The sequence below is a fragment of the Syngnathus acus genome, chromosome 13, assembly GCF_901709675.1.
Source record: "Syngnathus acus chromosome 13, fSynAcu1.2, whole genome shotgun sequence".
NCBI classification, from domain to species: Eukaryota; Metazoa; Chordata; class Actinopteri; order Syngnathiformes; family Syngnathidae; genus Syngnathus; species Syngnathus acus.
Window position 1 is genome coordinate 13,065,541 of NC_051098.1, and position 112,014 is coordinate 13,177,554.

At 44.1% G+C, this 112,014-nt stretch overlaps 1 protein-coding gene and 1 long non-coding RNA gene across 2 annotated transcripts; both read left to right on the top strand.

The window, feature by feature from the left end:
• Positions 1–357: 357 nt before the first annotated feature.
• Positions 358–110,943, top strand: nectin1b (nectin cell adhesion molecule 1b). Its single transcript, XM_037268323.1, is given in 14 exon segments — positions 358–954; positions 3,456–3,491; positions 41,779–41,904; positions 41,907–41,939; positions 41,942–41,977; positions 41,980–42,148; positions 43,851–44,149; positions 44,866–44,983; positions 47,904–48,055; positions 90,103–90,250; positions 92,366–92,434; positions 98,609–98,702; positions 100,093–100,194; positions 109,192–110,943. Coding segments are annotated over 14 exon segments (1,674 nt in total). The 5' UTR covers positions 358–899; the 3' UTR covers positions 109,429–110,943.
• Positions 64,335–65,412, top strand: LOC119132828. Its single transcript, XR_005099946.1, has 2 exons — positions 64,335–65,008; positions 65,069–65,412. It is a non-coding gene; the product is annotated as an uncharacterized LOC119132828 (long non-coding RNA).
• Positions 110,944–112,014: the final 1,071 nt, after the last annotated feature.

Sequence of the window (112,014 nt, forward strand, 5' to 3'; positions counted from 1 at the left end):
ATGCACATGCTGTTTTCTAACATGAAAGCAATTGGCAAAGTTTACAAGGAAGGAGAAAAACCTTTTTGGGTAATGGAACAGTTGAATTTCAATAGGGGAATATTGGTAATAAGAAATAAATAGAACTAATGTACTTGTGATTTGAATATTTTTTTCCCCCATTCACACGCAAATATTTTGTAATACAGTACTGTACATCAAATGTAAAACAGTACATAACTATAATTCGAAGCGCTGGTGCGCGCTCGCGTGGACGCGCATTTTGGCGGGCCGCGTCGCATCCCATCCTTCCAGCGTCCCGACTCCTCCCCCTCCTGTGACGTCAGTTTCCCAGTGGAAGGTAGCGCGGGAGGAGGGGACGCTCACTCGCTAGCTCGCTCGCTCGCTCACTTACTTACTCGCTCGCTCACTCAGCCGGCCGGTAGTCGACTGTTCGGGAAGCAGCCGTGAGCACACGGCCGTCACTTGCGTGGAGCTCCACGGTGTCAATCGGAAATCGAGAACCCGACTTTTTTTCCGGGAGAAATCTGCGGATCTTTCCCCGCCATTCTCCCAGCGCCACTGCGGAGAACTTGACCCAGCAAAGGGGAATCGGGACGCCGAAGTGTTGGGAAACTTCCCCTCCGGCCATCGATCCAGAGACTTGGATGGAGCCAGAGCGGCGCGCTTGAGGCTCAACTCGAAACCGCGGTGGAAGTCAAGCGTGGAACCCTCCTGACTTGTAGATGATCCTCTAGTTTTCTTTTTCTGGCTTTGGAGGTAGCAGTCCAGTTCAGTCCAGGGGACCCCCCCACTTTCTCTTTTTTTTTTTGCCCCCACAAGTGGGATTTGCGCAAGTTGCATGCTCGCTCTTTGTGCACGGTTCTAACGCAGAAGACCCCCGGGAGAGCTGAGGTGCCATGGCGCAGCTGTGTGCGGGGATTTGCGTGCTCCTCTTGGTGCTGCACGTCCAAGGTAATGCCCATTAAAAACAAAAGAAAACGGACTTTTAGCCGCATCTATTTGTTTATTTTCATTTTGTTGTCACGGACTTTTTTAGTCATTGCATGGATAAATGCCCAGGCCAATCCGCATAATATTACATTTGGAGTGTGTTTGCTGCAGAGCAGTTATTTCGCGTTAACAAAAAAAAGTGTAATTACGTGGATGATCGGCAGATGGCGTTGTGAGCGAGGCACTGCAAAGTTAGTCTAATTTAGATTTGAGTGGGGGTAGTTGGAATAAAAGCATCCTCTGCTCTCCAGTTGTAATGGGATGAATCTTCTTAATGTAATGACTCCCCCTCCCTTCATCCTCTCTTGTCCAAATCCTTTATTCCGCTTTGTGGATTCGACCCTGTTGCAGTGGGAATGTTGCGTCTCGGAATATATTCCAGCCACTGACTACTGGCTGTATGTGCTTTTGCACATTAAAGCCTGTCAAAGGCAATTTAAACTCAATAAATGTCTGTGGTCAGTGGTGCTCCTCATGGAAAATGTGCCATATTCCCCATTTTTCTCCCCCTAAAAAAAGGCCCTCAGGCTCCTCCTCCTGTTCCAAGGTGAAAAAACAAGGAAGATGTCGACCCTGCTCGCTGGTGTGTTTTAACAGCGATTGGATACTTTGATCACAAAGAGCTCCGTGTGATTTACAGTGAGATGATCCCTTTGGTTGTGGAGAAGATCAGGATTAGTCCCGTTCCCTTGTGTGTGTGTGTGTGTGTGTGTGTGTGTGTGTGTGTGTGTTGGGGGGGGGGGCATGTGGAGTAGTTCAATCAAGGCTGTGTGTGGAAAATGTGTCCAGAATTGTACTTGAGGAGTTTCGGGGAACGTGAAAGGAAAAAATCGGGTGCCAAATGAGTTTCTCCTAAGGGTGCGTTTACACGCACGCAAAAACCATTCTGATGTTTTGCCACAGTTGGGGAAATCGGCATCGCATCCAAATGAGGTCGTAGATGCTTCAAAAATCGGATTTGAACGGCGGAGCTACCGTCGTTAATCAATTGAGGCAAAAAAAACGATGCATCCCGTTAATTTTTTTTTAACAAGACCTGAGCAGTGGGAAGTGGAGATGTGTGAACACGCAGATACCGATTCAGCCTGTTAATTGTTCAGACCAAATGAAACGATCAAGGGCCCACATTGGTTCATTCCACAGTTTTATTTTGAACTGGGAGTTAATGGAAAAAAGCTGCTGCCTGAATCATTGTCTGTCAGACACGTAGCAACAAGAATTTGCTCTCAGTGGCCCCCGGGGGGTTAAAGGGCGTCGCTGTAAATGCCCAGCCTCTTTTTTAAGTCCTTATTGATATACAGCCTGTTCCCTAGTCGATCCTCACTGGAGTGGGCGTGTCCCGAGCTTGCAGCGGGACGCCCTGCGTCGTCAGAGGGAACGCTGCCCGATAAACCCACACGCCAGATTCCAAAACAGCGAAGGCTCGCCAAAACGATGATCGGCGCGCGCGGGTAATACGAGCGCCTGCTGTCTTTGGCAGGCCGCGAGTCCAGACTTTCGATTTAATTGGAATCCTCCGCCAGGTGGTGGCCGGCGGAGGTACGGCTCTGATGTCTCTTTTATTTAGCGGGAAGCAGTGCGTTATTAACCAAGACGTAGGGCGAGTAGAAATCACATCCCGGACGTCCTTGGCGTGAGTCGGCGCGTTGGCCGCCAGAGCGTGTTTCCGCGCGGCTGGCCCTTTAAGTCGAGCCACGCGTCGTGGTGATCGACGGCTCCATTGTTTAGGTGGCCGGCCGTGGATTTCGGACCAAAGCCGAGTGCGGTCGGGCGGGTCGGAGGCCACCGGGGGCACTTGAAGGTCTTACTCTGAATGTTTGATGATGACTCTGGCAGGAAAGTGCCGGGGGGGGGGGATACACATGTGTCTTTAATTAGCATGCTGACGTTGCACATTTTTGACCTCAGCCATTTGTTGGTTTGCTGGTGATCCAAATTACTTTGACACAACGTTGAGAAAGCGGGAACTTGTTTGCTAGGCGACATCATTCCCCAGAGTGTTATTCCGAAGCATAATTGGGCCTTGGTGGAGGTATGCACTGTTGTTTGTTGAGCAGTCAAACTGTTTTTTGGATCCAGGAATGAAGGACTAATTGTGCCATCTTGCAAAAAAAAAAAATTTGTCTGGGTTTTTTTTTTTTTTTTTTTTTTTTTTTGCAATTGCAAAAACGCAATCAGGTGAATTAATCACGATCTTTAATGGCATGGACGGTGCGCTGTTTTTTTTTTTTAGAGGTGTCAAGATGAACAAATAAAAAAAAATTTGCTTTTTTTTTTGGTGGGGCCTGTTGAATTCCGCCAAACTTTCTTAATTTTCTCAAAGAGTAATACATTCAGTTTTGGGGACTTGGAGGTGTTTAGCAATCACCCGCCCAAAATTCTGATTCTGGAATTTCACACTTGAAAGTTAATATTTGAATGAGAAGCCATGAGACATTGCTGAATTTTTCTCAATTTCCCAGGGAATGATGCATCCCAAATGTCGAGCCTCGGTGGAGGTAAGCCCCGGTTTGTTTTTTGCTGGAAATTAACCAACAATAACAAAGCTCTTCCACATTGTTGTGATGGGACTCCTTCGATTTGGTGGACTTTCCCGCCATTTCCTTTAGTTTCCCAGTGAATGGTGCATGAGGACTGTGGAGCCCTGGTGGTGGTGGTATGACTCTGCTCTTTAGATTTAGCTGATCCAGGGCTCGTTTTCCCTACTTTGCTTAACAATCCAAAATAACTCTTTCTTTTCTTTCTTTGCTAGAGGAGGCATGTACTTGTTCATTTGCTGATGCAGCGATTTAAGATAAACTGAGAACTGCTTAACCGAAATGGGACTTGGGGAGAGTCCAGGTCAATTTTGGAATTTCCTCAGCCACACAGAAGTGACTCCTTGAAAATGAATGAAAATTGAAAATTCATGCAAATGTATGATGTCGTGTGTTGTCATTTTGGCGCAGGACCAAATTAAGACTTGCCTTGGCGGAGGTCCGCGCTCACGCTAGCATCATTCGGGTTTCCCTTGTTATTTGCTCGTTTGTGGCAATTTGTCCCCCACGCCGATGGCAAAATCGCACGGGGATTGTAAGGCTTGATAGTTTGAGAGTGACTACTAATTGCTGTGATTCCGCCCTCCTCTGGGGGGCATCTCCTTTCGTGATGGATGGGCAGCAGCGTCCCCGGGAGAATTGCTTGAAGGCGAACTGACGGGAGATTAAGCCGCGGCGCTCTCTCTCTCTCTCTCTCTCTCTCTCTCTCTCTCTCGCAGGCGCTGCCGGCGGGAGCTAATGGAAGCGCTCGCTTCCTCGCTCGCTCCGACTTGTCTTTGAGCGTTCGGGGCTCGTTTTCGGCGGCGGCGGCGCTGCTGTCAAATCTCTCCCAGAACGCTGCGTGAAATGGAAAGTTTAGATTCCGTTTTGTCTGCCACGACTTGCCCCGCAGTAATATCCGGGCTTTCAAAACCACTTTTATTCAGTCAAAAAAATATTTGAATTGCTTTCTTTGTGTTTCCATGCCGCAGTTTGTGGAATAAATTTGGTAACGGTTGCGTAATGTGGCTGCCTCACACTCAAGCCACACTTCTAAACCTAACCCCTAAATAAACAGTGCAGGTCAACTTCTAGCATTAGCGGACATTATAACGCTAGTATTTGTTGCATAAGTCCTCCTTGACAGTAGGTGGCACTATATTGCGCCTGTTGGCGAATAATTAGTCGGAAAAAAGTGGTATCAAACATTCATGTTTACCCAAAAACCTTCTGAAATATTTGTCTTTTGTTAGCAAAACAAAGTTTATATTCTGCTCGGGCTAGCTAGTTGCCTAGCGGTAATTTGCACTCTCAAAACTTCTTTTTCACTAAAAGTATTTGAATTGTTTTTTCTTTCCACGCTGGAGTTCAAACAGGCCCGCTTGGCGTTTTGCTTATAAGGTCGCATTTGGACGGGCGGGCCTGAATAAAACATGACATGAAAGCGCTAAAACTGAGTGCTAGCGAGAGCTCCGGCCCTCCACGCGCTAATACAATCGCGAGAGAGAAAGAATGAATGATGAATTAAGTTCAACCCCTGCCTGGCCCAAGCCCGGAATCTGCTTATGGGTGAGACTCCAGTCATGATGAGGAATAAATGAATGGTTGAAATTCCCAGCTGAGCAGTTTAGCCGTGAATTTGTTCTCTGTGCTTAAGTTATGCCTGCGCGCTCAGGCCAATATCACCTGGAGTATTTTGACTACTTGTAGGCGAAACCCACGCATCGGTTTAATGAAGACGATTTTATGCTCATTGCTAGACACTCACTTAGCAGCACCTCCTGGAAAGTTGGAATAAATTAGCCCTCAACACTTGTTAAACTGGTTAATATTAAATCGGGCTGACATTTAGCCCTATCTAAAAACTCATGAGGACAGATGTCAGAAAATGAAAGGAAAAGCAGCCATTTTGGTTTGAAGCAGATATTTTGGATTTTTTTTTTAATTTTCCCTCTCTGGAAAGTTAATGAACAAAAAAAATTACAAGATGGACGTTCCAAGGACCCGTAGTTGAAATTGAACAAAGTCCATTTTGTATTTTGGCCCTATTCAGCTTCAGGACCAATCCGAAGCTGCTTTGGGAGACACTAAATGGCCAAGCTTTCTTGGCCGACCGATCATTGCATCACATTTGAATCATTTATTTTCCAATTTGCCATGAAAAGGGAAATGAAGTCATGTTTAAGATGATTGACAAAGACAATATGTCACGAACGTAAGATGGCAGGTTGTTCGTATTTGGTCTTGTCTTGCTTCCTGGTAGTCGCTATGTCGTATCAAGATGAGGCGGGGGGGGGGGTACTCCAGCTCTGTGCAATTTTCTGCTTTAAAGCCTTGACATTCCACTCTGTTTCAACCGGAATGGCGGAATCAGCAAAGCTGGGCAAATCAATGAAGGGGATCAAATCTCGCCCCGAGCTTTTCTGATTCGGCATTAATCTGTCCTCAACATTTCTTCTTCTATTTAGCAGACAGATTCTTGTCGAGGGATTAAATGGTTAAAATCCCGCTCGACTTGACTCTCCGTCCCGCGCCCTTTCTCTTCTGTGTTTGTCGGTTCCGGCGTTGTTTGATAGGCTTGTAATGCTTCCTAAATTGATCTTAATCTTCTCCAAAGTAATGTTGGAGGAGATCTGACAGCTGACATTTTTTTTTTTTTTTTTACACATTAAGCGGTTTGCAAATAGCTGATAGGACTGCTACGTGTCTCTTTGGTTGTTACCATAGTGACAACCTTTCTCAGCATACACTACATCGACGACAAAGCAAATGATATTTATTTCTTTACGTGATGTTTCGTGGAAGCAAATGCAGACTTTTGTATGTACTCATCCAAACACTTCAAATTCACCAGTGGGGCGTTAAATCGTTGTTTCGTAAGACATTGAAGGGCGATAATTCCAAACACTTTGAAGGCTGTAGGCTTTTAAAATAAAGCAGATTAGCTCTCCTCCATTGGTTCTTGTAACCATTCCTCCAATAAGATGTGGGCTGCAACAGTGTTAGGAGGACACAAGCACGAAACAAAATACGGTTATCCGATAGCGGGTGGCCGTCAAGCTGTTGAGAATGATAAGGTAGAAACTATTTTATTAAAAAAAAAAAAAAAACATTTGTTGACCCGCCCCAAAAAATATTAGTTTGCCCATCTTTATTTTTTTTTTTTTAGATAAGGTTATAAAATATAATGACTTTTTGTGTAAATAAAATAGCTAACATTTGTGAGGTCTGGCTAGCTGACAATTGAAAGTTGCTTTTGCTTATTTTGGATCTTAAAGAAAGGTTAAGAAAACGTTCTTTTTGTCGCGCTATAAAAATAAGTTGTCAGTTTGGAAAAACAAAGACTGACCCCAAGGAAGTCTCCGGGTCACCATTTTGAATTGAACTCACCAATTGATTAATTTCCCCATCTGGTTGTTTTCCTGATTATGAAATATTTGAAACAATGACCCTGTCTTTCTTTATCCTCGAATGAAGACGTTGTTACGTCAACACCGACTTATTTTTCCAGCATGGCGTGAGATTTATTTCAGATTTCGGGAATGGTGGCCACATCCAAATCGTGACTCAAACCATCCGTTCCCTCCTTCCTCCATATTCTGTCAAAGCTGCCCCCCCATCCCCTTTGATGAAAGTCTTTAACTCTTAAAACGTAGCGCTAACCTCACGCTCCACAAAAGTAAGCTGTGATGAAATTTCCATCCTCCCCACGCACGCACGCGTGTGGCTCTTTCGTCAGATTCCGCTGCCAGACTTTTACATCTTTTTCCGAGCCCACCCTTCGCCGACCCCCCCCCACACACACACACACACCGAAACGTCTCCTATCTTGGCTCTCCCTTCCGAGTCTCCGCACTCGCAATACAAAGGAGGGGCTTTGTTGCATGAAATGCTTCCTTTTTTTTTAATGAGTAATGTTGGCTCATTTAATATGCCGCGATGATATCTCTCCGGGAGATGACGAGGCTTCAAAGTATCAGCGTGCTTGTAAACGGGTGTCGGCTACGGTTTTGGCAGCAGTGAGGAAGGTTTTGCATCAAATAACACTGGTTTGTTGTTTCCCGCTGGGGGATATTCGGGATTCGTAGCAGAGGTGAGAGACTTGACTTGAGTCTCTAATTGCCTATTTTAGGACCTGGGACTTGCTCCGCTAAAATAGAAATCAAATGGAAAACAACAGGATAGAAACAGCTGGCTTGACTTCGCTTGGTATTGAAATCTACTTTTTGTTGTGAATGTTCGTGCAAAGCTAGCAACACAGCGACGTTGCCAAATTTAACATGCAGGGTTCAGTTCTTAATTTTAGCATAAAACTCTGTTTTTATGTGTCGCTACTCCAAATGAGTAAAGTAGCCGTTGGTTGAAGGTTTATAATCACCAAAACAGGTAGGCTAATTTCTGTTAGCGTTCAGTACAGCGGTTCACATCATATGTTAGCATTAAGCTACCTCACATTGATTTATATACTGTATGTATGTATATTATTGTGAGTGGAGTAAAAATAAACAGCATATTGGCCTGCAATGTGGCATTGATCCTTCCGTGTTGCCGTCCGGATCCAAACGGCACTAATGCAGCTAGTAATCGATAGCCCGGTTTTCAAGCCCCGCTGCATTTCAGTGCGATGTTTGCGTAACGTCAGGTGTCAAGCGGCCTTCACCTTTTATTAGCCACCACGACGCCCTGTAATACCTCTTTGGAGAAAATGCGCTACACAAATAGTTGGCTATCTTTTGAATCCAAAGACCCGGGAGAGGGGCGAAGCTAGCACCGGGCTCCCTCGACGCAATTAGACGAGCGAAGCAAACACGCTAATTCAAAACACACAACACCGAGCGAGCTGACGTGAAAGAGACGAGACGATTGCGCCCCCGGAGTTGAAGGCTTCTCACCAGGCCACTGCCGCATCCCAAATGTATTATTTATGTGACGGACGAGGGAGGACTCCTACTCGCCTTATTTATTTACTTTTTGCTGTTTTACTGACACAAAGATGAATAAATCCGGTGTTATTATGATTTTTTTTTTTAGAACTTGGTGAGGAAAACATGTTGAGTCGTAGTAAGGAGCTCACGTCTTGTAGTAAAGCCACAGGTTGACTTTCTTCTCTGGGTTAAGCTCATTAAATCGTCTCAAGATTATGTTTGTTTGTGCCTTTGGCTCCGGTTTAATTTCAAGTGTAGCGCGAGAGACGCATGCGCCTTACAGACTTCTTTTCGTATTTACACATTCATTTTATGCCGTATGTAAAGCTTTTAATAATTGAACAATTGTTCAATCCTACTAAGAAATACATTTGGGAGTAAATGAAGACAATAACGTTCTAGCCTTTGAAATTTTAATGGCCAACGGTAAAATTGTGAAATGAAATGTGCCCTTTCGGAAAGCAAAGATTGTATCGCTGCCAAAATATTGAACTTTTAGCATCTTTAGTCATGCCTCGAAATAAATTCCTGCTCTTCTCGCCACCCACCTCCGCATCCCGCCCTCCCTCCCTGCCTCCCCCTTCGCCTCTTGCAGCTGAATAACTTTTCAAGGGTTTTTCCACATGGGAGCGCACGCAGACATCTTGCCTCAGCGAGCGGAATCTTGAAAAATCCTGCTAGTCCGCATCACGCTGGGGGAGCCATTTTGTATCCCGCCGTGATTGTCAGTCAAGCGGAGAAGATGACAAATGTCACGTCGAGGGCGGCGACCCCTGAAGGTCAAACGTGTGTTTCAGAGTTAACATGACGCTAAATTATGCGGCAACAACTGGCTGGGGAGTGGAGCGTCTTGCTTTCACTTCCAATTGTTTTCAGAGCAGACTTGTCCGTATCACAAGCCACTTTAGAGCGTTTCGACTGATCTCGTAAGACTCACGGAATTTTGGGTTGGCGACCGTTCGCCTTTTGGAGTTTGTGGCAGACAGAAGAAAATAGTTTTAGCAAAAGTAGCAAGTTGTCCAGGTGCTGAAGGGGCAAAGATCTTGTTGGTGGATGGATGCGTTAAAATGTGCTGGATCCTAATAACATAATAATAAAAATAGAAATAATTAATAAAAATAATAAAAATAGAAATAATAAAAATAATAATAAAGATATATAATGTAATTTGTAGTAACAAACAGGTAACTAATCAACAGGAAAGAATATTTGCCAGCCTCAAAAAAGGCTGGTCCAGCTAAGCTAACTCATACCTGGGGTTGTGTGATGAAGCTGGAAAAAACCAAAAACACAAAGAGCTCTTTGTTTACAAGCAATTAAAAAGTCGATTTGCCATCAGGGCTTTATAAAAAAATAAATAAAAATAAAACAAAGCTTGCATGTAAAAAGGAAAGTTGGGAGACGAAGATCCTCATGTTGGCCCCGCAGGGGGATTGGACCCGCTGTTCCCCAACGTGGCCGACGTCCAAGCATGATTCCAGTTCGCCTCGCTCTCCCGTTCTTGGCGTCGTCTCCCTTTGAACATGTCAAGGACGCTTGTATCAATGAGAGCTCATTAATTTTTTCCAGCTGTATTTTTTTTTTCTCCCCCTGTCGGGAAAGCCACTCAACACTATCTTTTCTCTTTTTTGCGTAATTGTGACTTAATGACATGGAAAAGTGAGAATTAAATTAACAGCGCCGTCGTTTGCTGGAATTAATTTTTTTTTTTTTAAATGAGTCTAATGAGCTATTCAAAGGCACAGTGAGCCTTTTTTTCACCCCCTGAAGTGGATCTGCGTTGGCCGCTACCCGGTCAGTCGCAATGACAAACGAGCCCACCGTCACCCTAGATTGGTCGCCAGTCAGTGGTAGGGCATTCGGCGACCATTCAAACTCTCATTCCCACCCACAGCTCATGTGAATGAAAATCAGCTGAGCGAACCACGACGCTGGCAGTGACCCACATTTTTGCTTCAGGCGAGTAAAGAAATCCAGTTGTGTTGTGTTCCATCTCTTTATCTGGAGGAGGGATTTAAGGGTTAATTCTATCGATTGGATGGCGGGATTTGCCACCGTAATCCTGCCTGAAGTTCTGCTCTCCTCACTCTGTTTTGTTGGGGGGTGGGATGTGTGTGTATATTTATTTGTATGATCGTATGTTGACAGAAAAGTTTGTTGGATTCCAAATTTTCACCACTCCTTGTTTTTCGAATGTCAAATTTTGAAGTGCACTCCCTGGGCGTGTGTTTGTTTTAACTGTGTGTGTTTGTGTGTGGCGGGGGCGTGTTAGGCCTCGAAGGCATGACCGTGGAGCACGTCCCAAACGCGAGCCGCTCCGGCCCCGCCTCCCGATCCTGACCCACTTTTCTCCTCGCCGCTCATCGCTGGCTGTTTAATTGCCGCGCGGCACACTGAGGCCATCTGCTCCGACTGAGGCCCGGTCGCTATGGAGATGCCGGGAGGCTTTTCGGATTTGCCGTAGAGTGACCGAGAGCGAAATGGAGGTCAGGCAATGGGCGGGGCCGGGGCGGGTGAGCCGGACATTCACAAGGTGGTGCTAGGACAGCACCTGGGAAGTGAATTATGCACAGTGGCTAGCACGAGAAGCTAACGTAGCACTCGACATTATCTCCAACGACACAATGGAAGAGCCAACGCTGTAATGCTTAAACTGTTACGAAAACCATCCCAAAAATACATTACACAAATTCTAAATGAAATCTATTTAAATATTGGGATCATTTTTGTAAAAGATGCAAAGCAAAATATACAAATATTATGAAGGAAAAAAGCAAATGAACTAAAAAACTAAACTAATTAAAAACTAAAAATAAACGTCATGACTCCCCCACATGCTGTAATTTCCTCAAACAAGGAAAGCGCGTCCTTTTTATTCCATCTTAAGCTTTAAGTTTGCCTTTTTTTCCCAGTTAATGTTTCTAACAGACACTTTGGCACGGACCGGAATGGCGCGGTGAGGTTTTGCAGGAATCTCTTAATGTTTACTCGTCTCGCTAAAAGGTCAGTATTGGTAGCTGTCATTTTCTGAGGCGCCATTCATAGGTCAATAGCTCATTAGAAATCCGCCGGCGTTTGTTTCGCTCGTGTCACAAAGATGCCACTGTTTGCAACTCAGGATGGGCTCCTGAATGCCTCGGAAAAGACATACAAACTGAATAGAGAAGAAAAATATTAAAAATGTAAAAATAATAGAAAAAACTAAGAATCACGGTCAGACACATGTCTGTCTCTGTCCATGAAGGTCACAAATCACGTCTGTCCATCCCCTGGTGGCAGCTTATCACCACGTGCTAGATTACATGCTAGCTCTATGGAGGATGGTAATTAATTTGTGCCATACTTTAAAAGTTTGAGGTTACCGGCTGCGCTAAGCCCCATCGCTCGTTTTTTTTTTTTTTTTTTGGAAGGTAGGTCTGTTTGTCCAGAGCATCGAATGATGTGACATGAAAAAGCAAAGAATGATTTGGAGCATCACGAAGAACTGTGGCCGATTGCGCTTGCCAAAGTGCTGATTGCGGTTTGAACGGCGGCCATGTTCATTAGCGCTCTTCGCGCTTGTGATATGTTTAGACAAAGGACGCCTGCCTCATCTCTCCTTGACTGGGCGACTGCCTTTTATTGGCCGCTCTTGCGCAAACAAGGCCCTTCGGATCAGGTTGTGGCCTTGCTTCTGTTTTGCATCATTACATTTTTTGGCTTTACAGCGGCCCATTCTGTATTTGATTATTGCCTGACTGGGAGGCTTCAATCCACCTTTATTGAATTTATAGAAAAATCTGAAGGGCAATATTTGGGGAAAAAAAAGTATTAAAAAAAAAAACACACTAACTATAAAGACAAAAAATATCTCACATAGGACATGAGGCTGAGACAAGAATTACAAATATGAAAACCACAAATATTAAAACTATAAAAATATTAGACAAAAATACCTAAAAAAGATAACTATGTATCAAAATATTATGTAAAATTTCACACAAACACAAAAGAACACTCAAAAAATAAAAACATATATGCTATATATACTAAATATAAAAATACTCGTTAGATTAAAAATTGCAAATTACAAAAATATTTTAAAGCTAAAATATTAGAAAAAAAGATGTAACATTGCCCTATGGGTGACCAAAATATTCCAAAAGAATATACAATTAATCAGAAAAAAAATCCCCCAAAACACATTGTATATTATTTGTACAAAAAGCAAATGTAGTACGAGTCGGAAAATCTAAAACAGTGTAATTTAGGCATGCCATATTCCCTGTGCCTTCCTTCCTCTTGTTGGTATTTTACTTCACTTTACGTCTTTCGCAAGACCTTACATACCTTAGAAACAATAAATCCAATTTGAAAACAGCAATAGCAACCACGTGAAATGTAAAGCCCAGGGCTGGCTCGGGGCAAACAAGTGGAAAAGCATCGTCTGATTCCGAAGCTTCCACTCGACTCTGTGATGAATGCTAACAGCCACCCTGTCATACATATCTGCGGCTAATAGCGGCTTCGGTATTCATCAGCCGGCTCATCTCCCCTAAGACTCCGTGTGGAGAATATACGCATTCCCGCCGTGTTCTCTGTGAACCCCCAGCAGCGCAAAATCAGCCCATCTGCAATCACAACAAGCAGACGATATCAAAAGAGAAACACTACAATCGCTGCGGGAGCGAGTCGGGAGGGCGGAGGCTGCTTAAAACCAGGCCGCCATTGCTGTTATTTTCCAACTAGATGACACTTGTGCCAATAAAGTCGGCGGGTGGACTGGCCAATGGATTTTTTTTTTTGCAAGAAAATACTTTGTCATCTGCGTGATGTCGGAATAAAAAGACCCACGACTATTTCTGGGCTGGACTGCGAATAGCAACAACCTTTTTCTGCGATACATCCGAGTATTTAAGTCCCGCAGGAGTTGGGTGCTGTTATTGTGCATTAAAAGCATTTCAGGATCTCAGCGCCATGAATTGCCTCTTTGTACTCTAATGCGCCGACTCATTTGTTTGTCTTTTACAGATGCGAGAGTTGTGAATGACGAGCGGATTACGGGCTTTACCGTAACTTTGCTGTAATTCCGCCTCTTTGTGCAGTTACTTTGCTCGGTCTGAATCTGGTTCTCACAGCTCCGCGGTCCTTAATAAAAAGGGATCTTAATTGAATTTTAGTTTCTGATTAGGAAAGAAAAGGATGCCTATCTTAATGTCAAGCTAACATGCTAACAGGCGGAGATGACTTCACGTAGGAGTACATCCAGAAGGGATTATTCAAATACGCTCGTTTAATATTCCGAGTCGGTAATGTCAGATTATTCCCCCGCCGTAACTTCGACCTTAGATTTACGATTCATATTTATGGGGGGTTGTCAGGAGCCGGCGGCCTACGATGAATCAACAAGGCTTCAGCCACGGAGAGTTGCGTGATGTCGTAAATCAGTATCCAAAGCAGGCGAGGGAAAGAAATCCCACCTAGGTGTGCAAGAAGGAGCCAATTATGGAGTGAGTAACCTTCCCACTTGCACCGCATGCTGTGATCTGGGGGATTACCAGTGTGCCCTCCGGGGGTGCGCTGGATTAAAATTGTAATGTTGGATAGAATTTAAATATTGGCAAGGTGTCATATTAACGTGGCACTATAGCCGAGTAGTTTGAGTACATTTTATGCTCTCAAAATATTATGAATATTTAAAATATGTTTAAAAACATACGATGGGTTGTTTTGGGTGTGCCAACTCTGTCATGTTTGAAGTAGCGCATGGTATAAAAGATATATGGGAAATCACATTCCATGATATATATTGATGTAAAATTTTTACATTGTTTAGTGTGTTGAGTAGTTGAATAGTGGTCCGCCAATTCTGTTGCTGGCTTGATGGAGTTGTGTAGCTATTCTGTGTCAGTATCAACACAAAATTGCAAGTTGGAGTTTGTTGCAATTCATTTTGGGTCAGTTGGACTGTGTTGCCTTGGGAAAGTGGTGCGCCAACTCCCTCACGGTGTTCAAGAATGCGTGTGGTATAAAACATTTGCGAAATATTGTTCCCCGATGTAAAATCAATACAGAAAGTCTAGTTTGTTTCCATATACTTTTGACTGACCGGATTATTTTGCCATTGGAGCTGAATTTACGAACCTTGTCGGAATGTTGAAAAGGGTGCGTCGGTTAAAATGTTCAGTAAAGGCTTCTTGCTCCCCGTGGTGCTTTTTACATGGGAAGGAGGCACGCATGGCAACAGCGTGTGCGCATGGATGTCTTTCAGGTCGACTTCTCGAAGTTGCGTTGGGATGCGGAGTTATTTTTAGCTACGGGAATGGGCTGCTTCCCATGCAATGTGTCAGGGGCAGCATCACGTTAAAGATTCAGTCAGATGGTCCTCAACACCGGGGGGCGCAGGGATGAGTTTGTACCCAGCGCTGGAAGGCGTGCGGGGAGGGGCGGGGGTGCGCTGGGTCACGTGCTGACCTCATTGCGCGCACGAGTAGGCTTTAGGCTCGGCGGCATCACGGCCGCCGTAAACGGGAGACTGAGTGACTTATCTGGGAGGCGGCTTACTGTGAAAAAACCAACTGACTTCCCCGACACAAATAAAGCAGAGACAGAAACGTTTTTCTTGATCCGTTCGTAAAATTGGGAGAGATTTAGTATTTTTATCCTTGGAAAAGGGAGCTGACATGCTTTGTTACGCTCGGCGTCTCCTCCCTGCACACCCGCTCCCCTTCCTACATCAGCTTCCAAATTGTGTAGCTAGAAAAGTCAGATTGGTGTTTTATTCATGTTTATTTTTTTAGCGGTTAATGTTCTTCTACCCCTCATTTGATTGGCATGTCAGCATACATGCAGATGACGTTCTGCCAATTAAAAAAATAATGGTTACGATGGTCAGCCAGATCAGACACCTGAAGAAAGTAATTTCCAGAAAACGTGTAAAAAAAAAAAATCTAAATCTTCCCACAATCGTGCCATTAGATATTACACACTGTGCAAAGTCAACAAATAAATAAATAAATAAATACATTTCCAAAAGTACAATTCTATAAACCACAGTAAGTAGAGGAACCTTAAGATGGAGACTTCCCACGTTGGGGGGGCTATTAAATGTCCAGTCTAGTCATTTTTTACGCTTGTGTTGATATGAACATTAGCCTCATAAAAGTCTCCCCACCACCTCCACCCACTCCCTTGGCCGTTCCAACATCGCAGCTGTCCAACTTCCTTCAGTGCTGCATTAACTCCTGCTGGCTGGAAGCAGATGCCGGCGGGAAAACAAAGAAGGGGGGTTACTGTCGTTACGTAGGTGGTGATGAGAAGGGCGAGGGAGGGTTAATAACGCTACTCAAGAGGGTCAGCGATGCCGTCTCCAGGTGTGCTTGAGCACACTTGGACTTCTTTTGTCGCCCGTCCCGCCTTTCACATGGGGTGACACAAAGAACGTTTTAATACACACCGCAAAAAGAAAGGAGCTCCTGTCCCCACATGAGACACTCTTTGAGGGACAGATAAAAAAAATAAAATAAAATCAAGTCTTCAGGTGCTGTACGAGTCACATCACTTCAAACCAAAAAGGCTGCAGACTCGGCGGCTCTTTTCTGGCAAGTGCACTTTGTAAGACTTGTATTTTTTGTGTGGGTCTGCTCACCAAATGGAACCATTTTTATGCATGGCTGTTTTTATAAAAACAAAATTGTCTCTTTCATACCTCAGCACTTCAAAACGATGGTACCTTTTGTTGGAGAGTTCAGTTATTTTTGTAGCCTTAAAAGCAAAAACATTGCGCAGAAACAAAAGGGCATTACTCTGAGAAGCTGCGTCACGGAACATAACGTCAAAGTTTCGGTTGCTCCATCCCGCATAAACGTGCATGTTTGGGCAACAACGTGAGCTGAGTGGGTCGAAGGAGCGGCTGACTGATAAAATAGTTCAATCCAACACTCTATTTGGATGAACCCCAAAAAACGCCCTCACCGCTCCCATCAATTATGGCGCGCGCGGCTCACGAGGAATTGTCCGCAGGTCAGCGGCAAACGTCGATATCGCTTACTACCGTTGCCTCTCGGCTGCTTATCGACGTTCATTTCGCGGTGGCCTCCTGTAGGTATTAAAGCTTTTATGGCGCGTCTATTAGCAATGAAGCATTTCACAACGGATCGCTGCTGCGTTTAACAAGATCTTCACACATCATTAAAAGTGTTGCGTTTGCTTTTTTCTAAATGTAAAGCTTTAATTTTACTGAAGAATAGCACTTAATCTATAAATTGACCTCACAGCAGCCATGATTATTAACGGGGAAGCACTTCATGTGCAACATGCTAGCTAAACCCGGCCTGTGCTTACTCGTGAACCCATCAACAAAATTATGAAATGGGAAACGCCGAGACAGGGCGTGTCTGAGAAATAAACAAAAGCACTGACACATGCCCAAGGCTTTCTGAATATAATTGAATTGAATATATTATCGTTTGTATTTTTACATTGAAGTACTTTTGACAGTTTGCTGCTTTTTTTTCCCTGATAAAATCTCTTTTTAACCAGTTTCTTTTCGTCTGCACAAGTAGAGAGTGTGGGTACTTTTTCTGCCTCCACTTGAGCACCCGGAAACACATATACTATGAGGGGGGGGGGGGGGGGGGTGAGAAAGTGCGAGTGGAGCAGTTCTCAACACAACAGCTGCGCTGGAATTGTTGTCATTTAGCACCGGGTTCCGTTTTGCTTCAAGATCTCTGTTGACTTAGTCAATTCCCATCAGGCAGGTAGCGAGCCACCTTTGTCCTTAAAACGTCACTATAGGTGCAAAATCAAGTTTGTTTAAATATGAATGTAAATTTAATACAACTTTATTGAATTATTGTGTTTAGCCTGAACTCAACGCGTAATGTTTCACAATAGCTTGTTTAGGCTGTGGTTTAGGTACCACTAGAGGGAGCCCAAGTGCGAATCATATCTTTCATCTCAGTGGAAGAAGACATTTTGTAGTAGTGGTAAATATAACTACAAAAGAGAACATGGAGAAAATATTTTTTGAAAAGTTATTTCTACAGGTACGAGTTAATTTTTCACAACTAGAAATTTCTTCAACTATCGTTTCTACAAAGAGTTAGTAATCGTAAAAATCAAGAGTAGGATCATATTTTTTTTGCAATCCGCGATAGCTCCGTCTCGACCCCTTCTGTGATTTCATCGCGGTATCCATCAGTAGACGTCAGACAGAGGCCTTCCCCGTCCTCCTGACAAAGAGTGCGAGCGTTGTACGACATCATCTATCATCCCGCCGCCTTTGTTCAGCATCCTGTCTGATGCGGGCGCTCGCAGCCAGCGTCGGCTTGGCATTCAGCATGACAGGCGGCCGCAGATGCAAAATGACAGTGACAAAAAAGGGGAGGGGGGGGGAGGCTGACAGCGCTGTTTTCTATAGAGGCCGGGGGGCTCGGCGGGACTTACGGGGCCCGCCGTCAGATTATGTCGGCGTTCCTGACACCCCCGACTGTCACCGGTTTGATGCCCAAGACGCGCTTTGAAACGTACATGGAAACCCTGGCCGTGTTCTCTATGATTGAAAGTGCTTCAAAAGCTTCAATTTGTTGGGAACAAGCTGCCGCCTCGCACTTCTTAGCGCCGTATATCGAGGGGAGAATATAAAGGAGGGCACCTTTTTTTTTTAATATATAAATATATAATGAAACCCATTTTCCACCCGGTGGCACAATACAGCCGAGTGGCTGGTTTGGATCAGATTAGGGATGTAATAGTTACTATGTATTTGTCATTACAGTTAGCTTTAATTTCTTTTTAACTTTTGTTGTTTCAATTTTCTTCATTTTAATCACATTTTATAGCAGGTTTATTAGTTTTAATTATTTTTTTTGTTAAATTTTGATTGGTTTTAGCATTAAGTGTTTTCAGAAAAATATCTGGAGCCGATACGTGTAGTTCAATGTGTATTTCGATAACTGCGCTAATATTAGCACGCGTACAATCCGATTTCCATTTACAGTTCCGTTTTCCATCAGCATCCTTCCTTTCAATCGAAGCATATCTAATTCTGTGTGTGACGCAGATACAGTGGCGTTCTTGTGGATTCTCCTCACGATTGCCTCCACTCAAGTGTCTGCATTGGAGTTTCGCTTGGATCCATTTCCCCTCTTGTCTTTTGTTGAAAATGCGACACAGTATGCAAATGTAGTGTTAGAAAACTGCAGGTTAGCGTTGGCTCATTTGCAAACTTGTCATTCTGGCTGGCTCCCTTCTGTCAGTTTGTCAAGGCTTTGTTTGGGATTCGCGTGAAGGTTGTTAGCTTGTTAGCTTACAGGATCACTCCTAGTTCCATATAACACATTTCTCAACATTCATTTCCTCATTATTTTCTCTCTCTCTGGTGACATCTGGTCAGGGGAAACTGACTCATTATCGACAGGGTGCTCAACTTTCTCCTTTAGGGTGAAAGTTTGCGGTGTTTTTTTTTTTCCACACAGCCGCGTGTCTTATTATTTTTAGCAAGCACCTGGAGAGATGTGTCACCTGATGCTTGGCTTGTAAAAGCATCCTTCTGCTTTTTATCTGCCCATTTCATTGCGCCGCACAGCTGAAATTGCATCCACACATGTACGGCGCATTACATGATAGTCACACTACTATATAATGCGGCGAGTTCTGTAAGGGAAGTTAGCCAAGCGAGCAGAACTGGAATGGCCGTCCTGGGAGGGATGAATCCTACTAAGGCCAAGCAATAATGCGGCTTGCATGCTGTTAATAATGCTATTACTATTACTTATGCCTGAAGTCGATTTGGATTTATGTCAGACTACTATAATAATATATATTGTAGTCGTGTATAATGTGACGTAAGCATGATATGAACTGATTATTTTCATGGAGGATTTTAAAGGTCAGTGGATTAGATAAATGTTCCACTTTTGATTTAGTCCTGTTTTGTTTTTATCAGGCAGTCCATTTTAATAAGTGTTAAAACAATTGCACATTTATTTAGTGTTAAAACAATTGCAACTGCTGCGCTAAAAAGACAAATGAACTTCAGTTTCACACAATTTACATCAATTCACGCTTGTCATACGACTGAAAAAAAGAAAAACGATTGTTGACGTAAACGGCATAACGGAATAAATTGTCACATGTAAACAGTTGACCAGGAAAGTTTGATTTCAACTGGAATGACAAAAACTTTCTGTAAAGTCGGCTAGGAACGGGCAATCCATAGATTAGCGTTAGTTATTAGCGCTAACATGAAGCTAGCTTAAGCGATGTGGTTATTTTAAATCCCAGTAGTTTAATTCTCTTTGTATTATGTTTAGTTTGATGGTATAAACTTCATTTGTTAGTGGCAAAAACAGCTTGAATACTTTTTTTTTAACAATTGTTCACTATCCCCCGATCTGCTGCTTTCTCTAAAAAGAGCCGAGTTACTGCCGCCATACAGCGCCATCTGAAAAATCTTAATTGAAAAGTTAATTCGGTTGTTTCTCGAAACACCAATGTACGTATTCATCCGCAATTTCTGTGCTGGGAATAAACAAATATAAAATGTGAATCATTAGTCGTTGAAAAGTCAGGTGGCGCGGGTTTAATAGGAGCTCGCGGAAGCTAGCAAGGGCTTTGTTTGTGCAGCCGAACTCTCTGGGGGTTAGCGGCAGCGTGTTGGTAAAGGGCACAAAAACTGTTCTGGGACCACAGAGGCCGTTTAAGATTACATGTCGGCGGCGCATAGGTGAAAATAATTGGCTGTGTCACTGGCCCGTTCTCCGCCAAACCTTCATGTAATCAAGCCCCCCTGTCACACCTTGCTGAGTGGGTGTAAAAAGAGGTAGCGGCACCAGTTTGGTGCAATTAGAGGAGGGAGGCAAAGCTTCGAAGAGGTTGTGAAAGAGAGGAGCAGCAGTGTGACACTAAAGTGCAGCGGCGGACTTTGGGGAAATTATGAGGGGGCATGTTGGGGGCGGGGCTGTTCGAATGTGGGGTTGTGAACTGCGACAAATATTGACTGTTGCGGCGATTATGGTCAAAAGATGACAAAATGTTCATTTTTTTGCTCCTCATCATGAGCTCAGTAAAAGGTAATAAAAAGGGAAAGTATTGTATATAGTTTTCAGGACAAGGAAATGTTTATTATTGTCAATAATTAGTGTTTATTTAAGTAAAGGAGTTGAATTTTAACTTCAGTCTTAGCACATTTGTCACCTCTGGAATCAGAAGGTTAACTGAACCTTTTATTTCCGAGATGAGCTCAAGAACGTAGCTAATCAGTAGTTGGTGATGAATGCTTGGAAGTATGCAAAAGAACAGAGCGAGGGGGGGGGCACGTTGGATCCGGTTTGTGGAAATGCGACACTCCGGAATTAAGTCTATTCCAGAAGTGGCAGCTTGCCAGAGGGTGTAAAAATGAGTGCGAATAGACTTTGTGCTGTTAATGTGCTGCTGCTACAAAAGGCGGCATGTGCCGCAGCCCTCATGGGAACTTTTCTTCGAGGTTGGTGTCATGTTTGTGGGTGGGAGGGGGCAGTGTGTGAGTAAGGGGTTGGAATTAAATTCAATGAATCCAATTAAGAATCCAATTTCGTTTTAATTTTGAAGTGTATGAACTGTTGGGAAATAACCAACACTGTAAACTGTGTTGAGCAGTTTTCTGTTTTTCCCCCCATTTCTTTGACAATAAATCAGACGGTTTTTAATGGAGTTGGCCTGTGTCATGCAAAAAAAAAAGAAATTGGTTTCTCCCTGAACTAGGGTGTGGCAACGCAAAGACACACTGGAGAAGCCAAAACATGAGGCGTCTTGGAATCAGAGCGGTCTGTTGTGCTCCGTGTCGACTTTGCATTGCGGTTGTTTGCAAGTCTCCGTTGTTGTGTTGTTGCGGTTAGCGTTGGCACACCGCCGGACAGCCAACGCAACTCCGCTGCCTCAGCAGTTGCCATCAGGCCGGCAGTCAATTCGAGCGACAGAAAGGCAGTATGTGATTGAAAAAGTTGGCTAAAAACTCGCACGAGAGGTTTCTTCAGAGGCATGATTGCGCAATTTGTTTTAATATTTATTTAAATTCTCTACAGGAACAATGAGCCACGTTTTCAGCTGAGTTTTTGTAATGAATCGATTATTGAATCGTTTTTTGCAAATGTCTTCTGCCAAATATTGGAATCAGCACTGCTGCACTCGTCTTCTTCTTTTTTTACCCTTCGCCCTCAAGAATGCTACGTCGCTAAATTTTCACTGGCGGTTTTGAATAAATAATGGCGGGCGTGCATTTATCAGATGACGCTTCCATCTGCGACAGGCGGACAAGTCTGAGCTCGCCGCGGCCGACCCGCCAAACCGACTCTGCTGTCTCCTCGGATGAAACGATTACTCATAATAACGATGACTGCTGCTGTTGTTCTTTGGGTGTCATTTTTCCACACCTTGACATTTGTTCCTTGTCAGCTCACAAGAAAAACGACCCCACCACCACACACACCCGCTGCTCCCCAACCATTTGGTGAACAAACCTGCTGCCATTTTGCTTATTTTAAATGCGAAGCACAGATTCTTGTCAAGATTCTTTTATTTTTTATTTTTTTAAACATAAATTAAACTTATGTTCTCTCACAAATTAAAACACTAAGAAATAGCGGCGTTGTTTCTCGCTACTTTGCGCACGCATGTTGGCTCGCACGCTGCGGTTCCGATAGAAGCAACAATCAAGCGGGTCAGAACCCACACACGGTTGCCGCGGCGCGTGCGGCTCTCTCATTTGTGTCGTGTCGCGGTCAAAGCCAAACGTGTGCAAATTATACGCCGGTGGGGCCAAAAAGCCAAAGCTGCGGCGTGGGCGAAGACGGCCGCACCCGCGCCAACGCCCCCACGCGAGTCTGGCTCAGCTGGGGGCCGCTAAACTGGTTCGCAGACGAGAGATTGCCGCATGCGTTGGAGTGTTTGTTGAGCGCGCGCGTCCATTAGGGATTTGTTTGCACTCGGGAGCGTATCGAGAGTCTCATTCAAGCCCTGGCAAGTGATTAGCCAAGATGAGTTTGCACAAAGAATTGTGCATTTACGGCGGCTGTGACTTTGTTTTAATCTGCATCTACTTTATAGCAGCGTTCTCCAGGGACTCTGAATTTTTTATTTTTTTTTAAAGCTGAAAATAGGTTTTTCATATAAAGAAATGTCATGGCATTCAGGGGCAGATATGAATGTGAAATTGACATAACAGAGGAGTCCTGTAAGGTAGAACCTGGACCTCCCAAAAGCTTGAGAAGCACAGCTCCGAATGTTTGTGCGACCTAAATAAAAGATGGAAGCCTTTGAGGCTGACAAACGACAATTCAGCAACACACCTGCTTTTCTATCCCCGGCTCGGCTCCTCCTCCTCCTCCTCTACTCGGCTCCCCTCGTATCCCAGATGCGGCGAGCAGATGTGCCGCGGAGAGGAAGCGCTGCTGTGTAATGTGTGTGTAAAACAAATGAGAGGGGGCGCACATGTATTGTAATCCACACACGCACACACATATACACGCAACGCACATTTGATATAGTCATCCTGCCATATAATGGTGTTTGAGAAAGTACAAGCAACACAGGAGCATGTCCATTCTTTTTTTTTTTTTTTTAACTCCCCCGAGCCGTAAAACAATAAGTCACAGGCACGCTGGCTTCAGATGAGGTCAATAAAGAGAGCCCGCACAACACACACAACCCCGGAGACGATATCATAAAGTAGTTGCTCTCAAACTGGAATCCTCAGATGTCCACGAGCCGGAACTTGTGAGCAGGTTCACTTGGCTTTCTTAGTTGGTACCTGGCCCGGACGACCTCGGCATTGTTATGTTTTGTCCGGAAAAGAACCTCAGTTGACATGAAAGCAGAGTAAACAGCCGGGAGTAAAGATAACATTGCACTGGGGAGGGCGCCGGGGTTTATACAAGACTCGGATGGAAGGAGGAAGGTCATTGTATTATCTGGGTGTACCTAATGCTGTGACCAGTGTTGTTGAGGCTTTATACTATATTTTGATATTTCACATTTGCACACAGATACATCGCAATGTAACGCGACGCATCTTCTTGTGCCGTCCTTTTAATTAGCTTAATGAATGCAGTCAGCTGTTTGGCCAGCGCGCGCCATAAATAAGGAATATATTTTCTTCCTATTCTCGTCTTCCTCCAGGAAATTTTCTGCTGCTTTGCTTCCATAATGCACTTCCACTGACGCTCCGATGAAAATTTCATGCACGGCACGCTCGCTTCAACACGTCCCCGACCCCCGCTCTCGCTTTGCCAGATGTTTCATCCTGCCTCTTTGCTGATCCGTCATGGCGGCCGTCTGCTTTTCGCTCTACGTCGGCAGGGGGCGACACGCTGAGAATTAAAAAAAATAATTCCAATTGGCCGACCTTTGAAATCTCTTTTGGAAAAAATGTCAGCGCTTCTCTGAAATGCACTCGGCTCCACTCTGTATTTTTTTTTTACTTTATTTTTTTAATTAAAACAGATTAAAGGTGGCATCGACTTAATTACTCACTTTATTTCTGAGTACCTGCTGTGTCAAGGGCCTTTGCTTTCTTGCTTGCTTTTCACATATCCGGCAAATTAAATCAAATTATTAGCTTTAGTTCTTTTTTAAAAATGTATCAAAACAAAGGTCTTGAATTTGTGTAAAAATTTTGATTCATATATATATATTTCTTGTCTTTGCTAATTTAGCGTTCCGATTAAAGTGCACTCTCACAGTAGTCATTACTGTAATAGACATATGAATGTTAGATGCACGTTCCGCTTAAAACTAACAAACAGCCCTCTTTTTTTTTTAACTCTGATTAAAAAAAAAAAATAAAAATAGTTGCCTCCATTCATATCACAGATGGGAAATGTCTTGGCCTGTTTGAACATTCGGTACATGTCATGAATTCCCCGTCTTTGTCACGACTGTTATTTTTTCTGTCGACTCTGATAACAGACTTACCTAAGGAGCCTGTATTGAAGTGTTTTGCTCACCAAAACAGCAGCACTCATTCATTTTCATTACATATAGTGGAATTCACTGTCCAGATGGAATATATTTGTACCTTCTCTGAATATCTGCCGTTTTTAAAAGTGGATACATGTGAAGTGCAGGTGAAGTGTTGAATTTAATTATTTCTCTCAACAACGCAGGAGTATTTGCCAGCAAAGTGAACACAGAAAAGTAAACACAAAAATAAAAAGGAAAGCGAACCGGAGGATTGTTGTCTAATAAAATCCGTCTCCGAGGAGCCAAAGCGTTCTTCTTTGCCGCTCTAGCTACCCACTTGATTGTCATGTTTTGTTGTGTCTCAGCCCAAATAAAGAAAAGTGAAGTCCGCTGAACTCTGAAGTAGGGCTCTGGTGGCTAGCCTTTTAGCTAATTGTTTACAAAATTGCCCTCTCGTCTAATTGCTTTTTGTCTATTGTGTTTTAGCTGAGTGTTTAGATGGTCTGGAACGTAAACTTTGGGAGGGATTAGCATACGCTACCGCTAAACTCTACAGGTTAGCTGCTTAGCGCAACTATTACTGAACTGTACTGTAGCGTGACGACGTAGTATATAGCTAACCATTTTGCGTCCAGTAAACATATTGCAGCCAGGCCTCGGCAGCCACTCTTGCTGAAGAACCACCATTTTATTTACTGAATGCTTTCAGACTAGATGGAATTTGAGCAGAGCCAGCCTGCATGTTTTTTCATATTCATTGAAAGAGAGTAGAACCTTTTTTTTCCCCATCCTCTCCGCTTAGATCTCAGCGGCCGCTCTAGTGAATCATAGTTTGGATTAATGAGGTGTTGCGTGCTCACGCCAAGGACGTCTCTTTCTTTCTTTTTCGTGCTTCTTTTTTTTTTTTTTTTTTTTTTTGCATCTTCACAGAACTACCATGACAGTTAGTCTGATAGCTAGTGAGATAGTTTGAACATGAGGTTAGTTGGGTAGAAAGCTCATTGATCCTCTGAGTGAATTAGTTAGAATACATCAATATTTTATTGATCCTTTAGGGTGGAACGTTCACTAATTGACTGTTTAGCTAGTTAAATTTCTGTAGGTAGCTACAGTAAATAAATGTATGATGATAAAGAAGTAAGCTCACATGTGAATGATCTTAAACTAAATGGACGAAGTAATAAGTGAGGGGCTTTCATTTTTTTTAACTCCGCAAAGAGCTCGACGGCGATACGTCTTATTAATTATTTTCAAATGCCAGCGTGGCTAAAATAGAAATGTCAACTTGGCGCGTGTCAAATCATGGTAATGTGGGGTGAAAGCCAAAAGCCATCGCCTCTTTATTCTTAATAATTCATGCCGGTGTCGACATGAACGCTCTTCAGATTGTTTGCATCAAACAGCTGATTAAAAGTGCTACAAATATTCTCTTGAAGTTTTGGCGAGTTCACTGGTTTTGATCTCATGATGATAACACTCATCTCGACTATGTTTATTTCAGCCAAGCGTTTCTTTTTTTTTTTCATTATCAAGTTTTTGTGTTTGAGGCTTTTGTGCGACCCTGTGCGACTTTGTTCTTTTATTGCTTTCGCTTACGGGATTTTTTCTTTTCTTTCTCCAAATGGAAAAACTCAAGTTCTCCGTCGTCAAGGTCCTTTCATCTTATGATTTCGTTGTTGTTGTTTTCCAGCCTGGCTTTGACTTGTCTGCAGCGTCAGAATAGTTTTGTCTCCACTTTTCGGATCCTGCTGTATCTCATGAGAGATGCCTTGTTGATATTTAAACAAGGACACCAAGGTGGGGCGCTACATTAACAAACTCGCGTATGTCACATCCGACCATGTAGAAGTCCCTTTGTATATATTACAATCTGTAATAATCAAATGATGTTGTCAGTGATTAATTACATCATCCAATACAAAACAAAAGTGAAATGACCTCGGAGAAAACGCCACCATCTGCCACTGATTCCGAGAGGTCTTATTTAGAAATGAAGCTGATTACAAAATAACCACAGGCTTGCATCCGGTCGGTCACTTGCAAGCCGCCAATGTGTCAGTTGTCTCCGCCAAGCTTTTATTTCAACACGCTGCCTGCTCATTATAATCAGAGCCAGCACAACATTGGAATGTAAATGAGGCTGAGCTTTGATGGGAACGTCTAAATTTTTACCTGTGGCACGTGTTGACTCGGAGGCTACGATGATTTTGACTTTTTATTGATATTGATTTTAGTTAGTTCATTAGTTGTCGTTTGTTAGTCACCTCATGCATTCCGAATTTTGCTCGAGTGAATGTGGACGCGCTACAAACACCGCTGGCGGGGTTTATTCCCCAGCTAAATCAATTATGAAAGCAGTTATTTAGAAAAGCAGCTGATTGCAAAATAACTATGTGAGGTTTGCGACCCGACAATTGCAACAAAAAATGTGCCAGTTGTCATTGCTGGGCTGCTTTTTCAATGTTAGCTTGCTTAGAATCAGCGCCGGCAGAAGAGTAGAAAGTACTGTAAATTCTTTCAAATGTTTCAGTTCAAGGGCAAAAAATGTGTTTTTCAATTCATGATTGTGAAAAAATATTTTGCAAAAAGTGTCTTTGAAGAAAAGACTAAATTTCACTTGCTTCAACTTTGGACCTGTGCATTCCTCCCGGCTGTCTCTTTCATTTGCTGGACGATTTTTTATTTTTATTTTTCAAACTTTCTAGAAAGTTTTTCAATGGCTCAGCCAGGCATGAACATTTATCATGAATTCCGTTCCAGGAAGAGAGTTTGCAACTGATTATTCTATCTCCAAATGAGAAAAAAAAAACAATACAAAAAACCAAACCACTGCAGGATGCTGTGAGATTCCCTAAGTGGTGGCATTGAGTCTTTCAAGCTCCAGGTGCAGATGGCGTACGCAAGCGACAAGAATGCTAATTCAAAGACGTTATCGTCGTCCCTTTGCTTTGTTCACTTGTGTAGCAGCTTTCCCTGGCTGTTTGATGGCTTCGGCTCCTGCCATCACAGGTTTGGAAGTTTTCCGAGAGGTAAATCAGGATGCTGTGTTGTTGTTGGTTTTTTTTCTTCTTCTATGAGCCTGTCTCAACAATGCCTGCGTGGATCTTTCAGGTGCGCATCCGAGTGTGTCGCCGATACGAAGGTCGGCAACGTGTCCGCTTCCACTGGCTTGCTTGCCAACTGTGGAGCAACCATTGTTGTCAAGACGGAGACGGCCGTGTCGGCTCGACCCGTTAGGACTTGCGAACCCTCCGGGCTTGTGAAATTATGCGAAAACGCGATGTAAAAAGTGAAAGTATAGAAGCTGTAGAAACAAACACCAATCACATGGATGAGAAAATACGACGTAATATGCATGCCAGGCCAGTAGTTGGTGCTGTTGCTTTGTACGAAACACAGTTTTTTGGGAAAAAAGATTTAATTTGATCATCACTTAATTGTCGATTAATTGTTGCCGCTTTAAATAACTAAATTTGAGTTTTAATCTGTTTTGAGACGAAGGCATTTTATGGCGTGAAGGTTTTATGTAACACTTCCACTGTGCATTAGCTTGTGAATACAAGTAAAACACCCCAACATCTATCTTCAAAGAGTAGAACAGCAATTCCCCTTCAGGGACGCAGCAAGCAACATTTAAATAACTGAATTAACATATTGTTTTCCATACTTCAGGTCCCTCTGCTATTATAAAACAAATTGCTTTGTTTGCAGCGGATTAACATTTGTTTTAATGCTGCAAAGTCACTCGGAGTTTGAATTTTTTTGGGGTGGATAGCTAAGGTGACTCTTTTCTTTTTGGAGGAAAGCGCTTAGCACGCCATGGCCGCTTTCCGCCTGGCCGCCCTCGCGTTGTGGCAGGGTGGGCGCGGCCGCAGTCACGTGATCTCAGCCCCTAACTAGGTCAGCCTCGTTTTAGTGCAGCCAAGCGAGTGAGCGAGAGGAGTTCGTAGCTAGATAAATATTTAACAGCTATTCACGTGTGTGCGTGCACACGCCTGTGTGTGCATTTTGGTTTTTTTCTGAAGGGCAATGAAGAGGACGTGTGTGTATATGAAATAAAGCGCACAGGCAAAATAATGGTGAACTAAATGGCGCCATTTGGGGAGTTGGAATACAATATCTTTGGGAGCTAGCGTCTTTTGATTGTTGCGCGGACAAAAGATATGCAATTAAATGCAAACGAGTTGGTTAGTCGGAATTTCATCGGCACTGATGAGATGATTCATAAATAAAAACTGAGTGCAATTGGTTTTCTACATGTGGTGTTTGAAAAATATTTTTACCGTTGGACATGATGGGAAATGCTCAAGTGGGTAGCACGTCCGTCTCGCACTCCTCAGGTTCAGGGTTTGATTCTCGTTTCATCTTTATTTTTAGTTTGTTTTCTTTCAACAGGGCAACAAATTGTACAACTGGGTCAGCCCGAGGGTTGATTTCCAACTCATAAACTGTGCCGGTGATTTGTGGCCTTTAAATATGGAGCACCCGTATAGCATTAGCTAGATTCACATTATCTATGCTACCTGTTGTTGGTACAAATATACACACTGGAAGACATCACAAATCATTTCCATTTACATGGAGACACTGTTTACTTAGTTATCGTCATCTTGACACACAAAACTGGTCAAGCGTTGTTGACGTAAATGGGTGAATTCAATAGCTTTCATTTCTAGCACTCACTGTTTTAGCTAGCGCGGCTAACTTAGCTACTGCTGATAGAAATCAGTACTACAGATGTATCTAAATCGATCATATTACTTAACACTAATCAATTTTATAGATGGTTGTGTATTCTAAGCATTCTTCATAAACCTTATGAACACTACTACTACTACACTACGTTTAGCTGATTTATGCTGAAATTAGCATTGATGGTCAGTACCTAATAACAAGGCAAAAAGAAGGTAAATCTGTCTTTCAAAAGCCTCATGGTGTATTTGGCCCACAACAACTCTTGGCCTTCATCCAGCCTCCTCCGCTATTATGTCCACATTGATTATGTATGAGGGATATGCAGTCGGAGTGTATAGCATGTGAGCGTACATGGTGGCACGCAAAGTAAAAGCAGCTTTAAGTGCTCCATATGACGTCGCTAATTCTCCTCTTATGTCAAACAGCAGCATAGCATGTGCGTGCTTGAAGGCCATTTCTCTTTTGACATTCTGTTATGAAATTGCCTTAAGTGGACGGCAATTGAATGGCCACCAAGCCAAACCCGCGTTACGCACCTTCTCTTCTTTCAGCCGACGGCGGCGGAAAAGCTGGCCTTCAAGGTCGAGAGCCGCTCGACGAAACACGATAAAAGGCGTCTGAGTCGCGCTAGCTTGAGATGTTAACTATTGAAATGATATCGCTAGGAAACTGTTAGCATTGTTAGCAGGGGATAGGGCCTGACACCCCCCCCCCCCCCCGATGTGACAAGTGAAAAATCACAAAAATCGGTTTATTGTTGTAACAGCAGGCATGAATGTGAATTAATCTCATTGTTCATTTTCACCCAATGATCTCCAGTTGAGCCTAAATTGACTCTAAAATGTATCACGACCCTTGATAAGCCTGATGGAAAATACCATTGTAAAAGCAATGGGGGGTCACTTCAGTGGCATTACGATCCTATTAAATGATGCTAATAACCAGGTCGAGAGGGTTTCATGTGGTCTCACTAGTTTTTGATACACCCCTAATGAATTTGTTGTTGTGACAGTTTGACTTTATGACTATTTTGGAAAACACCCTTCCTTCATCCTTGTAACATTTTATCCTGAGCAAATGTTATCTTTCTTCTCGTAAAGGTTACGTTTTTCTCTTGGGGAAAAAAAAAGTCAACCTTATTCTCACATCACACTCGTATTATTTGCAGCTCTTGGCCCGGGCGTCCTGCCTCCCCCAGTTTACGCCCCGCGCGTTGTTTGACAGGATTGACAAGCTCCCTGGCCGAGTTGATTAAAAGCTTTAAGGTCAAAGAAAGTGGGACGGCTATTGAACAACACCTGTCTGTACGCGCCGAGGAGGTCCCCCCCTCACTTGCTCGCCCGAGATCGATGCGGGACGTTTTCTATTTTTTGGCAGCACAAACAACCCCTGCATGGGTTTCCTGCGTATCAAAGTGCACGTAGCAACATGACGCCAAACGCTCAGCCTTTAAGTCTTGCTAAAAGGACTTCCAGAATCCGATGACATTTCAAAAGTGCTATCAAATATCCTTAGTTTTATCTTAATTTTATTTATTTTTTTAAAATGATTTTTAGTCTTTTAAATGCTTTTTTTCCCCCCATCCCCAGAATGTGCAGAGTCAGATCTTCTTTCATCCTCTTCTACATACTGGTAAAAATAACGTTTCAGTCTTCGGTTGCCCGCCGAGGGATTATAGATCATGAAAGAGATGCTCGAGTTCATTTGAAACCTCTTCGATTAAGTTCCACCAGCGAGCGAGGGTCCGACACGGACCGGTCGTGCTGTCCGGGAGTCATAATCCACAAGCGGACATTTCAATTTACTTGGGATGATGGGGAATTAAGATAAGCGCTCCATTGGAGAGCCACGTCCTCGCTTTCCGTTAAGATTTTTTTGGGGACGACCTGATAGAAGGAAATTTAAGGTAATGGGTCAGTCTAAATAAAAAAAAAAGCAGAAAAGTAAATATTAATACATTAGTAATAGCAAAATTAATAATGAATGAATTAATTATTAAGTATTTGATTGTTATGACCAAATGCAAATATATTGATTTAAATAGTCACAAATAATTATATATATATATATTTTTTTGCAAACGCCCAAGCTAGTCCAAGGATGTTCGATTTGGAGATAAACATCTTGTCCTACATGAAGAGGCCACGGATTCACAAACCTTCCCTCTGTGACACAACAAAGCAAACCTTCTCGTCTGTTTTGAGAATTCTAATTAGGCTGTTTTGTCTCAACTAGGAGGGGGAAAAAAAGCAGAACTTTAGCATCGTTGGTTCTCCTGGGGTGAGTGACAGTGATTCCAACACGTCCTAATTGAGTTGCTGGATCTCGCCCGCTTCACTCGGCCGCCTCGTGATCAATAGCACGACGCTATCAGGATGTGTCAGCGATGCTTTTGCCTTTGTTTCATCAAAGCGCTTGGCGAGTCGCAGCACATTCAAGTCCGTTTGCCGTCTCGTGGCGGCTGGCGAGGACCTTTGACTAGCGAACGTCTTGCCGGGTAATTTGGGCTCCCTTTTTATTGCCGCTGATAGCGCACAAATGGGGGCGCCCGTCAAACGCTTAGCATTTGGCCGCGCTCGGAATGCATGACGTGCACAATTACCTCCGCTCAGTGCACTGTTACCTGCGAGCTGTTCAATTGTCACTTTTCTGTGCCTTGCGTGTCTTCAATCGGGGAGGAAATAAAGGGTTTGCTTTTGTCTGTGTGGGGGGGGGACATTATGGAATACTGCAATCTTTACTTGGATTAAGGTTCCAGAGTTACTCTGTGCAAAACATGGGTTAAATTGACCCAATTTTGACCCAATGGCTACGTTAGCATTAAGCTAGCGGGCTGAAAGACTGGATCTTGTTAGTAAATTCATAAAAATGATTATAAATATGTGAAAAATGAAGACAGCTATAAGGCCTTCAGAGGAGTTTGTATGCTAATCTTATTCCTCAATTTAAAATGGCTGACTTTGACCCGCAACATGACAGGAGGGTTAACCCCCTCCCACCTTCTCCGATGTACGAGCTGCCCTGTTTGCAATTATGGTTCCTTTCTCTGGCGCTATGTGAATCCCACTCCTTGATTCTTTTTGACAGCGGGGGGTTGGGGGGAGGCATGAGTTAATTTCCTGCCCTTCCCCGTGCCCACAGCCCACCCACCACGGCGCTACGCAAACCCTCGACACCCCGGATTCGCACAACGATTCAGACGCCCTCAGATTGAGCTCAGCCTGCCATCCTTTTCTCTGCGTCTTGTTTTTCTGGCGGCGCGCATCGCTTGGAATCCGGCGCACGACTCGTCGGCCCAGGTTGCAGCGTGTCGCGACTCATTGTCAGACATCTAACAAGCGGCGGGTATGCGAGTAACTCGAAGCCGCCGCGCCACTCGCCTTTCAAGCTGCACTCGCTCTCCCTCTTGCTGTGGCTTTGTGGTTCCCCCGCCTTCCCCTTGAAAGCTCAATTTCTAAAGTTTTTGGGTCCAGGGATGATATTTTTCCAAGAGCCCCCCTCTCACTCCTAACGTCTCATTATGTTTGAAAAAACACACCTCTGTAGTAATTGACTTTTTGCTCTTAAAAACAGCAACAATTCACATATCAAATTTGTCACCATTTATCGCAATCATATCAGAGCTTTCAATTGGCTAGAATCAGAGTTAGATAACTGGGGCCCTAGTTTGAGAATCACAGCTCTTAAGAACTGGACAGTTTTATTAGTGAACTGCATTGTGACAAAGAGGCGTTATTTATTCCAGCTGGGTTTTGATTAACTACTTGTGAGAAAAGTACATTGGGGAAGGGTGACAGTGGCGAGTAAGACTCGCAGCTGGAGAGCACATGCGGCGCGAATGTGGCGATGTGACGCGGCCAGCATTCCAATGCTCATATGTATGTGGAACATGGAGCCGCGCTGGCCTCGTCGAGCTGGGCTGCGGTCGTGGTTTAGGAAACGCTTCAGGCCCGGCCTCGGAGAGCTGGCGACAACCGCCGAGATTACGATCAAAAACACACATGAAAACAGCAAAGGTTGGCGGCTGAGCCGCTATGCTGAAAAAGCTTGGTGTGTTTCGTGCTAGCCGCCACCCACCGCCATGTGCTAGCGCTGCGCTAGTGGTTTTTGTTAGCATTTTGTTAGCACTGCGGTCAACGAGACGAGATTAGTGAGAGATTAAGTGCGTTTGGTGACTGGACAGGTCTGAAATCTTCTACCTATAATGCCTCCAAAGAAGTGATTTGTAACATTCCTCGTATCAATCTGTAAAAAAAATAGTACATAGCATCTCGTGAATTGATCTGGACTACAGCCACAGATGAAGGATCGTCGATTATATAGCACGTTCATCCTCATCGTGTGAAAAACCGATTTCAATAAAGAGAAAAACAGGTTCCGCGCTAAAACACGTCTTAAGTGGATCAGCTAAGGCTAAACACGGGACGCTAATCCGTACCTAAACGACGTGACCCGCGGGGGGGCTATATTCATAATCGCGTCGATTTGCCTTTAATTCCTCCCGACACGTGCGCAGACGCGACGACGCGTGCAGGTCACGACGTCGCCGATCCAGGCGCGATGAGCTAATTGATAGCAGACGGTGGATCCAGCTGGAGGAAGAGGAGGAGCTTTTAGGAGCTGAGGAAGAGAGTGCCCTGCATAGGTCCCTACCGCACATTAGGCATGCGCTTTGATGGCTGCCCTTGTTTGTTTCATCTCGCACGTCTTTAAAAATGCATGATACGCACGATTCTTTCGCCGACAGTCGAAGCGCTCCTCTTATCAAATATTGATTGGAGGCTAGTATGCTTTTCTCACTTTAATAAAGCCGGTGGGCGTACAGCGGGGGTCTTCGGCATGTGTACATATATATCCTTAGACATACTCGCATCTTGGAAATATCCAGCTGGCCTTTTTTGAAGAAAAACAGAATAGAAAGAAAAAAAAAACCTGGTTGGTTGAGTATTTGTAAAGGTCACCTCGCAGTGGGTGTATGGACTCACTGTGCTTGTGTATGCGAAGACCTCGGCATACTTTCTTTAGCCAATAACATTAAACTTTATTTGGTTACAATTCATTTTATGGTGCCTGATTAGGGTCAAATAGAAGGATTACATTGTTGAATATTTAATTATTTATGTTTAGGCCCTCCTAAATATTATATTATTTAGTACCTTGTATTTTATTTGAATGAAATACATTTTATTTCATATTCAGGCTGTGGCTAATGTAGCAGAAATGCTACTACCGGGTATTATTAGTGTAGGCAAGATTTTAATCGTATAATTTTTTTATGGATGATTAAATGTCCAAATGCTACACTTATTTTAGTTTTTATTCTTATTTAAACGGCTCCATTAGACAGCATTACCTAACCCAACCCAGTCCCAACGCACCCTCCCCCCTCAACCACTAATGCGTCAGTTTCATGTCCAGAACGGAACAAATTAGAGAGCCTACTTGTTCACCAGGTGGACAGACCCCCATGCACAGGATCTGTTCTTGTTTGCAGACGGTTGGTCCCTGAGTATCGGGTATCAGTGGGTGATGTCATCCAACCATTTGGTCATTGCGTCATCACTGTTTATTTTGTGTCGTCGCACCGAAACCGGTTGTGCCCTTGTTTAGTTAAGCTGCAGGGGAGAAGCGAGACGGGGGCGTGGATGGAGGTGGGGAGTACTTCCATGGATTGGGGGGCGTTGTTTACACTTATTTAGCCACAAAAAAAAAAGTGTGTGTGTGTGTGTGTGTGTGTGTGTGTGTGTGTGTCTTTGCTGTGGTTAAAAATGAGCAAAATCCCAGATTACACTACATGCTGTGTAGTCTGTAAACAAGAAAGCTTTAATTACAACTCAAGAGTGTAATTTGTGTCAAGATGCTGTCTGGTCTGAATGCTGAAAAGCTAAAATGAAGGAAAATACGGTTGATCCTGAATTTATGTATCATTTCTCATTAAAATAGCTCAAGTGCTAAAATGTGTATGCTAACAAATAGCAAAATGCTAACCTGAGATTTTTGGGGGAAAATATTACCATGAAAATGTGGCGATTTTGGTCATTTTTTAAAAAACTTTCCATAGATGTAGCATGGATAAGAATGGTGTCAAATGTGGCCCTAATTCTCTTCCATTGGAATGAGAATGGCGCATGTATTTACATTGCAAAAAGCCAAATTGACAAAATGGAGTTGCCGTGTTTTGCAGCGTTGCGTCGCTTCGGCGAATCAGCTTTCCGCTGAACTGTCTTGCAAACCTACTGATGAATTCCCTTGACATTTGGAATGCCTTAAAGATGCTCTAGGCATTTTTATTTGTGTGTTTTCAGTCAAATGCCGTTGCCATGGTAACCATTTACTACTACAGTCAAGTGTTGCCCAGGCCGGACGATGTTCTATTGCAAAAAAAAAAAAAAAATGCAACTGGCAACAAAAATGCGACAAATTACTGCCACGGCTTCCTTTTGTTTGAGGTATATTCTGGACATCAGTATCGAGCCTTATTTTAAGGTATTGGGTACTCACAGAAGATACCAGCCACCGATACTTAAGACCAGGGAAAAAATTCTAGTAAGTCCTCCTCCGCAGTAGTTGGCGCTATACTGCTGCAGTTTGACTCATCTTCAGCAAAATGCACAAATGTTTTTGTAATTGTGTTAAATGAAATGTTATGCTCGCTGTATCGGTGCTCAGTATCGTTGAGTGCTCAAAAGGTGAACAGTCGTCCTGGTTTCGGTTTGAAAAGAAGTCGTATCGAACATCCCTACTTAGAATCGATGGGATCGTAGCCGTCACTGAAAACAAACAACCGTTTGCCGCAGATAGAAGTCAGTCCGGGACGTTGGCCCAAGGCCGTAAATACTGTCGATAATCATTAACGTTTACAGCGCTGCAGCAGATGCTACATTGTTCTCGGTGGGTTGCGCGTTGGAAATGAGAAGCAGGTGGCTGGACCATTTCAAACAGGTCCAGTCTGTCATTTGGGTTGAAAGCGCTCGTTGCTGACATGCTAATGTTGCCACATAACGAATTAGCTTCATGTGACGCTGAAGTTGTTTTGGACAATATGAAATACAGAAATGCTTTTAAATGAACCGAACATTTGATGATGAACATTTTGAAGTGAGAATGGTTTGGAATGGTCCAAAAAACATGTGAAATGCGAGTTGTGTTCTGAACCATCTCATCAGTTACTTTGCTACCTTGTCATCGTATTTGTTTGTCGGCACCGCTTATTATTTCTACAGACTTTCTTTTGTTTACACAAAGCTTTTGTCATATGAACTGACAATCTAATTTCCCTAGTAGACAAAAAGTCTCTTATTTACTTTCTGCCAGAACGAAGGAATGTTTTGTCATTAATTAGTCATCGTTTAAATGCACTGCCCTCAAAGCGCATTTTACCGAAAAGTCTAATTTATTCATCAAAACCTCATCGGGCTGTGAATTAACTTTTTCCACAAAATGTCGCGTTTCAAAGAAAAAAGAAAATGCTGCTGTCCCTCGACAAGTGCCACAGTTACGAAGAAATACTGACAAAGCAGCGGCAGCGCGCTAATTGGCACGAGCGATAAACAAAAGGGGCGGGAGGATTCTGAATAAATCTGTGGGAAAGCAAATTGCCACTTGGAAAAAAAAAACTGTCTGATCTGTGACATTGAATGTCAAATGGGGATTTGGTGTTTTGTCCTCATGAGAAAAATGCACCTCACTTGAACCACAGAATATTTCTCTTATTTCTGCTAATCGTTTCATGACAGGATATAAAAATAAATCTACTGATAACATGACGAATTTTCCATAGTGTGCTGTCGAATGAAGTTGTTTTTTTTTAATTCACAACAACTAAAGAAATAAACTGTAATTGGAAAACATTCTCATGAACAAAGACATGAAATTTGATGAATTTGTTGGGCATTATGAAAGGTCTCAAGGACTCGTGCCCGACAATGAACAAGAAAGCAGCCATTTTGTTTCTAAGCAGCCATTTCACGCTTTGCCAAACCTCAAATAGGGTATTCGCCTAGGTATCCATTTTTTCCCCCCAATTTGATTGATGTGATCATTTTGAGATTTTTCCATAAAAGCTGATTCTTCAAAGATTTCTCCTGCCACCCTCAATAGCTGCATGTGTGGCCAGGGGCCAATGAGGACAGCCCGGGCCTACGGTCGTCGTGGAACGGCGACCGCATTAAACGCTCATTATCCCGAGTGGGTCGCATCGTGTTTGATCCTTCCGTGTCCCACTAACCAAAACGTTTACGCTAAAGTTCACCAGCTGCGCCCATCTGGAGGTGTTGTCATCACTACTTTAAATGCAGCGTAAAGTTCACGTCACCCTTGAAAAGACGGCGACGTCTCGCTAGCGTTCCGAGCACGCCATTTGTCCGCCAAATATCCCTGGCTTGGCTTTAAATAGACGACATTAATGAGCGTCTCCTCTGAAATATGCAACGGGTCCTACTTCGTCTTGGCCTCGCTCAACGTCGCGGCCCGTGATTATGCCTGGACTCTGGCGCAAATGAGTTTTTTCTGGGATGAGCGTGCCAGCAAACGAGCCAATAATTGTCTTATGAAAAGCTGGCTGGCACCCGCCAGCTGGATGGTGCGTAACTGCCAGGGAGCGCTTGTTTCATGACAAAAAAAAAAGGGCTTTAGGGGGAAGGGTGTCTCGTTTTTAATGCAAAGTGTGAGGTTGATGTTGGCAAGATGGTGTGTCCAAGTAGTCCTGAGTAGCATTAGCACTGAGTAAGTGTTAGCTTCTTGCTAGCTTGATAGCACCTTCAGCTCAACTTAGTAACTTGTTTAGGTTTTTTTTGTGCTTGGTATGGTTGGATTTAAGATGATTTTTGCTTATTATTTCCAATTCATCCCCATAAAATGATTAAATTAACTTTTTAATTTTTTGAATAAAAATGTAACCCAGGCTAACCTTAGCTCCTCCATTACTGTTGTCCTTTTGTGCTCTCTTAGGGTGTGACAGAGCACAAAAACACAATGGAGAAGTAATTTTGCGTAACAGTTCCGAATGTTAACGTGGCTTCAAACATTGCTTGTACAGTTCAAACAGACTTTACGACGGCGACAGTTTGGTTTGTGGTCACACTTGAAGGTACCACCGCAGTTATTGTTCCGCTGACACAAGACCGAGGAACAGAACAACGTGATTGGCCCACACGTTCTCTCCCAGCAGCCGAGATGAAAAAGCAAACATCCCACAGCCACATGAGAGAAACGAGTCGAGCCCGTTCCCCCATGTTTATCGTAATTGTGACGGCTCTTATCAGAAAGTGGCAAGGCGGTTTTTAGAGACGGCTGTTTTTTTTTTTTTTTGCCAGACAACACAAAGCCCACGCTTGCTGGACCCGACCGGTTTCTGAATGCTTGGTCGCAAGGCCGAGGGAGCGTCACTATCAGTGGGGGGCCAGACGACTGCGGCTGCTTTAATGACGCCCCATTTTCGATCCAAGCGGGCTCACCTGGAAATGTTTCGTACTTTCTCTTTGTCCTCTCGACGTCCTCTGCCGTCCCGGCTTTAAATCGACCACATGATAATAAATCTCCCTCAATCGCCGCCCTTCTCTCAGGACTCATCCCAAAGTCTACCTTTTCCATGTAACGCTGTAATTACAGCTCCACCGTGTCAGGCGAGGACTCTTCCAGTTTTCAAGTCCCCGTGGGCGCCCCCTGGCCCTTTGACAGCGGGGATCTGGGCTCTGTGGCTGCGTAATTACGCGTAGCCCTCTGGTTTCCATTTGCGCGAGGGCCTGTTTATTTGCTTCAGTCTGTTGAAAAGAAAAGAGGAGGAAGAGCGGCAAAGATGATGGGAGGGACTGCAGTATTTCACACCAGAAAATCTCCTGCCAGTATTTTGTGGGTCTGGCAGGCTTTGTGTTTTTTAAAGAACATGACCGACCCAATATTTCTGGAAAATAGCAATGGCACAGGAGTGGCAGCTGGGGTCTTTCTCACAGAACTCAGCGAGGCGAGTGAGCGTCTGGGCTATTCTTTAACTTAATACTGCCGGAAAGTTTGACTTCCGTGTTTGTTTCGTAGCATCAAGAACACTGCTGTAATGGTTTCTTTTCAAATCAGCCTATTAGAGCTGCCATTCTATTTTTCACACAGAGATGAGTGAAGCAAGTGTTGGGTGCTAAATTTCACACCCTTTGTTCTATTGTTTTTCACATAATGTTAAATATGTACCTGACAATTAATTCTATTCAACACCCTCAGGGTGAGAGAAGATAACGATCAAAGTTAACAACCTGGTTTAGGCTTTCCTTCGATTTGTCCTGATGGTGTTTCACCTTTAATCTCTTTCCCCCATCCTTTAATTGAATAGCTAATATATCAGGCTTTAGCTCTGGCGTTAGCACACGTCTGTAAATATTACAAAACGTTAGCGTAGAATGTTTTCATAGCAGTTGCCGTCAACGGCTTCGATCGGTTCTGTTTTTAAACGTTGAGGAAGGAGCTCCAGATCCGACTTAAGCGGCGCTAAATTGCGTTTGCCGTCTCCTGAAATATCTCACGGCTGCTAGCGTTAGGCCGGCTAATGTTAGCAGTGATAAAGCAGAGCAGAGGTGCGCAAGGACACAGGTGTTCCTCAAGGTACATATGACAAGGTTGCTAGTCCTCGCTGTCAAAGCGGGTTAGTGAATCAATCTGTCATCTGGTGGGTGGTGCGAAGTCAAATCTCCGCAGACGCACGATGCGGGGGACGAGGGGGAAATGAAAGATGATGTTGCGCTTGCTAAACTCTAAAGGTTGCACTTAGAGTCTCTTCGGCCGGGGTGGCGGCGCTTGAGCGAAAGCCATAACAATGCATGGAATTGGTCTTTTTTCACAACGTTCCGCCTCAGAACGCAAGTGGTGAGTGTGTCGGAGATGGAATGCGCTGCCGTTTATTTGCTGCGGCTTAGACGGACGGCTTTGACAGCAAGCTTGCCGTGACACATCAGAGCCCCACCCGTCAATCAGATGTGATCATCTCTCGCTATCTCTCTATCTCCTCTAGCCATTAGTTTCCAATTAGGGTTTCAAGTCTAGTTCAGAATATCAGGCATGGGTTAGGGTTTTAAATTAGAGTTTCAACCTTTGGTTGAAGCTTCGGTTAATGTTCAGATTTGTGTTTAAGGGTTCCAAACAAGTCAAATTATGATTTTGGGATTGGGTTGAGGTTTGGTAGAGGGCTTCAAGTCTGGGTAAATGTTTAAAATGTGATCCTGGGTTAGGGTTTCAAGGATGTATTGAGTTTTCCAGCCCATCTTAGGGTTCAAGGTGCATTTACCAGACTGTCTTAAGGCATCAAATTAGCATTTCAAAACTGGGTTACAGTTTGAAATTAGGGTTTCAAAACAGGTTAGGGTTTGAAGTGACTGTTTCAGGCCTGGGTTCGGGTTTCTGTTTTGGGTCCATGTGTTTGCTAAGTACCACAGCAAATTTTGTCTCAGCTTTTACGGCATGATTCAGCAGTGGCTTTATGAGTCGTTAACTCAAGACTTTCCCCTCGCAGCTAGTCCTGCTGGCTCGCGCCTTGTGGCTGATTACAGCCGGCTTGTAAATCCGAGGCCTCTCAGGAGGAGACGCCGGGGGGGGAGGAAATGGGACATCATCATACTTCACCTGCAAGTGAACATTAATCAAGGCCGACTGATAATAAAGATGCAGCAAAGACAAAGCTGGATGAGGCAAACCGCTGGACGTGACGGCACGCTGTTGTGCGCTTGTCAGGCCGGCGTTTGGCTTCGTGACATCCCGTAAACCGACGAAAGATAACGTTAATTCACTTAATTGTTCTTATGGGGCCGTTAGAGTACCGCGTTTCCTTAGATAGTGACCATTCGTTTCCCATTTGTACGGACATTAAGTGTAAATAATCTCAAATTAGCTTGTAGCGAGCCTTTTTGCTAGGCTATTAAAAGGGCTACAAGTCTGGGACTTATTTTGTGTGGGTTAAATAAACGTAAATTTTTTTCTCATTATTTTATAACTAAAGCCCTTGAATGTCGGCGACAAACGAGCTAGCTTGATTTTTCTCTCCGCGCATGCTCCCATTACATTTATTAAGAGCTTCCACATGGTTGATAATGGCCGCAGGCAGTTCGTGGGAGCGAGTCGGAGGTAATTAAAAGCGCAATAGCATTGGCGCTACACGAGGAAGAGGCAGTCGGTGGGAAACGACACGCCGGCGAGGCGACTTCGGCGTCAGCCGGTCGCCCTCGTTCATTAGCGATGCATTGCTTCTCGCGGGAAGCCTCCCTTCTCATCAGGAACGGCACCCACGGCGGACCCCGACGTCCCCCCCCCCTTCGGCTTTTAGCGCATTTTAAGCGGCTGTACTGCTATCTATGCACGTCCCTAAACAGCAGGCTTTGACTTTCAGCGCTAAATGGGCGTCCCAGCGTCAGGCTTTTGCTCATTTGCTTGTGCAGCAAGGCCTTTACAAACTTTTTTTTTTCTTTCTCCAAAGACCTTCTCATAATCTGTATGCCAATTAAACATCATCATGCAGAGGTAAATGCCAGGGGAATTAAAAACGTTGATACCTTTCAAGAAAAAATGTCATCATTAAGACATGACATTCATAGTTTTGAGTGAAAAAAACAAAAAAAGCTTTTTTGGGGGATTTCAATGTAGGTTTTATTAGCATTTTGAATTTGAATTTTATCTATGAAAGCAGATCGCAGTTTCTTGCCGTCACAGAACTTGGCTGCAATTCCTGACGAACGTTCTCATCTTTGCCTCCTCAGGTGCCCGCTCCCAGATGGTCCAGATGGACTCGAGCAAGTCGGGCTTCGTGGGCTCCCAGGTGGAGCTGCGCTGCATTTTCATCAACAGCAACCCACCGGTGAAGATCTCGCAGGTGACCTGGCAGAAGCTGCTCACGGCACCAAGCAGAACGTGGCCATCGCCAACCGGCCCTGGGCGTCTCCGTGCTGGCGCCCTTCAGGAGCGCGTCAGCTTCAAGCAGGCGGCCGTGCGCCACCGCACGCCCTCGCTGGAGGACACCACCATCGTCTTCTCCAACTTGCAGCTGTACGATGAGGCGGCGTACATCTGCGAGTACACCACCTTCCCGGCGGGCAACCGCGAGAACATGGTCAACCTCACCGTCTTGGTAAGATGGGATTTAGAATTATGGTTGCATTTAGAAGATATTTAACGTGTTTCTTCTTTCATAAAGAGAACAACTTGAATTTTGAGAATATTTACCAGTTGTCTTGAGGATGGCAGTGAGCTTCTTCCATAAACATTTTTTTTTCCATTGATCAAAAATGACAAGCTGCTGAAAGATCCTTTTAATATGGGTCAAAGGTTTTTCTGTCGAATTAGTCTTCTAAATGCTTGAATGTTTTTTTTTATTTTACGAGTCAGATAAAGCAAGGTCAAAGGTACATTTTCCTATTTAGTGAAGCGTTTAAAGAATGATCGCCGCGTTTTGAATTCGGCGCTTGTGTAGCTAAACTGCCTTTGAAGGCCTTGGGCAAGCAGCACTTTTTTTTTTTTCCCTCCGCTCTGAAGACTTTTTTTCTGAAGTGACTTTTTACAGTTTGCATAAACGCAACCTCTGTGTCAGCCGCCGCGCCTTCTGACGGTGACGCCGCCACGGGTCGAGTGCGATAATTGGGGTGAGGCGCTCCCTTTGAACGCCTCACCACCACAGCGTTGTTTTTTTGTTTTTTTTTGCAGGATCCGGGAAGAATCTACAGCACGCTTCTGTGTTATATTCTTGTTATAGCTTTGTTTAAACCATGTAACTTAATGACTTCCAATGGGCGCACGCTTTTCCTTGGTATCGATCCGTCTCTAGCTAGCTAGCTTACTAGCTCACTGGCTAGCTGTCTTGAAACTGTGTTGTTGGCTAGCTAATTTAACCTAGCTAACTAGTTCGAGCTGTCTCTAGCTAGCTAGCTAACTAGCTCACTGGCTAGCTGTCTTGGAACTAATGTGTCGTTGGCTATCTAGCTAACTAGGCTTATATATTTTTTTCCTTCCAAAAGATATTTGGGGTGTTACTTTGTTGCTTTTTTCATTTGATGTTAATAAAATCCAATGTCTTCTTCCAATCCGGTGAATCTCGGTAATCCAAATGTCGAGTTCATTTCTAATTGCTCCTTCTCCTTTGAATTTTAATTCAAGGTACTGCGATGTCCAGGAAATTCTCTGAAAGCGAAACATGCGATATTGTGAATGAGTTAAACTCGGCTGGAAAACTTTGATTAATCCACTTTTCAAGAAAATTACCGGTTAAGATGAAATGTTTTGGACCCCTTACTTCACTTGTGCTTGAATCATCTGGTTTTAGAAGAAAATACAAGAATTGATTCTCATCAAAGCCAATATGTGAGGCTTGATGCATTTTCCTTTGAAAGAAAGAAATACCCCAAGTGGCCCTTGTTCCCAAACAACTCTTAGATTCTCGTTTTAGATCCGAGAGCCCCTTTGCGCGCTTCTTTAGAGCGTGCTGAGCTCTTTCGCATCCGCAAGCGCCTACCCTCTTTGCGTTTACTTTAAGATCAAGCGTGCACTAAGTGGAGATTGCTAATTGGCACCTCACAAAGGATTTCCAATAAGCACATTGGGCTTCTCCATCTGCGAGACTTGTATTTTCACTTTGAGAACACTGCACAACTTTTCTTGATTAGCGCGTCTTTGCTTACTTAGCACGCCCCCCTGGGAGGTAACGCACGTCATGTACAAAGTTTTTTGTTTAATTAATTCAATTACCAAAGGTAGGGGTAAAACTACTTTTTATTTTTGGCATAATTAATAAAAATTAAGTTGGCCCTTGAAGAAATATTTTTGTCCCCGCCTCTGCAGCTCGCCCAATGACTCGCATGACCTTGACCACGCCCACCATCGTGGCCCGCTCGCAGCGCCGCAAGATGACGGTGGCCACGTGTGTGTCGGCCAACGGCAAGCCGCCCAGCGTCATCCGCTGGGACACCAGGCTGAAGGGCGAGGCCACCTTCCAGGAGATCCGCAACCAGAACGGCACGGTGACGGTGCGCAGCAACTACGTGATCGTGCCCGGCCGGGAGACGCACAAGCAGAAGCTGACATGCATCGTCACCTACCGCAACGAGAGGTTCACCGACAGCGTGGTGCTCAATGTGCAGTGTAAGCATCCGCTTATTTGCTTTTATTGTCCTTGGAGACATTTGGGCTATCAGAACAATTGATCTGTATCAATTTTAAATAGGGTTTGACCAATATTAATTTTTTGATGATGATTTAGCAGGAATACATTCTGGTCACCAATTAATCATTTTTTTGGGGAGGGTTTGGGACGGTGATAGATTTTTTTTTTTTTTTCAATTTTCTAGGATTTAAGGGGGGTAAAAATTATTTGTGGTTTTGGTCAGGACATTGAGATTTTGTTTGGATTTTGGACGAATATTTTTGGTTAGATTATTGAGGAGTAGATTACAGAAGTTTTGTTGGGTTTTGGGGAAGATTAGAGGCGACCAGAGCAGAAAAAATAATATTGTTTAGCGTTAAGCAGTATTAATCGTGCTATTTGAACAACAACAAAACACTTGGCAGCTTTAATTTTTGCTGCTCTCAGTAAACCAAGTCAAACATATTGTACAGTATATCACCAGCATGTAGCTCCAGGCAATGAATCAGTTGTTGTTGACAAATTATACGACCGTGCTGAGTGGAGACTGCCGTCTGAACTTCGGTATGAAGCCAAGCAGCGAGGACAGAACTCAACACGCTTGTTTTGAGTGGAAGCAAATTCCTGCCGTTTTTTTTTTTTTTTTTTTTTAAATCTGGAGGTTCCACAAAAGCATGTTTGTGTGACCCGGCTGCCTCTTGTACTCGCTCTGCAGATGAACCCGAGGTGAAGATCGAGGGCTTTGACGCCAACTGGTACCTGAACCGCCAGAATGTTCAGCTGACCTGCCGGGCGGATGCCAACCCGCCGGTCACCATCTACCAATGGAAACTGTGAGTCACACGTCACAAAAAACTCTACTTTTTTTATTATTATATTTTTTTATTATTATACATTTTTTATGTTATTCTATTTTAGGGTTTGTCTGTTTACTTCACCTTAGCTATTTTTCTTTTATCCGAATGACCTTTTTGCCTGGCTTTTTTTTTTTAATACTCAAAGGTTTTGTTTGTTTCTTTTTACCCTGTTTATTCATTTGTCGTTCTTAACATTTTCTTTTTAACCCAACCGTTTAAAGCTTCATGCAGAGTGATGCACAGCTCTATTTTCTTCCTTTATTTTATTTCTTGAGTTTTGCAAAGGTTTCTGCGCCGAGCAGACACGGCAGGCTAATGTATGACAAATTTGCACCCCCCCGCGGGTAATAAAGCATAATAAAAGCGCATAATGAAGTCAAGTTAACAGAATGAGTGGGCGCGCTCAGCTTGGTCTCCGTGTGGCGAAACATTTTTAAAATGGTGACAGCAGGGCCTCGTCGCATAGCAGTCGATGCGCGCTGTACACAGCACAACAATCAGCCCTCCTGATAAACAGCTAAAGAAGTCTTGACTGTCTCACAAATGGAAAAAAGAACGCTCCATTTCCAGTCAGGTGCAATTATGTCCATCAATAAAACGCGGAAGTGAAAGATTTGAATAACATTCCTGCATGGCGCATTGCAGTTATTCTGTAACGTTTCTTAGTATTCCACAAGCGACACATTTTACAAACACATTTCTTAAACCCATCTAAAGCATTTCGCAATCAAAATATTCCCCAAATTTCGTGCGTTTGACAGAAATTTCTGTATCATGCTCGACACTTTTTTTTTTTAGTAGTACAAACACGTCTAGGATATCTTCAGTGTCCTTGCCGTGCTACTTCTCTCTGGTCGCTTGTTTGTTTTGATGGCGATAAGAAGCCTGACCCGAGGCCGATCACAATGGCTCCATTGGAGCAATGATGCCAAAAACAAACAACAGTTCCAATCTCGGTCCTTGAATGGAAATTCGGAGACTGTTTCAAATTGTTCACGAGTTGACAATGTAATATTTCAATTTTTTTTTTTTTTTTTATACCCTTGTAGCTGCTAATATAATCAGAATTGATTCAATGCCAACATGCTAGAGTTCATATAGGAACAAACATTTCTAACGTTTCCCACGATTTCATCTTTTTGTATTCTCGCACCATAGCACAAAAACTGTTCCGTGGACACGAGACTTTTTTTTTTTTTTTTGTAAACGGCAGCGTCGAGCCCAAGTACACAGAGATAAATGCGGCAATTTATGCGCTAAATGCTTAGCGGCGGCGAGGTGAACGAATAAGTCACGCCAGCGGAGTAGACGTAGATTAATTGATCATCGTAGCCACGGCGCGAGCCTCCCTCCGGTTAGCGCTTTTATGTATGCGTGCATATATATCAAGCTAGATCTCAGCAAGAGAAGCTTGGATAAAGAACTCAAAGGACGATGCAGGGGAGGGGGGGTAAAATGCGGCAGAGAGGAGAGATGTGATCTAGTAAGACGAGGGCGCGGCGCTGACAGATCGGAGGGGACGGCCATTGCGGCCCTGAAAGCCAGACGCCAAATTTGTTGTGAAGGCTCCCCTGGGCTCGGCGCTGGAGGTCAGCGCAAGGCTGTGACGGAAGTGTCCGGAACAGGCTGGTCCAGGGCTTGCGCGCACACACACTTAGCACATAGCAGAGGTGTCAGTGCATCCACTGACATTCATGTCATTAGCGTGACATCATATTTCAGGTCCGTTGAATTGCTGTTAATGTTAACAAAGTCAAAACATTCACAAACAAAGTTAACCGCATTCAGTCTTAAAAAAAATCAAACAATAATTCTTCATGTTAACTACTGTCAATAGTAAAAGTGTCAAAATGCGCTTGCTCGTGTCAAAAATGTTAAACGGTCAGTACTAAAAATGTCAAAACAATAAAACACACGTTAACCATTATTTAGATGTTATTAACATTTTCAAACATGACACGAGGAAATGGACTCCTGTTAATACAGCGACCGTCAAAGCGCACTCGCCAGAGTCCGACACTCTCGTCCATTCGCGGTCAATGAAGCCAACGAAGGAAACGGGCGACTTGTTGTTGGAAGTCGATACGGCCGCAACCGACACGGCGGCCCCTCCTTCCCGTGTAAATGAATAAAGAGACTATCCGATGCATGACCTGATCAAGCGAGCGGAAGCATTGCCGTGGCGGCAAACACCTGAGGCCACTTCATTGACATGTTATCATTTGATCAGTTGGTCTTCCGGGGTGGGGGGAGTAAACCCCCCAAACACAAATGTTGACTTCATCTCCCACTTACATACCTGTTTAACGACCCCCCTCAGGCCGCAGCATACCTATTGGGATCTGGTTGCTCAGTCATTTAGTATGACAGATTACATTCAACATGCAACTCTGTCTAATATTGCGTAGACATGCACGCTACTCTTTCCCCATTTTCTGCCCTGCGAATGCTCTTTTTTTTTTTTTTTCCTGGTTTCTAATCTCCCGCAGGGCAGCTAGCTTACCTGATGAAATGCAGACAATAAGCCGGTTGTCAAAGTAAGCCCCGAAACACAACCTATAAGTCCCCTCATATACTGACGTCATTTTCAGTCTTCTGACATTTGTACAATTCATTTTATTTCAATATATGTGTCTTTGCTATTTGTATTTTGTTTTTTGTCATTGAAATGTCTTTTTTTTTTCCAGTTTTGACATTTTTACAATTCATTTTATTTCAGACAATTTTTTATTTGCTATATTGGATGTTTTTCCTCATATATATTTTCAGCTTTCAGTGTGCAATGTCCCTGTTGGGGCCTCCCTCGTAATTTAGAAAGATGGATGATGGTCGCGATCTGTGCGCGGTGCCGTATTTTCTGCTTTTCTCTCTAACGCTCTTTCCCTCCACCTTCCAGCTTGAACGGCTCACTGCCGAGCAACGTGGAGATCAAGAACAACAGCTTGTTCTTCAAGGGCCCCGTCACCTACGACTTGGCCGGCACGTACGTGTGCGACGCCACCAACGGCATCGGCACACGCACCGGCATCGTGGACGTCAACATCACCGGTAGGCGGCCGTTCCTCGGCGCTTTCTTGTTCTTTTGCCGTTCTCTGGCATGGCTTCATAACTGGCAAGAGCAAAAAGCTACTAACAAAGCTACAAGCCGTCTCCGATTCTATGTTTTGCTAACAGCTTGCTCATGAATGAGTGTGGTAGTGAGCGTGTAGCGACCCATGGGGTCGCTAAGCAATTGCTTAGCGCTGACAAATGAAAGAAGTTGTAAAAAATGCAAGTTGCTAGTGTTGGAAGGACTTAAGTGACTAAGCACCTGCCAAAAATCCGCAGTTGCTAAGCGCTAGCTGGCTAAGTGACAGGGTTTGCCAAAATGCTATCGCCGTGAGCTTTTTGTTGTTTTGAGATTTTCATTGGTTAGCGACAAAATTGGAGAAGCTAGCTTCACTTGGATGTAGCCAATGATACGTCGATGCTAATATCATAAAAGTGCGGGAATGAAGCAGTGTTGTGCAACTCTGAATAACGTTGGGGAAGTTGGTAGCGGGTTTATTGACGGATGATTCAGCAACATCGTGGTGGGCGAAGAAACATCTTACTTAAACGTATGGATTTTTTTGCGCTCTTTCCAGGCGGGGGTGGTGCTGTACCAACACTCTAGGCTTGTTAGTGACTCACATCCTGTCTCGGGAACAACTTGTCATACAGTGCCTTTACTTTTATTTGCTATTCTTTCTTGATAGGAGGGAGGGGGGGGTGTATTGTGTGATAATTCAGGTGTGAGAGGCGGCCGTTAGTCACCAGACAGGAAAGCGAGGAAGCAATCGGCTCATACGAAGGGCCCCTGAACGCCACACAATGCGATGCAAAGACAAAGAGGAAAAGCCACTGAAGTCATTTTCTCTATTTATTGTCAATGAGCACGCTTTGTTCTACTGCCGCCGTCTGTGTCTTTGTGTTGAGTGACTCTAGAGAGACGTTACTTCATTTATTCACATTCAGCTGCTGGATGTTTGCATACGCCGTTTCAATGCACACTTGGTTTTTCTGCCTGGTTGCGCAGCTCACTTAAAGTGGCCTAGTGCGAGTCGATAAAGCACGATCAAGGCGCAACCCATCTAGCTAGTCAACGAGTAAGGACAGACTTGACTTGTTCTTACTGGTGGCTGGTGAAGTAACAAACGTTTGTTTTCAAGTTTCTATATTGATCAACAAAAAATCTGTTTTGGACAAGTTCCCAAAGGTTCACAATCAGGCTTTTTTTTTTTTATACGAGCGGTGAAAGGTCACAGTCTAACCCAACATAGCTGCTGGGAGTTCCAACACGCCGGCCTGTCAAATTTCAGGGCAACAGATGACTGTCAAACACAGGGTTGGTTGCCGTTTGATGTGGCGAGGAATGCGGCGGCATGCCGGAACATGCCCACGCGCCTCGACATTGCAGGTGCTACGTGACGGGGAGATGAAACTGTTTCCTGGGCCGATTCAGGTCGAGACTTGTTTTCGTAATGTACAATGCCAATTCCTTGTTTATTATCTGGAGCGGCAAATACAAGACACGCTCTAAGCCAGAGGTTCTTAAACTCTTTACGTTCAAGAGAGTACATTTGCAAAGAGCCTCATAAGCCAGTTTAACCTAACGACCTAAATGCCAAAGTAATTATTTGTTTTTGGAATGCTTCATCTAAATATTGACATGACCTGTCTGCAAAACGATTAGCATTGTTTACAATACATAAAGCTTGTGTCTCAATTTTTCACCTCAGTTTCCAGGGGAATCCTTATTTGTCTCAGACAAGATTGTTTACGATCTCAAAGTTTGGGTTCCAAACAGCTATTTTTAAGCGTTTTGAATTAAAAGAGATGCGAAAGGTTTTTCTTTGGATGAAATGCGAATGTGTAGCAACATATTGTCGGGATAGAACGAGCGAGGACATGCTAAGTTGTGATTCGAAGACTCTCCGGGCAAGCTTAGCAGCGGCTTGTCGGCACCTAACCGTGTCATTGCCAACAGGTAGCATTATCCGGAGCGATTTGATTTTGAAGTCTCTAAAATGCTAACAGCTTGATTTCTGCTCACTCCAAGATTAACAGTGTGTCACAAAAGGGATTAACATTGCTAACATTATATATAACTAGCTGAGTGCTTAGCTACAAAGGACCTCTCGACTCTTCCAATAGCACTTTTTTGGTATTAGGTTCTGTTAAATTTTCAGGTCCATGTAATGCTAACATTTAGCGCCTTACTGATTGAGAAAAAGTGCTATAAAAGTATATCTTGTGATGAGAAGACTCCTGAACCAACTGGTAGCTAATATCGCGTACCTGCTAACAGGTAGCATTAGTCCGCAGCAATGTGATTTTGCGGTCTGGAAAATGTCAACAGATTGTTTCTTGCGGTCGAATAACTTCATTTTATGGTGTCGGCTTCCGGTCAATTCTTGTTTCTCGCCTTCCAGACAAGTTTGTTTACCTGCTCTTACATTTGATTTCCAAATGTTGCTTTAAAGGGCAGAAATGTAATCATTTCATATTTAGTCAATAACGCGTTCACGCCTTGGCCTTTTCCCGCCGGCTCCGAACTATACCCGAGACGCTGACAAAAAATATCAGACGTCCGGCGTCTATCAAAATGGGATGTTATCCGAATGCGCGGTCGCTGCGTGCGATGTGCATTATGCATGAGCGTGGACTGACACAGCAATACAAGTCTGCCAGGGAAAACATCCCTGCTTCCACTTTTCGCCAAGATAAAACGTCCGAGACAAGCTGTTGCGTATCCGAGGAAATCTGTTTTCGCCGCGCAGGGAAGCAACGCTGATGGAGCACTTAAGAGAGGCAAATTTTAATCAAGCTCTTCGCTCTTCGCCCCGCCGTTTGTCAGCGCTCAGCAGATAGCGGCGGCCAAGGAGCACCTTGTTTCAATTAGTTTTGGGGGGGAAGGCGTCGAACCGCAATGAGTCACGTGGGCACGGAGCGCTTCCTCCAAGGACACGCGTCGTTCGTTGCAATCTAATGAAGCACCTTCGTCTTTTAATCACTTCTCCCTTAAGATAAACCGAAGAAAAACAGGCCTGTTTTTTTTTCAAAACAAATAGCTTATTCCCATTTCGCTCACAACTCTACAGAAGGGAAGTCGACAAGATGGCGGCGCCCCTGTTGGCCGCGGCCGCTACGGGTCTCAGCATACGACGAGTATATTCACAAAATATGTCGCCTAGGACACTACAAACAACTCACAGTTTAGTTTATCCATCCAGTAGATTAGCGTATGATCGCCAGCGCCTGCTGGAGTTACGGTCATCGAGTGTTTTCGGACACGTAGCCACAACTACCCTAGTCTGTTTGCGTAGCCTCGGAGTGCTCAGGGCGCTAGCCCCAGGAGCTCACGACGCAGCGGGCTCGCCGGGCAGCACACGCCGGAGGAGGAGTAAGCGTAGGCGGTGTGACCGGCGGCGAAAGCGCGGCTGTCGAGGTGGGCTAACGGCTAAGCTGAGAGCTAACCCCTACAAACCGCCGCTTCCATCCATCTTCCTCTCCAACGTCCGCTCGCTGGATAATAAAATGGACCATCTAAAACTGGAACTCTCTTCAAAGAGGGAAGTTAGAAACTGCTGCGCTCTCATCCTGACGGAGACATGGCTGAACTCATCAATGCCGGACAACGCCGTTAGCCTGGAGGGGCTCGCTACATTCCGCGCCGACAGAACACAGCGAGCTAAGCGGTAATCCCGAGGAGGTGGGCTGTGTGTCTACATCAACAACAACTGGTGCAAAATGCTAGATCTGTCGCCAGCTTCTGCTCTTCGGACATCGAGCTTTTGACTGTGAACTGCAGACCCTTCTACCTGCCCAGGGAGTTTACTGTTGTTAGCATCACGGCTGTGTACGTGCCTCCTAGCGCTAACACTAAAGAGGCCATGAGGGTTCTCTACGGACAATCAGTGAGCTGCAATCCACGCACACAGAGGGGGTTTTCATCATTGCTGGGGACTTCAACCAGGCTAGCATGAAGACTATTCTCCCTCATTTTTACCAACACGTGGATTTTCCAACTCGGGGAGAGAACACTCTGGACTTGGTTTACACCAATATAAAGGATGCATTCAGAGCAGCCCCCCCGCCCCCACCTCGGCTCTTCAGACCACCTATCTGTTATGCTAACCCCTGCATACAGGCCCCTGCTGATCAGAGCAAAACCCACAGTGAAGCAGGTGAGGGTGTGGTCTGAGGGGCCATGGAGGCACTCCAGGACTGCTTGAGTGCTCTGACTGGGACATGTTCAAATCAGCAGCAACATATGACAATCAGATCAACATTGATGAGTACGCCATGACTGTGTCAGCCTACATCAACAAATGCTCCGAGGACGTCAGCACCACTAAGAACATCATCCACCGAGCCAACCCACGACCCTGGATGACTGAGGATGTAGTCATACGCTGCGAGCACGGAACTCAGCCTTCAAGTCTGGCGACAAGGAGGCACTGAGGACAGCGAGAGCCAACTTGAACCGTGCCATCAGGCTAGCGAAGCGAAGCCACAGTCGGAAAATTCAGGATTTTTCCACGACGCCAATAACACCGGGAGTATTTGGCAAGGCATACGGGCGATCACGGACTACAACTCACCCTCCCCCCCGGTGGGTGAGGTTGATGCTGACTTCCTAAATGGTCTAAATAACTTCTTTGGGCGTTTTGAGGCACTAAACAGCACTCCGGCAGTTAAAACTGTTCCCCACCAGGAAGAGGAGGTCCTCTGCCTTGACTCAGCCGACGTGTGGAAGACTCTGAGAAGAGTCAACCCACGTAAGGCCCCAGGCCCCGACAACATACCTGGGCGGGTGTTCAAGGAATGTGCAGGCCAGCTGGCTGGTGTCATCACAGACATTTTTAACATCTCGCTGGACCAAGCCAAAGTGCCAGTGTGCTTCAAGGCTGCCTCCATCATTCCGGTGCCGAAGAAACCTCAAATCACCTCATGGAATGACTACAGACCTGTGGCACTGACTCCCATCATGATGAAGTGCTTCGAAAGGCTGCTCAAAGATCACATCGTCTCCAGACTCCCCCCAACATTCGATCCGTTCCAGTTTGCCTACCGGCAGAACCGCTCCACTGAGGATGCCATCTCCTCCGTTCTTCACCTGAGCCTGGCTCACCTGGAGGAGAGGAACACCCACGTGCGGTTGCTGTTCCTGGACTTCAGCTCAGCGTTTAATACCATCATTCCACAACATCTGGTGGAAAAACTGGAACACCTGGGCTTCAGCACCCCCCTTCGGAACTGGCTGCTAGACTTCCTCACCAACAGACCTCAGTCAGTCCGGGTCGGACAGAACACCTCCGATGTCATCACCCTCAGCACAGGCTCCCCTCAGGGCTGCGTCCTGAGCCCCCTGCTGTTCACCCTGATGACACACGACTGCGCCCCCAGGTTCACCACCAATCACATCGTGAAGTTTGCAGACGACACAACGGTGGTGGGCCTCATCAGGGACAACAACGACCTGGACTACAGAGAGGAGGTGGAGCAGTTGGTGGGCTGGTGCAGAGAAAATAGCCTGATCCTGAATGTGGAGAAGACGAAGGAGATCATCGTCGACTTCAGGAAGAACCAGCCTCACCACGCTCCACTGATCATCAACAGCTCAGCTGTGGAGGTGGTCAGCAGCACTAAATTCCTGGGAGTCCACATCACAGACGACCTCACCTGGACTGTGAACACCACAACACTGGTCAAGAGGGCACAGAAGCGCTTGTACTTCCTGCGGAGGATGAGGAGAGCCCACCTGCCCCCACCCATCATGAGGACGTTCTACCGAAGCACCATAGAGAGCATTCTGACAAGCTGTCTCTCGGTGTGGTGTGGAGGTTGCAGCGCCTCCGATTGGAAGAACCTGAGGAGAGTGGTGAGGACAGCAGAGAGGATCATCGGGGCTCCTCTTCCCTCCATTCAGGACTTGTCATCCCAGCGCTGCGTGTCCCGAGCCCGAAATATTATCAGTGACCCATCACACCCCCACCATGGACTGTTCTCCCTGCTGCCCTCTGGGAAGAGGTTTCGCAGCATCCGCTGCAGGTCCACCAGGTTCTGCAATAGTTTTTTCCCTGCTGTCGTCAGACTGCTGAACATTCAAACGTAGCATTCCTCTGCACACTTGTAAATACTGTTTTTGTCTCCTGCACTGTTCACATACTTTATCACTGCTGCACTTTGTACTTTATAATTATCTTATCTCATATTTTTATATAGAATGTCACTTTTTTTAACCAGCCGAAATACCTCTACATTGCTGAAAGCCGTATGCAACGAAATTTCGTTTTGTACACACCTAGTGTTGACAAAATGACAATAAAGTTCTGTCTAAGTCTCTAAGTCTAAGTCTAAGTAGTCCGCTCCGATTAATCAACTCGTTGGAGAAGGGCATCGGATGTTAAACAAACCTGGTCGCTTAGCTTGTCTCGGTAGCAAATTAGCCGAGTGAAATTGTAATTTGCTTTGGAATGTTTTCTTTGGTTGAGGCCAAATTTGGCCACATTTCCATACTTATTACTATAGATATGGGGATGCTAGCTTCTCATATAGCCTAGGTTAGCAGCTAACTAGCTGGACTCAAATAAATTGCGCCCACAACTGGCTATTGATGTTACCCACTTTTAATCAAGCAAATTCTCAAATCTTAGGTCTTAAATTTACTGATATGCTAATCGACCCCGGAAACAAAATAGTTGCTCTAAAATTAATCTATGCACAGCTGGCTGTTGAAGTTGCAAACGTTTGATCATCTAATTCTCAACAATCAAGGCAGCAAATTGGAAAGGTCAAAATTAATTTGTACGCACCCGCAATTGGCTGGTAAATTCTACTGTGTATCATCTTTGCAACAGTGTGGAATAGTTGTGGCTAGCTTCCATCCGTCCATTTTTCCATTATTTTTTCTTCTGCCTATTCTGGTCACCGTCACAGACTGGCTGAAGTCTGTCAAGCTGTCAATCTTGAGGCTGTTCCAATAACTAGGAAATCGGAAATTTCAAGAAAAATACAATATACTGACACTCAGAGTTCCTGCTAGGGATGCAGTCGGATATTTACAGTTTGTCCATTTCCTTCTCGGTAGCAAAAGTGATGCCCAACTTTGGACAATGATGACTACTTAGTGTTTTCTTTTTAAGATACTATTTATAACGCAATTCAGTCTTTAATGAACTCAACATTTCCATGACTGTCAATAAGACGATTCACTCTTTAGGATTTGTTTGTGACCATCAAAGACCATTACAACAAAGACAAATGTTTTCATTTGCACTAGAGTAGTATGTTTATATAAACATGAAAGACAATTGAGCATTCATGAAAGCTAATGTACATTTTGGTAAACATCCAAAGCAGTTAAGTCTTGAATGAATCTTTTTTTGTAAAAGCCAAAGACAGTTCCGAGTCATCAACCTAATGAGCATTCCGTATATAATCGTACATTTCAAAGAAAATGTTGAGACTTCAAACTAATCTAGTTTTTATAAACATGCAATGAACTTGCACTGTGGTCATGTAAGAAAAGGAAATCAGCCTCTTTTTTTTTTTTTTTTTTGTACACTAATCACCTTCGGAAACAAGGCCGCTCTGTTTTTGTGCGGCGGGCAAAATGATGCCGCCGTCTTCATTTTCTTCTTCACACAATAAGTGCTGATGAATGGCCTCTCTGTTCGCAAAGGCCTCACAATTATGCCATAATCACCCATCCTCTTGTCGTTGTTCTCTTTTGTTTTCATTGTACTGATAAATGTGGGAACATTTATTTGCCCTTCCGGTGGGTCGACCTGTGGAAATTTTCATTTAAATATTATTATTGTTAGTTTTTTTTTTTTTTAAACACACCCCCACGGAGACGTTTTATCGCACAGGTGGGAAACTTATTCTCTGTCAAAGCTTGCACCGCAGCCTCACAGCAATCAAATGCTGAGGCAATTGTGTAATTTATCGGGTTTATTGTTGTTATTATTAGGATTTCATCTTACTGTAGATGTGGTGCAATGTAAGTAACGGCCACAAGGTAGCGGCAAAGCACCGCACGAAACTCATCAATTCACTTTGACATAGTTCGTGATAAGGTTAAGCCTGTTTATATTGTACAGTTACACTTTTTTTTATTACACAATTATACATTTGTGCGGTTCCACTGTTTTAACCAGCCTAAGGAAGGCAACCATACTTGTAATGTGCTTTGCGCTGAAAACAATTTTTATATCCTTGTTTATTCGCCATCAAGGAGGAGGAGATGATATCAGAGAAGTTAAGGTTCAGCCCATGGGCAAACCTACCTTCCAGAGATATATTTTATTCTATCTGAAGCTTCTTTTTTTATCTGAGTGAAGGTGCACTAAAGCTTTTTGTTCAACCAGATCCGTCAAGAACAGGAGGAAAGTAGACAAATGCATGGCTAACATCCAACAGTAGGAAAAAATGGGAAATGAGACGGGCTCAGGCACATGATGAAAGTGGATTTTGGAAAGGATTGAAGGCCAAAAGAAACTTTACCTCCCTTAACTAACCTCTTTTTGGAGAACGTGTGAATAATCCAGTGCTTCTGTTTAAGATTCCCATGGTTCGCAAGAAAGCAGCGGTCGGCGTTGAGAAAAATACAAATGGAGATGAAAAGTTAACCAGGGAATAACTTTTGGAGAACATCTACAAAAAGATTTTACATTTTCCAAGAGAGTTTTCAGAGGCCAAACAGCCACCTTCTGCTAGTAGCAATGCAAAGATATTTATAATCGCACACTGGGGCAGGTTGACTTGTCTGGTTCGACCTTGTTGTCGGCCGAAACGCTCTTTCGCAGACACGGTCGGGCCGACGGCGAAGCGACGCGTCCTCGCTGCGGGAGGCCTTGCCTCGGCCAAGATCACCCCTCATTATCCAAATGAGGCATTAGCGTCAACGCGCCTCCAGACCACGCGTACGAGTTAGTGCTTCGGCTAATGCTAATTAAAACCACTTGAAAGGTACGTTTTAATCCAAGCTGTCCATTTAGTGGTCTTCAGACTTGTGCGTCCTATCATGACAATCCCATTTAGTCTTGTACAATTTGTTTGTTAGCGCCAAAGACAATTATTAATCTCAATTTTAATCGTAAGGATGAGATTAATCTCTTGAATGTTAATTTTTTTTAATCTCAATTTTTAATCTAATACATTTTTAATCTCTGAGCGTATAGTTCCTAAACATCAGACTATATGTAGTATATGTAGAACATCAAAAACACTTCCAAGTACCCTAATATATGATTTCACGTACAATTTTGCAATTACTAAAGACAATTTAGTGTCAACAATGACCAGATTTGCAGTTTTTGTCAACAACGAACGACTCCGTGCTGGATTTCCTTGGTCCCGCTAGCACATATTTTCTAAATAATGCAAAAGTATTGACAGAGGCTTGACAAGATGGAGAAGGGGCTTAGGGGCATGCTCCTCCATCTTGTTGTTGTGAAGAAATAAAATGTCACCAGGAGAGCGCACGTGACAGGCGAGCTCCATTTATCATCAACATTTTTCTCCGCCAGCACTGCTTGTTGGCCTCTCCCGAGGATACGAGCAACGGGGACGCGTCTGCCCGAGCGTTCTCCGTTCTCAATCTCCAAGTCACGCCTCAACGACCGCGGCGTCATGTAGGTCACACGCCGTCGGCTCTAGATATGTAAAAATAATAATGATCAACGGATAAAATAGGGGAAAAAAGAATACATATAAGAAGCAAGAAGACAAGTAGAAGTTTTGGGGTAAAATGGCCGCTTGTTTAAAAAGAGCAAAAGCCTTCGTGGTGGAATACCCGCTGACCCAGTAACTCGTCTTTACGTCGCGTCCGCTCAGCGCTCCAGACTCTCGATGGCAAAAGAGTGCATCAAGGAGGCCAGACGAGTAGTTGACACAGATGCGCGCATTACGGAGCCCTTCAGCAAAATGGCCGCCTCCGCAAATACATTAAGTAGCACAAAAAAAAGCAAGCAATGAATCAAAGAAAAGATGTATATCACAAATGAATGAAATAGCAAATATTGCACAAATGAAAATAAAATGATTTTTTTGGGCAGGCTGCCACTGCAAGTTAAAAAAAAAATAAAAATAAATAAAGCATCCTCTGAGTCCACACAACATCCTCCACTGATGACGTCATTGGTGTTTTGATGCGCAGTTATCTTGTTCCACACGTACGCTGAGGCTCTGCCGGGGGAACATTTGACATGCTTTTAAAAAGAAAGTTGTTCGATTTTTTTTTTTTTTTTTTTTCACCCGTTATGACTTGTATTTGCCTCTTTCAAACCACTTTGGGGGTTTTAGTAAGTGTGGCAGGTGAAGCAGACTTATGTGAAAGGCAAAAGGCCCCACAGGCTTCCCTCCATGGGAAGCAAAGTAAAAATGCGTGGCCTCATGTCCTTTTCTGTGAATAGACTTTAATCACTATGTCAACATTTAGTTGGATTGAATCATTTTTCAATACCGGTCAATCCGGTTAGCACGGCTTCAGAGCAAGATATGGTGATCTTTAACCCTCTGGAGCTAACGATCCTAATATTTCTAGTTTGGGAACTTTAAAAATAGTTCTGCTTTCAACGGGCTTCTTTCATGCCTGTGTCCTGCCGTGAGTTGTAGCAAAATTTCCAAGGCGGGTGTCAAGGGTGGCATCACCTGATCCTTTATGGGAACCGGGGCGGCGGGCGCTCTTTCATGTCGTCCATCTTGTTCCGGGCTAATTAGGCTCCGATAACGAGAGCGACGACGCACCCGTGAATCGAAGGCCGAGGATACGGGAAAGCCTTTCCCATATTTATCCCGCTTTTGGCTGGGTGGGACAAGGTGTTCCTGCGGAGGGTGACCCCTGATTCATGTGTGTAATGAGGAGCTGGTCTCTGTAATCCCATTAGCGCTTGGCTTAAAAGTTGATATTGGAGACGCGTCTTTGTAAAAGAAGAGACCAAGTCTTTGAATTGAGTGCCATTGAGATTAAGAAAAGAACAATGGAAATTGCCGTGTGTGCTCTTTTGACTAATTCACTTTTGATCAGGAGGGGCGTGTAATGTCGCTGCCTTGGTAGTATAACGTTAGCTTTGAAGCTAACAACAACATATGGGGATTTTACAGCTACGACAAAGATGTGGCTTTTGATTGGTGTGAAATTGAATACGTCTACATAGCCACGTGGGTTTACTTGGTTGGCTTGGGTTTTGTTTTTTACTTTAAAAGGTATCAAATGTGTTTTTTAACAATAAAGGCCAGGTAAGAGCCGATGAATGTTGATGTTGGTTAGCATTTCAAGCTAGCTGTAGCACTAATACGAGTACATCAAAGCGGACAAAGGTCTGCCAGTTGTTGTTTTTTTTAAGGCATTAAACTATACGGACGACGATGCGGCTTTTTCCCAGTCTCATAGCTTTATCTTGGTTGGCTGTGGGCTTTTGAAGACCTAAGTAAGTGTAGCCATGAGCCTACGGCTCACAAACACAAATAACGTGCGTCGATAAGGAATCAACATTCAAGGGGTGGAGTCCAACCCTCGACAGATGTAACATTGATTCAAAGGCGTGTCCAAAGACTTTGGTCTATCCCTCGGGCATAAAGGCACCACGCCGCATTTTCGTACGTTAATAAACATGACGCCAGCAAGAATGCGACAAACAAACACTGCTGTTGAAGAAAACAAGTTTATCAAAAGCAACCTGCAGCCAGCTTGTTTTTCCACTTGCGTGTCTGCACACGCTTCGATGAGACATTCCCATCCCTGCGAGGACAAGGAATGAGGGGGCGAGTGGGGGGTTCTTTCAAAGTGAAACATAGGGCGTGGTAACGTGACAAAATGAGGATGAAAAGGAGAAGAGGGAAATTACAAGTCGGCAAGAACAAATACAACGATGACATGCAGCGTGTTAGGATTTTTTTTTTTTTTAACATCTGGATTAAAACACAAAGCGGTGGATCAAAACTGTCGAGAGATGTTCACACATTTGGTCATTGTTCTTTTGTCTGCCTGTAAGAGAACGCAAATTGAATTGCTATTAACGTCTTACTCGTGTCATTTAATGGCCTTGATGTTATCTTTTCCAGTCCTTTGTGTTCATTGACACAAGTTGGAAAATTGCACCGACTGTTGTCAAAATACATTAAAAATAAACTGTTATATATATATATAATAAAAATTGTGTATATATATATATATATATATACACACACAAACTATTTGTATTTTTTTTCTCTATGTGGCCACTGGTGTCGGCCTTCCGCCAAAAATCTCAGCATCCTCACCTTGTCTTAATTTGTCGTTATTGAAACGCTATTAATATGGCACATTGAAAGTGACGTCGCCTGTGCGGAATCGTCTGTGACAGCGCGCAGGAGGGAGCCGACGTCCCACCGACGCGTCGTCGCTAGCGGCAACACCTGCCAACAGACTGATAAAACAGCCCTGATCCTGTTCCCAGCAACACAAGGCAGCCTCTATTCGCGATGCGCCGAGAAAATATTCCAATAGCGCCTTAACCTTGACTTGGAAGCACTAAAAGCTACCATTGAGATTAATAGGTGCCAAGATGCGCAGTGAGAGGCGATAATTCAATCCAGGGGTGTGATAGATTTATACGGGCAATGAATAACATGAAATACGGCCGCCTTTTTTTTTTTTTCTTGTATCTTTTTTCTTGTTTTTTATTGCTTCAACTGCGCCATGCCCTGTAGAAGTGCATTCATCATAGCGCGTTTACATCAGACGCGATTAGGTGGAAGATTTATAGCCGAGAACGTTTTGGTGACAGAATTGAGTGCCTGGATGGGCAGACGCTTTGGTACAGTGAAAATAATGTGTTGTCAGAAGCATGTCTTTATTTTAATTGCTTTTAAATAATGACCAAAGGGTAGTAAAATTGAGAATTTACAGCCTGGGATGTGATGGCAAATGTGTTTGTTCATGCATTTGGCTCATCAAAATATGTTTTCGGATTGATCAGTGGATGGAATTACGGTGTCGTAAATTGTGGAGAAATGCAGGTAATTCATTCTCGGCTGAAGAAATTGTTGTCGGGTGTGGTATTCTTCCGGCCTGAGGAAGTGGATGATGTCATCGTTGTGCAGGCCGCGACTTGAAAGTTTTTTTGGTGCCACGCAATTTTGACAGAAAGCACCTCGGTGTGGTTTTAGGAGGTCGTCTTGGTTTGTGTGACGGCTCGGCTGCTTTGTTTGCTCTCTGGCTGTTTGCTTTCATTGCCTCCAAGCTGATGATGAGCTTTGATTGAATGTTTGTCGCTTGTCTGATGACACCACGTGGAATTCCAGACAATTCCAAGTTCATGCATGCATTTTTTTTTTCCCTTTTCAACTCACGATGCACTTTTGTATGAAGCACGGGGCGGGGGATTCAATTGTGGCCACAATATAGAAAACAGTCAGCCCTCACAAAGTCGTTTGTGAATTTGTGGTCCAGAGACCAGGGGTCACCAGAGGACTCCAAGGTCCGGAATTGGTTACCCATGACTGTATTGTGGCCACAATTTTTTGTGGTTATGCTTGGGGCTCTCTACTTTTGTTTTTCCAGTCTGAATTTGCATGCCGCCTCCTTTGGGTCGGGTGGTTCGGGGGTCCGCCACGGGCTTGGGGTGTCCTCCCGTTCCCCCTTTGCTTTCCCATCCTTGTCTTTCCCGTCCTTCCATCTGCACAACCACACCTCCTCCCACCAGAGCACTGACACACTCCCTTCCATCTGTCTTTTCCTACCCAGAATTCCCTAACAACCCATTACCGGCGCAATGAGATCCCGCCGGAGCAGCACAGTGCAGGCGTGGCCATCGGGCTGGCGGTAGGGGCGTGGCCCTGTTGGGGGTGTCGCCGCCATTACTGCTCTTCGTATTCCTCCGCCGCCGCCAGCGCACCTTCAAGGGCGACTACAGCACCAAGAAGCACGTGTTCGGCAACGGCTACAGCAAGGCGGGTGGCGGCGGGGCTCTCCCGGTGCACCCCCCCCTGCCAAGACCTGCAGTACCCGGACGACTCGGACGATGAGAAGAAACCCACGCAGATGGGGGTGCGGGTAGCGCGATTTTGACGCAGAAGCCGAGGACCTGAAGAGGCCCTACTTCACGGTGGACGAGGGCGAGAGCCGCGACTACGACGAGCGGACTCTGGCCTTCCAGTACGACGCCGAACCCGAGATAGCCGACGACATGATCTCCCAAACCGACGGCTCTGTCATCTCCAAGAAGGAGTGGTACGTGTAGCGGGCGCCGCCCCCACCAGGAAGCCTACCAGCCCTGCGGTGGCGCACCCCCAACCCCTTCACCTCCATCACCAACCCACACTGGTCAAACTGCACCCCCCACCCCACCCTCGGAGCCCTCCGTCCCTTCCTCACTAACCCCGCCCCCCCTTTGCCGGACCCTCGAAATCACTTCTATTTACCGCCGTTTTTGTCTGGAGCCCCATCGGATCACAAACTTTGACCCGGTGCCGAGAGCTGCTGGTTCTTTAGTGTCTTTGATCTCTTGGATTATCTTATTGTAAATGTCTTAACGTGTGGACCTGCTTGCAGGTGAAAGGGTTTTTTGTGGGAAAAAACGCGTGGGGAACCCGGACGGTGGCACAACCCATGCTCGCTTAAATTGATTCGAGGCAACTGGCTACGTTTTGGTCAGTGAAGACTTTCTACTTTCATCGAAAATGATTCTTCAGTTTTAGGTTTGGACGCCCCAAGGTTCACGATAGTCTAGATAAATGTTATTGTTGGACACCACACATAGAATTTTAGAACTGAAGAAATGTTTTGGATGACATGTGAAAGTTCTTTCACCAACAAGAAGAGTCCACTTGCCGCCATTCAAGTGTTGCCAATTACCTGGAAGAGCGCAGAATCTACACAGACTTAATGGATCATCATATTGTAAAGTGTCTTAAGGTGTAGACACTCGCTGGGGAGAGATTTCGTCCGGCAAAAAGTTTGACACTTGGATACATCGTGGCCTTTTTTTTTCTATTTCCGTATGTCTATACCGACCCACGTCGGTCAAAGCCCGCTCGTCTCGCCAGACACCAATCATCGCCAGTCGAAGATCATTTACCGCCGTTTAGTCTGGAGGCGAGAGCTCTTGGTGTCTCTGATCTCTTTGTTGTAAATGTCTTATCGTGTAGATCACTCGCCGGTGGAGGGTTTTTTTTTTCGGGCACATTATGGGGGGAAAAAAGTCTGCACTGGATTCATCGTGGCTTTTAAAAATCATTTTCTTTTACGTGTCTCACTTGGTTTGTAATATTGCGATCAAAAAGACAGCAGCTATTGTTTTGTTTTGGGGGGGGGCGTTTTTGGAGACGGACTGGAGCCCCCCCCTTTCAATCCGCCCCCTTGTCCACCGTGTCGTGACATTTACAAGAGCGCTCAAGGGGGTGGCAAATGTCATCAATGACACTCGAGCGCTCACTGCGATTGAGGTCGCGCGCTAAGCGTCTGTTTATGGTACAAGGACTGCAGCGGAACCTCCAACCTATTAAAAGGGAATTCCAACATGAACGGCGGCCGTCTTGGAGCGGGACAGGTCGCCTACAGCTTTCATGTTTGTTTATTTTGATGAGAATGAATGCTTGTTTGTCTTTTTAATATATGAAAAAAAAATCACTGTTAATGAGTGGAAAAATACAGAAATTGTATTAGGCCTTATGTTACAGTGGGACAAATGAGAATTTGATTCCCTGCTGGTATTAATTGTAAGTCTGCTCACTTGGAAAAATGTCCAATTTCTAGAATTGATTATGGTAATAAGACAGAATCCATCTGTCCATCCAGTTTTTATAACGATTGTCCTCATTTGAGCCCAGAGTGTGCTGGAGCGTAGCCCAGCTGGTCTTGGGCGAGAGGTTTCAGCCCAAGACTTACGGTCAAGACCAGGTCCAGAAACTAAAAGTCTGCCGAACTTTGGTTTCTAATCAATCGATTAGCGCCTGTGGCTAAACCCAAACTGTGCATTTCTAATTTCTGGATCTGGATTTTGAGAGCTTTTGAAATTCCCAGAACGGCCATCTTCCTCCACATGACCTGTTAAGATCAGTAGTGGCCAATTGGTTGACAGGCACCAGATGATCTGGCTGAATTCCACATTGTAATAACTTTTATTTTAGGGTGTCCATAAAATCCATCAAATTTAAGACTTTTAATGATCCTTGTTAAAAATTCAGCAGGGGATCAAGTCGTTATTTCCTCCACTGCATGCATGTTTGTGTGCGCGTGTGGGTGTGCGCGTGTGTGGTGTGTGTGTGTGTGTGTGTGTGTGTGTGTGTGTGTGTGTGTGTGTGTGTGTGTGTGTGTGTGTGTGTGGTGAGAGAGTGTTTGCGTGTTTCATTTGCAGTCAAGTTGATGGGCACACAAGCAACGCTAGCGCATTTTAATGACATCGATATAAATATATAAATATAATAGATAAATAAATAGGAGAGGGAAAGCATCTAGGTGGTGAATGTTTTACAATTTTTTTTCAGATGAGCATGTCAACGTTTTTGTAAAAATGTAACAAAGTAAAGGGTGTCAAGACGTTTCTCTTCTGTGTCATTTTTTTTTATATGGATTCCATTTAAATACCCAACAAGTTTTTTTTTCTCCACCTTTGACGTCCGTTTTTGTCTTTTTCACGTAAGAAAAATTAGAGTTTTTCCCTTCCCTGTTAATATCCCGGTGCATTCAGTGCCTATCACAGCCATAAGTTCACATCATGAAACGTGTTGTTTTGTTCCCCCCCCAAGTAAAAAAAAAGAAAAGTAAGTCTTAGCCCCCCCATGTGTAAGCACAACCCCATCAAAAAGATTACAAACTTGCACGCTGTCCAAGCACAAAGTCAACGTCCTGCCATAGACGCTGGTTGACCTTTTTTTTTTACATGGTCTTACCATTTGTATAATAATGACTGTAACTTCATTCCATCCTGCTTTTTTTTGTACTCATCGCGCTGTAAATAGTGTACATAAGATTGAGAGTGTAGGTCCACTGTATGTGTGTGAGATGTGTGTGTGTGTGTGTGTGTGTGTGTGTGTGTGTGTGTGGGTGAGATGTGTGTGTGTGTGTGAGCGTGTGTGTGTTAGGGTGTTATCTAAATGGAACTGTAGCCCCAGAGACTCCACGTCAAGCGTCCCCCCCCCCCCGTTCCCCCACCCTCGTTTTACCACGACTAGGGGGCGCCAGTTGACACGTTCGCTTTTAATGTCTATGTTACGTTCCGGGATATCGATGGCAATGGGGAAAAAAAGAGAGAAATTGTTTTTCTGCAGCTACGTGAATGTATATTTCTGAGGGTGTTACAAAGATGGAAAAAAAAAAACAATTGTTCAAAATTGTGACTGACCAGTGAAGTAACTTGTATTTGTTTTAAGCATTAAATGATTTCAATAGTCAATTTGGTGTGTGCGTGTTGTAGAAGCAAATGCCCCTTTTTTTTTTTTTTTTTTTTTTAATTATTACGAGACTTTTTACATGCAGCACTAACAGCTCGTGTAACTTTTAGATATAAAGATGTTTCTCCTGCAAAATTTGCGTCTTGGCTCTAATGTTGGAAAACATTGCACTAGGTAATGCCACAACATGGCTGCTGTCTATTTACAGATGAGGGAAAAAGAGTGATCACTTCCCGAACGGGAAAGATGTCAAAAACCAAAAAGCTTGTCTTTTTCTTGTCATAAATGTCAAGAAGAAAAATGGCCTCCATTGTTGTTTACTGCGTGGCCTCGGCGAATTTAACGGCGCTTGAGTCACCACGCTATGATGTCACGCTATTTGCCGAATTGGCGCACGCATCAAAGGGCGCTTCCCAATCCATGTTGCGGACCACCCAGCAGGCGAGATGTCCACCGTAGATAAGCCTTCAACCTCCACCTGCGAAACATGGAGGCGTGCACGAGAACTTCCAATGTTCTATAAAATGTCTGCGGGGCTCTCTTGATGCAACCTCCCTTTCCCAGCATGCAAGCTCACATCTCACGACATGATGTGAATCGACTATGACCGTTCCTGCAATGCAAACACAGTAGAGTCGACACTTAAGAACATCAATCCCAAAAAATGGACATTACCGCACAGTATCAGAAAATGTGCGACAGCATTAAAACGTGCCTGCGGATACTTTGAGCCAAACGTAAGCCGCTCCCGTGAGAAAACTACTTTGATAGTTTGTCTTTTCTTCGTAGGAGCAAGTCTTTAGTTTTTTGTTTCTATCAAATGAAACGCCCGTTTCTTGGATTTTAATTATATTTATTCCTACATTCATAGAAATGCGTATTCTGATTCATTTATTTATTGAGAATGATATAAACGATTTAATAGGACAGTGACAACATGCCCCAATAAATTCTCCTATGTTCAGTGATGTTATTCCACGTGTGGACACAGCTCTTAAAAAAAAAAAAAAAAAAATCAATATAAGGAATCCCAGCGTGTGCCCATTAAAGCCCGTATGCAATTAATAAAGGGGGGTGTCGCGGCTTCTATCGATTCTATGCTGTAATTGCATGTTGCCATCGGCACTTTGATGACAACCCAAGCGGAGTGGAACGGCGCCATCCGTTTGCTCCTCAGAGTCCTTTGACAGCGACGACCAAGCTTGGCTTTTAGCATGCGCCGCCATTCTGCTTCACTCTCCTGATTTTTCATAAATTTATGTAAAAGCTGAAAGTGTCGACGTGACTATATTAAAAGCGATCGATTTGTTATTAACTAAAGACAAAGCACAAAATAATCTGATGATTGTTTGGGGCTTTTTCATACGAGAAGTTGAAGTGCGGCGCTAAGAGCTAATGAGTTTTCTTTACGCTTCTCTCGTGAATGGTATTGATTAGAATTTCTTCCATTCGCCCCCGCGCGACTATTATCGGCCGCGTCGGCTCGCTTAGATAAACAGTGATTGGGTGCCAAAGTTTGCAACACTCGCTAATCATTGTCAAATGTACTCGCGTGAACAAATCATTAGCGTCGAGGCGGTTTCGCTCGCTCATTCTTCGTGGTTCAACTTTTGTGCTTAGAAGCCACGGGATGAAGCAGCAATTGTTTGATTGGGGATAACTTTTCCAAATAATGAACCTGTCTTGGAAGGAGTAGCGTTAGCAACTTCTGTACGTCAGCCATTGCTAGTAATCGAGAATACTGAATTCAATTTTCAAAGTGTGTACGTACAATGTTGGTCGCTAAGTGGAGTTCTGTTGTATTTTACTTTAAATTAAAATATGATTGCATTTATTCCTAAAGAATTATTTGTTACTTAATTAACAATTGTAACAGCATGCGATAAATGTGGTTACTGTAGAGTTTGATTCCAGTCGGGTTGCATGTCACGCTGAAATGCGAGTCGACGTGTGATCAATAAGCATCAACGGCACGTGACGCACAAATGAACGAATCCACCTGCCGAGAAATGGAAAGCGCTCGTTGATCGATGAGCGCCGTTTTTTTGTCCAACTATGAACGCTTTCGTTCTTCCAAGCCAACAAATAAAAAGTTTGCAACGAGCCAACTTTGCTCCCGCATGACGTTTAGCTTCCCTGTCGTCACTTCCAATTAGCTTTCCGTTCTCGTTTCCGGGTTTGTTTGTTGTCTTTTGTGTCATGTGTGACGCGCATCGATTAGTCGCAGAGCGTCGCCTGGCCGCTTTTGCCCCCCTGCTGATGTTTAATTGCAATGGATCGGCCATGATTTGACAAATTATCTCACGTAAATGAAACTTAAACTGTGTGTGTCGGGGGGAGGGGGGGGGGTGTACGTATACACACATTATATGATATATAATATATGACGATATGATGACTGCTAAAAAAAAAATACACTACTTATGTGGAAATAATTTCCAATGTGTGTACATGAGTGTCGTATTTCCAGTTGATGCCTTTGAGGGGATTTCCCCAAACAGTCCACAGTTTGCGTTTTAATTACACGCTGCCACGTCTCTGATTGCATATTGATTTGCGGTTTAATTTGTGTAAAATAAAAAAAAGGATTACTCCATGATTAACAGTCACACAGACAAACGCGAATGTTTGCATTGATGGAAGCAACGATAGCGACGGTAGTCGGGGTGCTTCACGCGCCAATTTGAATGGGATTAAGATGATATAAAACATGGGCAATTTTAATTATTAATTCAGTATACGTACATGGATGGGTGATATTTTTCTGTGTCCTTTTTCATGTTTTATTTTAGCTTGTGTCCTTTTTATGAGCTTATCGTAGGCATGGCTGAATGTTTAAACACAAATTAAGTTTTATTTTATTCTATAGTTACCATCTTTTTAATATATTTATATAGAACTAATATTCATTCTTAGTTATTTTTATGCTCTGGATTGACATTTCACTCTCATTGAGCTTGATGACGTCATTCCACATGTCTTGAATGAAACTAATACACGAAGTGGTCAAACTAATAACACCGCTGACTCACTGCAGCCAGCTGTATTATTCCAATACACACACACACACACACACACACACACACACACACACACACATACACACACCGTGTACCAAACAAATGTACCGTAGTGGATTGAAAAACATTGAAGCAGCTCTTAGGTGCCACTAAAAGGACTCCATGAGTAACAACTGGTATGCGTAGCACGTTTAATCCGTTGTGATATTAGTCGTGACTTTATGTGGCCAAAACTCCTCAGCATCTTTTTAATCAGCCGCCAGAGCTGCCTTTTGCTCCTTTTTGAGCACACCACTCGTCAAGTACCGCACTTGTGTCTTTTTATGACTTTTTTTGGTCTCTTCCCTGCTTTACTTGAGCAATCAAAACTGGGAAGGTATTAGCATAATTTAAAGCAGTGCAAGAGTGATGTTTATTTATGCCTCCTTGAGGACGATGCGAGGCAAAGGCAGTTATTTTGTTTGTCGGCGACCTTTAACGTCTTCGCTGATTGCTTTTCCCGGCGACTTGTTGATCTTTATTTATAACCTGCTGAATATTCTGCCAGACTTCGATAGGGTTAGCTTAGCATTTAGCCTCCCTCTGTGCTCAATCAAAGCACTTGTGACTTGACTGAAAAAATATTTCTGTTGAATTGAAAGTGCTTTTTTCCCCCTACCTGCAGCTATAAGATTCTTCTCGAACTGTAACATGTTTTCCTCATAGAATGCTAAGTCGAGGCATTCGAGCGGGTAGCGACTTTTGTGTAGAAAGCGAAATGCGATCTGCGGGCTTTGTTGTTGTTATTGTCGGAGGTTTCGTCTGAAGTGGAAGGTGTGTGCCGGCTGACGGCCTCCAGACAAGAATGTACCTGCAAGAACAAAGATACACTTTGGCGTTTCTTCTGTATCAAGTCTTTTGGGGATTCATACAGAGTGGAGGGAAAGTGCTATCATGCTAACGTGCGCGCTGAGTCGTAGTCATGCTGTTGTTGTTTTTTCACAACTTAATAATAATGATAGTGATGATGATGATCAAATTTACTATTGCTGCGCAGGAACCGCGCTTCTATTTGTTAGCACAACAGAAATGCTAACCAATCAATACGTCTTTAAAAATGATGAGAAGTGGTCCGACTGCCAGGTGAGCGGTGAAGCCACAGGGGCTCCGTGCCAACGGGGGAACCAACAAAGTGTGCGCAACGCAGCAAATGAGCCCATCATGTGCGTGCAACTCAGCGGCGTTCATCAACACATTGACATGTCGTGACCCGGCTCTGCTCACGTAGGCGACGCCGTTTGCAATCAAGGTGCAATGACGCTCAAGAGCACGGTCTTGCTTGATGTGGAAACACATCAACCCTCTTGACTTCTCGGGGGAAGACGCACTTTGGGCTAATGAATGAAGGAGAATGTAACCTGCTCTTGTTACGTTCTGCTTTTAATTGACTTTGCTGCAGGTGGACGGCCATCTTGATTTTCAGGTTTACTTATGTGATGGTGGACAGCGATGACAAAATCTCGTTCTTGGGTTCCAACATTTGACTGTTTTGGGAGTTTTACTTGGGTGATAGATAATCGATAGTTATGACAATTTACTAGCAATATCCATCTGCAAATACTCGGCCCCTCTCCTCTGCATTTGCGTAAATAAAGCCCACCTGGCTGTTGTATGCAGTAATTGTCATCGTGGATGTGATTGGCTGTAGCGCCTAATTAAACAGCTTTTTTCATCAGGTCTTTTAGTTTGGCGTTGGCGGGAATGTCTGACCGCCTTAGCCTCATTCTGTCATCTCGTTTCAAGCCACAATGAACGCGCGCTCCTTTTCTTGTCCGTCCTGACGCCTGACGAAACTCATCGGCGGCGAGGGAATTGAAGCGCAGGCTCTTGTTTTGTTCGGGGTGCCTCCTCCCGGGAGCGGCCATCAATCAGGTGATCCATTGTGCTCACCCGGGAAACCGTCTCCTCTATTCAATCGTCAATGCTATTGAAGCGACGGCAGGGTACATTATAATCTGAAGGCCGCGAGCATGGCGGCAAAAAGACGCAAAGGCCACACGCTTTGTCGCCGTTTTGCGCGGCGGCTAATGACGTTTGTGCTCGCCGTGTCTCCCGATGCACTCCTTCCATCCTAGCTAAACGGCAAAATTGAGGATTTTTTCCCGTGTGTGTTTTTTTAACGCCAACAATGGAACACAGTCTAATTCTTCTGATTTAATCAGATCCGAGCTGCGGGAAGAATTTAATCTCATGCTGTCCTCCTTGAAACAATCAACTAAAGCCTAGCAGCATGTGAATAAAACCACTTCAACTCAGCATCCAAGTGAACAAGCATGAGGTGGAAGTCAGTCTTGTACTGGATGTGCCAGTGAAAAGTTTTTTAACTACATTTTCTCCACAGATTTTTGACAAATTAATTCATTTTAAAGACATGAGGACAAATTGACTCACCGCAATTGGGAAATAGCTTGGGTAATGAAATCGCAACAAAAATAATAGCTAAGTGCAAGCAGACAATGAAGTGCATCTGGACAAGGCACGAATGGCTGGAGGGAGCTGATTGGTTGAAACCAGGCCGGGTGTTGACGAGACCAAGTGCGAACAAAACCCGAAAGATACCCGAATAAATGCATACTTTCTTCAACATTCTGTCCACCCATCAGTTTGTGATCAGCAATGAAGGCCTGTGGCTTGCAATGGGGGCGGGGCAACCATCCAAATGAGCCAATAGTGAAGTACCTTCTTCCAATAGGCATTAACCGTTGACGACGGGTTTCCGGCCGTATTTTCTACCTCCTTGTGACCTGATCCCACCTTTACTGTACGTGTCGTGATTGGCTGGCTAGCAGTCCAGTCTGCTAGTGCCTGCAGCTCCCCCTTGATCCCAATGAGAATAAGTGCAGTATAAAATGGATGGATGGACTGTTTATGAGAGCGGCTAACTACATCAGGCTTCCAAAGTGCTCTGTTTTGATCTCAACTGTAATGAAGCGCTGAGCGGTCCGAGCTGACTGATTGGTCGGCGTTCCGTCGGAGCGGAACCGGCAGCAAAAACACCCGAGCGGCCAGCTGATGCTGATCGATGAGCTTGTTGTTTTCGTTTTGTTGAAAGCGTAAATGAGGAAGGAGCGGTTTGTACGTCTTCATTTGTTCGCCCCGGCGTCCGGCGGCGCTCGGCCGTCGGCTCGGAAAGACAAACAAAGTTTGCGGATCGAAAAGGACGAGCAAAACCAAGTGGAAACTTTGTTGCTGTTTTTTCTCGTGGAATCAATAATATTTTAGCTGCACAAACAATCTGGCTGACTGCGGGTGTCAAAGCTAGTTTCTCAACAGCGGCCTCAGTTAATGGAGCATGTGCAGACGCTGACTTTGTTTGGAAAAGCTCAAATGCGACTAGCGAAGAAGTCACGTGGCGGCGGTAGCGCTAGCTGTTTGGCAGGGATGGAAAGGTGCTGCTCTTTCGGAGGAACATGAATATATGATAAATATATGGCGTATGTTTCAATTTGTGTTGATTTAGCGCATTTGACCATTAGCCAGTTCCCCGTGTGTGGTAATGGCAACCACCTGTGTCACCACCGCTCTGGAGAACAGCTCAGCGATTTTCTGCTGACTCAACATACTCTTCCAAAGCCCCCCCCCGTCACCCGCCTTACATGACCACCCCTCCAGTAGCTCCGCTGTGTCAGTTGCGTGACGACACGCTTCCTGCAGATGTCTAATGACTGCTGACGGCAGAAGCAGCGGAAAATGGAAGCCGTGTTATTAATTTACTTTGATTCAGATCCTATCGCAAATGAGGAGCGGTTTCTTTTTGGAACCGCAATAAAATATAATCGGATGAGGCGAAATGGAGGAGTCGCTTCACAGGCTTAGTGACCGTCATCCGACCCTCTGATGCAAACTAAAAACGGAAGCCATTCATAAGTTATCTCAGCCGGCCTCAAAATGGTCTCCGATTGGCACACTGTCTGCTAATAAAACACGACACAAAAACAATTGCAATTTGCTATTAATGCCTTTGCGCTAGCGTCATCTATTAGCCGGCAAGCTTTTGACTGAAGCTTGGAAGGCTTCCAGTCGTGCTCTGGGTGGTTGTAGTCAGCAGTGGAGGATCAAACCCGAGATCTGTTTCTGATATTGTGAAGTCAGCGAACCAAAATATTAGAGACAGCTCTCAGTATAATGCAATACAGTTGTACTGTACGAAATTCTATGGACTAACAAAGCACAAAGAAGCTTATTTTAGAATTCAAAATATTACCTCAAAATCCGTTCTTTGAATCCCACAAAAACAAAATTGTTTCAGTGCCGTACAAGTCAACCATGGATTAAAATTAGCGCTATTTATTGTCCTGGAAGAGAATATCGGACCATTTCCACGTCCAAGCGGAGCTTGACATTTGCGTCATTAAAAAGCCATTCCTCCAACTTTCAATTTTCATTGCCACATATTCTTCAAAATCAAGATACTCTCGAGACAAGTGGCTCTTCGCGTTAATTTAGATAAGTTTCTTTGTTGCCTCGACTGACAAGCAAACTAAGTGGTGCGTCTTGTCGCACAATGACAGCTTCCATTTCAAACATGAACCGTAGCACTCCACAGACCGTGGCCCATTCACAGCTTTTTGTCAACCAAAGATTTTGTTTTTAAACTTCTGGGGCCACTGTCATACGTGAAGTATATCACAAGTTAACTTTGCACAAACCTGATAGGACTCTCAAAGCAGATCTTTGTGAACAAAGGCCTTCAATTTGAGCTTTCTGTGACTGCTGTCAGGCATTTGTATCTCAATCTGTGTCATTTGACAAGATGGAGCACCGAGTAAAGACATCTATCGCAAGTTATCTTCACACTAGCCTGATAAGACTCTCGGAACAGCTTTTTGATATTTTTTTGACTGCTGTCATACATTTGCGACCGACCGTCTGTTCGTATCACCTCACAACCAGCACTGAGTGAAGATATAGATAGCATGTTAGCTACATGCTATCTGATTAGCATGCTCAGAGCTACTTTTTGGAAACAATAGACTTTACCTTGGATATTCTGAGAGTGGTTTGACTTAATCTGTTCGTACTTTTTAATCAGAAGTAGCACTGTTAGTTTCTCGATAGCTTGGTCATGTATTTTTTTTTTTTTTACAATGTTGATTAACCCAAATAGGACTTTCAGGTCAGGTTTTGTGGGGCCGAGTTTGAGTAAGTGAAGACGCTCTGCTTGATTAAGAAGCATTCACACCAATCTTCATTTTCTATCATTTCTCAAAAACAAGAGGCTCGAGTAACTCGTGGTGTTAATTAAGATGAGTTGCTTTCGGCTTGACTGACAAATAAACTAATTAGCTAGCTTCTTCGCGGAATGACAACATTGAACAGGCCGAAATCGAAACGTCGTCAGAGCGACTCCAAAGACGACGCTGGGTTCCCAATCGTTCCCATGAGTTGCCGTCGCCTCGTGCTTTACTTTGATTAAAGGTGCCGCGTCTCTTCTGGAAAGTGTGGAGATAAAGAGTCCACTTCTTCCCGATGGCCTCGAGGGACTCAGAAAGGGAAAGAAATGATTAGGCTCACGTGCCACTCAATTACGCCATCCCTGAAAGCAATCTCTTCTCAGGATGCAATTATCCAGGACGGATGGCGCTCGGGTCGGCCCCGCTGGTGGAACTTTAAATCTAAGACCGCTTAATCGATCACGTGTGTCGCTACGTCGCTACCCCCTACTTTCAGTGCCCACATAAAGTTGGACCGCACAGAGGTGGGCATACTAACTCATCACCTTTTGTAACTTATTTTGGTATTTTTTGACGACCTGGTTTTGTCCCAATTTCTGTTAGCTTGGTAAATTTCAGGCTGTTCTTTATTTTGGTAGTTTTTTATTTCCTGTTTGTTTTTAAGCTTCGCTTTGGCTTGTTCGGACTCTGATTTTAGAGCCACTATTGACTGTTTTTTTTGTGGCCAAAGAACTTTGAAGTACTGTAGATGTGACTGGTGTCATGTGTTGGCATCCTGGTTTTATTTTGGTAGGTGCCTGTGATTTGCTATGTTAGCATCCCATGCTAGCTCTGGCTTGCATATGCCTCAATGAATTGATCTGTTTTGCTTTTTTATTTTATCTCTATAATCTGTGTTTTTCCAGGTGTATCTTTTAATTTGTCCTGCTTCTATATATGTTCCTATTTTATCTTGATTTTCATTTCATCCTGTTTTTTTTGAGCTCATTATTTCTATCCCTGACAATGGATTCGCCCGAAATGTTGCTACACAAACTCACCTCGCCATGTCCAGCTACTGAACGTTTTATGATGGCAAACATTTGGAATTATCAAAATGATGGGAGCCCACCAAATCGAGACTTCAAGAGCTTGCTTTGAAACAAAAGGCGATGCACTCCATTTCCATCTGCTCAGCTCTTATTGAGATGAAAACTTTGTTGAACATTTTCTCTCTCTCTCTCACTCTTACAAAGCAGCCCTAAAATGAGTCTGTTGTTTTCAGTCTTCGCTGGCCACGCTCCCGGCTCTTTATGGGAAGCTTTAACAGCGCCTCTCCAGATCGGGTTTCCACCATTTTTTCCCCCCCTCTAAATCTCGCCGGGCCTGACCGCCTGGCAAAGCGCTCACGATTCCGAGGCCAGAAGAGGGGGCTGGTGTGACCACAGTTTGGAATTTCTTTTTTTTTTTTGTTGCTCTTTGTCATACAAAGCCAGAAAAATGAAAGCAGATGTTGGGAGCTGAGGTTTGTTCGAAGCGGGAGCGCAAGGATCATCATTGAGAGGCCTGTCTCCGTGGCGACCGTTCTGACGCTCTTAAAAGTGATCCGCGCTCACACACAGGCGCACAACAAACGAACAACGTGAGGATTTGATTATCCAAATGTTTCTCATGAGTCACAAAGTGAAAGAAGCACTGTTAGCTGCGCTGGCCAAGCCCTGGTGTAATTACGCAGTGGGAAAAGATGTCTTTTATATTCATGAGCTGAACAACTGGCTGCAATTTAAAAAATGGATTACAAGGAGCATATTTCTCATTTTCAGTCCCCGCATCATTTTTAACAGGACATCAACTCTGTCTTCTTTTTTTTTCCCCCGCCTTTCTTGTCACATGAGTGTGATGAGAGGCCGTTGCTTGTTAGTTCACCCAGTGTGATTTCTCAGGGGGGGTGGGGGGGGGGGGGCGTTCTCTCCTATCTTGGCTCATTTGCTTTGGTCGGCTGTCCTCTCTGGAGCGCTCATAATGAAATCTTTAGATCCTCTCAAACACAGTACAGTAAACATTGCTGACCACCCCTGCAGTCGGTGAAGTTTGCAATAAAGAAAAATACAGAAAAAGAAAAAAGAATAGTGCTGAATGCTGATATAGCTCTGTGTTTAAGGTAAACAAGTCATGTTTGTAGTACACTTAGATACAAAAGTGATCTTCTTCCAAGATGTACTTTATAAAATGAATCTACTGCCGTGACTTTCTGTAGGCGTAAAAACCAGGACGACAGCAGCGACGAGTTAAAATAAAGTACATTCGATTTAGCTTTTTTCTTGTTTCAAATTCAGAGAATCTCAAATTAAATAAGCGTTCCGCGAGAGCTGAGATTTATATTTTATTTGACGAGCTAATCATTGGTTGAGTAACCTTGAGGTTTTGCTCATTCAACATGGCTTTGTTCCAGTAGTGCTTGTGAAATGAGTATGATTAATTTTGTGGAAATGTTGCTTAAAGTTTTCGACCTCATGAAGAGAGTTCAATAGACTGATATTCCATTGTGAACTTGACAAAAGCACCGGTGCGCCACGCGACGGCCTTCTCGCAAATGTTTTTTTTTTTATCAAAGGCTATTTGTTAGTCCGTCTCTGAGTACAAATCACCCAGCGAGAGGGCATGTGCGATGTAGAGTATGGCCTTGGGTCAAAATCATTTTTATAATTTGCTTTGGAAAAAAAAAGTTTCCAAGACTTTCAATTCAATCACTTTGGACCTGAGAGGTGACACTCTTTTTGCAGATCAACCTTGTTCTGCATGAAGCTTTTACTTTCTAAACATCCTTTCCACAATCCTTTAGAGCCACGCCGAAGACAAAACAACAAACATTCTGAAAAGGTTGACGCGCCATCCAAACCAAAAAATGTAAAGCATAAATCTAAATTTATTATTTTTTTGACAAAATATGTAACCAGATTTTTGGGTGAAACCAAACACTAAAGAACGGGCAGACAAAAATTCTAAAAAGAAAGTTAAAAAAAAAAAAAGTCTAATCTCAATCCATTGCCTCCTTTTCGTTTTCAAATACCTGCATGAGCCGACCTCCTCTCTCCCGAGGTCCAATCGGAGTGAAGAATAAATGAGTTGTGTGGGTCATTTGGCGATAGCCCGCGAGCTGCCCTCAACTGCACTGGAGATAAAGAAAAAGCGACAGAAATGAAGACACCAAAACAAGACCATTTTTCATTCTGACGCTGCTAAATTAAACTCTGCCTACCACCTCTTTCTTCCTACTAAAACAAAAAAAAAAACTTTAATTAAAGCCCGCTTGCACACAGGTGAGATTTTAATGGTCTTTGTTTGAGATAGTTAGGACATTTTTATAAAGGGTAATTGGATCAAAACATTTAGCACCAGTCTTCGGGGTATAACGTGTATTGGGACGAGTTTTTTCTTTTGTCTGGGCCAGAGAATCCATTAATATTTGGAAGAAGAATAATATTCGGTTGGTGTTTTGCCTATTAATAATTATTTATTATCTTTTATGTGTTTTTTATGCTCAGGATTGTTTCCCATAATGCCGCGAGGTATCGCCTTCCACATCCGCATCCCCAGCGGCATTATGGGGAAAAAATATATAAATTGTGCACCGCAGCCATAATAAAGCCATAAAATTACAAATTGGTAAACGGTGTTTACTTATGAAAAATACATACAGTTCAGGATTTATTTGGAACGCAACTCGGTCTCGGAGAAAAACGCTTTCATAACAAGTGTTTATTCCCCATGTGACCCGCGTCAACACAAGCTCTTCAAACTCTGTCATTACGTGTCACATTCGACGCAATTTGCGATATCATGTTTACGGTAACGTGAAAGCCGTTGAAGTTTCGTTAAGTATGGGTTATTTGGCAGTGCACCGCAATCGTCAGCCTTACGCAACGACGCACAGACACAAGGCGAAATCAGACGTCCTATTTCACACTTGAGACAAGTTAATGAAATAGGAGCTGTCAGTGGCATGAATAAAGCTTCGCACCTGTCGGGAGAACTGGCTGTAAAATCTTGATTGGTTTACAAATTGCAGTAAATTGCCGGTTGTGATGCTTCGAGGTGAGTCACGGCCTCTGGTTGTCGCGCTTCGTGGGTCAATTGGATATACGCGATGAGTATTGTAGGCTGTCTGGTAGTAAAACAAACCAAAAAAAACTGCTGTTGGTTGCACTACCGATGAATCTTACTTTTTGGGTGTTTGTGTATGGAGATTGGCTGCTATCTCACTTGGTGAGCTCTATATTTGTGACTGCGTTGCAGAAATCTGCGCAGAGGTGGTTTAGACTATTTAGGAACATTTTATTGGGGTCCTTAACTCATTCACTGCCAGCCCAGTTACAAATGGAACTGTGACGTCTGTAGTCGTCAATGGCAGTGAATGAGTTAAGTATCAAAACTCAGCGTCATTGGCAGATGTCTCGCTTGTTGTTGGTTGCGCTTCAGAAAGAGTCAAATTTGGGGTTGAAAAATGTAAAATTAAAAAAAAAAAGAAATGTGAGCCACATGCTGCTTCACCAAGACACCAATGACGACTGGTCTGCAGCCGCATGGACAGCGACCAAAATACGATAATGCCTTTTGATTCTTCTAGATTGACTTTCATGTTATACTTTCATTGAAACATTAAATGAGCTGATTATTTTGATGTTGCAAAATATGAAAGGAGGAAGTAAATATATTTTTAAAAAATATAAGAAAAATGAATATACAAATGTCTGGGGATGTTTTGGAAGGACAAAATATGGCGGAATAATAAAAAAAAATGCAAATGCTCTTCAGCCTTCCCCTAATGAGCACTTCGACATGTGGAAAAGCTCAATGAAGTGAAGCCTACAAGCAAGGCAAAGAGTGGCCTGTTAGTCATCCGCGTCCTAATACGTGCCCTACACGAGCCGCTATTGATTAAACACGGCCCGGCGTCACTCGTGATAAGTGAAGGATGGCCCGTGACGGCTAATCACGCAGAAATCACAGAAGCACTTTGGGGACACATCGCTAAACCGTCCTGCAAAGTGTTCCCATGTGGCGCTGGGCACGGCCCATGGCAGCTAAGCGGGCTCTTTTGTTCGCAAGCACTGGAGCTAGACATCGAGACATTTTAAAGGGGATTGCGAACATCCATCCCGAGTCCCAAACCAGATGCTCGCTTTTATAAATATAAGGGAAATCAATTTAACGGAAAAATTCATGCCGACCGTGAAATGAAAGCACACGTAATGATTAAAAAAAAAGGGAATTACAGTAACCGCCCCAACTTTACTCAAAGGCTGCGGGTTTGCATTCCTTTCATTTTTTTTTTTTTTTTGGTCGCGTTATACAACTCAGTTTTGGTCTTTATTTTGCAGTGCAATTTCATTTTAAATGATTGAAATGCAATGTGAAATGAACCCTTAAGTTTGTTCGTTTAGGGGGAAAAACACCCAACAAAATTAGTTTATTCTAATTTATTGCTCTTCCTGCCCTCTCTGCATATTTAAAAATTATTTGCATGTCTGTACTATTTTAAATCAATCATTCTACGTACTTTAAAACTGAATAGCAGGGCTCAAGGTGGTTCTCATTCTGTTATGACTTTATGTAGTTGGACGAATCAACTTTAAGATGTTCAGTGGGAGATACAATTGGAGTAAAGGTCGAGTCCATTATTGGGATTTCAGAATAAGCGACCATTGTTTTGTGTGTGTGTGTGTGTGTGTGTGTGTGTGTGTGTGTGTGTGTGTGTGTGTGTGTGTGCATGTGTGTGTGTGTCATCTCCCCAGCCGCTCTCGTGTTTCAAATATTCAACGGAGCAAACAGTGTTATCGTTTTGCCTGCCAAAATGGAGACCATTTTGGAATGGGGCAAACTTCCAGAACGCAAGTTTCGTTTTGGCAAGTAAATGCGAGTAGCGGCTAAGGGGCAAACGACTTGGGGGTCATCTGCCTCGGTCCGTAATAAAAACTTCAACAATGAACCTGTTGACGTCGCGATTGGCAGCCGGACTGATGCCGTAGTAAACATGGCGGAAATGAAATTGGAATCAAACAATCATGCCTGTGTTGGATTTTATTTTTGGTGGACAAGCGGAGCCAGAGTCGAGGTTAGCGTGTGTTTGCATTGGCTTCTTTGTCGGCCTGCGCGTGCGTATTATTCCAAGGCTGCCGCGGAATAATGAAGGATATTTTTACAGGGTCACAATAGTATGTTTTTTACCCTTAATTTGCCTTCCTGTATTTCCTTCACCGCAACCGGCTGATCTCTCCAAGTAATAAACAGAGTCAAGAGAAGGCAAATTCCATTTGGCTTTTGTCTCGCTCGCACAATGGAAGATTCTGTTGACCTGTGTAAGCTTTTCTCATGCAACAAAAGAAAATTCATGATGTATAACCTGAATATTGCAAAGCTGCACTTAAATACCATTTGCAAGGCCTTGAAATGCACTTAGTCTTGTTGGGCACAATTAGCGAGTTGCTAGCTAGCTAGCACCATTCTGTCAACATGAAAGTATAACATGAAAGCCAATATAGAAGAATCGAAAGGCATTTTCATATTTTGGTCGCTGTCCATGCGGCCGCAGACCAGTCGTCATTGGTGTCTCGGTGAAGCAGCATGTGGCTCACAAATTTTTGCTACGTCCAATTTCTCCATTAGAAAGCCAAGTCAGTGTTTTGACAGTAATGCTGCTCTGCTCTTGTTTTATATTCCCAAAGACTTGCACAACTTTATATTTCTTGGGAAGCTTTAACAACCTACTACTACCTTCCCTATCTACTCTCTCCCATCACAGTTTTCCCACCACAGATCGTGTTCCGCGCGACCGCAGCCGAGTCTTGAGATTCTCCGGCGGTATTTAGCGCTGGAAGTCAGCAGCTTGAGCGGCTCGACGCAGCAGCGCCTTTGAACGTCTATAAGGAGGCGAGCGAGGGGGGGGGGGGGGGGGGTGCTCAGCTGGGCGGCAGGCCGGCTGGTATGCATGCAGAATCCCAATCGTCACCCCTGTTTTGTGTTATGTGGTCTTCGACAGATCTGTGTCGCTACCTCCTTTCAACTTAAAAAGCAATTCGGACGCACATCACAGGGCAGATCTGGTTTTTGTTAGTCACCCCCCATACACACACAATTCCCCCCACCCCCACCCACTCTTGGGAAAAAAAGATATGCATCATATACGTACATTTCGACACAATACCACATATTTATGCTGTACAAGCAAACTCAATACGGTCTTTCAAATACAGTATAAAGGACTCACGTGACCTTTTTGTGGCCTTAACAAAATATACTGATTCAATTTTGAAATATGATATCATTTACGCTTTAATTTCACAACACTGTATTCGATTTTATTTTTTTTAAATTATGTCTCATAGCATTATGATTTCGAATCCAATATTTTTTTCCTTTCATGAAAAACGAAAAAAAAATTCCAACTCAAAATATAAATACCTAGCTTTGTTTTTTTTATATTTTAGTTTTTTACATCTTTAGACTTACACATGATAGCTATTTTAAATTTGTGTTAGATTTATAATGGGTCCTTGGAAATAATTTTCCCCTGGATCCCAAAAGTTTGAGAAACCCTGACATAAAAAGCACACATGCACAAAAATTGGTGAGTTTTCAGGGATATGGAGACCCCCCAAAAAAGGCAAATCATTCATCGAAATGACTGTAATCGCCTTCAAATTGTACTTTGTGGCTTCATGTTTTTCACAAATCCAACAGAGAGCCAGAAATCAGCAGCTGTCTAAAGACCAAAAAAATAATTCCTCTCCATTCTCTGCAAAGATGAATGTGCACATATGCCTGCATTTCTATCAGCGTGACATGAGCGGCGTCGCAATGGCGCCGGAGAGCTAGCGGAGCGCTGCCATTGCAAACACCACAGCCGCACTTTACGAGCGTAGCGTCTCTTGGAGCCGCTCTCGCGCCCTAACGGGCGGGGGCCAGAAAAACTACATTTCGGGGTACATTAGCCCTGAAAAGATCTTAATTTGTAGCCTTGGCACTTGACTTTTAGTGTAGCTTTTTGGGCCTGGTGGAGGTATTAGCAATCAACTCAGAAAAGTGAAATGTAGGTTAGCCAATTAGTGTATCGCAGGACCAACATTATGCTAGCCAATTTAGCCAGCTAAGCTAGCTCAGTGCTTCTTTGTAGTAATCACCAGATCTTCAACAAAATGTTGACATTAATCCAGATATTTATTAAAAAAACAACTTTATACACATGTATCTACAAATCATTTCTTATCCTTGCCAAAATTTACTTTAAGTGTCATTTTTCTTTTTACTTAAAGGTTAGCGCCAAGTCTGAGGACTATCATCATGCTCAGCTAATTCAGTAAAACAAAAAGTCACACATATTCAATCTCAATTGACTTTCTCGCTTCACTTGAATTGTTCCATCTAACAGTGGATATTTGTCATGTTGCCCACGAAAAGACAGGTGCTAACAGCTGTTAGCGACAATGGCGCTTTCTGCTTAGCGACACGCTAGTTGTAAATTGTCTCTAAGTTGTTGTATTGTTTGTTTTGGTTTCCTATGTCGTGATGTATTTCTGTTTGTTGTGCTTCATTGCATAAAAGCAGCCAATTGTATCGGATGGTATTGCATTTTTTCTTGCTCCACTTGTGCACTCTGCTGACACATCAGCGAAGAGTCTGTTGTAAAAATAAAAAACAACCCACACCGCTTCCATCTTGTCTTACAGCTCCGCCCAAAAGTTTTTGTCTTGCCAAATTTGGTGAGCATGAGTGCTTTTTTTTTGTAGCTTGCCGGCATCCCATAAATCACAGTCGAGTGCGTATTAGCGCAACGTCAAAGGAGTTTTACCTTCCAGTCAAGCAGCACACAGCCTGTTCAAACTGCCTCGCAGTCGCTTTAGTGTTTGTTTTTAACGTCTCAGGGTCTGGAAGAAGGCTGTCGGGTCGTAAAAGCTACATTTTGGTGCCCCGGTGTTGTCATGTTATGGCTATTAATTAAGTACCCTTCATAAGCTGTTGGTATCTCTATCCACGTGGAAATGCAGATGTGGAGGCTATGAAGTGGGAGGTGAATCAATTTGGACTGTTAGCCAATCAGAATCCAGAAGAAAATAATTGTCGGAAAAGGCACATTTAATTTTTTTAATTTTTTTTAAATCCTACTCTGAAACATATCATAAAACTTGCATCTTAATCTGGAAATAAAATGTAGATTTCATTAAATTTAGATTAGATTCCATTTAAAACTAATATATTCAATAGTGAACAATTACAACATTAGCCAAATGAACATACCAATCAGAATTGCCTCGGGTATTTGTTTCTTTTTCTGGTGATGTCATGATGAAGTCGAGATGGTTATCTCTCAGGAGACCACCTTTGTTTGTTTTCCTCTTCCCTTTGTCTTCATTCCGATCAAACGAGAGAAGGAAATTCAGGCCTCGGGCCTCGTTTTCTTTTACCGTTCGTGTTTTCCATTAAAGAATCGGACATCATCGGCTCTTGGGCCGCGTTAATACTGCACAAGGTACAAAGAAGTATTGATTGCTCAGTGAAGAGCTTCTCCAAAGCTTGCACGCTTGGGCTGAATTTTATTTGAATGCAAGTAGCGAGACGCTTCACATGAATATTGAGCATCAGATTGTACAGGCGTACCTAATCAAGTGACCAGTGAGTGTCGACTCATTTATCGTCTTTGACTTTGATGACACAATATTTAGGGATAATATGGACCACGTTCCACTCGTAATATGTCATGATATATATCATTTTATGTGTTCATATTTAATCTGTCACATCGACAGCACCTTTAATGTAAATGAATTTGTTTCCTCTGGTGTAACAAAAAGATTTTATGACTGTCATTTTTCTCGCAGTCCAAAATCCAATCATGATAAGGCTCGGCGCACTCTAATGATAATTCATATTAATTGGGTTTTGATTGATTGATGTCAAGGTGTAAAAAAATGTGAGTAAGTGTCATCCATGAAGGAGAAGATGCCAAATTGTTAATGGCTGATGTTGATATTTTTTGCCCTTCCTAATCAAGCGTGAGGTGCTGATTGGTGGTTCTGTTATTTTGAAAAATAGCTTGCGAGTGTCACCTTCATGTCGTGACCGTTCATGTTCTCAAATGTAATAGAATCTTCACGGCGTAACCAGGCCAACTATCTCCAGTTTTACGGCGAGGAATGGAAGCGGTCGTTAAAACAACAAAGCCCGCGGCGCCTTGTAAATATTTGATTGTCGCTAGCTGCTAATTGCGTTGCGCTATTGTCACCGATGTGTCGTTACGTCGCGACGGGTGAGCGCCGTTGTTTATTAGCGGCAAATGGGCCACTTTGGGTTCATCAGCAGCTGGAGTCAAAATAGTACACTCGTTGAAAAAATAAAAGCGTGAGGTTGTAGGGATCATAACGGCGAAGTGAATTCATCCTTTGGCACTCATAACTTTGACAAGCAAGTATCTGAGTTGTTGTGTGTCACGTGTCGGTGGTCTGATAAATATTACAAGACCGGTGCGGTCCAGACCGGCGGAGGCCATACTTTGCTCAGCCCCCCCCAAGGGAGAGCAGAAATGCACGCCTCAGCAAAAGGAGTAGTAATACACGCCTGACGCGACAAACGCTAGCATTACTGAGCTGCACTTCCGACAGCGAATACAAATGTCCCGAGCTTGTATGAATGCACTCCGCCGTGCGATGACACGGCAGCTTAGCCAGAGAAAAGATGGACTGGGGGGGAGGGCGTCTTCCATAACCCCCCCCCCCCTCTCCTCACTAAGCCCCCCTCAAAAGCTTACAATTGAAATGTGTCTGTGCAGAACACGAGCGAGCCGGGCTGTCGGGTTTTAACTGGCCGGAGAAAATTAGCTGTGACCTGAGCGTGGAGACTTTCTGCTGACACGTTCGAAGGGAATGTGCGTGCCAGCGAGCGAGGAAGAGCAAAGGGATGCTCGCATTAACATTCCCAACATGGAGGCCGAGACATGAAAGGGAAAAGGAGGGAGGGAGGGAGGAAGAGATGAAGCTCATTTGATGGAGCCACAGAAACGGGTTTGTAGATTAGTGATGATGCGTGCACTTGTTCACGGCCTGCTGTAACAAGAACCTTGCGTATTGAAGATAGCGCAGGTTCAATTCTGGGGCTACGTGGGCGTGATGTTGTTGTAAGGAGGTATTGGACCTTTTTGCTCCTTGGCTCCCCTATTGTTGTGGAATATTCTGATGTCGGTTGCTTTTAAACATGTTGAAAAAAGCTTTCTGTGGGCGTAAAAAGCAGGATGAAAGAGTATTTTACAATCAGGATGATCTTGAAACGCTGTTATTGTCTTCTTCTTTCACATATCTACAGTGTTTAAACAATAGGTCGCCACCTAGTGGCTCGAAAAGGAATTACACCAATAATAAAGAATAAAAATGGAGTTCATTCAGATTTTTTGGTAGAACATACGGCACTGCATTCTGAACATTATGTTCTTTCTACTTGTCCTACACAATGCAGGCGCTCATCTCATTTCCACTTCCCGTTGACTCGTGCGTGAACGGTGGCCTCACTGTTTATTTCCATCCTAATTATTCCCGCGGGCTGATTCGTTGCGCGGATTTTTCTTGACGTATTGTTGAGCCGCCAATTGTTAACTACGCGGGGGGGCTGTAAAGAGAGCTCAGCGTGTGTTTATTCAGCCATGCGGCGGCGGGAATGACAACAGCAGTAACACGGGAGGCGCACGACTGGTCCATCAGTGGTGGGAAGTGACAAACAAGTACAAACATTTTGTTAGTTGAGCTAAATTACAATTTGCTGCTTTTACCGGTATTTTTTTTAACATATCTGTATTTCAACTTGAGTGTGAGTCTATTTGCCACCTCTACTGTGCTTGCATTTTGGGCCTAATCAAGTGCTGCCCTCTGTGGGCTAGTGTGGAACAGCAATTACCTCTGTAGTCCGTTTTGGGCCAAGGTGGTAGTGTGAGTGATGCTCTCCAGAGAATGTTGCGTGAGGAAGACAGAAAAAAATGTAGAAGAAGAAGGTGACATCAGCAGCCTCCAGTTCCCTGAGGAGGACGCACTGGAAACTTTAACGAGGTTACTTCCGAACTCTAGTAGGGGGATGGGGGGGGGGTCCCAGTTGGCAGCGTGAAATCCAGATTTATGAACTCCATTAAGCTACATTTCTGTCTTTTTATTGGACAGCCCTGTAGAATTTACTCAAATGTGTGGGTTTGTGTGTGTGTGTGTGTGTGTGTGTGTGTGTGTGCGGGGGGGTCGGTGGGGGGGAGGGGGTGATTGTGGATTAATTGCAAACAGCTTGCTCTTTTACACACACATAAGGTTCATGTAATGATGAAATGAGGTGATAAAGGCCACTAAATACCTGAACTGGGGCTGCTGACATGCGAGGACAACCGCCGGGCTGGAGCCAAAGCGGGTGGCCGTGGTTGTCCGGTTTAGATGCCAAGACCCTCAAGGAGCTCGACCCATTCCATCCTTGCACCACTTGGACTAAAATGATCGGTTGGGGAAAAAAAAACTGTCCAATTGACTGCAGAAACACAGCCGGTGCTCGCATTGTTGTTCTGTAAAAACACTCGGCTTGCTCCAATCATCTCCAATTGCAGTGCAGCGGTTTACAGTAACAGCTTGCATCCACTTAGTTAGCGGCGACGTTGAAAAGAAAAGGAAATTGGCACTTTGCAAGATTGCACTTTATAGAAAGATATCAGAATGACTTAATAGGACGTAAAGGAGTCAACTGTTTTTGCCTCATTGTCTGCTTCATTTTAGTGGATATAGTGATGCTCCTGGTGTGTGGGCCTTGGCCACACGGGGGCAGTATAATACAGACATGCATGGAAATAATAATAATACATATAATATTAATATATGAATAATAATAATATAAAACTTTCTTTGCAGATGATAAAGAATAAATGCATAAGCTTTGTTATTCATCTAAATGTTCAAATGGTTGTTTAGGGCGCTTGCGAGCACCTGCTTATATGACGTCAAGACTCCAGTGTTATTTTTTCTCATTCTCCAGGTGTCCCTCTCACCCTTTGACTTCCCACCTGCTCTGTTCCGAATGTGTGACTAACTGGTTCAGTGGGGAGCATGCTAGCACAACAGCCTACCCCCAGAAAAAAATGGCTTCAATTGTCATTGCAAATAAATGTCCGCCAGCTCTGATAGCAGGAGGGTTGCACTAATCCATTCGAGCTAGCGAGAGCTCCTACTAACGCTGACCACCTCCTGCTGGGAACGTGTAGCAGCATGGGGCTGATCAGAAAAGAAGTGGAACGGTGTATTTGTGCTGCCTGAAATGCAGCAAATCTCTTACTCCAAAGTGGAAATACAATCATTTGAAAACGACGGCTGGCCCCCCAACACTGATGTGACATGTTATTTCATTCTGAAAGATTTATTCATAGGCAATTTTGTGTTAAGAGGTCATGCTTCCTGTTCCAGCAGCTAACTGTGGTCAATATTTGTGCGGGTGAGTTCTATTGCCGAGGCATTCATTCTGTGGTGACCCAACCCTGAATTCTTCTTTTTTAAATTTAATCTAATTTAGGTAGCTAATTTAGCAGCTTAATCCTTAAGGTTGGACATGCACGTGGTTCTCTGGAAGTGTGGTCCGCAAATATGAGCCAAAAAGGAATCTTATTCAAAACCAGTTTTATTTCACCTTTGGCCCATAGGACTCAAACATAGAATAGCAACGAGGGAGGGGCGGGGGCTGCACCTGAAGGCTCGCGTGGGAAGCGTGACGCTCTGCAACATATCCATCATGGCGCTCGGGAGTCCCGGCGGAGTTGACGGGAAGTGAGCGGGCGCTCGGGAAGACACGGATGTTTGCCGAGCAACAATTGCTCATACATCAAGCGCGGCCGCGAATAACAGCAGGCGAGTCCGTGCGCAGCGGGATGAAGGTTGCTGCCACCTTCCAGGGGGTTGCGAAAAATAATCACAGTAACTGCTGGATGCAAATCCTGTAGAAATTGAATGTGAAATGTGCGGAAATGCTCGGCCCCAGAGAAGAATCGTGAGGTCGTGGGGGTTTAGGATAAAAAAAAATTTGGAGTACATAACCTGCTCGAAGGATGAGGCTGGTGGCAAACAAGCCAAGGTTAGATGCAGCACACGCTCGGCCGCGTCACGCGTATTGTAAATCAATTGCAATGTCTCAGCGGTCGGTGGTGGCCAGACATATTTGAACATCAGCCAGATTGCGCTTGAACGCACGCTATGAAGGAGTTATTTTAGACCAAACTTGCTGACATTTGAAATGAACTCGCGGGTCACTTTTATTTGCTGCTAGCTAATAAGAGCCAATGCGGGGAGCTTGAGCTGTTTGTGTATTTGTCATTTGCTTCATCATTATTTCCAGAGCTACCTACATAAACACCATGGTGTTGTTTCGTGGGGTCATGTCCTTGAAAAACACGGCGGTAGGAAAACAATGACCTGACTCGGTCCAGTCACGCCAGCTCACGTCCGCCTCATTGAACGTGAAGCCAAGGTGTGTGGCCGTTATGCTTATCTTGTTGAGAAAAAAAAAATGAAGCTCTTCATCAAGAGCCCGCAGCCATATTCGTGTGAGGATTTGTGATGTCGGATGCGGTTCATGTACGCAGGATGAGGTGTTCAATTTTTGATGGCACCTGTGAAGCGCAATGGCCGCCGCCGCCACCGCGCTCCTTCTATTCCAGGTCCAAAATCCTCCGTGCCAGCTGCCGGCGGGCTCGGCTCCATTCTGATCCAGTCCTCTGCGTGCGCATGTGCGCGTTGCTTACACAACAGACTATTGTGTCTGGCATTTGCATCAGCCCACTGGCTGGCGCAGAGCGTGGCGCCGTGAGACAACAGTAGCGGCTTCGGCTCAGCTGTTGCCATGCTGCAGCTAGATCACATGCTTCAAAGCTGATCACATTTGGGGGGGAAATAGCAGCACAAAAACAACAAGTGTGAGGCTATGAGGAAGAATTTGATTTGAGTTTAAGTTTACGGTTAAATCACATCAAGTGGTTTGCCGTAAAATGGGCCAAGCCTCGCCATACAAATAAAATATAAAAAATTATGCAGAGTAAAATTGCTTATGATGCTAGGCCATATAATTGACTTTTGGGTACTTTCAAATTTTGATTTCACACATTTCCCTCAGTCCCCTGTAGTGAACATATATTGAATGTTTAATCAGTGTTTTTTGCAGAATTTTGGGGGTTTGTTTATTTTTTGTTGTTGTTTCATAGCTCCCCAGAACCCCCCGGGAAAATATCCTACCTCCGCCAGCCTGACATTTTCTTCCTGACTGTACACACACACACAGGGGGGAAAAAAAGGTCTCTGTGAAGATCAAAATAGGCTCAAAATGGTGAGCTCCGTGGCAGCCATTGTTGTGTCCAAGGACTCGTTATCACGGTATCATGCGCTCATATTTGAGGTAGTCCTTTGAGGATGCGCCATTATGGGCGGTGAATCAAAGCGGCGGGCGAACGAGGCCTTGTATTGTCACTGCGGGAACGGATAGCCACGTAATAATGGAGTCATCACGAGGGCAGCTCTTCCCTTCGGAGTGGAGACGGCGATAATTTGCTGCCCTCAGCCTTTGATTGGTCCCTGGCGAGCCCGCTCACACAGACAGCTTGGACACATCGTTGCAGAGCATCGCGAATCCTCGCCGATAAGCCAAGGAAACAGATGGCCGTGACCATTTCGCTCACGGCTGTAAATTGTCATTTTTATCTGCTACACATTGCGGTTCAAGAGTTCCTGTGAACACGTCACCTCGGGGGTTTTCCAAGCTTGGAGTGAGGCAGATCTGCTAGCGTCCAGATAAACGCAAACAACTTTTTGGTCAAATATTTTTAGCTTTGTCCTGTTGTTAGCATTAGCATTGTCTTATTCTTAACATGAGCATTCATCCTATTGTTAGCATTAGCATTGTCTTATTGTTACATTACGCAAAAAAAAAAAAAATCTGAAATATATCCTTCTCGGGTAGTGGCCATTTTGCCAAAATGACATCACAGTCACATGACCAAACCCAGAAAAACAGGTGAGCCGTGAATGGTCATTACCTGAGGTACTGTGATCAATCAATCAATCAATCAATCAATCAATCAATCAATCAATCAATCAATCAATCAATCTTTAATTTGCCAAGTTTGAGCATGCCAAACAAGGAATTTGACTCCGGTAGATCTCAGCCTCTGTGCAACATTTAAGTAGCTAACAACAACAAGGACGACGTGCAAAAATTGACAAATGTTCTCAAACATCCTCTGATCTTAAACTCCCAGTCATTTTCCTTCGACAGCAGGTGGCGAATTAACCGCCTACATCGTCAATTTGTCGACACCGGGTATAGTTTGTCAAATTAATCTTCGGACCCTTTTCATGTGTATCCGACGAATCCTGCCACATGTCGCTCGGCAACAATTGACAGCTGACACTGTGATTTTTCTTTCCCGCCCACGCAGAGAAACCGATGGCGCGGGGCCCCCCGGGTGGCGTTATCGGGATCCTCGGAGGCATCGTGGCCATCGGCCTCATCATCGGCGTGGCCGTCACCGTGGTCATGGTCCACCGGCGCCAGCAGAAGACCCGCACGGAGACAGATAATGACCTGTGAGTAGCGAGTGCCTTTTGCCAAAAGTGTTGTCGAGCAGGTGAGGTAGGCGGGAGATTAGATGTGAACTCATGTCGTCTCTCCAGAGAGACGAAGGCTTTGAAAGGCACCAAAACACCATTCGCTCTGAGTTAATAGTGCAAAAAGGCAACCGCCTGCCTCCCTCCCATTCATTCCGAGAAGCAGGCTGTTAGTCAGGCTGACGGCGGACAAAATGGACGGGCGGTTTTTTTTGCGGGATGGAAATGAACGAGACAGCTTGTTTTTGAGGCGAGCGAGAAATCGTCCAATTTAATTGATTAATTAATTGAAATTTCTTTTTTACAAATTATGTTTCTTTGTTTATTTGTGTATTGGATGTCAGTAAGGTGTAGCAACAGATAGATAAATTAAATGCTCATATAATATATTCACCTGGTACCGCATCAGGACGGCTTTGTGTTCAACAAAACATTTGTGAGTACATTGAGATGTATAATTTGAGCCAGCCGAGCAGAAGTTGGCTGATGCATGCATAAGGCTTCATTCATGTGAAAACAACAATCAAGGGCACCCTGTTGAGTCATGGTGAGAAAAGAAAAGAAAAGAAAAGAAAAGAAAAGAAAAGAAAAGAAAAGAAAAGTAAAGAAAGTGCAGCAAAAAATTGGAGATGAGGCGCTCATGCCTGGAAAAAGATCAATATCCATCTGGACTTGATTTTCCAGATTTGTATTTTTTATTATTATTTATTCTAAAATTGGAAATTATCAGCACGCTTATATTGTCATTTAGCCATGATTATGCTAACAGGAATTAGCATAGTGGCGCTAATGTTTCAATCAACAGTCAATCAATATTCAAATAGAAAAATATGCTTCCAATAAAGGGGCATCCTCCTCTTTTCTCTTTTGTTCTGGCACAACGTGCAACTATGAATTTTTACTCACTTGTACACTTTAAAAATGTACAAACGGCCCTTTGAAAATGTGAGTTAAAAAAAAATACAAGCTGTTTTATTTGATCAAAGTGGCCTTAAAGTCTTAAATGCGACCCTGCGTTAGAAATGCCGCCTTGACAAAGATGTATCTAATGTTGTGGAAAATTGTTTTCCAATGCAAACAGGTCTTTAAAAAGCCAACGAGTGAATCAATTTGCTATTTATCAGTAGTGTCGCGCTGTGAGACTTTTAAGACAGCCAGCTTGCTTTTAAAATTTATCAGCTAATCTGCCTCTTTACAAAGCCAGGTCCATAAACGTGGCCAGCTGCCGCACAGCCCAAGCCACCGAGTTGAAATCATTTGAAATGTCTTTGCAAAAGTGGAAGGAACAAAGAAAGCCATCTGTTGGTTGCAGGGAGAATCGCAAAAAGCCACGCCGCACATCAACGTGAGTGCCGGCGTGGCGTCCCGCTGATTACCCCTGTCGCAGGCACCTGGTCTAGGCAGAGTGCTCGGTTGCCGAGGTTACCGCCACGCTCTCGGGAGGAAAAGATGCGAAGAGCAATCGTGGAGGAAAGTGTCACGCTTGGGCGTAGGGGTCAGCCTCTCCGGGAATATTAACAAAACGAGTCACGAAACAGAAGGCATATTAAGCTAGTGGGAGAAGGAAATTAAAATGTAGTCCAGGTTGAAAATAAAAGAATCACCGAAGAGTTCAAATCTGCCGGGGATTACGTCTCAACCTGCCGTGAGAAATGACCCAATTTTACTTAACTCATTCACTGCCCGTTGAACTTGTCAGCCATTTTGATAACCACCATTTATTCTTCATCTTCTACTCAAACTGTTTTTCATTGCAGCACGTCCACAAAATTGAATTTGGCAGCCGTGCTGGGCAAATCGCCGAAAACGTACTTGACAAATATACAGTAGGTGACGGTGAACGGTTGGATTCCAATTGACGGATAAAATCGTCCGCGACAGTGAATGAGTTTGTGAGATTTTCTTGAGTGTCAAATATGTTTCTTGGCTCTCAACCGCGCTAGCCTCTTAACACTCCCCCCCCCCACAACACACACCACTGCTTTTGGTCTCCCACCCTCTGCTAATCTGTCTTTCTTTCTCACTCTGACATGGAAGTAACAGCTGTCTGTCTGCCTGTCTGTCTGTCTCCCTCCCGCTCTCGCCTTCCTTCAGCATCGCCGTCGCGGCCGTAACTGACAGTTGCGTGACACAGGCTGCGGAGAAGCCAGAGTCGGCCACAAGGAAAGTAGAGGCACCCGACCCCAGTCTGTCCCCCGCCGAGCCCTGCCCCCCCGGATCCTCTATTCTCTTGCCCGCCTCCAACGGCGGCCTGCAAGTGACGTACTTGAGCACGCCGCTGTGAGGGGGAAAAAATAATTGGGTCACCTAGTCTTAAAAAAAGAAAAAAAAGAAAAAAGCAGCGCCGCACGTTGGATATCAAACTTTGTTCAAATGAATCTGTCTCGTTTGATAAACTTCGATAAATCAGACTCCATTAAAAGCCTTAAGAGGGACTATCAAGTTTTTATCTGATTGGGCCAGCTCAGACTGACTAGTGGCAAACATATCAAATCAAATTGCTAATCAGAGGCAAATCATCCGTGATCTGATAGAGGATTTGGCTGCTGTTATCATCTTCTTCTTCTCCGATAAAGTCATTTAAGAGTAGTGCAACCTCCTCTCCTTTTGTCTGCCGGTCTGAAAGCCCTTCCCGGTCACCGCCGTGCATGATTGTCGTCGCCCGCGCATGACGAGCGTTGTGTCCGTGCCGTGTAACTTGTGCATGCGCTGTCGTTAAAAATGGGACTTAGAGCTTCAAGTGTCCGCTTTGTTCAGTGTCTTAAGATGAAAATGTGTTCGGTGCTTTCATCCAGCGAATGAACGATGTTCTTCGGTTTTATCGGTGCGTACGGCGGGGACTTGATCTGGGGGATTTATGGCACCGTTATCATCTTGCAATTATAAAGCCCGTCAATACTGCAATATGGCGGCACGCAACTGTGTCAAGAACTTTATCTGGAGCGCTACAGGATCAATTTTCATTTCATAACATGACAACATTTTTGAAAATGATCAAGAATATATGATACTTCCCAGAGGTGCTGATTAGCAAATGTATTCAAGGGGGAGTTTGCAGTGTTAAAGCTGCTAGCAAGGTTTAAAAGTGAGCCTCACTTCACACATATCGAGCCTGACAGGGAAGCTGCGACTCTCGCTAAGGAGCACGAGTGCGATTCACAAAAATTCATAACAGCGGACGTGATAAAAAGGCACGCAGGACGTATGTCCTATTTCAACGTAAATAGTAGCGCTAGCAATACTAAGCTAGCCTTAGCACTGGAGACAAGCTGACGTTAGCCGCGACGGCTACATTGGAAGCGTGAATTATTTGTCAAATAAATTTGCTTTCTGATCTAATTAGAAGTAATTAGAAAAAAAGTCAGAACAAAAATAAAAAGTAACTTTAAGAAATTCAAAAAAGGACACAACTAGCATAACCATGCCAGGCTTCCACATAGACTCAACAATGCTACGAAATGAAGACAATAGTCTACAATTTCATGAAAGAAAGATCTGAATTTTTGTTGTAAATAAAGGGCAGTGCACTGATTGTGTTTAGCCCATCGCTAATTTTCCAAACATCGGGATACAGAACGGACCGCTAACCGCTCAACGTCGACACAAACATTGCTGATTGTTTTTGCCCCTGCCAAGCGGCACACTGCGGGACTCGCCGTCGGTCAAGGCTAATAAATCACACGGCCGTTTAGCGGCCCCATCGTCTAATGATTATCAAAACAGACGGGCGTTTGTCAAAAGCGATAGTCTGGCAAGAATGTGTTCATCGCTCTTGCTCACCCCCGCCGTGATTTATGACCCCCCGCCTGAAAATGCGGCCGCAATCGTAAGTGCGGCGACGCGGCGGCGGCGCACCCCCTCGCCAAATGAATTTGCTCACTGGCGTTCCTGACATTGACACAGTTGCAAACATTCACCGGGATAAATCACTTTGGCACCAACCACCGTCTCTTCTGATGCGGGAAACCCGTTGACGCTGGACGTCGTCAACGCCTTGCCACAACTGGGACTGAAAAGACATTTGACTTGAGCGGGAATGTTGAATATATCGTTTAAGTTTTTGTGGAATAAGCAAATGTGCTTCCGTGGAGATGTTCACACCTGGTGTAGAATTTTGCACGTGGTCTGATCGTTATCCACCGTCCCATAGGAATTTAGTACGCCGCAAATAATTGAAAATGTTTATCATTGCCGTTATTAATAATGACCATAAATATAACACTAAAAAAAATAACCTTATGTATTTCCAACTTTGCAACCCATATAAAAGTTTTTGGGTCATTCAGCATTGCAAAAACATGCAACAGAAGCTTTCCGCTAACAACCCAAGCTAAACTGTTCAAACTATTCAAATGTAAACCAGAGGAACAAAAAGCTTCCGCGAGTACCTTAAAATAAGTCCCGATATCGGTTCGATATCGATACCTAGTCTCGGTACTCGCTTACCCCTACTTAACTCAAAGCAAGTCATCAGAATCTTTTTAATCGAGTTCTAATCAAACCTCTAATCAGTTGCATGATTTCGACACAGTGTCTGAGAGCGCTGGTTTAAATCTGCCAATCTGTTGCCAAATGTACATTCACGCCACGGTTTCCCCGTCGTCGCGGCTTTATCGAACACAGCTGGAGGATTCCGCTTGTGTCGCTACAGATGCTAACTCGCTAACGCCAGGTGTGAATGACAGATGCAAAGTGTGCGTCGTTGATCTCCGCTAGCTCGAAAATGTCCACCGAAGCGTCACTGTTGTTGTTTATTGCTCCTAAACTGCTTCTGGAATGTGAAATGCTGTACAATGCGGTGTTTATCGTCTTGTCGTCGCGGTGGATGTCTCATCCCTCAATGCCTGAGGTCTGGATGTATAATTGTAAAAGTGAAGTGTTCCGCGCTACCACCAGAATTATTTTTTGATAAACTTGTCCAAGAACAAAAGACATTTGTTGCATTCTTGTGTTTTCTATTTTTTTTTTCCCCTCATCGCCGTCCGCGAGACAAAACGAGAAAGTAATTGCCTCCCGAAGATCACATCGCTTTCATTCCCTGAGCGCAATTAAAAGTATCATTAGCATTTAAATTGCCAAATAAGATTGTGATCAGCGCAAATCAATGAGAGCGACGAGGGTCAAGTCCAGCGTTCCGCCGAGTTGTTTCAGACTAGTCAAACAGCGGCATTGTGATCCCAACAGGCTTCGTCCTGATTGGCTAAAAATTGCTCCTGCGGGTTTGGAAGTGACGGTCAAGAGTGGCGGTCGCCTCTTTGTGAGTGTGTCGTAGGTCCTGGCCCATAAATCTCCCGCCCAGATTACTCCTCTCACTTTGGGGATTAGCAATGTTTTCCCACTCGCTATCCCCCTTAAATCTCCCTTTAAGCTGCCCTGAGCTTTTGGTGTCCGGCTGAGCGTGCTGGGCGAAACATCCTCAAGGTGGACGCCTGAGTGCAAACCTGGTAGCTTCCCCCCCCCCCCCCCCCCTGCTCAACGCATCCTTGCGGGCGTGCGGCACTTGTCAGCTTCCATTAGCGTCAGTCGCCCCGAATGGCCGCCACCTTCATTACTGCATCGTGCCACAGCTGAGGTACGAAAGTTGGCCAGTGACAACGACGCGGCACGCCGGTTAGCTCGATTAGCTTTGTGACTGCAAAGACGACATATGTCCCGAATATCTAAATTTATATATTTTATATTTATTTATTTATTAGCATTGCGATGGGATTTTGTCTTTAGGGAAGACGTTTTCAAAATGGAGTCTGGGAACCCACGAGTATGCAAAATACAGTCACGTCATTTAGGGAGTTTTATGGAAATATAACAAACGTGAACTAATTACTCCCCAGCTCAATTTTGCGACAGCAGAGCCCAAAAGGGAAGACTCGGCACAGATTGCCGCAGCTGTCTCACAAGTCAAGTTTTGAGCCGGAATAATGAGGAGTAAGGTGGTCGACCCCGAAGATGTCAAAATGACCCCTGCAAAATACGAGGAGCTTCTAATGGACCATTTCCTCCCTTGATATCAAAAGAACCCAGTCTCTGTTACAGCTTTGCGTCTCGGAGGGTGGAGAATTGATGATTTGGTCCCCGCGGCCATTCATTGTCAGTGTCGTTTTTTGCAAACCCAAATGCCATCTTGTACCGTAAAAGGGTTAGGGTTCCCAACTTCCCGGGATGGGACGTCCTTTGGGCAGCCTGTGAGGCAAGCATTCCCCCGAGTGATGCCGACAGCTGTCGTTTTGAAGCCTTGAGAGGCGTACAAATTGAAACTGATGACTTTTTAATCCGACAGCATCGGTTATTATATTCTCCCGTGAGCTTTTTTTTCCAAACTTGCGCAAGTTTTGCCCAAACAAATTTGCGTCGTCGACTCGTGCAAACAGCGACGTCGCGGACGTTAGCGGACGGCAGCTGTTCAACCGGGAGAGCGCAAATATTTGGCATACGTATTAACCTCTGTCTGAACCACATCACCATTTTGTATATTAATAACTGTTTTTAACAAATTCCCAACTCCACAGAATTTAGAGTCTTTAGAAAAATCTATTTATCCCCCTCCCACGTGACCGTTGTAAATTCACCTTACCATCTCACTCCGTCGCCTCTTTCCTTGCATTCTCTCATTTTGACATGTGATGGTCGAGGAGGAAAAGAAGGTGCGACGGGAAGGAAAGAGTGGGTCTTTGCGTGACGCCTCCCCCCCGAGCCGCCGCTGCCAATTGAATGTCATCATGAGAAGGGCCCTGCAGGTTTGGAGGAGAGATCTCACCGCAAAACGTGCGCATATTCGGGCCATTCATCCCAACATGGAGGCGGATGTTACAAAGTGTCAAACGTTAGCTGATGTTATTGAAAAGGAGCGACATGTAGGTCGGCAGCTCCTCTCGCTCACTCGTTGCGTTTCGATGTCACGCTGCGTTGACGGTGGCTGGAAATGAGATTTTTTTTTTTTCCTTCCAAGGCAGCTGTCAAGGCTTTTGTGTTTGTGACTGCATCAAGTGAGCGAGATTACAATGTTGTCTAATGAGCCCGCCGTTTCACCTCTGCGAGATGATGCGCGTCCTCGTTCGTCACGCGATTTTTTTTTGGGGGGGGGGGGTTGTGTAAAAATAATCCCAACATTCTTCCACCCTTTTTCGTGTTGCATATTCTATTCCCCACGTGTTGCTATGATTCTTCTCATTCCTTTGCGACATTGAAGGAAGAAATTCCAAAATGTGTCGGAAGCAAAATTTTTGTGTTCTGTGTCGAGTTGCGCTGTCCTGGAATGTACCGCACACTCCGATAAAAACGATTTTCTTATTTTCATGTCAGTTAAAAAAAAACATGTTTCCATTTCTCCTCGTTTGATGAAGCGAAGAAAAACACGACTTTGGTGACAACGTCGTTTCAGACGCGAGCGCTCAAGTTGCTTAAGTGAGCGTCGCTGTCTCGTCTCGCTGCCGTGTCGGGGCTTTTTGGCAGAGCGGAAATAATGAGCGTGAAAAAAAGAGTTAAGGGGTGCGCTCATGCACAAATTTTCTACGCATTAAAACGCCGGCTTGGCCTTGCCGGGAAAGGTCGTGTTATTCAATAAGGACGTGAACCAGCGCGAATGGGAGGTGGCGGATGGCGCAGATAAGGCGCGTCGTCTTCGTTATCCGCGACGGCTGGTGATGTCGTGTCAGGATGTGAGACGTGACTTGTGACACGGCGCGAAGGTTTTTGCACTGCGACAACCTGATGGCGGTGAACTAATTATTTCGGCATACGTCAAACACTTGGGAACTTTATATCATGACACGTTTACAGTGCTTGGTTCACCGTAATGCTCAGTCACATTTTCAATAATTAATTGTCATCCATCCAGTCGATCAAAATTTGTCTTTACGTCAAAGTGGTGTGCGGTTGCTGCTTTTGAAGACGTTGCCGCTATCATCAGGGTTAAAAGTTCCTGTTCAGTTCTCGGAGGCGGCCTTGAGGTCGATAATGTCACGTCAAGCGAGCATGACAGGCCGGTCGGCTAGACTGACCTGGAGCACCTGACTCACAATTCTCCTTGCCCCCCTCATATACCCGACCCCTCTAACCCCCCCTCCATCCCACCCCCCTCACCTCAGTGTCCAATTACAGCCTGCTCTCGTTAGCACAGTGTCTGTCTGCAGCCTTTGAAAGGGCAGGCCGCACGGCCGCCGCCGTCACGCAACCGCCAAGTCCCGATCTATCAAAAGCCAAGAGTGCAAAAAAAGGCAAGTGCAGGCAGGCCTTCTCGTTAGAGAGCGTTGTGGAAGGTGACGGAGATGTGACGGGGCGGCCGGCGCTGACGTCGCCCGAGTGTCACGTTGTTTTTGCGCTCTGTCTCCCTCTCAACAGGACCGACCTCCCGCCGGCCCACAAGCCCGCCCCGCCGCCGCCCAAGAAGAAGAACAACGACATGAAGGGACACTTGACATCCGATGACATCCAGGTAGGACGGCAAAAACAAATGTCTGCGATTGCTAGCATTAGCCATTAGCTCATTTAAGCGCTAGCGGTGTACACATTAGCAGGACCGCATAAACCGTAGCAAATTTGGAAAGGCCTCGTGTAGAAGCAAAGCGCCGTAGAAGAAGAGCAATGTTGAGGCCATTCAATTCATCTTGTGGAGGACGCCGCCTACAAATGTGGACACACTGTTCGCTGACTTCTGCTAGCTAGAACATATTGCAAAACCCACACCAAGTGGTCAAGGACAGATAGAGCCGCCGGTGCATTTTCAATTACTTTATTGAATAGCATAATAATCACGTTCATACACTGGCTTCAGCATCCTACAAGTGACGCTAACGGTTAGCCGTCCCTGTCGCTAACCTGAGCCTTCCATCCATCCATTCAAATGGACACTTACGTATAACTCCATGTTCCTTGTTGGCAGCTTGGTGGACCAAGCATATGATAGTCGAGATGTTTCTATTCTCCATGTGCTTGCATACTTTTGGACCCAGCAGCCAAAAACGCCCATATTCGGTTCACCGAGGATTCTAAATTGTCCAGAAGTGTGAACATGAGTGTGACCGGTTGTTTGTCCATAAGTGCTCTGCAATTGGCTGTGATCAGTCGAGAGCGGAGCCGGTTGCATCTCACCTAAAGTCACTTGAGAAAGGCTTCAGCGCACCCTAATGAGAGTATGCGCAAAGGCAACGGATGGACGCATGCTAATAAGCGGGGCTCATTCTGCGTGTTGAATTTCTCGCTCTGCGAGCCCGACGCTTCTTTCAGCATCGGCATCTCGCTATTTCCACAGTTTGCATCATGTGGCACGCGTGAGCCGTTAATTGGATGCAAAATGCCAAGTTCAGCCGAGCGGCGAAAGTTGAAACCGCTGTCAAGCAAGCAATCCCTTGTTGAAGTTTAGACTAAAAGAAAAACACATATGAGAGTGAAAGAATTCACTTTGAAAGGACATACATTTTTTCTAATTAACACAATGATTTTTTTTGTGGTTTATTACACAATGAATGAAATTATTCAATATCTTCATAAAAAAATGGTGTGCATGTATATGATCCAATGTGATTAAAAAATATGATAAAAAATTATCAATTATAAACAAAATTGCATGTACATGATCCAATGTGATTAAAAAATATTAGATTAATATTCATTATATTAATTAATATTAAAAATGACATTTTTTATTTTTTTCTAATTAACACAACGATTTTTATGTGGTTTATTACACAATAAATTAAATTATTCAGTATTTTCATAAAAAAATGGTGTGCATTCAAACATGTACATGATCCAATGTGATTAAAAAAATATAATTCATTGTTGTGACATCATCATATGATGATGTGCTTTGTATTCTTCCACAGGTGGTCCATCTGGACAAAGACGAGGAGATGCAGAAGCTCCCTCTCCAGCCGCCTTATTACGACATGGCGCCCTCCGAGTCGACCCCCTTCACCGATAAGCCGGTGAGTACTCGTACGCGGCGAGGGCGCGTCCTCGCCTGCCGCCTTCGGCCGCTCGTAATTGCCGGTGAGAAACCGAGCGGGCTGGAGAATTGATTTTGATCGGAGGCGTGTCGGCGTGCGATGACCTCCGCCCTCGGCGGTGAAAGGCAAAGGGTGAGCTGGACGAAGCGTTTTGACTTTACATCGTTACTGCCTGTCAGGGGGTCCGCAGAACTTGAAAATGTTGGATTTTCATAAATCAAGGACTTATATAATTCAAAGTTCTGTTTCCGATGCCAGTGTAGGTTTTAGATTTGATGAAAGCGGCATTACAAAAGGTCTTAAAAAGCCTTAATATAATTTTTCTAGGAGCCCCTTTGAGAATCCCCGCAGAGCTTCCTATGCTAACCTAGCCGCCGCGCATCTGACCCTTTGCACGCCGCCTCACCTCCACTCTGCCTTTCCACTAATCCTCCGTAATGACTTGCCGTTTGTGTGGCTGGCGCGTGAAGATAAGTGTAGCATCATGGCGCCGAGTGTTGACCATGAAACGGCTGCCTTGTTGCATCAGGCGCTCCCCACCCCTGGGAACGCTCCAGTCCCCCCTCGCAGCTTTAGTTTGCTTTGGCTGCAGTCCCCGGTTTCAGTTACACAAAGTCTTTTGGGGCATTTAAACAATGAGCCTGAATTGTGTGCGTGTGTGGAGTGCGTCTCGCTGAGTTTTATGCAAATATTTGCAGGAACTATCCAACTATAGCCGAGTTCAAAGGCGCACAACGCTGATCCGCTGCCGAGGGCATTCAGCACGCAAGGGTCGGGATGTTAACAGGGTGCTAACCTACTAGCGCTTACCTTTGTTCACTGGTTCTTTTATTTTAGCTTGTTAATTTTGTTTAACGCGCAGGCTGGCTAGCTAGCTAGCGCTTGCCTTTGTTTACTGGTTCTTTTATTTTAGCTTGTTAATTTTGTTTAACGCGCGGGTTGGCTAGCTAGCTAGCTGGCTACAGTGGCCAAAGATAGTCAACACACTCCTGTCGCTATCATTTACTCTCTATACCCGTCTAACTTAGCTTTATCTTTCGCTAGCTCCGTTTATGTCGCATTTTCCGTCTGCCGAGCTGCCAAGTCATAGGGGAGCTGAATATTTAAATTAGCAAAGAGCAGACAAGAAGAAGCCTGGTGTGATCATGAAGATTGACTCTGTTCCAGCGACAAACATAAAAAATATACAACGATGAAATGATGCTAACCGAGCTCAATCGCACGCACACATTAAATACATATTTATATAGATAAGCTGATGGAAGTTACCTGCCTCCGCACCTGTTGCTCCGGAACAACTTATTTTTTTCTTTATTTTGCACTAATATACTGTATATTATTTGGGACATATTAGCACCTCACAAACAAAGTAAAATAAGTTAAGTTATGAAGTCGGGAGAGAACATTTCCTCAATCGCAGCCTTGACGGCAGATGGTGTTGATGTCGACGCCAGAGACGATACAAGGAAAGAAAGACATAAGTTAACCTCAACGACGCAACCCCAGAGTGACACTCAGTTCGGGCAGACCTCCTCCAAGGCCAAATAGGCTCCATCTTGACGCCCACTTGCAGCAGATGTCTGAATTCATTTCTGCATTTGCCCCCCTAGGAGATTTTCTTTCTCAACACAGATAAACAAAATGAGCCATTGAAAAAGTTGCCGGGTCACTAAAATGAACTATGACCCATTCATTTATTCAACATTTTTTCTAGCAAGTGTACTACGGAGCTGGGAGCATACCACCTCATGCTCGAGCCATATGGCTCTTCGATAAACAGCGCAGTCCACTTGTGTGTAGAATTAAACAAGAACTATCTTTTCAGAAATTACCTTGAGCAAGAGCCCGCCGGTTACTACCAAGCAGCACCAATAGTTCATATCTTGCTTTTTACAGTGATATGTTTACCATATTTATCATTTCATATGTGCCTGTGGCAAATAAATAAAAAACAAGGTGAAGCGTGGAGAGTCTTCGATTGGTGTTAAGGATTGCTGTCAGTTTCTCAAACATCTACATTCTCTGCTTTATTTCTTACCCATTTATGTTATTATTATGAAGCAGCAGTAGAAAATGTAATCATGTTTTGGGTTCAGTATAAAAATAATACATTGAAGTAAAATGTTGGTATGTTTGTGGGTCGCCGACTAATTTGTTATCCAATTGGTGTCGAGTGGGCTAAACAGTTTCTCAAGCTTCTGGGCATTTTTTTTTTTTGCAGTCAAGGCTTGCATTGGTGGAAACGTTTTCCCAATAGCGAGCATCTTTCACATTTTTTCACTTTGCTACTTTGAATAGACAACAGGGGAAAGTGCCAAGTCAAAGCTCTCGGTGCTCTCAGGCATCATCTAAAATGGAAAAGCGAGCTCCGCTGTTGATGCATTTCTCAGCTGTCAGCATAGTTTATTTTTTTAACTGCTGCTTCGGCATTTTATTTTTTATTTTTTAAAAGGCTCGTCTGAACTTGGAGGGTTTCATTCAGTGACTAAATACTCCCTTTTTCCCTCGGACGGCTTCACTTATGGTACACGAGTTATTGACTGTATTAAATTAAGGCCTCAGAGGAGGTAAAAAAAAGAACCTGACCATTCTTGCCTCATGTAAGATTCCATTTTGGGAAATTGTGATTTTGCCTAACTCGACTTGGGAGCAACACGGCGAGCTCCAGCTGTTGCTAATGACGATTCACCGGGGGCAAAACACTATCCGCCAATTCCCAAAGCGAAGCGGCTGTAATTTTCCCCCTGATTGCACCCTGCTCGTGACAAATATTCGAGATATTTAAATAGGCAGCCGGCGAGGAACGACAACGCGGAGGAGGAGAGAGTTGAATTATTAACATCCCTTTCTGTAAAAGCCTCCATCTTATTTTGTAATCCCGCCATGGATGCGGATGGAGAGCAAGCGAGTTGGCATCGCATCACCTCGCCTGCCATCCAAAGACTGGATGCAAAATTCATATCTGGCTTTAATTTTATTGATCGCTTTCATAATTTATTGCATTCCTCCAACGCACTGAGGAGGCGGAGGTTGTTGTTTTTTTCTTAATCAATTGTCAGAGGTTTTCTTTTTTTTCTTTTTGCACTCTGATTGCAGTTTGACAGCAAATGGAACCTGCATTTGCATTTTATTAAAACTTGTTCCGCTTTCATTGAACTTTTTTAATATGTTGACATTTCCGGCTGCACTTTGTGCAGTAACAATTATCACGGATGGATGGATGGATGGATGGATGGATGGATGGATGGATGGATGGATGGATGGATGGATGGATGGATGGATGGATGGATGGATGGATGGATGGATGGATGGATGGATGGATGGATTTGTCACTTATGGATTTGTCACTTTTGCAACCCTTATTACCTCACGAGTGGCCTATTTAGGAAGAAAAATACATGATCCATGTTACATTTCTTTTCTATTTCAATTTTTAAGGATCATTGACAGGCCAGGCCGTCTTCAAGTGTCCACTCGAGCGACGGACGCTAATACTGCGGACGGTGGAGGGGGAAAAAAAAGTCTTTTTAGAGTCAATGCTGAAGGCTTTTATTGTCCATTGATTAGCTTGCCAAAGTCATTTACGCAGTCGTCCACTCGGGCCAATTGCTCACCGGGTCAATCGGTGGCTCAATCACACGAACGTTAACATTCTCGTCTCAGCATCTCCGAGGACAATGAAATCAACACTTTATCGCTGCCTAAATGGGAAGCGATTTGAGGCTGTTTTCCGAAAGAAAACAGGAAGGCCATCTTGTTATCTGCATGCAAAGAATCTGAGGTTAACACAGGTATTTTTAAAAACAGCATTTTTATTTTGTCCACTGTTTAGGTTTATGACGATGGAAAAAAGCCAGTAATTCAAGCTTGCTAAAATTGTTAACATCTATCTAATATCTGCTTGTTTGTTTTTGTTTTCCATTACTTCAATTTAGCAATCCGGGTCTACGTTAGTGCTTCATAAAAAGCTCGTGCCTCAATCAAGATGCATTAGTTGAGCAGCCGTCCTTGATCCCAATTGCTACTCTCCTATTAGCCTATTTGTCGTTGACATTTAAAGCAAGTAGAAAAATACAAATAGGCAGAAAAGAGCTAAGGAGCGACATAATTGAGGTCAAGTTTTTAAAAATACCAGTGTCTACAAACAACCTCAGCATTTTTCCATCTCATCTGTCATTTGTGTTGATTTCAGCATCGGTGGTCGTGCGCCGGCCGCCGCTCTCGGTGGCCCCCCACCCGCGTCCACTCCTCACTCGCCTCTCGCCCTCTCTTGTCTCCAGAACTCAGGCCACAAAGACTGCGAGGTCCAGTACGCGGAGCTGGATACTGCAGCCTTGGCCTCCTTCCCCAGCCCGCGAAGCTCGGCTCACTCTGGCCCCGGGGACCTTGTCGAGTACGCAACCATCCAGCCTAGCTCACACTAGCGCATGCCATTATAGGCCTTTCCCCTCAGACTTTGGCCTCCAGGTACACAGACCGATGCACTCCTCTTTCTCATCCACCGAATAATACACGCCCCCCCCCCCCCCCACCTATATTGCCTCCAACCCCGCTATCCAGCTGCTCCTGTGGTCTTGGCCGACGATTCTTTCATGGCCTCTGCAGAGAAATGCTATTTCAGCGCTCGTGGCTCAGACGCATACTTTAGCGGCGTACAAAACGAGCCCGTTAAACTAGGCGAGAGCTCGTAAGATGTTGGTTTTGCTCGCAGGAGAAAGCAAAAGGTCACGCCGAAAGTATGCTGTACTTGCATAAAATCTCAAATCATAAAAAGTTTCTTTTTTAGCTTTTTTATTCTTCGTTAATCACCGGTCCGATATGGTTTCTGAGCAAAAAGCGGAGAAAACAAGCTTTTTTTGTGAAAGGATACACGTCAAGCAGAGCATGTCTTTAACACTTTTTTTTGTGTGAACAGATAACAATAGAAATTGCCTTTTAGTCTTCAGACATTGTTTTCAACACGTCTTATTTCAAAAGACTTTGCCGCTAAGTACACTTTAGCGTGCATTGTGCGGCCAGTCACCGAGAAGCAGAAATCCAGCCCAACCGTCAAGTGTCTATTCGGCTCTCGACAACATCGCGCCGGTGAGGAACAAAGCCGTCGATCAATTGAAGTCACTTTGGATTACGGCTACGCCGCCGAGCGGTCTTTGTTGCCAGAGCGGTCTCCATGGCAACCCCTTGCCATTTAGGTGCCGATGAGTCGAGCCAGAGTCAAGGGGCTCGTTGAAACAGTGCGCCGGCGGCGGCTGTTCTCTTTACTCTTACGTCCGGCCGCATCCCGTGGAAGTGGCATGTTTACTCGGGTATTCATGCGAGATGGATATTGATTTCATGATGTTTATTTTATTACAGCTGTACTGTCATGCTGCTCCCACTTGGAAGCTATGCAACTAGATACGACAACACCAAACCGATGGGTAAATCGATACCTATCGGACTAAATTAAGTGTTGGAATGATTTGCTCAAATCGTATTAGTTTGTGCAACTCCATTTTGGTGGACGGAGGCAGGGACGCATTTGTTCCAATATTCAAATTAAGGTCAGATTAAGGTCAAAATTCCAATTTCTGAAACGTTCAGAATACGATTTAAAGCCAATCAATCGTCAAAACGATGGACGGGCTAATAGAAAATAAATCGACTGCGGTATGGTAGATATCGGCTGTTCCGTCAGCAGCTCAGGTAGTTGCGCCTGCAACATCAAAGTCCTCCCGGGAATGGCCCGTCGAAATCCCCCCCCCCCCCCGGGTTGCGCCGCTCGATAAATCCGCCGTCCAGCGCTTGATTGAACCTCTCGTTCATCCCGCCCGACATCACACCGATTCTAGTAAATGCTTTCAAGTTCAGCCATTTTGGGAGTCTACAATAATCTATAAAATGAATCAGTCGCCTTTTAATCGCAGCCTGTGTGTTTTTTTTTTTTTTCCCGAGTGTCGCTTTGACAGAGTTATTACATTATCAGATATTTGGGGGCCCCTCGACTTTAAACTACTACAAAATGACTTCAAGGTGAACCAGATTTCATTTAGATTAGCACCCCGGTTCAAATGTATGCGCTTGATAAAGTTCCCCTCGTCCCCCCCAGGTCCTCCTGTTTGCTCAAAGTTCCAAAGAACTTTAATTGGAGTAGGGGAAGAGAGGAAGGAACTGATAGTTGAGCTCGAAAAGGCGACGTAGTGAGGATGGACTCGGCAAATATTACGATAGTTTGGTCAAGTGTTGAAGAGACGGCATTTGACCTTTATTCACACGAAACAATGCCAGGAATTTAAAAACTGAAAAATAGATTGGGGCTCCGGGCTCTGGTTGCGCAATCCCGGTTCCATACAATGTTTGATCCAGATGTCTGTAAACTTGACTATGACCCAAAAAAAAAATGATCGAATGTGCAAGGCATCAAAAATGACAGCCTAATGTTGTCGTTCAACGTGTCGCAACGTTAAAGGGTAGTCGAGGCCGGCTCGGGTTTCGGTCCACTTTTCTCTGGAAAATCGATGGCAATCAAACTCTGGCCTCCATGTTTGCCAATGTAAGTTCTTGCCTCTCAGTCCATCATTTTACTGTCAGAGAAGTAATAACCTTTGACAGCCGAGTGAGTTGTGTTGAGTTGTGTTGCTCCAGCCGCCCGCGGGAGGTGAATACACTGTAAAACGTGACATTTGCCAGAAAGATTTTAGCCACCGTTTGACCTGATCAATTCCTCCGGAGCCAATCTGGAAATATGGTTTTATCCCAGCTACACAACCAAGTTTTTGTGATTTTTGGATTCCGCAACCATTTCGGGTTGACTAGCATGGGAAATCAATACAACTGTCGGTATGGTACGGTGATGTAATCCATCAGGCGTTTTTGGAAGAATGGTGGTTGGTGATTGGTCCAGGTGGTTACTGAGTGTTTGCTGATGAGTTGGAAAAAGTAGCAGAAGAATTGAAAAGTTGGAGTGACGGGTCCTGAAAATCTAAATTAGTTGTGTATTTGTGCTTTGACGCTTTCACCCGATTGATCTGCCTAACATGAACGCTCCCTCTGTTTTGCCCTTCAAAATTAATTCTTTGCTAAGCTTTTGTGCATTTTTTTATTTTAATTCTCAAATGCAAAGAGTTGTTGTGAGATTCATTTGAAGTCTGTTTGTGGTTTTGTCGCCGAAACCTTTTCAGAGCGGGGATCGTCGTTTTCGTAGATGTAGAGATGTGTGACGAATATTCGTAAGTTTTCTTTTTCCACTCTTATCGTCTCTTTTTTTGATGCATGGTTGTTGTTGTTTTTTTGTGTAATTTGACCACTTTTTTTCCCCTCAGTGCCCCGCCCCCTCTCTAGTGTTGTTTGAAATATTCTAGAAAATGTATTTTATTTTTTATTTATTCATGAGACAATGGCTTTTTTTTTTTTTCATTTTCTAGAAAATTTACTTTGCCAAAATATTTAAGTAAACAAACATGTCGCATTCATGAGACAATGGTTTTTTTTTTTTGGTCAGCTTGACAAATTTCCAAGTTTTCATTACACGTGGTGCCAATTGGCATCAAAAATATTACATGCATGCAATTTTAAATTCAATTAATTCCAAAGGCCAAACAACAACAAAACACGTTCCCGTCAGACTTAAACGAATGGCGCTGGTCTCCTCTGAGTAATGAGCTGCCGCGGCTCCGAATCTCCCAAATCGGACTCACACAAATTCCCTTCTAATGGAAAACGAGTGTTTCCATGCTGTGTGTGTTTGATTTGCCAGTCACACAAATGTAAAAACGGCGGGGGACCATCGTCGCATTTCTGAAATCATTCCAGAATTTTTTACAAGTGCCGCCAGCGACCGCAAACTTGATTTGTTTAGTCAACTTTGTTCATTTTCCTTGTTCATTTTTATGCCCTTCATTACCCATTAATGGCTCCCTTGGTAGGCCCGCCCACTCCCTCCGTGTCCGACCAATCAGCTCCTTCCCGTCCAGAGTCTCTCCCACCTGTCTCATTTCTTCAGTCTTGTTTCTTTTCTTGTTGTGTCAAATGTTTTGCTTAGCATTTGTAATTAATTAAAAGAGACGAGGGTGGTGGGGGTGTGCGTATTTGCTCATATGAGGGACACTTATTAGATTTATAGCATTGTTTTTGTTCACTTGAAACTTCCCATCATGAATTCAGTTTTTCCCCTTCTCACTACAGACCACGGAATGCCAAAAACATGATTGTAAACAAATGGGCCACCAAAATAATCGCCACATTGTGGCTTTTATTTGCGTAAGTGAGCACTGTAACATGATGAATTGCAGAATCTTTTTCCGATTATTTCTTTTTCCCCTGCCATTGCTGGAGCGCATTTGTGTAACTTCCTGTGTTTTTATTTCAGCCGCGCAATACAGGCAGGACAAAGTCTCATCTACAGCAGAACTGTCCCATTACCTTTGAGTAGACTTGTTTTCACATTACATTGCTGTTTTCCATCCGGTATGACCTCGGGCTTACTGCTTCATAATAACTGATCCCCGTGCTGAGGAAGAATCAAGTCTTGCTCCGGTGTGGAATTGCAACCGCATTCCTCTGGTGCCAAACAAAAATGGAGGCCTAATAAATCTTCCGGGCAGGTGAACGGAGATGCGCCCAGAGACGGAAAAAAATGTTATTTTAACAGTCGAGAGTGTGTGTATGTGTGTGTGAGACACTGACAAATACACTGCTCACAAAAATGTTCGCCATATTCTGCTTTGGGGTGAAAGTTCAGGATGACCCAGTGTCCATCCTGAAATTTCAGAACGGCCCAAACTTTTGGCGAGTTTGGGAGTTATCGTGTAGTTTATTTCTATGTGCTTTTGAGTTTTGTTTCTTTACTTTAGTCTTGATGAGTTATCGAAACGGCTTTGTTGGCTTTTAGTGGTTGCATCACATCCAGGATGGCTTTCCATCTCGTTTGCCGACTTGTCGTGGTAACATGCCCCGCCCCCTCCCGCCTGACAACCCCTCTTCTCCTCCCCTCGACAGGACTCCGGGAACCATCCGGCAGAGCCGTTGAACCCGACCGAATACATGAGCCACCAGCGTGACCTGGACCTGCAGCCCGAGTGTCAGCCGGCCGCCCCCCCGAGCCACCCGCCCATCAGCTTCCTGCCGCAGCACGCCTACGCCCAGCCGCCCTCCAACGAGCCCATGTACTCCAACACCGGTTTCTCGGCCACCGCCGGCCCACGAGCACAATTCCCTAAGGAGCAATCCGTGTGAACCCCCCAAACAGCAAAACCACCTCAGACCCCCACCCGCCCCCACCGGTTTCCAGCTTTGCGTCGTTTTCTACTGTGTTAAAAAAAAAAGGAAAAAAAAGTATTTTTTCTTGGCACTTTGCTAGTTTGTTGTCACTTTTTCCCTAACCGCCATTACTTACTCCCCCCTTCGTCTGCCAATCAAATTTCTTGCTTGCTCTCCCCTCTAATACACTGCAAAAATGGGTCTGAAAAAAAAGAGACAAACAGACATTAAATAAAGAATATATTAGTATGTTAATGAAAGTTATTTGCCAGTGCATTAGGAACATTGATTCTGTAAAAAGGAAAAATGCAAAGTCTCTTAAAAAAAAATGCCATCAATGTCTCAGTAGCTCTGCACTAATAAATAAAATATCTTAGTTTGAGCTAAACTTTTTGCAGTGTATAGTGAGCATAAGTTTTCCTTGGTGAAAAGTTCCGCGAAAACCTTCCGACCGCCGCAGGACCGTTACGTGATGGTGAACCTTCTCGTCGTTTTGACCTTTTGGCTTGTTAAGGGTGAACGTTAGCACGTATAGTTATGAGGAAACACACATAATTAAATTAAAAAATAAAACAAGGGCTTGCGATACGAGAGTATGCTTTCGTATTTCTCTAGTTCCATCCGCGCAAGGCATTCTTTGTTTTTTGTAAATACATATTTTCTAGTCGTAGTTGCCAAAGACATATACAGTAACTCCATTTTTTTTTTTCAACGCGAGATATACAATCACTGATTGGCTACATGTGCTATTTTCACAGCTCATGAGGGTCGTTTTATTTGTTTCGATGATAAAAAGGCTTCGCAAGTCACCAATCGATGCATTCTTGTTTTAAGCTAGCAGACAAGAACAACATCCAGGTGTTCCGTGCGTTCTTGTTTTAGTCGTACTTTTAATTAGGATAGGACGACGGCTACGACATTTCACAAGGACGGACAACACTGCCGGTTGAGGAACAGCTAATGACTTTGAAATTGTTTTGCTAGTTAGGAACATAATTAGCATTAGCTTTGGGAGTATAATTGGGCTAAAACGTCATCTCGCTATCTTTGAAATTCAACAACAATTTGAAAGGCAAATTAGCGACATGTACCAGATGTCAGTCAAGTTTGTGACTATTTTTACTTTTATTTCCTGACAAAACCTGCGACTGTACAGAAGCACTTAGCGTCACTTGTTGTGACGCTACATTGGAAACCATACATAAGCTAATAAATACATCACAAACAAAACACATGAACTCTCGACATGGCAAATTTTCAGCGTTTTTTTGCTTTTATTTCCTGTTTTTTTGCTCGCTCCTTTTTTTTGCCATATCGGATGTATACGAAAAAAATATATATTTGTGTTTGTGCTGATGTGATAAAAAAAAAAAGTGTTGAAAGTGATTTTTCTTTAAGTGGGTGTTCCTAAAAGAGCGAGTATGAATTCCTGCTGAGGAGCTTGTTAGCGTACCACCGAAACACATTGTTGTCTTCTATTTGTGACACAATTATTATAGCATTGATGATGATTATGTATGTATATGTAAGTATAAGGGTTAAGTCTGCTTCAAGTGGCATTTATTTGTTTGTCAAAGTGTCAAAACTTTAGTTTTCTTGTCACGTTCAGTGCTCAAAACCTTTTGACTGCACTTCCCGTTGTGTGTATTTTTTTTTTGTAAGACTGTAACTTTTATTTTTCTAAATATGTATATTTATTTTTAGACCTGACACACCTTCCTCTTACTCTGTATTTTTTTTTTTTTGCATTTATGCAAGGGTAGCACCCAAGTAGCATCTTACTGGAATGATGACGTCATGTGAAGTTAAAAAGAAAAAAAAGGATCTGTTTTTCTTATTTTATTATCATGTTTGCTGTAAATATTAACAATGTATCTGATGTGTGTAAAAAAAAATACTAAAGTCATGCAGTTTAAAATTAAACCTCACAAATTACCCTATGTTTTTTTTGGCGCTTGTGATTTTTCATTTTGGGAACACTTTTTGCAAAAAAAAAAAAAAACCGCGTCAAATCCAGTCCTCGTGTTTATGTTGACAGTTTTTTTTTTTTAATGATTTTAATGTTTTGTGTTTTAGTGTGGCAACTTGTCACACGGGTTCTTGAACACATTCTGTTAAGATCTCTTGATGATGAATTGACATGTTCAATTATTTGGAGGATTTTCTGGGCCCATGTTCAAATTGGCTTGGTGCAAATGGACAACAAGCAGTATGTAAGGGCTAAGTAGGTAATTGGGAGAAAATGGAAGCAGAGAGCAAACGGAGTGGCGCAAATGGAACAAATTCCCTATGGTGCTGCTTCTGTTCTCTTCTCGAGAGAAGCAAGCTTCCGTGCTTCCATGCATCAAGCCCACGGCGACACGTTTTGGTCCTTAATGGCGAATTGCCGGCAGCGGATACGCCCGGCCGGCTTCAGCTCACGTTTATTGATGTTGTGAGTTTGCGTTTTGCAGAACAATTCATACTGTTGTGTCCCTGCTTGGCTGGGGGGAAGAGGGATTTGGGCTGGGTATTGATTAGGTGTACTTTGCCCAGCTCCAGAAAGTCAATATAGGCCAAAGA